Source organism: Tasmannia lanceolata, unplaced genomic scaffold, assembly GCF_043159265.1.
Source record: "Tasmannia lanceolata isolate RefF3 unplaced genomic scaffold, GAP_Taslan_0.1 ptg000016l, whole genome shotgun sequence".
NCBI lineage: Eukaryota > Viridiplantae > Streptophyta > Magnoliopsida > Canellales > Winteraceae > Tasmannia > Tasmannia lanceolata.
This window is the reverse complement of record NW_027518693.1, coordinates 20,519,006-20,632,880: the sequence shown is the minus strand read 5'-3', so window position 1 is coordinate 20,632,880 and position 113,875 is coordinate 20,519,006. Positions and strand designations below refer to the sequence as shown.

Sequence of the window (113,875 nt, the reverse complement as noted above, 5' to 3'; positions counted from 1 at the left end):
TCAGCAAGAGATTTTGTAATGGTATTGTTGAAACCAACAGAATGGAATCTCAGGTGGTATACGGAATGCCGCCATATGAGCTCTTATTTGTGGTACGACAGAAGTACCGCTCTTGATATTTGATCCAACAACAGCATCTTAAAAAGTGTGCTTACGGAATGCCGCCATATGAGCTATTATTTGTGGTACGACAGAAGTACAGCTCTTGATATTTGATCCAACAGCAGCATCTTAAAAAGTGTGCCTGTGATGATGCATACGAGCTAATAAGGCCTTTCATCGTATAACTTCTGCCATTCCCATTGTCTGGAGCGTCAAAATCAGAAAATTCAAAGCAAGTCCTATCAAGTGAACGGTTTGGATCAATCAAAGGAAGGATCCACAATGCCATTGTTGATCTTGAGTGAGGTGCTATCAAAGTGAACAGTTTGGATCAGTGTTTAAAAACTCGTTGACTCGGCACGGAACTCGGCAGAGTTGACTCGGTTTCGTGAAGACCGCATTTTGGAGTAGCAGACTCGGCGAGTCCGGGCCGAGTCAAACACGAATATTATTTTTCTCTTGGATGGGATCGACTAGCAGGAGAATCTTGGCGATCCGTGACTTCTCCCACTGGTTGATCTTCCCAAAACATATTTCTGAATCTAAGGCTTAAAAAGACAAAAAAAAGAAAGATCCGTGCTTGATTTATTCAACAAAAATGATACGATTCATACCTATAAATCTGTGCTGAATGTCTCACATTTCTATTCATTCAAAGAAAAGCTCAATCTCCCTTAGTTTCTTGTGCAAAAACCTTTTGCCATTGCCTTCATCCACTGTTTTCTTTTTGTGGAAGCAAACCCACACCTAAAGCCTATGATAAACCCTCCTTGCGGGGTTTCCTACTAGTTGGGCTTTCAATTTTCGGCAGAAGAAGAAAAATTCTCTGGTTTTCGTGCATTTCTTTGTTAGGAGGAAGAAGAAATGTTCTTTTCTAGTTTCTTTATCTGCTGAGGTAATGAAACCCTCAATAAAGTATTTATTAGGGAAATTATACATCCGGCCCTGTCTTACCCGGGACAGCCCCCCATCTTTGTAAAAGAACAGACATAGACACATGAAGGTGGCTGTCCCAAGAAAGAAAAATGGGGTACAGTGCATTAAATGACATGTTGGGCCCTTGTTCTTACTTGGGACAGCCCCTTTAAGTTAAAGAAATGCTACAAAGTACAAACACACTTGAGGACCTTGAGGTGGCTGTCCCGAGTAAACAATGGAGCACATATAATTTTAAACTTTTAATAAAGTGAGGAGTGCCCGAATCACCCATTTAATGCCATTTATTAAACACAGGCTTAGCATAGCATAGCATAGGTGTACTGGGCGGCTACCCATTTTTCTATGAAAAAGTTAGCTGCAATTAAACTTTTAATGTTGGATAATCCAAACCGTTGGATAATCCCCTGTCATATCTATTTTAATTGGTTTGATCATCTGAGCCGTCCATTTGATAGGTGACAACGTAAGTAGGTTATGCTCAAATATTCATTTCAATACTTATTACTTTAAATGGCTATAACTTTTGGATGATCTCTTTCTTGTATGGCTTATGCCATAGGATGATCCAAACTGTCCATTAGATGGGCCATAGCCTAAATAGGTTATGCCCCAAAATTATTTCCATTGGTTGATTCTAACCCTCCGATCTATAGAGGGTTAGGATCAACCCTCTAACATTCAGATTGGAGGGTTAGGATCATCCTATGGAAATGATTTTTGGAGTATAACCTATTTAGGCTATGGCCCATCTAATGGACGGTTTGGATCATCCTATGGTGTGGGCCATACCATACTTTTAATAAAGTGAGAGTGCGCTCATAAGAAACAGTAGTGTTGATAACATTTCCATCTGTTTTTTATTTTATAAGAATTTGCTACCAAGCTTCTCCTATGGCAATTTCTCGGCAAGTGGCCATCGTGGTGCAAAGATACGCACATGGCGAATGTCGCTAGCAAACGAAAAAAAAACTGAAAAAAGTAATCATTACACAGAAAAAAAGTAAAATAGCTAAATTATAAAGTTTTAAATGAAAAATTACCTAAAAATGATTCTAAAATTGATTATAAAATTGTAAAATTACGAAAAAATACCAATAAAATATAGAAGGTTATGACAATTACGAAAAAAACAGATGCTGTCAAATCAGAATAATTATTACAATCTCCATATGCGGGTGACCCGCGGGTTGACCCGGCCCACCCGCGGGCCGCGCGGGTCACCTAAATTTTGACCCGCAGAAATGCGGGTCATTTCCTCACCCGACCCGTGGACCCGCACCCGCATCACCCGCGGGTTGACCGGGCCCGACCCACCCGTTTGCCAGGTCTAAATGTGAGCCTTACAGTACTTCTTGAAAAATAATACATCTGGTATATTTTTTGTATGGCTCACGCATAGGATGATCCAAACCATCTATTTGTTGGGTCAAAACATCAATAGGTTGTGCCCAAAAAAATGATTGCCACAAGATGATCCTAAATCTATTGATAACTGCATATTATGGAAAGTTCTATAGATCAGAGGGTTGGGATCATCCTATGTAAATAATTTTTGGGCCACAATGCATTTACATTGTGGCTCATCCAATGGACAGTTGGGATCATGTTATATTTTAAGCCTTATAGTACTTCTTGAAAAATAATGGACTATAGGGGATTACACCATATAGAAACTCATATAATCTAATCCCTTATTTTAGTAATGACAGTCCTCTCCTATTTTTACACTTTTCTAGATATAGTGACACACAATGCCGCTTGATCCTGCATGGGAGCATGGGACGATGTCGAATCCACCATCGAGAAAAATGGTGCGTTGTATTTATTGTAACAAAATCACTACCGGTGGGATTAATCGCTTTAAACATCATCTTGCTAAGTTACATGGCAACGTTGCCGGGTGTCCAAGCGTGCCTGAACAAGTGATGAAAGAAATGAGAGCTGCCCTCAAAAATTATAAAGAGGAGAAACAAGCAGTAAAGAACGTGAACGAACAGATTGCTGAAGAACGAGGCACACAAGAAGAAGACATGCTAGATAGAGATATGCGTGCGGCGAGGAAAGCTAGTCAACGTACATTCTTTATGGAAATGGAAGCACAACGCATCGCACGAGATGGAGCTGGCTCATCATCAGGACCTTCACGTAGGTCAGATGCAGACCCGTCATTTGCACCTAGACGTAGGTCTGATGCTGGTCCATTTGTGGCAGCACGAAGTTCTGATATTGGCCCATCGGCGATAGGGCCCACAGGTACGGGCAGAGGTTTTCTTTCAGCCTCTTATCACGAGGTTCCTACAAGGACTGGAACTTTAGACCCACTTACGTTTGTACCCCCATCACGACAACCTACTTTAAGAGCAGCATGGGGGAAAGACTTGAAGAAGAAGTTGGGCAGGGTGGTGGGAAGACTATGGTATTTTGCCGGACTGCCATTTCATGCGGCTTCCAATCCATACTATAGGGCGGCCATAGAAACAGCGCAACAAGTAGGACCTGGAGTTAATCCACCAACTCCATACGAACTTGGAGGTCCATATTAGATGCAGAGGTTGAAGATGTCAGACAATATGTTAATGACTTTAAAAGAATATGGGACAGATCGAGATGTACAATTATGGCCGATGGCTGGAAAGACATCAATGGAAGGACACTGATAAACTTTTTGGCATATTGTCCTCGAGGGACAGTGTTCCTTAAATGCATTGATGCTTCAAGTGAGCAGAAGAACGCAAAATATTTATTCAAACTATTTGACAAAGTGGTTGAAGAAGTTGGAGAAAAATATGTTGTTCAGTTTGTAACTAATAATGCAGCGAACTATAAAGCAGCTGGAAGACTATTGATGGAGAAAAGAAAAATCTTTTTTGGGCCCCTTGTGCGGCACATTGCATTGACTTAATGCTGGAGGAGATAGGAGACTTGCCAGAATTAAAAGAGTGGATTGAGAAAGGAAGAAAGATAACAAAATTTATTTATAATCAGTCACAAGTCCTAAATTGGATGAAACATCATACTGGTCAAAAAGATATTATTAGGCTCGCTGTCACACGATTTGCTATCGCATACCTATCACTTTCTAGCATAAATGAGTGTCAAGCAGGGTTGAAAAGCTTGTTGGCTTCGAAAGAATGGAATGGATCCTTCTATGCAAAACTGGCAGATGGAAGAGACGTTGAACAAATTATAACAGATCGAAAGTTTTGGGAAAATATTCAGCAAATCATCAAAGTCACACAGCCACTTGTTACCGTGCTAAGAATGGTAGATTCGGAAGAAAGACCTGCTATGGGGTTTATATATGAAGCTATCGATCGTTCAAAGGAGGAGATACAAAAACTAACGAAAAACTAATGCAAAAAGTTGTGGGATATCATTGACAAGCGATGGGCAGCGCAACTCCATCACCCTCTTCATGCAGCAGGTATACAAGCTAGTTTTTTCTAATGTAATGTTGAGAATTTTGTTGGTAAAAACATCTGAAAATTCTGATTAACTTAACTTTTGCAGGCTACTATTTAAATCCAATATTTCAGTATGGTGGTAGAATGTCCAATCACCCGGAAATTATGGAAGGGTTATTAAAGTGCATCAACCGCTTGGAGCCAAGTTCCTCAAAGCGAATGAACGCATCAATTCAAGTATAAATATTTACCAATCAAACATAATTTATTCATTATAAATTCCTTTCATTAGATTCAATAGTATCTTATGTAGTATTACTGATGCATTCTCTTTTTATTTATAAGATTGCGGAGTTTCGAGATGTTATTGGTAATTTTGGGAGTGAAGATGCATTGAGATCCAAATCATCAATGGACCCATGTAATTTATTACGATGTAATTGTAAATAACATATGATTACTATTTGACATGATTCTATCAAATTTATATGAATAATTATTTTTTACGTTTTTATTAAATACAGCGGAGTGGTGGAGTTTACATGGTACTAAGCATCCTGAATTGCAAAGGATTGCTGTGATTGTGTTAAGCCAAACTTGCTCATCTTCAGGATGTGAGCGCAATTGGAGTACATTTGCTCACATTCATACAAAGAAGAGAAACAGGCTTGCAGTGAAGAAGATGGAAAAACTAGTGTATGTCCATTACAATTTGAGATTGCGAGAACGAAATGTCAGAAGTGGTCCCAAAGGTCCAATCGATTTGGATATAATTTTTGCTGAAGAAAATGCTGAGGAATGGTTAGTTGAGAAGGAACCACCACTTTTAGATGTTCAGGCAAGTAGACGAAAAGAGATGGAATGTGAGGAGTCACCGACAAATGAAGGTGGGTCAAGTGACAGTTCTGATAGACATCAGCATTGCATAAATGATGAGCCTAGTGATAATGATGATGGTGATGGAGACGACGGAGGTGACTTTGCAGTTTATAATGAAGGTGTTGATGAGCCCAACCCTGATGCGCATGGAGACGCTGCGGGTCATGAATATTTTGTTGGATCTGATGATCAACATGATTATGATGACCGTGATCCGTATCAACACTACACTGGGGACGTTGACGCTTATGATTTGCATGGTGCTCTAGAGATGGATCCGAATATTGGCTATACATGGCAGCATAATATAAACACATTTGGCATATTTCCTGAATATTCTGAGAGTAAGTCGATTGATAACCATAATTACACCGACCAAAGAATCCATCAATTTCCATATAGCCACTACGAGAGTGGCTATGATCCACACTACTGATGTGCCTACTCTTATATTCATCGAGAAGAAATTGTCTGAGCGGAAGCCCTTGTAAAATTTTGAATTTAATGTAACACAATGCATGTATTGATCATGGGCTTTCTTAGGCTCTTTTCCTTTTTGTCACCATATCGACTCTTTGCATTTTTGTCAAATATAATGTATTCATTTTTTGTAGAAAAATATGATCCATTTCACTAATGATTTAGTTACTAATGATACTTTAATACTTATTTTTACATTATTTCTATTTTTTGAATTATTTTTTTATTTTTATAAAAAATTACGGCTCATCTGACTTGGAAATCCTCTCCTTCAAAAACCGCCTGAAACCCGACTCCGAAATCCTCTCCTCCTTAAAACAAATATTCACCTCCTACCAAAACCCCTCATCCTCATCCTCCAAAACCCTAACCCTAGCTGACCTAAACCTCGCCTCCCAATGCCGAGAAGTCTCCGATCTCTCCCCCGCCTTCGTCCAACTCTCCGTCGAATCCACCGTCCTCCGCATCGCCTCCTCCATCCTCTCCGGCAACGGATTCTCCTTCGCCATCCCTTCTCGAAGCAACGCAAACCAACTCTACGTTCCAGAGCTCGATCGCATTGTTCTCAAAGACAAAACCTCTCTCAGATCATTCTCAAATCTCTCCACTGTTCGGAAAACCACCATCACAACCAAAATCCTAACCCTAGTTCACCAGCTCTGCCTCAAGAACATCCACGTCACAAAGCGTGATTTATTCTACACAGATATTAAGCTCTTTCAGGATCAATCTCAGTCCGATTCAGTACTCGATGATGTGTCCTGTATTGAGTACTTATCCCACTACTGTCTTAGCCTGCACCTATACGAGCTAAAGAGCTTCCTATTCCTATTCCTTTAGCTTCCTATTCCTATTCCTTTATAGGAGTGGAGTGAGGTTCCTCGTTAGCCACACATCCAAACAGAAGAAGACAAAAACTGGAATAATGCTTGTTCAAATTAATTTGGATAAGATATAATGTGTGACAAATGATCGGGGCCATTAATCTAGCACCCTGAACCCAATCCATTGGTCCCAATTACATCAGGATCTGATGATCTCTGCCTATCATCGAAAGAGATTAGCCGTTGATTTTCGCAGCCACTTGAGTAAACGGATGATATCGCCGTGTCGCTTGATGGCTTGATGGTGGCCCACCAGATCAACACTTCTAACATTACGCCACGTGTACGGCGGATGAGTAATATCTTGATGGTCAAACTTTCTCTCCTTAAAACCACCGCCTAGGGAAAAAAATGGTAAAAAATAGGAAGATTTTTTGCTGTATCGAGCTCCACTCGACCTTCGTTTTTGCACTCCAGGTACGAATTTTTTTCTCCTCTCTTTTTGTATCTTGATCGACCTGTAAAATCTAGGGTTTCTGGTGCACCGGATTAGGGTTAGGGTTAGGGTTTGGGTTTTTCCTTCCCGGTGAACGCGAATCCGAAAGGTCACTGTATCTTGTTGAATCGATCTGAATTACAACGCTTCTCCTCTTGACGAGATGTTGGAAGGTTAGGGTTTCAGAAAAATTCGCAGATAAAACCTCATCCAACCATATTTCTAGAGAGGAGGAGGAATAGGTGTTGCTAGGGTTTGTGAGAGAAGAAAGCGTAGGATAGGACTTCTGTTTAACTGTTCTAATGCTCTGCAATTTTTTTATATATATATTTTTTGTTAGGGTTAGGGTTTCTTGCATACACCCTTCCTTTTTTTTTCTTGGAGAATCTAAAAAACAAGTATAAAATGTTACAACTGCAAATTCTGCAAGAAATCTTTCTCCGGAATTTTTCTAGGAGTACTTAAACGAGGTAATCAAAGCGATTTAACACTCAAAATGCTGATTTTTTATATGTTTAACATGATCTTTGAAAGCATTCCAAAGATTTCAATTTATCTAAAGTGAATACGCTTGTTTGTAATTTTTTTGATGATTCTCCTGGTTTGGTTTTAACTCAGACCACTTAAATTATATGCAGGTTTATTATTTGCATGCAAAAGGATGTCTTTATTTACGGCAATTGTGCCTGCACTCACCATCTCTACCAAGAGACCTCTAGGTACATAAATTTCTTTTTTTTATGATAGGCACTACTATTAGTATATGAATTTCATGCATATAGGATTTATATAAATTTTTTACCTTGATTAATTGAACTTTACTAATGAATGCCAATGAAAATCTTGTTTTTAGCCCTTCTCTATGTTTGGAGAAGGTTTTTTCATATCTTCTGTCGTGTTTTTTCTGTTGGATTGTATTGTGACCATCTCTGTCTCGGGTTGAATGCTAATGAAAGAGTGATATCCTCTCTATGGAAGGGATAGACCCAATTTGACGTAGCACGTCATACACAAATTAGCAAGTCAATGGCATTAACTTGGATCACCAAATTAGCAATATTATCAGTCGCAAGTTACTTATAATTTACTCGTTTGAAGTAAAGGATGCCTATAATAACAATTCATTTAATGGCATGTCATTAGGAGGATAGCATTTAATAGCAAGCATTAGATTATTTCCCTTCTTTTGTTCGTTTCTTATATCAATAGGATTTATTTCCTTATTCTGGTTGCTCTTTTATGACAGTAGTATTAATATGTAATGGGAAGCATGAGAAGGCAATTTTGGCCAATAAATAGAACTAAGGCTTAAATCGCATCAGTGAGGTAGGCAGTCATGTAAGACCACGATGGTTCCTTTAGCAAAGCTCAATAAATTCTTTTCATTTATAATAATTGTTTACTTCTTTCATCATCTGTTAGTGTTTACTTTGGTACAGGAAGTTTGTTCTCTTATCAGGAGTGGTGACTTGAGTTGAATACCAATCTTTCCACATAATCTCAGTGATTACATGTGTGCCATTAGGGCTGTGACTATGTCTATGCATGATACTTAATACTATTTGCCTTGATTTTGGAAGTTTTGATTAATGTAGTTTAGATTTAACTTCTAATGTAAGTCAACACACGAATGCAGGCAAAACAGAATTTCAGAATAGGGGAAGGCTTCAGCTTATTAAATCTAGGCTAGAGGTACCCAATACATGTTGTCAACCATTTCGACATGAAAGACCTCTTTCACTCTCTTGTCGACTGACTCCCTCTACGGTGATATGTGCTGCTGCTTTGGTGAGTTGATATTGTAAACTTTTCTTGTGTGGTAAAACGATGCAGCCTGAAAAAGAGAATGAATTTTCTAGTGTGGAACTGACTGTACACGATCATTATCCCTTTGATGATTTTTTTGAATGGTATTATAATTCTGATGATCTTCCTTGATATGTTCCTCTGCTGTTTGTTCTTCTTGTTTTCTTTGGCCAGCTCGGTCATTTGTGTTCTTCTTGTTCACCCAGCCATTAACTTAAAAAAAAAAAAAAAAAAAAAAAAAAAAACCCAAAGGAAAATCAAGTAAAACAATACCAACACTCTTCATACAGAAGAAGCAAGCGCGACAGAAAATAATGTAGGAACTAAATTAAGAATAATTTTAACAAAACTTATCCTGTTTGTGCTGCAACAAGCAAAAGAAAGAATAAGGAAACTACAAAAGCATAAAACTTGCCCACACAATCAACTTTTTAACTACCATTCAGAAGAAAAAAAAAACAATCAACTTTTTAACTAAACTCAGACCAGACCTGAAGTCATACTCCTAATCAAACAGCTTGCAGAAATTTGACTAAAATAAGAACTCAATTTTGAAATACAACTTTGTAGACCCCCAAAATCTACTTTAATCTCAATTCTTCATTACCATCTATCCTAGTCCTTCATTATAACCATTTTCTAAGGACATTACAAACTTTTAAAACTGTAATTCTGAACTGAAGCAATTAGATCTCTAATTTATCTCCCTTCACAAGGCACAGAATTGTGAAATCTTTCCAAATTTATAGAAATACTTGTAGATCTTGAAACAATCTTTGAATCAGGGTATAGACTGCTAGAAACAGATACTAAGGTGAAAATTATTCTGATAAGAAGTTTCTACATCAATCTAAAGGCCTCTTGTTTTTTAACTGCATTATACAGGCATCTATTTTTACTCGTTAAGCCACGGGGTGTTATAAAGTCAGTGAATATTATAACCCAATGAATGAGTAGATGTTTTCCTAAGAGATATTTCATGAGTTGAGTGTTATAAAGTCAGTGAATATTATAACCCAATGAATAAGTAGATGTTTTCCTAAGAGATATTTCATGAGTTGAAATTGCTTAAATATTTGATGGTGGCTTCTCAATACATGGCACTCGTTAACTACTCAGATTCATCAAGTTTGGTTTCAGTTCTATTGCCAGATGTAGATTGCTTTTTCATTATTATCTCCTTTCATTTATGTATTTGTGTAATGTCATTTTTGCTTACCTCAGCCTTGTAGATATCATAGAAGCCAATGTTGCTAAGAACATCTTACTTCGAGGTCCTAATGTTGATTTTCTTTCTTGGTAGAATGCGAGATGCTCAGCAGAGCAAACTCAGACTGTTGAACGCCAATCATCAACAATTACCATCGCACCGATACAAGGTAATATCCATTCATTGATAATCGTTTGATTAGTTGCATTATTCAAAAACTCAAAATTGAATATTTGTTCCAGTTTCCTTTGTTGACTTAGTTTGATTGAGCTGATGTGATCATCAGCTCAAGTGATTTTTTTATGAAATTGATATCTGTAATATATTTATGGCCTGGACATATTAAGAACTTTGCGGAATTAGAATTCATCAACAAGCTTTTCTTTTTTTTTTCAGTGTTTAGCCCAAGGTTGCCAGATCGGGAATTGAAAGCGGGAATCAAAACGGGAATCGAAAGTGGGAATCGAAGGCTCCCAGGAAAAAATCCTACTCAAGGTTGCCAGAGCGGGAATCGAAAGCGGGAATCGAAGCTGGAATGGAAGGCTCCCAGGAAAGAATCCTGCTTCCATGGTTTGGCCGTTCACAATCATCATCAAGCTTTTGAATATTGATTAGTTATATTTTGTCCTTGATGTTTCTTGTAATGAAGCTAATGACTTTCTTGTAATGAAGCTAATGACTTTCTGATGTAGGACCGGGAAGAGAAATAGTAATGAAGCTAATGACTTTATGATGTAGGACCGGGAAGAGAAATAGAAGAAGAAGAGAAGAGAAGAAGAGGAATAGGAGAAGAGAAGGAGAAAAATAGGGCAAGAAGGGAAGGAGATGAGAGGAAAATTAGAAGTAGAACTAAATAACATGTAAATACGAGTCCAAGAAACTAAATAACATGGAAATAAATCCTAATGGGCAAATATGCCACTTATTGGCCTATTATCTGCATCACTTTCTAATGATGATTGCTTATGTTTAAGGCCTTACACCATATAAAAACTCATATATATATATATATATATATATATATATATATATATATATATATATATATATATATATATATACTAGTAAAACACCCCGTGCGATGCACGGCTTGGACCGAAGAAAGTCTGATTTAAAACTGTTTAAAAGAATATTTATTCATAAAAAGATAGAACTTTAAAATGCAGCTTGTGACTTAGACCATGGAAAAAAAGGACTAAAATCATATCAACCAAGTTAAAAATGACAAATTAAATTACTAATGACGAATAGGAAACAAAGAAATGCAAAGATGTCATAAATGAACGGTAGATGCATAATGATTAGAAAATGGGATTAACAGGTGTAAGTCACTTAAAGAGATTACAAAAAGAACCATGGCATTCACTGTATTGAGAGCTTTGCCATGAAGGCCAAAGAAGAAATCTGAGGGAAAATAAGTTGTTTTCTTTTAATTATACTTCCATACACTTAGTCGGTTCAATTGCAACACCATCTTTCACATCTGCAGATTGAGAAGACACTTGTGATAATTAACAAACTATTCAACTATCATTGATGTAAGGAAAACAGAAAAAACAACCAAAAATTAGTTGTGGTAATAGCAAGGGTGTCTTCCTGTCTACTTGGCCTCCATGCAATGGGAAGATATGTGCATATAAAAAGGAAACTACACATTATAAATAGCATTTAATAATCCAAAGAAACATGATGGTCATGGTTTACATTACATAAACTATGTGTAGACCTAACATTAGCACCTCAGTGAGCTCATCGAAAAGTGCTCACTGGATGGAATAATCAGTTTTGGATTCAAAATCAGTTCCCAAAATCTGTAAGTAGCAAGGAAATGCACCCAATAAATGCGGAAAAAATGAAAAATCGAGAAAAAAAAAAGATTTGAATCCTAACTTCAGAGATATTTCATGATATCCAAAGAAGAAATCTTAATGATAAGATAGGTCGACTCTCAAGATTCCTCCGGCCAGTGAGTAATTCAAGAAGAAAAATTCCAAAGCTTCATATTCTGCTCTTGGACATCAATAATCCTACTTCCAATGTCAATAGAAACATTGGCAATGGCCTAAAAGGAATAAAAAGAGGGCACTTGATGGGGTGTAAAAACTCCGGCCTCTCACAGGCCGCCACCTGTTCCAGAGTAGGTGAACTCCAGCCTCTCACAGGACGCCACCTGTCTCAGAGTAGGTGAACTCCAGCCTCTCACAGGCCGCCACCTGTCCCAGAGTAGGTGAACTCCGGCCTCTCACAGGCCGCCACCTGTCTTGGACACCTCACCAGGTTTTCCCCTATAAATAGGGGTTCAAAGCTCAAACCAATGGGTAATGAAAAACCTTCTCTCCACCTTAAACTCTGAGAACTAGCCCCGCACTTCTGCTCATACTGACTTGAGTGTCGAAGGGCATGTCCGGAGTAAAACCCGGGTTGGTCTTCTGACCTCGCTTGCCTCTGTGCAGGACTCAGCCCTCATAGCAGGACTCAGCTACTTCACTCCACTTCACTCCGGTCCCTCAGGACTCAGCTCCTCGGGTCATCCAGCTCAGCTCTTACGTCATTTTCGTACCTGTTACCGATTTTAGGTCTAACAGATTGGCGCCATCCGTGGGACCTCAGAACTAAAAGCCGTTCTCAGACATCTCACAAAAATGGCAGGGCGCAATAGTGCGCGGATACCTACTGCACGGACTACCCAAACCATGCTGCCCCGCAGGACCCGGAGCGAGCGAATCGCCTCGCTGGTAGTAGCAGCTTCTGCTACAGCCGAGCAGAGCCCTGCTCGCTCAGAACACCTGAATCCCCTGCCCACTCCGGAGCAAGTTCAAGCTCTTTTTCAACAAATGACAGCTCTCGTTGGGCAGTACCAGCAACTGCTTCAGACACCTCCCCAACCTCCTCCAGAAGCTCCGCGATCTGTCCAAGAAAGGCCAGACATCCACAGGGGAGAGTCATCGCGCCATGGTGAGGATCGAACTCACCACTCCACCAGACAAGTCCATCACCCCACAGCGAGGCATGCCCAAACAGAGCCTCACCGCCGTCAAAGGTCGCGGTCCCGCTCCGCACAAAGGCGCCGAGCTCATGAAGATCGTGCACCACCAGTGAAGTCTCGACCTCGTCGTAGGAGTCCGGAGAGTCAGTCCGGCTCCGCGGCGAGCCAATCTGTGGGAAGAATCAGGTCCTTGGAACATAGAACGGATCCGCTCCTACAGAGAATGGAGGAGATGGACCACCGAATAGAGGAACTGGCGAAGGATCAGAGCCGGCCTGCCTCCAAGGCGTTCTCAAGTAGAACGCCGTTCACTGATGATGTCCTGGGTGCCCCAGCACCCAGAGGGTTTAAAATGCCTGCCGTCCCGTAGTACGACGGGACTACTGACCCCGTGGACCATTTGGAGACATTCAGAACAATGATGCTCCTCCATGGCGCCTCCGACGGCTTCATTTGCAGAGCGTTTCCAACGACGCTAACTGGTGCGGCAAGAGACTGGTACTCCAGAATCAAACCGAACTCTATCAGTAACTTCGATGATTTCGGAGAGGATCTGGTCCGTCACTTCATGAGTAGCCGCAGGCCGAGGAAAACAACAGCATCCCTGATGGCCTTGTGGCAGGACGACAATGAGCCCCTGAAAGTATTCGTCCGCCGCTTCAACAGGGAGGCACATCAGGTGCCAAATCTAGATCCCTCAGCAGCTATGAATGCGCTCCTCACGGGTGCCAGGTCTAATGTTTCCGTCGGGCTGTAGCTCGACAAAATCCGCACTCACTGGCAGACCTCATGGCCGGGGGCAGAGGAGTATATAACGGTGGAAGAAACACTGGCAGCTCTTAATTCAAATCGGAGGATAACCTCTGAAGAGAAAAATCCCCCCAAGCAGCGTAGGGAGGATAAACCTCCAAGAAGAGAGAAGTCCCCACTTCCGCAAAGAAGAGAGGAGAACTTCATACCTCTCAACACCTCCAGAAAACATATATTGGCTGCGATCAGCGAAGAGGAATTTGTGAAGTGGCCTGCTAGAATGATCTCCAAAGGAAACATGAGAGATCCATCAAAATACTGTTGGTTCCATAAGGACCACGGTCATGACACAGATGAGTGTTGGCAGCTCAAAGAGGAAATTGAACAGCTGATCGGCCGGGGTTATTTGAAAAAGTATATCCGAACTGATGGCCGCAAGCAAGAGCGCAGGGAAAAGAGCCCCTAAGGCCGCGGCCCTCGAAGATCACAGCCGCCCCCTGCTCGGAACAAAACCCCTCAGCCGGCCAGTACGCAGCCAGAGGCACCACGATCTCAGCTAAGGGGGGTCACTGGTACAATCATGGGTGGACCTGCCGCTGGGGGCACGTCCTCCGCTGCTCGCAAAGCGTATGCACGACGGATCAACGTCGTGCACACGACCAGCATGAAGACAAGAACAGAGAATGAGATCTCCTTCTCAGATGCAGATTTGGACAACCTCATACTGCCTCACGACGATGCACTGGTGGTAACCATGCTCGTCGCCAACTGGGAAGTAAAGAAAATCCACGTGGACAATGGGAGTTCGGCGGATATCTTATACTATCACGCCTTTCAGAAGATGATGATAGGTGACGACCGGCTGAAGCCGGCAAGCTCAGACATGTTTGGCTTCTCCGGAGAGGTTGTGAAAGTAGAGGGGCAGATTGAGCTCCCAGTCCTTGTCGGAGAGCCACCTTGCCAAGCGTTCGCCATGGTCAACTTCCTGGTAGTAAGGGCCACTTCGGTCTATAATGCTATCCTGGGACGGCCTGGCCAGAACCTGATTCGTGCAGTGGCTTCGGCCTACCACCAAAAGATGAAGTTCATAACGCCCAATGGCGTGGGGGAAGTTCGAGGAGATCAACCTCAATCCATGGAGTGCTATGCGATGGTACTCAGAGGCAAAAATGCAGTGGAATCACTGCCAATCGAACTGCTCGATGTAAGGGACGAGCTCAGGGGGACTCAACCCGCTGAAGACCTCATCTCCATCCCACTATGCCCAAAAGATAGTGAGAAAGTCGCTATGATCGGTTCCTCTCTCAGCAGCAGCATTCAGCACCAGCTCACTGAGTTTCTCCAAGACAATGCAGATGTCTTTGCATGGGTTCCCGCTGATATGCCCGGCATTGATCCAGAGATCAGTACGCACAGGCTTGGTGTTGATTCAACCTGTAGACCGGTTAAGCAGAAGAGGAGGCATTTCGCTTTTGAAAGGCGACAGGCAATAAAAGAAGAAGTGGAGAGGCTTCTGAAAGCTGACTTCATTCGCGAGATTCGATACCCGGACTGGTTGGCAAACGTAGTCCTAGTAAAAAAGACAAATGGAAAATGGAGGACCTGCGTCGATTTCACCGATCTGAATAAGGCCTGCCCTAAGGACAGCTATCCGCTCCCAAAGATCGATCAACTTATCGACGCTACTGCGGGTCACGAATTGTTGAGCTTCATGGACACCTTCTCTGGATACAATCAGATCAGGATGTACGAATCAGATATACCAAAGACCTCATTCGTCACAGATCAAGGGACTTATTGCTACCGTGTTATGCCCTTCGGCCTCAAAAACGCCGGAGCTACTTACCAAAGGCTAGTGAACTGACTTTTCTAGAACCAGATCGGCCGCAACATGGAAGTATACGTGGACGATATGCTGGTCAAGAGCCGGAGTGCGCAGGATCATGTGTCTGATCTCAGAGAAACATTCAAGGTCCTGAAAAAGCACAGCATGAAGCTTAACCCCACCAAGTGCACCTTTGGTATTAGTTCAGGGAAATTTTTAGGGTTCATGGTAAGCCAACGCGGGATAGAAGCAAATCCGGAGAAGATTAAAGCCGTGATGGAGTTCACCGGTCCAAAAACTATCAGAGAAGTTCAGCGGCTCACGGGAATGATAGCTGCACTGGGGCGCTTCATCTCGAAGTCAGCGGAGAGGTGCCTGCCCTTCTTTAGCGCGGCCAAATGACTCAAGACTACGCCCTGGACGGAGGAATGCCAGACCGCATTCGAGGAGTTGAAGAAATACCTGTCCTCCCCACCACTATTAACAAAGCCGGAGCCGGGCGAGGAGCTATTTCTGTATCTCTCCATTAGCTCCACGGCTCTGGCAGCTGTCCTCGTCCGCGAAGAGCATCGCCAGCAAAAACCTATCTATTATGTCAGCAAGGTTCTTCACGATGCAGAAATAAGGTACCAGCGGGTCGAGAAATTGGCTTACGCGCTGGTAATGGCAGCCAGGAAGTTAAGGCCGTACTTTCAAGCCCACACCATAAAAGTCTTGACTGATCAGCCACTCCGGCAAGTACTCCATCGACCAGATATCTCCGGGCGACTTGTGAAATGGGCCGTGGAGCTAAGCGAGTTCGATATCCTGTACGCACCTAGGCCAGCCATCAAGGCTCAAGTACTGGCCGACTTCGTGGCTGAATGCACCATCCCCCAGCAGTTCGTCGATTCTGAAGCTGTGCAGCTCCCAGTTGCGGAGAAAGCAGCTCCTAAAGAATGTATAGCGGAGGGAGCTGAAACAGAAATCGTTCATCTGCCAGCCAAGCAGGACTCCACAACCAGCTCACTAATCTGGGAAGTACATGTCGACGGGTCTTCGAATAAGAGTGGCTGTGGAGCCGGCCTTGTCCTCACCGGGCCTGATGACTTCACTGCAAATTATGCCCTGAGGTTTGGATTCCGCGCATCCAACAACGAGGCAGAATATGAAGCTCTCCTCGCCGGAATGAGCCTCACAATCCAAACCGGCGCCCGGAACTTAAAAGCATACTGTGACTCAGCTGGTTGCAAACCAGATTCAGGGGGTCTACGAAGCTCGAGACGAGCGTATGATCAAGTACCTCGCCAAGGTCCACCAACTCGCCAGCAAGTTCGAAAGCTTTGAGGTCATCAGAGTCCCCAGAACAGAAAATGCCAAGGCAGATGTGCTGTCAAAACTGGCTGCCTCCTGATATACCACCCTTGGGAGCATACGCATGGAGTTCCTGCAAAGATCCAGCATCGAAAGTAAAGCCGCGCAAACAATGCAGGTAGAGAATGAGCCGTGCTTGATGGACGAGATCATCAGTTATCTGCGCGATGGTAAACTCTCTGAGGATAAAAAGGAAGCCCGCAAGGTGATACAGAGAGCTGCCCGATTCTCCCTCAGCAGTGACATCTTGTATAAGAGATCCTATACTCTCCCATACCTGAAGTGCCTTAGGCCGGGCGACGCCGCATATACACTCCAGGAGACGCACGAAGGAATTTGTGGAGAACATCTGGGGGGCAAAGCTCTGGCAATAAAAGTGCTGCTCAGAGGTCTGTATTGGCCCACCATAAGCCAGGATGCGCTGAGTCTGGTTAAAAGGTGTGAGAGGTGTCAGAAATTCTCTCCCACCATCCACCAGCCCGCCGTGGCGATGGCTCCAATTATTAGTCCACTCCCCTTCGCAGTATGAGGGATGGATATCCTAGGCCCCTTCCCACCGGCCTCCAGAAAGCGCATGTTCGTGGTAGTAGCGATTGACTATTTTACTAAGTGGGTGGAGGCGGAACCTCTAGCGCAGATCACAGAGCAAAATGTGCAGAACTTCTTCTGAAAATCAGTAGTTTGCAAATTTGGGATTCCTCGTGCCTTGATAACGGACAACGGCAAACAGTTCGATTGCCGGAACTTTCGGAAGTTCTGCTCTGATATAAAGATTGAACAGAGGTTCACTTCAGTAGCTCACCCCCAGACCAACGGGCAAACAGAAGTGACTGATAGGATCCTGCTTCAGGGAATAAAGAAAAGACTGGATGAAAAAGCTGGCCGCTGGGCAAACGAGCTTTATCGCGTTCTATGGGCATACCGCACTATTCCTCGCACGCCAACTGGTGAATCGCCATTCAACCTCTCCTTTGGAACAGAGGCTGTGATACCGGTCGACATAGGCACTCCGTCTCCTAGGGTTACCAGCTTCAACGAGCAGCTTAACAGTGACGGGCTCCGCGCCAATCTCGACTTATTAGAGGAGATCCGGGAAGAATCTCGAATCCGAGTCGCCGCCTACAAGCAGAGAGTATCCAACTATCATGACTCCAAGATACGTCCCAGAGAATTCCGGACATGAGATTTAGTCCTGAGGAGAGCAGCCGTCTCCCAACCAATGAAAGTCGGGAAACTCTCCCCGACTTAGGAGGGGCCATATCGAGTGAAAGAAGTTATCCGCCCAGGTAGCTACAAGCTAGAGACACAGGAGGAACATTTATTACCCCACGCATGGAACTCCAAAAACCTCAGGAGATATTATCAGTAGGCACATCGTCCGGTGTGAGAGGTGACTTTGTAAATTACGTTTATGATAATATGAATAAATAATTCTTTTTGCAGATTCAAATTTTCCTCTTATAATCGGAAACCCAGTTCATAAAACTTGGGTACTCTTCGGAAACCCAGTTCATAAAACTTGGGTACTCTTCGGAAACCCAGTTCATAAAACTTGGGTATTCTTTGGGAACCCAGTTCATAAAACTTGGGTACTCTTTAGAAACCCAGTTCATAAAAGTTGGGTACTCTCTGGAAACCCAGTTCATAAAACTTGGGTACTCTCTGAAAACCCAGTTCATAAAAACTTGGGTGCTATCAGTCGTCTACAATCCCAGGTTATTAAAACTAGGGGGCAAGCCGGGCAAGTCACTCAGCTAGAGCTTATCAGAGACGGAGGAGGACAGAGGAGCACAGATATGGACAAGTATAATTTCATTGATCAAAATGTGGGGGCCTCGAGGGCCATTACAGAATTAGCCTTAAAAAGGCTGTCAAAAAAAAAAAGAGATTCTGGGGTCTCAAGGACCATTACAAAAAGAAACAGAAAATACTAAGAGACATCCGGAATAGAGGCAGTGTCGACAGCGGCATCAGCAGTGGTATCAGCAGAGACCTCCAGATCCTCCTCGACAATTGTCGGCCTAGCAGGAAGAGTCATATCTGTCATCACCAAGTTTGGGTTGCATGCTTTGAGTTGCTCAAGGCAATCATAGTACCCAAGACTATAGGCCTCGCTGGACAGACTGAAGAGTTCGGCCTCTTTCTCCTCTGCAGCCTCCTTCACCGCGATCATTTGCCTCTCTTTGGCTCTCTCCCTCTGGGCGTTCATGGCTTCGGCAGCCTTATCCAGCTTCTGCCTTTCGAGGGCCAAATCCTCCGCCATCAGCTTCTTTTCAGCCTCCACCCGTCCGATGCTCGTTTGGAGCTCCTTGACCTCAGTGGCCAGCTTCCCGCTCACCTCTTCAGATTTGGTGATGGCTTCGGAGAACTTCTTGCTCTTCTCCTGGAGATCGTTATAGTATATTCCAATCTACAGACAGAAACAAGCATCAGTATAGGAAGAAAGCAAAAGACGGACAGAAAGTAAGCAAATTCATTACCTGATAAAGTGAAGAGAACACCGCCTCTTCGCCAGTAGCTGGCGGCTCGTGGATGACCTGTTGCTTGTCCTTCCGAAGGAGACACTTGCTCACGATCTCAGCCGCCTTTCTCTTTTGGCGCTCTTGGATCGCCTATTGAGCCCCTTCCTGCTCCCTTGGCTGGGCTCCTTGCCTTATCTTCTCGACTGTTGATTGTTTCTTCATTTCTGCATGTAAGCAAGCAGTCAGAAGCAAATAAAAGGAAAAACAGCAGTTTTAAGAGTCTAGCTACATACGTGCCGGAGTCGCGGTACTTATACCAAGTCCGACCAGAATATCTTCCCCTGAAAAGTTCGAACAGTGAATGAGACCTGTTCGCTCCACCTCCTCCCGCATCAGGGCGAACGTCCTCCTATCGTCGCCCTCAAGAAGCGGCTTGCGGCTCAGCACGGTGGTATTCGGAGTATCCCACACTAGAGGAACTGGTCAGGCTTCGCTGTACTCCGTGTCCTTGACGTAGAAGAACCTATTCTTCCACGAATGTATCGACGAAGGGATACCAGTAATGATTTTTAAATCAGGGCGCTGGCTAATATAAATCCAGCCCCCTTCCTTGTGCCTCTTCAGATGTGCACAAGCACGGAATAAAGGCACGGACACGCCCCTCTCTAGCCGGCCATGAACAAGGTACAAAAACCCAGTCAGTAACCTTCATGAGTTCGGAGCCACCTGGGCAGGAGCCAGTCCATAATATCGGAGCACCGCGACAAAGAATGGGTGCAAAGGAAAGCGAAGCCCTGCTCTCAACGACTCTTCATAAATGCAGAGATCCGAGCTTTCGTTACACGCCCTATCTCCCTCTATTGCCGCTCTCAGCTCGAACGATGGGGGCACACAATATTTATCTCTAATGTCCCTCAGCATGGACTCGGTGAGGTGATTTTCCTCAATTAGAGCCCGCATGTTGTACTTAGGGTTGGCCTCCATCCGTGCTCTAGCGATGACCTCCACGGCCCGGCCAGGAAGGAACGTTGTCGACGCCTCAGCAACGTCACTACCCCCACTCCCCCATACTCGGTGGAGACTATCAGTCGGGAGTGGGGTGGCGTTCAGATCTAATATCACTTCGTCCTTGTCCCCTCCGTCGTCGCTGTCTATAATATCTACTCTAGCGGCCGGACTAGCCATTACAGGCTCCTGAAGCGGCCTAAGTTCTGAGCTACTACTAGTGGAAGACTCAGAACCGGACTCGGAACTTGAACTACTATAAGACATGTAGAAAAAAGAGGGGCTGAGAAGAATACCGGTGAGTAGAGAGCTCCTAGATCCCCGCGCAACTCCAACCACGAACTGCGAAGCCGAACTCGCAGAGCAAGAGAAGAGGAGGAGAAGGAGAGAAGATAAAAAGTGAAAAGTAAACAATGAGAGGTAAAAACCTCCTTTTATAACTTTTCGAAGGCGGTGGAGCATTAAATGCGATGCACGCGTTTCGAGGGCCTTCAAAAGATGCCACGTCTCTTATTAATGACGGACACATCCTCCCAGACAAAGATGCGATTGAGCACGCGCGTATGGATACGCGCGTATGTACGCCTATCTCCAAAGAACAACCGGACTGGATCTCCGCACTCCGGATTGGATTACCGCACTCCGGACCGGATTACCGCACTCCGGACCGGATTTCCGCACTCTGGACTGGATTTGGATTTCCGCACTCCGGACTGGATATAACGCGTTTCTACAAGACGACAAAAACCAGTCCGGCCCAAGCCGGACTGGATATAACGCGTTTCTACAAAACGACAAAAACCAGTCCGGCCCAAGCCGGACTGGACACAAGACGACAAAAAACCAGTCTGGCTATAACGCGTTTCTACAAAACGACAAAAACCAGTTCGGCCCAAGCCAGACTGGACACAAGACGACAGAAACCAGTCCGGCCTAAGCCGGACTGGATATGACGCGTTCGCTAAACGACAAAATCCAATCCGGCCTAGGCCGGACTGATGAACTCCGGACTCATCTCCAGCCGGACTGGCTCAACTCCGGACTGGATTTCCGCACTCATCCCCAGCCGGACTGGCTCAACTCTGGACGGGATTTCCAGACTTGTTTCCAGCCGGACTCCGGACTGGACCTCCGGACTCAAATCCAGCCGGACTCCGGACTGGACCTCCGGACTCAAATCCAGCCAGACTCCGGACTGGACCTCCAGACTGAACCCTCCGATTCACTTCCGCACGGCGCCTGCCCGTCCAGATAATCGATCAACCACACTATCCCAAGTCACTCAATGACTTGGAAAACTGGAGGGCAACTGATGGGGTGTAAAAACTCCGGCCTCTCACAGGCCGCCACCTGTCCCAGAGTAGGTGAACTCCAGCCTCTCACAGGCCGCCACCTGTCCCAGAGTAGGTGAACTCCGGCCTCTCACAGGCCGCCACCTGTCCCAGAGTTCACCGGCCTGTCCCAGAGTAGGTGAACTCCAGCCTATCACAGGCCGCCACCTGTCCTGGACACCTCACCAGTCCGGCGATACAAGACGACAAAAACCAGTCCGGCCATAACGCGTTTCTACAAAGCGACAAAAACCAGTCCGGCCCAAGCCGGACCGGACACAAGACGACAAAAACCAGTCCGGCCTAAGCCGGACTGGATATGACGCGTTCGCTAAACGACAAAATCCAATCCGGCCTAGGCCGGACTGATGAACTCCGAACTCATCTCCAGCCGGACTGGCTCAACTCCGGACTGGATTTCCGCACTCATCCCCAGCCGGACTGGCTCAACTCCGGACGGGATTTCTAGACTTGTTTCCAGCCGGACTCCGGACTGGACCTCCGGACTCAAATCCAGCCGGACTCCGGACTGGACCTCCGGACTCAAATCCAGCCAGACTTTGGACTGGACCTCCAGACTGAACCCTCCGATTCACTTCCGCACGGCGCCTGCCCGTCCAGATAATCGATCAACCACACTTTCCCAAGTCACTCAATAACTTGGAAAACTGGGGGGCAACTGATGGGGTGTAAAAACTCCGGCCTCTCACAGGCCGCCACCTGTCCCAGAGTAGGTGAACTCCAGCCTCTCACAGGCCGCCACCTGTCCCAGAGTAGGTGAACTCCAGCCTCTCACAGGCCGCCACCTGTCCCAGAGTTCACCGGCCTGTCCCAGAGTAGGTGAACTCCAGCCTATCACAGGCCGCCACCTGTCCCAGAGTAGGTGAACTCCGGCCTCTCACAGGCCGCCACCTGTCCCAGAGTAGGTGAACTCCAGCCTATCACAGGCCGCCACCTGTCCTGGACACCTCACCAGGTTTTCCCCTATAAATAGGGGTTCAAAGCTCAAACCAATGGGTAATGAAAAACCTTCTCTCCACCTTAAACTCTGAGAACTAGCCCCGCACTTCTGCTCATACTGACTTGAGTGTCGAAGGGCCTGTCCGGAGTAAAACCCGGGTTGGTCTTCTGACCTCGCTTGCCTCTGTGCAGGACTCAGCCCTCATAGCAGGACTCAACTACTTCACTCCACTTCACTCCGGTCCCTCAGGACTCAGCTCCTCGGGTCATCCAGCTCAGCTCTTACGTCACTGTCGTACCTGTTACCGATTTTAGGTCTAACAGCACTATATTAGGGTAATGACTAATTGAGGAATTTGCAAATTATTTTAGAAATGCTTTTATCAAGTTCCTAAAAAGGATCCACAAAACAGAGTATTCGTGAATTTTCAGTGAATATGAAAATTACTGGCAAGCACCTTCTTTTCATAAAATGCAAGAATTATAGTTATTCCTGAAGTTCAAGTACCTGGAAAGGTCCATCCTCATGCGAAAAAATGTAGACCGTGACCGGCACATACCGCCACTTTCATCTTAACAGTCAATTGAACAAACCGAGACATAAAAGCCCAGAATCACTTAAAATACAATCTTGTGGTATAAAAAACACAAATGGAACAAAATGTTACCTTCATAGGCTGTGAGCGAGGGAATTAGGGCTTTGGGAATTTCTTGCTTCCCCTATACGATTCATTGAGTTTCAAATGCCATATATAAAAAAGGCACAAACTGGTTAGTCCCACTGTGTCCAGCCCCATTTGGGCCTGAAAGAGAGGTTGCAGTTGGACCTGAATTGTGCTGCCATCTCTTAAGCAACAACCCTATATTAGGGTCAGACAAACCCTAATTTCTCTACTGTGGCTGGAGAACCATCCCCAATCAAAGAGAAGAAAAATAAAAACCCAAAATAGGGATAAACTCAGAGAGAACAAAAACAAACAAAAACCAAAGACACAAAAATAGCACCTTCATGGTCTTGGAAGCAGATCTGTAGATCTGTGTAGTGAAGAAAGCCAGGAAAACAAACCCCTCCATAAATTTTCATTGTCAATGGTATCTGTCGATCCGTGTGGAAAAAAAGAAAACCAAGAAAAAAACCCTATCCATAACTTTTCATTCTCAATGATGAGAGAAGAGAGACGTGGGGAGCAGGAAGAGAGAGGAACATGAGATAAGAACGACACGTACGCCTCGCCGGATCGACACCTCGCGACACAAAATTTTTGTCATTGGCTGAGATTTGGTGAAAAGCAGGGAAGAGAGAGAGACGCGTGGGCAATCGTGTCCGGCTTTTCTCTTTGGTATTAAAGGGCAAAACTACCTCTATGAAAGAGCATTTTACCCTAGCATATGGATATGGATATATATATATATATATATATATATATATATATATATATATATATATATGGTGAAGGCGCTAAACGGTAAATATCAACTACTGTGACGTGTTAAATTTATAGAGTTTTCAAATAATTCATAAAATTCTTCTATTTTCTCTTCTGCTATAATATATACTAGTAAAGACCCGCCGTGCGATGCACGGAGTGCCCAATAAAATGCTTTATAACTTAAAAAGAAAAGAAAAGAAAGAAAAAACATTCATAAGGAAGATATATTTGTAAATATAGAGATTAGAAATCAGTATTACACAGTTGAGTAGAAGATAAACCTGAACAAAGAAAAGGCGCATAAATTATACGCAGAAATCCCGACTATTATTTTGCCTATTTTAATAAAGAAATCGACTGGCCAGTGGAGACGTCAGAAATTTTGAATAAGTAACTCCTATGATCCAAATTTTAAAATACATACCATTTAGGACAAATGTGACAATGATAAAACGAAATGTTGTTTTGCTGATAATGATCCATACAGTTGGTTATTCAAGCACAATAAAGAGATCATTAACCTTGGTATGGTGGGTTGAACAGATGAGACTCCACAAACACCCTTTGTTCGGTCAAAGCTGTACCCACTTGGAGGGTAAAGCCAACTCCTAAAGAATGGCCAGCAACACATACATTGGAGGTTCCTAATCTATCAACCGCCAAATTTAGTGCCTTCAAAGCTACATTATATCTGACAGATCCCTTGAAACTTTCCCATGCTAAAAAGGAAGATCCTCCTCACAATCTATAGATGTTTCCATAATTCCTCTTAAATCGGATGGTTAAGATCACCCTAAAGGAGGGGGGTAAGATTGAAATTATATGACTTTAATGGGTGCCTTTGCAGGGATGGAATTGGCACTTGACAGCGTGCAAATTAAAGGTAGAACACATATGCATACATTTCAAATGAATAATGTGCATGGGACGACAAAGAGAATAGAAAGTCATCACACTGGGTGACAAAGTAAATGAAGATGAGTCATAAAATGAATGCATTAAAACTATTAGAAAGAAAAATCATGCATGCATTTTATAAAATATAATCCCCGAGAAAAAGTTCCGCGAATACAGCACAACACGGGAAGACAGACAAGGTAAAAGGGGGTCGACTCGGGCGAGTCGATTCAGACACGGGGGAGTTTTAAAGCTATGATTCACATGAAAGAAGGTTGTACAGAGGGCAATGGTTTTAAGTAATGAATGCTTTAGTTACTGATTTAAAAAAGTCTTTCTTTATAGGAGTATGGGATCCTGGCTTGATGTTATAGGATATACCATACGATTATTTATATTCGGATATAACACCCCTCACAAAAGTCTTCATTTTTCCAAATGATATTGATTCTAGAAACTTTATCTGTTGTTAAATATTCTGTGGATTCTTTAGTTTGGAAGTGAGTACCTATCATGCGAAGTTTCTAAGTTCATGTGGGTGGGCTTGGATTAGACTTCTTGTTCGCGAGAAGCCTCTTACATGCCCATCCAAATGATGACAGTTCAATAATGCTACAACAACTTGGAAATTGTTAGTAAAAATGATATCATTCAAAAAAAAATGATCATTATAAATTGAAGGTGTCTCTAAATAAATCTTGGACTGCATAACAGAAATGCAAGCAAGCTACAATGCCATTCAAGAACGTTTATAACAACTTCAAATCAAGCATGCACTAATAGACATTATGTAATACCTCAAAGAATCACCAGTCCTTAGTTGCAATATAGGAGATGTTGATTGTATTGCAGATTGAAATGGTAAGGAAAACATCTGTTCTCTAAATGTTGTCATCCATGAAGCCAATTCACTCAGCCTGAAAGGAGAATATATATGTATGCATACATCAGAAGAAAGCAATACAGCAAAGGTTACTCAGAGAGGCTTTATCTTGAACAAAGATGAAGTTTAAAAGGTAACTTGGAACACGTAAAGAATAAGTTTATAAAAAGCAGCGGTTCTTCCACCAATGAGCTCAATACCCCACTCCCACCAAATCAAAGAGACCTAGATCATATAAACCCAAGATCCCACTCACACCAATTCCTCTCTGCAAAGATCCCAATTCCCTTTTTTAACATAAGAATCTAGAAAGATCTGAAGCACACAACTATCAACTATGAAATAAAATCCTGGCTAAGATATCAAAAGAAGGATTACCTAAATTATTTTGGGCAAATGCCATTCAGAGTTATGATCTGTCTTCTCCAATATCAGACACGATCACCCGGATCCTCTCCTTCCCCAGATAAATGGTTTGAAAATGAAAATCTGCAATACCACATAAAAAATCAAAAGGTTACTTTAAACACACAGGAAAAAAGTATAAAAAAAAACAGCTCTTCCACCAATGAACTCAAGAACCCACTATCTAAGATCACATGAAACGGAGTGAAGACGGTAAAAATATATAAGCTTGCTTAAGCGCTAAAATATATCAGTGAAGGCACTAAAATATAGCAGAAACAGAGAGAAAGCACTAAAAATATATAAGCTTGCTTATGGGCCATATCCGGTTTCATAACCTGGTTTTTAAATGATTACATGAAAACTTCCATAGCAATATATAAAAATCTAAGGTCAAAAGAATTAATCGGAACATGAAACGGAGTGAAGACAGTAAAAATATATAAGCTTGCATAGAATGGAGATCATATAATTACATTATATGAAACAGATTTAGTGATGAGAGTAAAAGTAAAAGTTCCATGACCCTCAAATTCGTTTCATGACCCCTGCTAAAAAAATTGAAAAGGAATACATGGGAATTTAAAAAGGAATAGAGCAAAGTACAAAGTAACATCTTGGCTTTTCATTTCCCCAAATTGGTTTCGTGATCCCCATAAAGAATACCCAGATCTCTGACTCTTTCTCGATTGATAGAACTTCTTTATCTGCTACACCCAGAAAGGAAAACAAGATAATGAATTCAGTTTGTTGATTACAAATTCGAATAGGGAAGAAGAGAAAGAGAGCGGTCTCTGGAATATGGAAGAAAATAAAGAGGGGTTTGGCCAACTTAGAGTTAAGATAGAGGGGGGAATCGTAGGGAGAGAGCGCAGGGAACTACGACACTTTCCATGAAGCAGAGAGAGCTGTAATTGAGAACTTGGTAATTAGTGAAAATGGTGAGATCACAAAATTGTCGAAAATCATGGAAAGAGTTGAGGAAAATCCGGCAAAAATCCCAAAATAAGGAATCAAATATGAGGCCCTGGACCCAAAATCGTAGATGAAAAATAGAAATCCCAAAATACGAAAAGAAGAACCTAGATTTTAAGGTTAATACTAACCTGAAAATCCAAAGAAGAATCTGAAAAAGAGGATTAGGGTTTACATACGTTTATCAGGAAAAACACCCAACTCGACAGAGAACCCGTAGGATTAGAAATCGTTGTGAGAGAGAGAGAGAGAGAGAGAGAGAGAGAGAGAGAGAGAGAGAGAGAGAGAGAGAGAGTATTTTTCTTGGCAAAAATATCTCTGAACATTTGCAAAAATATCTCTTAGACGTTTTGGATGGCCTTAGATGATATTACCCTTAAATACAGGCTAAAACACAGAGTAGTCAAGGGGGAAATGTAAAAAAGAGAGGGGAGAGAGAGATCTACGTGTTAAATCGACAAATTTTTGCAGAACAGAACTAATGAGCAGAAGAGAAGAGGGGAATAGAAATTTTGAGAGATGAGTAGAGAAGAAAGAGGGAGGAGGGATTACGCGTGTTAGAGAGAGGGCACATGAGGTATTTAAAACTCAGAAAAGTGTGAATTTGAGGGCATATTAGGCATTTATCTGTTTCAGCTGATGTGTAATATAACATGGATAATAAAAATATATATTCACAAATGTAAACCCATTACACGAAAGGATAAGGTTTTCAACTACCAAAACCATTAGCGGGCAAGATGTCACCTTCTTGACCCCTTCCCATAAATTCCAAAGGAAAAACATATAATATATAGAAATGTAAACCCATTACACGAAAGGATAAGCACCCTGCTGATGGTTTTCCTCTACGAAAACATTAGCGGGCATGATGTCACCTCCTCGACATGAAATGTGGCATAGATCTCAGTAGTGGAAACAATCAAAGAACGCAAATAGACATAATGAAGGGGACTGAAGTGGGCATTCCACATGAAAGTATTGACTTCAAAAATCTGGAATAAGATCAACTAAAGATTGAAATCAACATTTAACAGAAAATATAAATAATCTAAAGTAAGGATTGAAAACATTTATGACAAAAAGAATGCAAGGCACTATCATGGCATACCATTTGAAAAATAAGTATTGCAAAGATGATAAAAGGCACTATCATGGCATACCACTAATTCAACCTTCTAATCCATGTATCTACTTGCTCTAAAATCCTGAAAACATAGAAAATAATTTCTACATTAGAAAAAATCTTCTAATTGATCTATCTCCTTGCCTCAAGATCCTGAAAACATAGAAAATAATTTCCAAACACACATGATGAAAGTTCTATACGAATGAAACACCTCACAGGCTCATCAAAGTTGGACAACAATATAGTTGTGTCCCAATTAAATCAAAGAGCCCTCAAATTTATAAGAAATTGTAAATTGGTGGACAACAATATAGTTGTGTTCCAAAATTAGAACCTCCCAGTTAAATCAAAGAGTCAAGAATGCTTTATAACTTTTTTTTAGAAATGAAAGAAGATAAATTCATGAGGAAGTTTGATTTGTGCAGTAGCAATATCAAATGCACAACTGTAATTAATAGACAATCTTAAAACTGAGCTTTGCTCTTCCGGAAAGCACATCTAAAGAAACGAAGTAAAGAAAGTGCGTTTTAATATAATCTGTGAAAATGTGACTTTGCATAATAATGAAATAGGTTTGAGCCTAAACCCAAAACAGACTACAGTAATCTGAAACCAAATTTTACTCCACAAATTTTTGCAATTCACAATTAGTGGGAATTAGAAAATTTCAATTGCCCAACAAATGAAGTTTTACTGATATTAAAATAGAATTTGAACCACCGGCCACTTTTGATTTAACTAAGTCCATTGATTTCTATGAGAAAAATGCGACCCTGCTGATTTAAAAAAAATGCTGATGAGAAAAATGAAAAATAAATGACAATGGAGGGAGAGAGAGAGAGAGAGATCACTTGCTAAGCATGTTAGAAGAGAAAACAGGGGCGAAATCCTATTTCTGGTGGCTCTAATGAAATCCAAAAAAAATATTGATGAGAAAAATAAAAAATAACTCACATTGGAGAGAGAGAGAGAGAGTGAGAGAGAGAGTGAGAGTGAGAGAGAGAGAGTCTTCAAATAATTTGGTCAATTTTCTAATGTAAATGAGATTAATTACTCCATAATCAAATCTCAAAGCATTGAACATGCATCATGCAGGGACACTTTGTAGAAAGGAAGAAGGTATATAACCATAAAACTAAAAAAAAAAAAAGTTTATTTTCCATGTTCTGCATTTTTTTCAAGGTATTGTACAAAGAAAGAAAGAAAATTTAGAGAAGGAAGATTTCTTTTATTTGTAAAAAGTGTTGTGTAAAAAGAAATAAGATTGAAAATAATATATATTAGATAAATTTAATCAAAGTGGAAGGCAACTCGCAGCAGCAAACCAAATTCATTGATGTCATAATGATATTCACAACACCAAACCAAAACCGAGCATATGAAATGAAAACAACAGAACATATAGGAAGTTGTATGTAGACAGACACCCAACCACAAATATAGTTAATATTTAAAGTCTGAACACATGCACAATGAAGGTACTACCATTAAAAAATAAAAGCAATGAAGGTACTAACCTTTATGAGAAGCTTTGCAATTCCATCTTTTGCTTTTCCATCCTTGGGTATGAAGAAACCCTAATTTGAAAACACTAATCCTAAGACAAACCCATTATAGTAATCAACAAATTCAAAAACCATGTATCCCTCTTTCTGCAGAAAAGAGACCCTGATTTCTTATTGATAGATAAACATGATCAAAATGTGTGTTTTAATTCCTTTAGGAATGCGTCCAATTCTCTCAATTCCCTTAACCCTCCCTAAAAGGGTTTTAATCTCCCGTTTATATAAGCAGGTTTACCAAATTAGAAAAATATTTCATGAAACCACTTCCTCAATTCTATCAACTGCACCCAAATTCAATTCTTCTCTTTCCTTATGCACATCACATTTAAAAAGAAATTTTAAAAAATGGAAGATAAAAGCAAAGACACATTTCGAAGATTCACCATATCCGTATAACCACCCTTTTTCCTGCCATGTAATAAAACCTTGCCTTCACTGCACACATAAAAGTGGTTAAAGAAATTTGCTTTAGGCTGTAGTAATTACTAAAATTTTTTTTTATGAAGTGATGAAATGAGATTTTCATTTGGTCATTTAAAATTATAAGGAATAATGAAAAATGAAACATGAAACAGGACTAAAGAGAATACAGTATATAGAAATGAAAGAATCCCATTCAATGGAGAGAGAGAGAGAGAGAGAGAGAGAGAGAGAGAGAGAGAGAGAGAGAGAGAGAGAGAGAGAGAAGCTTGCTACAAATTTTTAAATTTTAGCACATGAGTTTCGTCTTATGATTCTGCTTTGAAAATGCTTTTGGGAGTTTAGCTCTCTTCCCTGCAAAAATCAAGCATTAAAACACATTAAATCATATTTTGAAATCAGAAATGGAAATATGCTAAACATCATGGCCACAAAAACTTAATTGACTGGTAGAGGAAAATCACAAAAAGCCATTGATGAAAAGTAGAAACAGCTGACCAAAGTTACAGACAAAGAAAAAACAAATGACAGGAAGATGGATCAAATAGTTTTTTTTTTTTAAAGAAACGAAAATGTATGGATATAGGAGGTTAAAAAACTGATAAAGAAAAGAGAAATATATATTTTAAAAATAGAAAAAATGACAAAATTTCCGAATTTTCTGAATGCAAATCAAACAACCCAAGGAAAAAAAATCCACGTGATGGAACAATTCAAAGCATACCAAAAGACGAGTAACTAAAGCATGTACTTAAGAACTGTAACTTTTTAGTTACAAAAACAATATATTATGTAACTTTTTACCTTGGCATATAGCCCAAAAAATATGCAATAGGCATACACATTATTAGGAGGGAAATTAGAACCTTCAGACTTCCAGGTAACCAATTCCTTGGTAAGATAATAATCTTACAAAGACTACCTTGATGCGTCATAGAAGATCATGTAATTTGGGCTCACCTAATTTGAAGCTGATCAAGTGCATGGAGGATGTGAGAATCTAAAAGGCAATATTTCCAAAAACAATAGTGAATAGTTTACAGTTTATAATCTCTAGATGAAATAGAGAAATAAAGGAAAAAAATGAAAACGGCTGATTTTACAAAAAATGTTCTGCATCTGCTTAATATAGATATAAACCGAAGGAAACAAAGCCCCACAAAATGGAATATGATTTCTTTCTACCTGAAAAATACCAAAGTCCAATTGGTTTAGCTCCATATGTCTATCCCAGGTTGTTCAAAGGTCAAAGTATATCAAAAGTTTACTTTAGCATCAAAGTATATCAAATTAATCACAATTCAAAAGTAAAAGTTGTTACACCCGAACAGATAGGGTTTCTATTTGCGAAATAACAAACAGTAGAATACTATTGGGATTACATTCAATCGGGTACTTGGAAAAAACAAAGTCCCATTGAGGCATTCTATCAAACAATTGAGAAGCAAAATCCACGAAACCTCATAGAACATACCCAATTCCATAGAACTTTCAATAAATTGGTAAGAACAACTTAGTAAAATACCACCAAAACCCTAAAATCCTAAACCCTGACCTGTAATGCAAACAGAATAAACAAAGCAGAGAGCACATCCATTACCATGAAAATTCCAGCTGAAGCCGTCGCTTTAGGAAAAACGAAGGGTAAGATATGGAAATCTCGGGGTGAGTAGGTAAGGTCTCTGAAAAAAAACCCTGGTGTAAGACACGTATCGGAAGAGATAAGGCTTTTGCCAAAAATATCTCTGATGAGTTACAGAGAGATTAAAAAACCATAAATGAGGGGGGGTAAGATTGAAATTATATGAGTTGAATGGGTGCATTTGTTCAAAAAGGTCAAGAAATGTGACGTGTAATTCTCACGTGATTTTCATAGAAATCGAAAAAACTCTCTCTTTTCATCCCAGCTTATTCAAAACTAGTAAATAACCCGTGCGATGCACGGGCCGACAAAGAACTGTACGGACCACGTCATAGGTTGATCCAAACCGTCCATGTGATGGAACACAACATAAATAGGTTGTGCCCCAAAAATCATTTCCATAGGCTGATCCTAGCCCTCCAATCTATAGATGTTTCCATAATTCCTCTTAAATCGGATGGTTAAGATCACCCTATAGATTTTTTATTAAAAAACCATAATTTGTGAAGGAACTTGAAACCATGATTTCCATGTTAGGAGTTGAGAATCTCCTCTGCCTCAACCTACACCTTATCTATAATTAGATGGTACAAATCAGAAGAGCAAAAAACACCACTTACAATAGCAAACTACTTTTCAAATGAAATAGTAATAATTCCATAAAGAAGCACCTATTAATCCCCAATATCATCAAATATAACCACAAACCTAACAACAATTTTCACCCAAAGCATGCAAACATTGTAAAATGAAGAGAGTCAGTTCCATTATCAAATGCCCTAAAAAATTCTCTTCAATTTGCGACTAAGAGTATGAAGCATCCTGAAAAATGACAAAGAAAGACCAATACCGAGTCAAACCCTAATAAAAAAAATATAAAACCCTAACAGAGAGATGAAATAAAACAAAATTTATCTCAGTTCTTACAGTAAAAGCTCTCTTAATCATTCAAAAAATAAATAAATAATTAAAAACCTCTCGTAAGGGAGTTACAATAATAAAACCCTAAAATCAAATTCCTGAAGATGAAGTAAAATAAAAGGAAAATAAAATTATAAGAGTACATGACTGATCACCAGCCCGTTTAAGATAGACTGAAATCCCCTGCTATTGTAATATTGTTGTTGTTGAACTGATGAAAATCCAGAAATAGAGATGGAAAAAACTTCATATCATAAATCTCATCCATTGTTGCCACCCGAAGCTCTTTCCTGTAAAAAACCAGAAATAGAGATGGAAGTAAGAAGTGATTAATTAATTTGAGAAAAGAGAGTGTTTTCCCGTCGGCGATGACGATACTGGTGCCGGTCCGAAGGCGGTGGCGGAGTGAAAGGGGAAGCTGACAGAGCGGAAGCTTAGAGAGAGAGAGAGAGAGAGAGAGTACGTGTATGCTTAATTGGCTATGGAGGGGGGTAAGATTGAAATTATATGCTTTACTGGGTGCCTTTGTTAAAAGCATAAAGGAGGGGGTAGGATTGAAAATATATGATTTAATGGGTGCCTTTGTTAAAAGCATAAAGGAGGGGGTAGGATTGAAATTATATGAGTTGAATGGGTGCATTTGTTCAAAAAAGTCAAAAAATGTGATGTGTAAATCTCATGTAATTTTCAAAAAAATGGAAAAAACTCTCCTCTTTTCATCCCAGCTTATTGTAGTAGAAGTCAAGAAATGTGACGTGTAATTCTCACGTGATTTTCATAAAAATTGAAAAAACTCTCTCTTTTCATCCCAGCTTATTGTAGTAGATAGAAGATATGTGTGTGTGTGTTTGTAATTTTTTAATTTAAAAAAATATATGTATATATCTGAACGCGTGATTGGAATTTTCAGTCCTTTTGTTTTTGTTTTCTTATTTTTACATTTTTTTTGAAAAAATAATAATCAGAATGTGAATTTCAGGAAAAGAAAAGTCACCTGAACTTGACGACGGTGGTACCGGGTTTCCCCCTCGTGACGACGGCGATGGTGGCTGCGGTGGGGGAGGTGGTGGTGGAGGCTGGTCGGGCGGTTTCTTCTTTTTTGGTCTGCTTGCATTTCTTGGATTGTTGAAGGATCAAGAGAGCGAAGGACCTTACAGGGACGACCGGAGAAGACGATGAATAACCAAGAGGAAGCAATTATTATTATTTTGGTAAAATTGCTTTTATTGTATCATTTTATTTGCATCAAAAGTGGAATTTTTTGTTAAAATAAAATCTAAGGTTTTCTTTGACAGGAAAAAAGTTTTAAAGGAAATCTATCTTGTTTATTTTACTTGCATTTTGCACTTATACTCTGGTTGGGCTATTTATTCAGCATTCTAGACCCTACGTAAAATGATGGACAGTTCGAAATTTCTGAGCAATTGTTCAGGCTCAATATGATTGTTGTTGTTAGCTTCTCTTTAGTGGGACCACCCAATCACTGAATATTAGAAGCAATTAGATCTTGTCAAATGTTTAGGGATCTTATATTTGAAGTGATTGTTGGGTTATATGATCTAAATTGTGGGACCCACTTGATGAACTGTATGGATCTTGCTGATGAGATGTTGGTGGGCCCTATCACTGAACTTATCTCTGTAGAATTAACTTCGGTAATTGAAAATTTAACCCTTAACCCAGGGTATTTTGTTCATTCAAACCACATTTTATTAGTGCTTTTGGCTAATATATATTTTTTTGAAATGGGTGGTGGTTCAATTGAGTTCAGCCCCAACATGGGTTACAAGCTCTCGTGACATGAACATAATTTCTAATCAAAAGATTTTGCTAATGGAAGTGTCCGTGCCATTTTGGACAAAGCCATTAGAGACCCCACATTTTGCACATCAGCTGAATTTGTCTTGACATGAGGTGGCATCTGTCACCTGAAAAAGAGGGGCTGTAAAATTGCTTTTTGCACAACTATGGTGACCAAAAATTTTTGAATTCTAAAATTGTATTTACCAAATGATAGTTTACCAAACTTGATGGTGCATTTGTTTGCCATTCTAGAAATCATTATGGCAGCAGGGAAGAATTGTTGTTCATGATAAATAGCCACAAAATCCCAAAACTATGAAGTTGCTACAGCCATGGAAACAAAAAACTCTACTCAAGACGGGATTTTGTTTCCTGGTTTTTAGCAACTACGCCCTCATCTCCACTCTAGAGACACTGATTTATCATGAAAAACAATTCCTGGCAGTCAAACGTGCCCTCAGCAAGAGATTTTGTAATGGTATTGTTGAAACCAACAGAATGGAATCTCAGGTGGTATACGGAATGCCGCCATATGAGCTCTTATTTGTGGTACGACAGAAGTACCGCTCTTGATATTTGATCCAACAACAGCATCTTAAAAAGTGTGCTTACGGAATGCCGCCATATGAGCTATTATTTGTGGTACGACAGAAGTACAGCTCTTGATATTTGATCCAACAGCAGCATCTTAAAAAGTGTGCCTGTGATGATGCATACGAGCTAATAAGGCCTTTCATCGTATAACTTCTGCCATTCCCATTGTCTGGAGCGTCAAAATCAGAAAATTCAAAGCAAGTCCTATCAAGTGAACGGTTTGGATCAATCAAAGGAAGGATCCACAATGCCATTGTTGATCTTGAGTGAGGTGCTATCAAAGTGAACAGTTTGGATCAGTGTTTAAAAACTCGTTGACTCGGCACGGAACTCGGCAGAGTTGACTCGGTTTCGTGAAGACCGCATTTTGGAGTAGCAGACTCGGCGAGTCCGGGCCGAGTCAAACACGAATATTATTTTTCTCTTGGATGGGATCGACTAGCAGGAGAATCTTGGCGATCCGTGACTTCTCCCACTGGTTGATCTTCCCAAAACATATTTCTGAATCTAAGGCTTAAAAAGACAAAAAAAAGAAAGATCCGTGCTTGATTTATTCAACAAAAATGATACGATTCATACCTATAAATCTGTGCTGAATGTCTCACATTTCTATTCATTCAAAGAAAAGCTCAATCTCCCTTAGTTTCTTGTGCAAAAACCTTTTGCCATTGCCTTCATCCACTGTTTTCTTTTTGTGGAAGCAAACCCACACCTAAAGCCTATGATAAACCCTCCTTGCGGGGTTTCCTACTAGTTGGGCTTTCAATTTTCGGCAGAAGAAGAAAAATTCTCTGGTTTTCGTGCATTTCTTTGTTAGGAGGAAGAAGAAATGTTCTTTTCTAGTTTCTTTATCTGCTGAGGTAATGAAACCCTCAATAAAGTATTTATTAGGGAAATTATACATCCGGCCCTGTCTTACCCGGGACAGCCCCCCATCTTTGTAAAAGAACAGACATAGACACATGAAGGTGGCTGTCCCAAGAAAGAAAAATGGGGTACAGTGCATTAAATGACATGTTGGGCCCTTGTTCTTACTTGGGACAGCCCCTTTAAGTTAAAGAAATGCTACAAAGTACAAACACACTTGAGGACCTTGAGGTGGCTGTCCCGAGTAAACAATGGAGCACATATAATTTTAAACTTTTAATAAAGTGAGGAGTGCCCGAATCACCCATTTAATGCCATTTATTAAACACAGGCTTAGCATAGCATAGCATAGGTGTACTGGGCGGCTACCCATTTTTCTATGAAAAAGTTAGCTGCAATTAAACTTTTAATGTTGGATAATCCAAACCGTTGGATAATCCCCTGTCATATCTATTTTAATTGGTTTGATCATCTGAGCCGTCCATTTGATAGGTGACAACGTAAGTAGGTTATGCTCAAATATTCATTTCAATACTTATTACTTTAAATGGCTATAACTTTTGGATGATCTCTTTCTTGTATGGCTTATGCCATAGGATGATCCAAACTGTCCATTAGATGGGCCATAGCCTAAATAGGTTATGCCCCAAAATTATTTCCATTGGTTGATTCTAACCCTCCGATCTATAGAGGGTTAGGATCAACCCTCTAACATTCAGATTGGAGGGTTAGGATCATCCTATGGAAATGATTTTTGGAGTATAACCTATTTAGGCTATGGCCCATCTAATGGACGGTTTGGATCATCCTATGGTGTGGGCCATACCATACTTTTAATAAAGTGAGAGTGTGCTCATAAGAAACAGTAGTGTTGATAACATTTCCATCTGTTTTTTATTTTATAAGAATTTGCTACCAAGCTTCTCCTATGGCAATTTCTCGGCAAGTGGCCATCGTGGTGCAAAGATACGCACATGGCGAATGTCGCTAGCAAACGAAAAAAAAACTGAAAAAAGTAATCATTACACAGAAAAAAAGTAAAATAGCTAAATTATAAAGTTTTAAATGAAAAATTACCTAAAAATGATTCTAAAATTGATTATAAAATTGTAAAATTACGAAAAAATACCAATAAAATATAGAAGGTTATGACAATTACGAAAAAAACAGATGCTGTCAAATCAGAATAATTATTACAATCTCCATATGCGGGTGACCCGCGGGTTGACCCGGCCCACCCGCGGGCCGCGCGGGTCACCTAAATTTTGACCCGCAGAAATGCGGGTCATTTCCTCACCCGACCCGTGGACCCGCACCCGCATCACCCGCGGGTTGACCGGGCCCGACCCACCCGTTTGCCAGGTCTAAATGTGAGCCTTACAGTACTTCTTGAAAAATAATACATCTGGTATATTTTTTGTATGGCTCACGCATAGGATGATCCAAACCATCTATTTGTTGGGTCAAAACATCAATAGGTTGTGCCCAAAAAAATGATTGCCACAAGATGATCCTAAATCTATTGATAACTGCATATTATGGAAAGTTCTATAGATCAGAGGGTTGGGATCATCCTATGTAAATAATTTTTGGGCCACAATGCATTTACATTGTGGCTCATCCAATGGACAGTTGGGATCATGTTATATTTTAAGCCTTATAGTACTTCTTGAAAAATAATGGACTATAGGGGATTACACCATATAGAAACTCATATAATCTAATCCCTTATTTTAGTAATGACAGTCCTCTCCTATTTTTACACTTTTCTAGATATAGTGACACACAATGCCGCTTGATCCTGCATGGGAGCATGGGACGATGTCGAATCCACCATCGAGAAAAATGGTGCGTTGTATTTATTGTAACAAAATCACTACCGGTGGGATTAATCGCTTTAAACATCATCTTGCTAAGTTACATGGCAACGTTGCCGGGTGTCCAAGCGTGCCTGAACAAGTGATGAAAGAAATGAGAGCTGCCCTCAAAAATTATAAAGAGGAGAAACAAGCAGTAAAGAACGTGAACGAACAGATTGCTGAAGAACGAGGCACACAAGAAGAAGACATGCTAGATAGAGATATGCGTGCGGCGAGGAAAGCTAGTCAACGTACATTCTTTATGGAAATGGAAGCACAACGCATCGCACGAGATGGAGCTGGCTCATCATCAGGACCTTCACGTAGGTCAGATGCAGACCCGTCATTTGCACCTAGACGTAGGTCTGATGCTGGTCCATTTGTGGCAGCACGAAGTTCTGATATTGGCCCATCGGCGATAGGGCCCACAGGTACGGGCAGAGGTTTTCTTTCAGCCTCTTATCACGAGGTTCCTACAAGGACTGGAACTTTAGACCCACTTACGTTTGTACCCCCATCACGACAACCTACTTTAAGAGCAGCATGGGGGAAAGACTTGAAGAAGAAGTTGGGCAGGGTGGTGGGAAGACTATGGTATTTTGCCGGACTGCCATTTCATGCGGCTTCCAATCCATACTATAGGGCGGCCATAGAAACAGCGCAACAAGTAGGACCTGGAGTTAATCCACCAACTCCATACGAACTTGGAGGTCCATATTAGATGCAGAGGTTGAAGATGTCAGACAATATGTTAATGACTTTAAAAGAATATGGGACAGATCGAGATGTACAATTATGGCCGATGGCTGGAAAGACATCAATGGAAGGACACTGATAAACTTTTTGGCATATTGTCCTCGAGGGACAGTGTTCCTTAAATGCATTGATGCTTCAAGTGAGCAGAAGAACGCAAAATATTTATTCAAACTATTTGACAAAGTGGTTGAAGAAGTTGGAGAAAAATATGTTGTTCAGTTTGTAACTAATAATGCAGCGAACTATAAAGCAGCTGGAAGACTATTGATGGAGAAAAGAAAAATCTTTTTTGGGCCCCTTGTGCGGCACATTGCATTGACTTAATGCTGGAGGAGATAGGAGACTTGCCAGAATTAAAAGAGTGGATTGAGAAAGGAAGAAAGATAACAAAATTTATTTATAATCAGTCACAAGTCCTAAATTGGATGAAACATCATACTGGTCAAAAAGATATTATTAGGCTCGCTGTCACACGATTTGCTATCGCATACCTATCACTTTCTAGCATAAATGAGTGTCAAGCAGGGTTGAAAAGCTTGTTGGCTTCGAAAGAATGGAATGGATCCTTCTATGCAAAACTGGCAGATGGAAGAGACGTTGAACAAATTATAACAGATCGAAAGTTTTGGGAAAATATTCAGCAAATCATCAAAGTCACACAGCCACTTGTTACCGTGCTAAGAATGGTAGATTCGGAAGAAAGACCTGCTATGGGGTTTATATATGAAGCTATCGATCGTTCAAAGGAGGAGATACAAAAACTAACGAAAAACTAATGCAAAAAGTTGTGGGATATCATTGACAAGCGATGGGCAGCGCAACTCCATCACCCTCTTCATGCAGCAGGTATACAAGCTAGTTTTTTCTAATGTAATGTTGAGAATTTTGTTGGTAAAAACATCTGAAAATTCTGATTAACTTAACTTTTGCAGGCTACTATTTAAATCCAATATTTCAGTATGGTGGTAGAATGTCCAATCACCCGGAAATTATGGAAGGGTTATTAAAGTGCATCAACCGCTTGGAGCCAAGTTCCTCAAAGCGAATGAACGCATCAATTCAAGTATAAATATTTACCAATCAAACATAATTTATTCATTATAAATTCCTTTCATTAGATTCAATAGTATCTTATGTAGTATTACTGATGCATTCTCTTTTTATTTATAAGATTGCGGAGTTTCGAGATGTTATTGGTAATTTTGGGAGTGAAGATGCATTGAGATCCAAATCATCAATGGACCCAGGTAATTTATTACGATGTAATTGTAAATAACATATGATTACTATTTGACATGATTCTATCAAATTTATATGAATAATTATTTTTTACGTTTTTATTAAATACAGCGGAGTGGTGGAGTTTACATGGTACGAAGCATCCTGAATTGCAAAGGATTGCTGTGATTGTGTTATGCCAAACTTGCTCATCTTCAGGATGTGAGCGCAATTGGAGTACATTTGCTCACATTCATACAAAGAAGAGAAACAGGCTTGCAGTGAAGAAGATGGAAAAACTAGTGTATGTCCATTACAATTTGAGATTGCGAGAACGAAATGTCAGAAGTGGTCCCAAAGGTCCAATCGATTTGGATATAATTTTTGCTGAAGAAAATGCTGAGGAATGGTTAGTTGAGAAGGAACCACCACTTTTAGATGTTCAGGCAAGTAGACGAAAAGAGATGGAATGTGAGGAGTCACCGACAAATGAAGGTGGGTCAAGTGACAGTTCTGATAGACATCAGCATTGCATAAATGATGAGCCTAGTGATAATGATGATGGTGATGGAGACGACGGAGGTGACTTTGCAGTTTATAATGAAGGTGTTGATGAGCCCAACCCTGATGCGCATGGAGACGCTGCGGGTCATGAATATTTTGTTGGATCTGATGATCAACATGATTATGATGACCGTGATCCGTATCAACACTACACTGGGGACGTTGACGCTTATGATTTGCATGGTGCTCTAGAGATGGATCCGAATATTGGCTATACATGGCAGCATAATATAAACACATTTGGCATATTTCCTGAATATTCTGAGAGTAAGTCGATTGATAACCATAATTACACCGACCAAAGAATCCATCAATTTCCATATAGCCACTACGAGAGTGGCTATGATCCACACTACTGATGTGCCTACTCTTATATTCATCGAGAAGAAATTGTCTGAGCGGAAGCCCTTGTAAAATTTTGAATTTAATGTAACACAATGCATGTATTGATCATGGGCTTTCTTAGGCTCTTTTCCTTTTTGTCACCATATCGACTCTTTGCATTTTTGTCAAATATAATGTATTCATTTTTTGTAGAAAAATATGATCCATTTCACTAATGATTTAGTTACTAATGATACTTTAATACTTATTTTTACATTATTTCTATTTTTTGAATTATTTTTTTATTTTTATAAAAAATTACGGCTCATCTGACTTGGAAATCCTCTCCTTCAAAAACCGCCTGAAACCCGACTCCGAAATCCTCTCCTCCTTAAAACAAATATTCACCTCCTACCAAAACCCCTCATCCTCATCCTCCAAAACCCTAACCCTAGCTGACCTAAACCTCGCCTCCCAATGCCGAGAAGTCTCCGATCTCTCCCCCGCCTTCGTCCAACTCTCCGTCGAATCCACCGTCCTCCGCATCGCCTCCTCCATCCTCTCCGGCAACGGATTCTCCTTCGCCATCCCTTCTCGAAGCAACGCAAACCAACTCTACGTTCCAGAGCTCGATCGCATTGTTCTCAAAGACAAAACCTCTCTCAGATCATTCTCAAATCTCTCCACTGTTCGGAAAACCACCATCACAACCAAAATCCTAACCCTAGTTCACCAGCTCTGCCTCAAGAACATCCACGTCACAAAGCGTGATTTATTCTACACAGATATTAAGCTCTTTCAGGATCAATCTCAGTCCGATTCAGTACTCGATGATGTGTCCTGTATTGAGTACTTATCCCACTACTGTCTTAGCCTGCACCTATACGAGCTAAAGAGCTTCCTATTCCTATTCCTTTAGCTTCCTATTCCTATTCCTTTATAGGAGTGGAGTGAGGTTCCTCGTTAGCCACACATCCAAACAGAAGAAGACAAAAACTGGAATAATGCTTGTTCAAATTAATTTGGATAAGATATAATGTGTGACAAATGATCGGGGCCATTAATCTAGCACCCTGAACCCAATCCATTGGTCCCAATTACATCAGGATCTGATGATCTCTGCCTATCATCGAAAGAGATTAGCCGTTGATTTTCGCAGCCACTTGAGTAAACGGATGATATCGCCGTGTCGCTTGATGGCTTGATGGTGGCCCACCAGATCAACACTTCTAACATTACGCCACGTGTACGGCGGATGAGTAATATCTTGATGGTCAAACTTTCTCTCCTTAAAACCACCGCCTAGGGAAAAAAATGGTAAAAAATAGGAAGATTTTTTGCTGTATCGAGCTCCACTCGACCTTCGTTTTTGCACTCCAGGTACGAATTTTTTTCTCCTCTCTTTTTGTATCTTGATCGACCTGTAAAATCTAGGGTTTCTGGTGCACCGGATTAGGGTTAGGGTTAGGGTTTGGGTTTTTCCTTCCCGGTGAACGCGAATCCGAAAGGTCACTGTATCTTGTTGAATCGATCTGAATTACAACGCTTCTCCTCTTGACGAGATGTTGGAAGGTTAGGGTTTCAGAAAAATTCGCAGATAAAACCTCATCCAACCATATTTCTAGAGAGGAGGAGGAATAGGTGTTGCTAGGGTTTGTGAGAGAAGAAAGCGTAGGATAGGACTTCTGTTTAACTGTTCTAATGCTCTGCAATTTTTTTATATATATATTTTTTGTTAGGGTTAGGGTTTCTTGCATACACCCTTCCTTTTTTTTTCTTGGAGAATCTAAAAAACAAGTATAAAATGTTACAACTGCAAATTCTGCAAGAAATCTTTCTCCGGAATTTTTCTAGGAGTACTTAAACGAGGTAATCAAAGCGATTTAACACTCAAAATGCTGATTTTTTATATGTTTAACATGATCTTTGAAAGCATTCCAAAGATTTCAATTTATCTAAAGTGAATACGCTTGTTTGTAATTTTTTTGATGATTCTCCTGGTTTGGTTTTAACTCAGACCACTTAAATTATATGCAGGTTTATTATTTGCATGCAAAAGGATGTCTTTATTTACGGCAATTGTGCCTGCACTCACCATCTCTACCAAGAGACCTCTAGGTACATAAATTTCTTTTTTTTATGATAGGCACTACTATTAGTATATGAATTTCATGCATATAGGATTTATATAAATTTTTTACCTTGATTAATTGAACTTTACTAATGAATGCCAATGAAAATCTTGTTTTTAGCCCTTCTCTATGTTTGGAGAAGGTTTTTTCATATCTTCTGTCGTGTTTTTTCTGTTGGATTGTATTGTGACCATCTCTGTCTCGGGTTGAATGCTAATGAAAGAGTGATATCCTCTCTATGGAAGGGATAGACCCAATTTGACGTAGCACGTCATACACAAATTAGCAAGTCAATGGCATTAACTTGGATCACCAAATTAGCAATATTATCAGTCGCAAGTTACTTATAATTTACTCGTTTGAAGTAAAGGATGCCTATAATAACAATTCATTTAATGGCATGTCATTAGGAGGATAGCATTTAATAGCAAGCATTAGATTATTTCCCTTCTTTTGTTCGTTTCTTATATCAATAGGATTTATTTCCTTATTCTGGTTGCTCTTTTATGACAGTAGTATTAATATGTAATGGGAAGCATGAGAAGGCAATTTTGGCCAATAAATAGAACTAAGGCTTAAATCGCATCAGTGAGGTAGGCAGTCATGTAAGACCACGATGGTTCCTTTAGCAAAGCTCAATAAATTCTTTTCATTTATAATAATTGTTTACTTCTTTCATCATCTGTTAGTGTTTACTTTGGTACAGGAAGTTTGTTCTCTTATCAGGAGTGGTGACTTGAGTTGAATACCAATCTTTCCACATAATCTCAGTGATTACATGTGTGCCATTAGGGCTGTGACTATGTCTATGCATGATACTTAATACTATTTGCCTTGATTTTGGAAGTTTTGATTAATGTAGTTTAGATTTAACTTCTAATGTAAGTCAACACACGAATGCAGGCAAAACAGAATTTCAGAATAGGGGAAGGCTTCAGCTTATTAAATCTAGGCTAGAGGTACCCAATACATGTTGTCAACCATTTCGACATGAAAGACCTCTTTCACTCTCTTGTCGACTGACTCCCTCTACGGTGATATGTGCTGCTGCTTTGGTGAGTTGATATTGTAAACTTTTCTTGTGTGGTAAAACGATGCAGCCTGAAAAAGAGAATGAATTTTCTAGTGTGGAACTGACTGTACACGATCATTATCCCTTTGATGATTTTTTTGAATGGTATTATAATTCTGATGATCTTCCTTGATATGTTCCTCTGCTGTTTGTTCTTCTTGTTTTCTTTGGCCAGCTCGGTCATTTGTGTTCTTCTTGTTCACCCAGCCATTAACTTAAAAAAAAAAAAAAAAAAAAAAAAAAAAACCCAAAGGAAAATCAAGTAAAACAATACCAACACTCTTCATACAGAAGAAGCAAGCGCGACAGAAAATAATGTAGGAACTAAATTAAGAATAATTTTAACAAAACTTATCCTGTTTGTGCTGCAACAAGCAAAAGAAAGAATAAGGAAACTACAAAAGCATAAAACTTGCCCACACAATCAACTTTTTAACTACCATTCAGAAGAAAAAAAAAACAATCAACTTTTTAACTAAACTCAGACCAGACCTGAAGTCATACTCCTAATCAAACAGCTTGCAGAAATTTGACTAAAATAAGAACTCAATTTTGAAATACAACTTTGTAGACCCCCAAAATCTACTTTAATCTCAATTCTTCATTACCATCTATCCTAGTCCTTCATTATAACCATTTTCTAAGGACATTACAAACTTTTAAAACTGTAATTCTGAACTGAAGCAATTAGATCTCTAATTTATCTCCCTTCACAAGGCACAGAATTGTGAAATCTTTCCAAATTTATAGAAATACTTGTAGATCTTGAAACAATCTTTGAATCAGGGTATAGACTGCTAGAAACAGATACTAAGGTGAAAATTATTCTGATAAGAAGTTTCTACATCAATCTAAAGGCCTCTTGTTTTTTAACTGCATTATACAGGCATCTATTTTTACTCGTTAAGCCACGGGGTGTTATAAAGTCAGTGAATATTATAACCCAATGAATGAGTAGATGTTTTCCTAAGAGATATTTCATGAGTTGAGTGTTATAAAGTCAGTGAATATTATAACCCAATGAATAAGTAGATGTTTTCCTAAGAGATATTTCATGAGTTGAAATTGCTTAAATATTTGATGGTGGCTTCTCAATACATGGCACTCGTTAACTACTCAGATTCATCAAGTTTGGTTTCAGTTCTATTGCCAGATGTAGATTGCTTTTTCATTATTATCTCCTTTCATTTATGTATTTGTGTAATGTCATTTTTGCTTACCTCAGCCTTGTAGATATCATAGAAGCCAATGTTGCTAAGAACATCTTACTTCGAGGTCCTAATGTTGATTTTCTTTCTTGGTAGAATGCGAGATGCTCAGCAGAGCAAACTCAGACTGTTGAACGCCAATCATCAACAATTACCATCGCACCGATACAAGGTAATATCCATTCATTGATAATCGTTTGATTAGTTGCATTATTCAAAAACTCAAAATTGAATATTTGTTCCAGTTTCCTTTGTTGACTTAGTTTGATTGAGCTGATGTGATCATCAGCTCAAGTGATTTTTTTATGAAATTGATATCTGTAATATATTTATGGCCTGGACATATTAAGAACTTTGCGGAATTAGAATTCATCAACAAGCTTTTCTTTTTTTTTTCAGTGTTTAGCCCAAGGTTGCCAGATCGGGAATTGAAAGCGGGAATCAAAACGGGAATCGAAAGTGGGAATCGAAGGCTCCCAGGAAAAAATCCTACTCAAGGTTGCCAGAGCGGGAATCGAAAGCGGGAATCGAAGCTGGAATGGAAGGCTCCCAGGAAAGAATCCTGCTTCCATGGTTTGGCCGTTCACAATCATCATCAAGCTTTTGAATATTGATTAGTTATATTTTGTCCTTGATGTTTCTTGTAATGAAGCTAATGACTTTCTTGTAATGAAGCTAATGACTTTCTGATGTAGGACCGGGAAGAGAAATAGTAATGAAGCTAATGACTTTATGATGTAGGACCGGGAAGAGAAATAGAAGAAGAAGAGAAGAGAAGAAGAGGAATAGGAGAAGAGAAGGAGAAAAATAGGGCAAGAAGGGAAGGAGATGAGAGGAAAATTAGAAGTAGAACTAAATAACATGTAAATACGAGTCCAAGAAACTAAATAACATGGAAATAAATCCTAATGGGCAAATATGCCACTTATTGGCCTATTATCTGCATCACTTTCTAATGATGATTGCTTATGTTTAAGGCCTTACACCATATAAAAACTCATATATATATATATATATATATATATATATATATATATATATATATATATATATATACTAGTAAAACACCCCGTGCGATGCACGGCTTGGACCGAAGAAAGTCTGATTTAAAACTGTTTAAAAGAATATTTATTCATAAAAAGATAGAGCTTTAAAATGCAGCTTGTGACTTAGACCATGGAAAAAAAGGACTAAAATCATATCAACCAAGTTAAAAATGACAAATTAAATTACTAATGACGAATAGGAAACAAAGAAATGCAAAGATGTCATAAATGAACGGTAGATGCATAATGATTAGAAAATGGGATTAACAGGTGTAAGTCACTTAAAGAGATTACAAAAAGAACCATGGCATTCACTGTATTGAGAGCTTTGCCATGAAGGCCAAAGAAGAAATCTGAGGGAAAATAAGTTGTTTTCTTTTAATTATACTTCCATACACTTAGTCGGTTCAATTGCAACACCATCTTTCACATCTGCAGATTGAGAAGACACTTGTGATAATTAACAAACTATTCAACTATCATTGATGTAAGGAAAACAGAAAAAACAACCAAAAATTAGTTGTGGTAATAGCAAGGGTGTCTTCCTGTCTACTTGGCCTCCATGCAATGGGAAGATATGTGCATATAAAAAGGAAACTACACATTATAAATAGCATTTAATAATCCAAAGAAACATGATGGTCATGGTTTACATTACATAAACTATGTGTAGACCTAACATTAGCACCTCAGTGAGCTCATCGAAAAGTGCTCACTGGATGGAATAATCAGTTTTGGATTCAAAATCAGTTCCCAAAATCTGTAAGTAGCAAGGAAATGCACCCAATAAATGCGGAAAAAATGAAAAATCGAGAAAAAAAAAAGATTTGAATCCTAACTTCAGAGATATTTCATGATATCCAAAGAAGAAATCTTAATGATAAGATAGGTCGACTCTCAAGATTCCTCCGGCCAGTGAGTAATTCAAGAAGAAAAATTCCAAAGCTTCATATTCTGCTCTTGGACATCAATAATCCTACTTCCAATGTCAATAGAAACATTGGCAATGGCCTAAAAGGAATAAAAAGAGGGCACTTGATGGGGTGTAAAAACTCCGGCCTCTCACAGGCCGCCACCTGTTCCAGAGTAGGTGAACTCCAGCCTCTCACAGGACGCCACCTGTCTCAGAGTAGGTGAACTCCAGCCTCTCACAGGCCGCCACCTGTCCCAGAGTAGGTGAACTCCGGCCTCTCACAGGCCGCCACCTGTCTTGGACACCTCACCAGGTTTTCCCCTATAAATAGGGGTTCAAAGCTCAAACCAATGGGTAATGAAAAACCTTCTCTCCACCTTAAACTCTGAGAACTAGCCCCGCACTTCTGCTCATACTGACTTGAGTGTCGAAGGGCATGTCCGGAGTAAAACCCGGGTTGGTCTTCTGACCTCGCTTGCCTCTGTGCAGGACTCAGCCCTCATAGCAGGACTCAGCTACTTCACTCCACTTCACTCCGGTCCCTCAGGACTCAGCTCCTCGGGTCATCCAGCTCAGCTCTTACGTCATTTTCGTACCTGTTACCGATTTTAGGTCTAACAGATTGGCGCCATCCGTGGGACCTCAGAACTAAAAGCCGTTCTCAGACATCTCACAAAAATGGCAGGGCGCAATAGTGCGCGGATACCTACTGCACGGACTACCCAAACCATGCTGCCCCGCAGGACCCGGAGCGAGCGAATCGCCTCGCTGGTAGTAGCAGCTTCTGCTACAGCCGAGCAGAGCCCTGCTCGCTCAGAACACCTGAATCCCCTGCCCACTCCGGAGCAAGTTCAAGCTCTTTTTCAACAAATGACAGCTCTCGTTGGGCAGTACCAGCAACTGCTTCAGACACCTCCCCAACCTCCTCCAGAAGCTCCGCGATCTGTCCAAGAAAGGCCAGACATCCACAGGGGAGAGTCATCGCGCCATGGTGAGGATCGAACTCACCACTCCACCAGACAAGTCCATCACCCCACAGCGAGGCATGCCCAAACAGAGCCTCACCGCCGTCAAAGGTCGCGGTCCCGCTCCGCACAAAGGCGCCGAGCTCATGAAGATCGTGCACCACCAGTGAAGTCTCGACCTCGTCGTAGGAGTCCGGAGAGTCAGTCCGGCTCCGCGGCGAGCCAATCTGTGGGAAGAATCAGGTCCTTGGAACATAGAACGGATCCGCTCCTACAGAGAATGGAGGAGATGGACCACCGAATAGAGGAACTGGCGAAGGATCAGAGCCGGCCTGCCTCCAAGGCGTTCTCAAGTAGAACGCCGTTCACTGATGATGTCCTGGGTGCCCCAGCACCCAGAGGGTTTAAAATGCCTGCCGTCCCGTAGTACGACGGGACTACTGACCCCGTGGACCATTTGGAGACATTCAGAACAATGATGCTCCTCCATGGCGCCTCCGACGGCTTCATTTGCAGAGCGTTTCCAACGACGCTAACTGGTGCGGCAAGAGACTGGTACTCCAGAATCAAACCGAACTCTATCAGTAACTTCGATGATTTCGGAGAGGATCTGGTCCGTCACTTCATGAGTAGCCGCAGGCCGAGGAAAACAACAGCATCCCTGATGGCCTTGTGGCAGGACGACAATGAGCCCCTGAAAGTATTCGTCCGCCGCTTCAACAGGGAGGCACATCAGGTGCCAAATCTAGATCCCTCAGCAGCTATGAATGCGCTCCTCACGGGTGCCAGGTCTAATGTTTCCGTCGGGCTGTAGCTCGACAAAATCCGCACTCACTGGCAGACCTCATGGCCGGGGGCAGAGGAGTATATAACGGTGGAAGAAACACTGGCAGCTCTTAATTCAAATCGGAGGATAACCTCTGAAGAGAAAAATCCCCCCAAGCAGCGTAGGGAGGATAAACCTCCAAGAAGAGAGAAGTCCCCACTTCCGCAAAGAAGAGAGGAGAACTTCATACCTCTCAACACCTCCAGAAAACATATATTGGCTGCGATCAGCGAAGAGGAATTTGTGAAGTGGCCTGCTAGAATGATCTCCAAAGGAAACATGAGAGATCCATCAAAATACTGTTGGTTCCATAAGGACCACGGTCATGACACAGATGAGTGTTGGCAGCTCAAAGAGGAAATTGAACAGCTGATCGGCCGGGGTTATTTGAAAAAGTATATCCGAACTGATGGCCGCAAGCAAGAGCGCAGGGAAAAGAGCCCCTAAGGCCGCGGCCCTCGAAGATCACAGCCGCCCCCTGCTCGGAACAAAACCCCTCAGCCGGCCAGTACGCAGCCAGAGGCACCACGATCTCAGCTAAGGGGGGTCACTGGTACAATCATGGGTGGACCTGCCGCTGGGGGCACGTCCTCCGCTGCTCGCAAAGCGTATGCACGACGGATCAACGTCGTGCACACGACCAGCATGAAGACAAGAACAGAGAATGAGATCTCCTTCTCAGATGCAGATTTGGACAACCTCATACTGCCTCACGACGATGCACTGGTGGTAACCATGCTCGTCGCCAACTGGGAAGTAAAGAAAATCCACGTGGACAATGGGAGTTCGGCGGATATCTTATACTATCACGCCTTTCAGAAGATGATGATAGGTGACGACCGGCTGAAGCCGGCAAGCTCAGACATGTTTGGCTTCTCCGGAGAGGTTGTGAAAGTAGAGGGGCAGATTGAGCTCCCAGTCCTTGTCGGAGAGCCACCTTGCCAAGCGTTCGCCATGGTCAACTTCCTGGTAGTAAGGGCCACTTCGGTCTATAATGCTATCCTGGGACGGCCTGGCCAGAACCTGATTCGTGCAGTGGCTTCGGCCTACCACCAAAAGATGAAGTTCATAACGCCCAATGGCGTGGGGGAAGTTCGAGGAGATCAACCTCAATCCATGGAGTGCTATGCGATGGTACTCAGAGGCAAAAATGCAGTGGAATCACTGCCAATCGAACTGCTCGATGTAAGGGACGAGCTCAGGGGGACTCAACCCGCTGAAGACCTCATCTCCATCCCACTATGCCCAAAAGATAGTGAGAAAGTCGCTATGATCGGTTCCTCTCTCAGCAGCAGCATTCAGCACCAGCTCACTGAGTTTCTCCAAGACAATGCAGATGTCTTTGCATGGGTTCCCGCTGATATGCCCGGCATTGATCCAGAGATCAGTACGCACAGGCTTGGTGTTGATTCAACCTGTAGACCGGTTAAGCAGAAGAGGAGGCATTTCGCTTTTGAAAGGCGACAGGCAATAAAAGAAGAAGTGGAGAGGCTTCTGAAAGCTGACTTCATTCGCGAGATTCGATACCCGGACTGGTTGGCAAACGTAGTCCTAGTAAAAAAGACAAATGGAAAATGGAGGACCTGCGTCGATTTCACCGATCTGAATAAGGCCTGCCCTAAGGACAGCTATCCGCTCCCAAAGATCGATCAACTTATCGACGCTACTGCGGGTCACGAATTGTTGAGCTTCATGGACACCTTCTCTGGATACAATCAGATCAGGATGTACGAATCAGATATACCAAAGACCTCATTCGTCACAGATCAAGGGACTTATTGCTACCGTGTTATGCCCTTCGGCCTCAAAAACGCCGGAGCTACTTACCAAAGGCTAGTGAACTGACTTTTCTAGAACCAGATCGGCCGCAACATGGAAGTATACGTGGACGATATGCTGGTCAAGAGCCGGAGTGCGCAGGATCATGTGTCTGATCTCAGAGAAACATTCAAGGTCCTGAAAAAGCACAGCATGAAGCTTAACCCCACCAAGTGCACCTTTGGTATTAGTTCAGGGAAATTTTTAGGGTTCATGGTAAGCCAACGCGGGATAGAAGCAAATCCGGAGAAGATTAAAGCCGTGATGGAGTTCACCGGTCCAAAAACTATCAGAGAAGTTCAGCGGCTCACGGGAATGATAGCTGCACTGGGGCGCTTCATCTCGAAGTCAGCGGAGAGGTGCCTGCCCTTCTTTAGCGCGGCCAAATGACTCAAGACTACGCCCTGGACGGAGGAATGCCAGACCGCATTCGAGGAGTTGAAGAAATACCTGTCCTCCCCACCACTATTAACAAAGCCGGAGCCGGGCGAGGAGCTATTTCTGTATCTCTCCATTAGCTCCACGGCTCTGGCAGCTGTCCTCGTCCGCGAAGAGCATCGCCAGCAAAAACCTATCTATTATGTCAGCAAGGTTCTTCACGATGCAGAAATAAGGTACCAGCGGGTCGAGAAATTGGCTTACGCGCTGGTAATGGCAGCCAGGAAGTTAAGGCCGTACTTTCAAGCCCACACCATAAAAGTCTTGACTGATCAGCCACTCCGGCAAGTACTCCATCGACCAGATATCTCCGGGCGACTTGTGAAATGGGCCGTGGAGCTAAGCGAGTTCGATATCCTGTACGCACCTAGGCCAGCCATCAAGGCTCAAGTACTGGCCGACTTCGTGGCTGAATGCACCATCCCCCAGCAGTTCGTCGATTCTGAAGCTGTGCAGCTCCCAGTTGCAAAGAAAGCAGCTCCTAAAGAATGTATAGCGGAGGGAGCTGAAACAGAAATCGTTCATCTGCCAGCCAAGCAGGACTCCACAACCAGCTCACTAATCTGGGAAGTACATGTCGACGGGTCTTCGAATAAGAGTGGCTGTGGAGCCGGCCTTGTCCTCACCGGGCCTGATGACTTCACTGCAAATTATGCCCTGAGGTTTGGATTCCGCGCATCCAACAACGAGGCAGAATATGAAGCTCTCCTCGCCGGAATGAGCCTCACAATCCAAACCGGCGCCCGGAACTTAAAAGCATACTGTGACTCAGCTGGTTGCAAACCAGATTCAGGGGGTCTACGAAGCTCGAGACGAGCGTATGATCAAGTACCTCGCCAAGGTCCACCAACTCGCCAGCAAGTTCGAAAGCTTTGAGGTCATCAGAGTCCCCAGAACAGAAAATGCCAAGGCAGATGTGCTGTCAAAACTGGCTGCCTCCTGATATACCACCCTTGGGAGCATACGCATGGAGTTCCTGCAAAGATCCAGCATCGAAAGTAAAGCCGCGCAAACAATGCAGGTAGAGAATGAGCCGTGCTTGATGGACGAGATCATCAGTTATCTGCGCGATGGTAAACTCTCTGAGGATAAAAAGGAAGCCCGCAAGGTGATACAGAGAGCTGCCCGATTCTCCCTCAGCAGTGACATCTTGTATAAGAGATCCTATACTCTCCCATACCTGAAGTGCCTTAGGCCGGGCGACGCCGCATATACACTCCAGGAGACGCACGAAGGAATTTGTGGAGAACATCTGGGGGGCAAAGCTCTGGCAATAAAAGTGCTGCTCAGAGGTCTGTATTGGCCCACCATAAGCCAGGATGCGCTGAGTCTGGTTAAAAGGTGTGAGAGGTGTCAGAAATTCTCTCCCACCATCCACCAGCCCGCCGTGGCGATGGCTCCAATTATTAGTCCACTCCCCTTCGCAGTATGAGGGATGGATATCCTAGGCCCCTTCCCACCGGCCTCCAGAAAGCGCATGTTCGTGGTAGTAGCGATTGACTATTTTACTAAGTGGGTGGAGGCGGAACCTCTAGCGCAGATCACAGAGCAAAATGTGCAGAACTTCTTCTGAAAATCAGTAGTTTGCAAATTTGGGATTCCTCGTGCCTTGATAACGGACAACGGCAAACAGTTCGATTGCCGGAACTTTCGGAAGTTCTGCTCTGATATAAAGATTGAACAGAGGTTCACTTCAGTAGCTCACCCCCAGACCAACGGGCAAACAGAAGTGACTGATAGGATCCTGCTTCAGGGAATAAAGAAAAGACTGGATGAAAAAGCTGGCCGCTGGGCAAACGAGCTTTATCGCGTTCTATGGGCATACCGCACTATTCCTCGCACGCCAACTGGTGAATCGCCATTCAACCTCTCCTTTGGAACAGAGGCTGTGATACCGGTCGACATAGGCACTCCGTCTCCTAGGGTTACCAGCTTCAACGAGCAGCTTAACAGTGACGGGCTCCGCGCCAATCTCGACTTATTAGAGGAGATCCGGGAAGAATCTCGAATCCGAGTCGCCGCCTACAAGCAGAGAGTATCCAACTATCATGACTCCAAGATACGTCCCAGAGAATTCCGGACATGAGATTTAGTCCTGAGGAGAGCAGCCGTCTCCCAACCAATGAAAGTCGGGAAACTCTCCCCGACTTAGGAGGGGCCATATCGAGTGAAAGAAGTTATCCGCCCAGGTAGCTACAAGCTAGAGACACAGGAGGAACATTTATTACCCCACGCATGGAACTCCAAAAACCTCAGGAGATATTATCAGTAGGCACATCGTCCGGTGTGAGAGGTGACTTTGTAAATTACGTTTATGATAATATGAATAAATAATTCTTTTTGCAGATTCAAATTTTCCTCTTATAATCGGAAACCCAGTTCATAAAACTTGGGTACTCTTCGGAAACCCAGTTCATAAAACTTGGGTACTCTTCGGAAACCCAGTTCATAAAACTTGGGTATTCTTTGGGAACCCAGTTCATAAAACTTGGGTACTCTTTAGAAACCCAGTTCATAAAAGTTGGGTACTCTCTGGAAACCCAGTTCATAAAACTTGGGTACTCTCTGAAAACCCAGTTCATAAAAACTTGGGTGCTATCAGTCGTCTACAATCCCAGGTTATTAAAACTAGGGGGCAAGCCGGGCAAGTCACTCAGCTAGAGCTTATCAGAGACGGAGGAGGACAGAGGAGCACAGATATGGACAAGTATAATTTCATTGATCAAAATGTGGGGGCCTCGAGGGCCATTACAGAATTAGCCTTAAAAAGGCTGTCAAAAAAAAAAAGAGATTCTGGGGTCTCAAGGACCATTACAAAAAGAAACAGAAAATACTAAGAGACATCCGGAATAGAGGCAGTGTCGACAGCGGCATCAGCAGTGGTATCAGCAGAGACCTCCAGATCCTCCTCGACAATTGTCGGCCTAGCAGGAAGAGTCATATCTGTCATCACCAAGTTTGGGTTGCATGCTTTGAGTTGCTCAAGGCAATCATAGTACCCAAGACTATAGGCCTCGCTGGACAGACTGAAGAGTTCGGCCTCTTTCTCCTCTGCAGCCTCCTTCACCGCGATCATTTGCCTCTCTTTGGCTCTCTCCCTCTGGGCGTTCATGGCTTCGGCAGCCTTATCCAGCTTCTGCCTTTCGAGGGCCAAATCCTCCGCCATCAGCTTCTTTTCAGCCTCCACCCGTCCGATGCTCGTTTGGAGCTCCTTGACCTCAGTGGCCAGCTTCCCGCTCACCTCTTCAGATTTGGTGATGGCTTCGGAGAACTTCTTGCTCTTCTCCTGGAGATCGTTATAGTATATTCCAATCTACAGACAGAAACAAGCATCAGTATAGGAAGAAAGCAAAAGACGGACAGAAAGTAAGCAAATTCATTACCTGATAAAGTGAAGAGAACACCGCCTCTTCGCCAGTAGCTGGCGGCTCGTGGATGACCTGTTGCTTGTCCTTCCGAAGGAGACACTTGCTCACGATCTCAGCCGCCTTTCTCTTTTGGCGCTCTTGGATCGCCTATTGAGCCCCTTCCTGCTCCCTTGGCTGGGCTCCTTGCCTTATCTTCTCGACTGTTGATTGTTTCTTCATTTCTGCATGTAAGCAAGCAGTCAGAAGCAAATAAAAGGAAAAACAGCAGTTTTAAGAGTCTAGCTACATACGTGCCGGAGTCGCGGTACTTATACCAAGTCCGACCAGAATATCTTCCCCTGAAAAGTTCGAACAGTGAATGAGACCTGTTCGCTCCACCTCCTCCCGCATCAGGGCGAACGTCCTCCTATCGTCGCCCTCAAGAAGCGGCTTGCGGCTCAGCACGGTGGTATTCGGAGTATCCCACACTAGAGGAACTGGTCAGGCTTCGCTGTACTCCGTGTCCTTGACGTAGAAGAACCTATTCTTCCACGAATGTATCGACGAAGGGATACCAGTAATGATTTTTAAATCAGGGCGCTGGCTAATATAAATCCAGCCCCCTTCCTTGTGCCTCTTCAGATGTGCACAAGCACGGAATAAAGGCACGGACACGCCCCTCTCTAGCCGGCCATGAACAAGGTACAAAAACCCAGTCAGTAACCTCCATGAGTTCGGAGCCACCTGGGCAGGAGCCAGTCCATAATATCGGAGCACCGCGACAAAGAATGGGTGCAAAGGAAAGCGAAGCCCTGCTCTCAACGACTCTTCATAAATGCAGAGATCCGAGCTTTCGTTACACGCCCTATCTCCCTCTATTGCCGCTCTCAGCTCGAACGATGGGGGCACACAATATTTATCTCTAATGTCCCTCAGCATGGACTCGGTGAGGTGATTTTCCTCAATTAGAGCCCGCATGTTGTACTTAGGGTTGGCCTCCATCCGTGCTCTAGCGATGACCTCCACGGCCCGGCCAGGAAGGAACGTTGTCGACGCCTCAGCAACGTCACTACCCCCACTCCCCCATACTCGGTGGAGACTATCAGTCGGGAGTGGGGTGGCGTTCAGATCTAATATCACTTCGTCCTTGTCCCCTCCGTCGTCGCTGTCTATAATATCTACTCTAGCGGCCGGACTAGCCATTACAGGCTCCTGAAGCGGCCTAAGTTCTGAGCTACTACTAGTGGAAGACTCAGAACCGGACTCGGAACTTGAACTACTATAAGACATGTAGAAAAAAGAGGGGCTGAGAAGAATACCGGTGAGTAGAGAGCTCCTAGATCCCCGCGCAACTCCAACCACGAACTGCGAAGCCGAACTCGCAGAGCAAGAGAAGAGGAGGAGAAGGAGAGAAGATAAAAAGTGAAAAGTAAACAATGAGAGGTAAAAACCTCCTTTTATAACTTTTCGAAGGCGGTGGAGCATTAAATGCGATGCACGCGTTTCGAGGGCCTTCAAAAGATGCCACGTCTCTTATTAATGACGGACACATCCTCCCAGACAAAGATGCGATTGAGCACGCGCGTATGGATACGCGCGTATGTACGCCTATCTCCAAAGAACAACCGGACTGGATCTCCGCACTCCGGATTGGATTACCGCACTCCGGACCGGATTACCGCACTCCGGACCGGATTTCCGCACTCTGGACTGGATTTGGATTTCCGCACTCCGGACTGGATATAACGCGTTTCTACAAGACGACAAAAACCAGTCCGGCCCAAGCCGGACTGGATATAACGCGTTTCTACAAAACGACAAAAACCAGTCCGGCCCAAGCCGGACTGGACACAAGACGACAAAAAACCAGTCTGGCTATAACGCGTTTCTACAAAACGACAAAAACCAGTTCGGCCCAAGCCAGACTGGACACAAGACGACAGAAACCAGTCCGGCCTAAGCCGGACTGGATATGACGCGTTCGCTAAACGACAAAATCCAATCCGGCCTAGGCCGGACTGATGAACTCCGGACTCATCTCCAGCCGGACTGGCTCAACTCCGGACTGGATTTCCGCACTCATCCCCAGCCGGACTGGCTCAACTCCGGACGGGATTTCCAGACTTGTTTCCAGCCGGACTCCGGACTGGACCTCCGGACTCAAATCCAGCCGGACTCCGGACTGGACCTCCGGACTCAAATCCAGCCAGACTCCGGACTGGACCTCCAGACTGAACCCTCCGATTCACTTCCGCACGGCGCCTGCCCGTCCAGATAATCGATCAACCACACTTTCCCAAGTCACTCAATGACTTGGAAAACTGGAGGGCAACTGATGGGGTGTAAAAACTCCGGCCTCTCACAGGCCGCCACCTGTCCCAGAGTAGGTGAACTCCAGCCTCTCACAGGCCGCCACCTGTCCCAGAGTAGGTGAACTCCGGCCTCTCACAGGCCGCCACCTGTCCCAGAGTAGGTGAACTCCAGCCTATCACAGGCCGCCACCTGTCCTGGACACCTCACCAGTCCGGCGATACAAGACGACAAAAACCAGTCCGGCCATAACGCGTTTCTACAAAGCGACAAAAACCAGTCCGGCCCAAGCCGGACCGGACACAAGACGACAAAAACCAGTCCGGCCTAAGCCGGACTGGATATGACGCGTTCGCTAAACGACAAAATCCAATCCGGCCTAGGCCGGACTGATGAACTCCGGACTCATCTCCAGCCGGACTGGCTCAACTCCGGACTGGATTTCCGCACTCATCCCCAGCCGGACTGGCTCAACTCCGGACGGGATTTCTAGACTTGTTTCCAGCCGGACTCCGGACTGGACCTCCGGACTCAAATCCAGCCGGACTCCGGACTGGACCTCCGGACTCAAATCCAGCCAGACTTTGGACTGGACCTCCAGACTGAACCCTCCGATTCACTTCCGCACGGCGCCTGCCCGTCCAGATAATCGATCAACCACACTTTCCCAAGTCACTCAATAACTTGGAAAACTGGGGGGCAACTGATGGGGTGTAAAAACTCCGGCCTCTCACAGGCCGCCACCTGTCCCAGAGTAGGTGAACTCCAGCCTCTCACAGGCCGCCACCTGTCCCAGAGTAGGTGAACTCCAGCCTCTCACAGGCCGCCACCTGTCCCAGAGTTCACCGGCCTGTCCCAGAGTAGGTGAACTCCAGCCTATCACAGGCCGCCACCTGTCCCAGAGTAGGTGAACTCCGGCCTCTCACAGGCCGCCACCTGTCCCAGAGTAGGTGAACTCCAGCCTATCACAGGCCGCCACCTGTCCTGGACACCTCACCAGGTTTTCCCCTATAAATAGGGGTTCAAAGCTCAAACCAATGGGTAATGAAAAACCTTCTCTCCACCTTAAACTCTGAGAACTAGCCCCGCACTTCTGCTCATACTGACTTGAGTGTCGAAGGGCCTGTCCGGAGTAAAACCCGGGTTGGTCTTCTGACCTCGCTTGCCTCTGTGCAGGACTCAGCCCTCATAGCAGGACTCAACTACTTCACTCCACTTCACTCCGGTCCCTCAGGACTCAGCTCCTCGGGTCATCCAGCTCAGCTCTTACGTCACTGTCGTACCTGTTACCGATTTTAGGTCTAACAGCACTATATTAGGGTAATGACTAATTGAGGAATTTGCAAATTATTTTAGAAATGCTTTTATCAAGTTCCTAAAAAGGATCCACAAAACAGAGTATTCGTGAATTTTCAGTGAATATGAAAATTACTGGCAAGCACCTTCTTTTCATAAAATGCAAGAATTATAGTTATTCCTGAAGTTCAAGTACCTGGAAAGGTCCATCCTCATGCGAAAAAATGTAGACCGTGACCGGCACATACCGCCACTTTCATCTTAACAGTCAATTGAACAAACCGAGACATAAAAGCCCAGAATCACTTAAAATACAATCTTGTGGTATAAAAAACACAAATGGAACAAAATGTTACCTTCATAGGCTGTGAGCGAGGGAATTAGGGCTTTGGGAATTTCTTGCTTCCCCTATACGATTCATTGAGTTTCAAATGCCATATATAAAAAAGGCACAAACTGGTTAGTCCCACTGTGTCCAGCCCCATTTGGGCCTGAAAGAGAGGTTGCAGTTGGACCTGAATTGTGCTGCCATCTCTTAAGCAACAACCCTATATTAGGGTCAGACAAACCCTAATTTCTCTACTGTGGCTGGAGAACCATCCCCAATCAAAGAGAAGAAAAATAAAAACCCAAAATAGGGATAAACTCAGAGAGAACAAAAACAAACAAAAACCAAAGACACAAAAATAGCACCTTCATGGTCTTGGAAGCAGATCTGTAGATCTGTGTAGTGAAGAAAGCCAGGAAAACAAACCCCTCCATAAATTTTCATTGTCAATGGTATCTGTCGATCCGTGTGGAAAAAAAGAAAACCAAGAAAAAAACCCTATCCATAACTTTTCATTCTCAATGATGAGAGAAGAGAGACGTGGGGAGCAGGAAGAGAGAGGAACATGAGATAAGAACGACACGTACGCCTCGCCGGATCGACACCTCGCGACACAAAATTTTTGTCATTGGCTGAGATTTGGTGAAAAGCAGGGAAGAGAGAGAGACGCGTGGGCAATCGTGTCCGGCTTTTCTCTTTGGTATTAAAGGGCAAAACTACCTCTATGAAAGAGCATTTTACCCTAGCATATGGATATGGATATATATATATATATATATATATGGTGAAGGCGCTAAACGGTAAATATCAACTACTGTGACGTGTTAAATTTATAGAGTTTTCAAATAATTCATAAAATTCTTCTATTTTCTCTTCTGCTATAATATATACTAGTAAAGACCCGCCGTGCGATGCACGGAGTGCCCAATAAAATGCTTTATAACTTAAAAAGAAAAGAAAAGAAAGAAAAAACATTCATAAGGAAGATATATTTGTAAATATAGAGATTAGAAATCAGTATTACACAGTTGAGTAGAAGATAAACCTGAACAAAGAAAAGGCGCATAAATTATACGCAGAAATCCCGACTATTATTTTGCCTATTTTAATAAAGAAATCGACTGGCCAGTGGAGACGTCAGAAATTTTGAATAAGTAACTCCTATGATCCAAATTTTAAAATACATACCATTTAGGACAAATGTGACAATGATAAAACGAAATGTTGTTTTGCTGATAATGATCCATACAGTTGGTTATTCAAGCACAATAAAGAGATCATTAACCTTGGTATGGTGGGTTGAACAGATGAGACTCCACAAACACCCTTTGTTCGGTCAAAGCTGTACCCACTTGGAGGGTAAAGCCAACTCCTAAAGAATGGCCAGCAACACATACATTGGAGGTTCCTAATCTATCAACCGCCAAATTTAGTGCCTTCAAAGCTACATTATATCTGACAGATCCCTTGAAACTTTCCCATGCTAAAAAGGAAGATCCTCCTCACAATCTATAGATGTTTCCATAATTCCTCTTAAATCGGATGGTTAAGATCACCCTAAAGGAGGGGGGTAAGATTGAAATTATATGACTTTAATGGGTGCCTTTGCAGGGATGGAATTGGCACTTGACAGCGTGCAAATTAAAGGTAGAACACATATGCATACATTTCAAATGAATAATGTGCATGGGACGACAAAGAGAATAGAAAGTCATCACACTGGGTGACAAAGTAAATGAAGATGAGTCATAAAATGAATGCATTAAAACTATTAGAAAGAAAAATCATGCATGCATTTTATAAAATATAATCCCCGAGAAAAAGTTCCGCGAATACAGCACAACACGGGAAGACAGACAAGGTAAAAGGGGGTCGACTCGGGCGAGTCGATTCAGACACGGGGGAGTTTTAAAGCTATGATTCACATGAAAGAAGGTTGTACAGAGGGCAATGGTTTTAAGTAATGAATGCTTTAGTTACTGATTTAAAAAAGTCTTTCTTTATAGGAGTATGGGATCCTGGCTTGATGTTATAGGATATACCATACGATTATTTATATTCGGATATAACACCCCTCACAAAAGTCTTCATTTTTCCAAATGATATTGATTCTAGAAACTTTATCTGTTGTTAAATATTCTGTGGATTCTTTAGTTTGGAAGTGAGTACCTATCATGCGAAGTTTCTAAGTTCATGTGGGTGGGCTTGGATTAGACTTCTTGTTCGCGAGAAGCCTCTTACATGCCCATCCAAATGATGACAGTTCAATAATGCTACAACAACTTGGAAATTGTTAGTAAAAATGATATCATTCAAAAAAAAATGATCATTATAAATTGAAGGTGTCTCTAAATAAATCTTGGACTGCATAACAGAAATGCAAGCAAGCTACAATGCCATTCAAGAACGTTTATAACAACTTCAAATCAAGCATGCACTAATAGACATTATGTAATACCTCAAAGAATCACCAGTCCTTAGTTGCAATATAGGAGATGTTGATTGTATTGCAGATTGAAATGGTAAGGAAAACATCTGTTCTCTAAATGTTGTCATCCATGAAGCCAATTCACTCAGCCTGAAAGGAGAATATATATGTATGCATACATCAGAAGAAAGCAATACAGCAAAGGTTACTCAGAGAGGCTTTATCTTGAACAAAGATGAAGTTTAAAAGGTAACTTGGAACACGTAAAGAATAAGTTTATAAAAAGCAGCGGTTCTTCCACCAATGAGCTCAATACCCCACTCCCACCAAATCAAAGAGACCTAGATCATATAAACCCAAGATCCCACTCACACCAATTCCTCTCTGCAAAGATCCCAATTCCCTTTTTTAACATAAGGATCTAGAAAGATCTGAAGCACACAACTATCAACTATGAAATAAAATCCTGGCTAAGATATCAAAAGAAGGATTACCTAAATTATTTTGGGCAAATGCCATTCAGAGTTATGATCTGTCTTCTCCAATATCAGACACGATCACCCGGATCCTCTCCTTCCCCAGATAAATGGTTTGAAAATGAAAATCTGCAATACCACATAAAAAATCAAAAGGTTACTTTAAACACACAGGAAAAAAGTATAAAAAAAAACAGCTCTTCCACCAATGAACTCAAGAACCCACTATCTAAGATCACATGAAACGGAGTGAAGACGGTAAAAATATATAAGCTTGCTTAAGCGCTAAAATATATCAGTGAAGGCACTAAAATATAGCAGAAACAGAGAGAAAGCACTAAAAATATATAAGCTTGCTTATGGGCCATATCCGGTTTCATAACCTGGTTTTTAAATGATTACATGAAAACTTCCATAGCAATATATAAAAATCTAAGGTCAAAAGAATTAATCGGAACATGAAACGGAGTGAAGACAGTAAAAATATATAAGCTTGCATAGAATGGAGATCATATAATTACATTATATGAAACAGATTTAGTGATGAGAGTAAAAGTAAAAGTTCCATGACCCTCAAATTCGTTTCATGACCCCTGCTAAAAAAATTGAAAAGGAATACATGGGAATTTAAAAAGGAATAGAGCAAAGTACAAAGTAACATCTTGGCTTTTCATTTCCCCAAATTGGTTTCGTGATCCCCATAAAGAATACCCAGATCTCTGACTCTTTCTCGATTGATAGAACTTCTTTATCTGCTACACCCAGAAAGGAAAACAAGATAATGAATTCAGTTTGTTGATTACAAATTCGAATAGGGAAGAAGAGAAAGAGAGCGGTCTCTGGAATATGGAAGAAAATAAAGAGGGGTTTGGCCAACTTAGAGTTAAGATAGAGGGGGGAATCGTAGGGAGAGAGCGCAGGGAACTACGACACTTTCCATGAAGCAGAGAGAGCTGTAATTGAGAACTTGGTAATTAGTGAAAATGGTGAGATCACGAAATTGTCGAAAATCATGGAAAGAGTTGAGGAAAATCCGGCAAAAATCCCAAAATAAGGAATCAAATATGAGGCCCTGGACCCAAAATCGTAGATGAAAAATAGAAATCTCAAAATACGAAAAGAAGAACCTAGATTTTAAGGTTAATACTAACCTGAAAATCCAAAGAAGAATCTGAAAAAGAGGATTAGGGTTTACATACGTTTATCAGGAAAAACACCCAACTCGACAGAGAACCCGTAGGATTAGAAATCGTTGTGAGAGAGAGAGAGAGAGAGAGAGAGAGAGAGAGAGAGAGTATTTTTCTTGGCAAAAATATCTCTGAACATTTGCAAAAATATCTCTTAGACGTTTTGGATGGCCTTAGATGATATTACCCTTAAATACAGGCTAAAACACAGAGTAGTCAAGGGGGAAATGTAAAAAAGAGAGGGGAGAGAGAGATCTACGTGTTAAATCGACAAATTTTTGCAGAACAGAACTAATGAGCAGAAGAGAAGAGGGGAATAGAAATTTTGAGAGATGAGTAGAGAAGAAAGAGGGAGGAGGGATTACGCGTGTTAGAGAGAGGGCACATGAGGTATTTAAAACTCAGAAAAGTGTGAATTTGAGGGCATATTAGGCATTTATCTGTTTCAGCTGATGTGTAATATAACATGGATAATAAAAATATATATTCACAAATGTAAACCCATTACACGAAAGGATAAGGTTTTCAACTACCAAAACCATTAGCGGGCAAGATGTCACCTTCTTGACCCCTTCCCATAAATTCCAAAGGAAAAACATATAATATATAGAAATGTAAACCCATTACACGAAAGGATAAGCACCCTGCTGATGGTTTTCCTCTACGAAAACATTAGCGGGCATGATGTCACCTCCTCGACATGAAATGTGGCATAGATCTCAGTAGTGGAAACAATCAAAGAACGCAAATAGACATAATGAAGGGGACTGAAGTGGGCATTCCACATGAAAGTATTGACTTCAAAAATCTGGAATAAGATCAACTAAAGATTGAAATCAACATTTAACAGAAAATATAAATAATCTAAAGTAAGGATTGAAAACATTTATGACAAAAAGAATGCAAGGCACTATCATGGCATACCATTTGAAAAATAAGTATTGCAAAGATGATAAAAGGCACTATCATGGCATACCACTAATTCAACCTTCTAATCCATGTATCTACTTGCTCTAAAATCCTGAAAACATAGAAAATAATTTCTACATTAGAAAAAATCTTCTAATTGATCTATCTCCTTGCCTCAAGATCCTGAAAACATAGAAAATAATTTCCAAACACACATGATGAAAGTTCTATACGAATGAAACACCTCACAGGCTCATCAAAGTTGGACAACAATATAGTTGTGTCCCAATTAAATCAAAGAGCCCTCAAATTTATAAGAAATTGTAAATTGGTGGACAACAATATAGTTGTGTTCCAAAATTAGAACCTCCCAGTTAAATCAAAGAGTCAAGAATGCTTTATAACTTTTTTTTAGAAATGAAAGAAGATAAATTCATGAGGAAGTTTGATTTGTGCAGTAGCAATATCAAATGCACAACTGTAATTAATAGACAATCTTAAAACTGAGCTTTGCTCTTCCGGAAAGCACATCTAAAGAAACGAAGTAAAGAAAGTGCGTTTTAATATAATCTGTGAAAATGTGACTTTGCATAATAATGAAATAGGTTTGAGCCTAAACCCAAAACAGACTACAGTAATCTGAAACCAAATTTTACTCCACAAATTTTTGCAATTCACAATTAGTGGGAATTAGAAAATTTCAATTGCCCAACAAATGAAGTTTTACTGATATTAAAATAGAATTTGAACCACCGGCCACTTTTGATTTAACTAAGTCCATTGATTTCTATGAGAAAAATGCGACCCTGCTGATTTAAAAAAAATGCTGATGAGAAAAATGAAAAATAAATGACAATGGAGGGAGGGAGAGAGAGAGAGAGAGAGAGAGAGAGAGAGAGATCACTTGCTAAGCATGTTAGAAGAGAAAACAGGGGCGAAATCCTATTTCTGGTGGCTCTAATGAAATCCAAAAAAAATATTGATGAGAAAAATAAAAAATAACTCACATTGGAGAGAGAGAGAGAGAGTGAGAGAGAGAGTGAGAGTGAGAGAGAGAGAGTCTTCAAATAATTTGGTCAATTTTCTAATGTAAATGAGATTAATTACTCCATAATCAAATCTCAAAGCAGTGAACATGCATCATGCAGGGACACTTTGTAGAAAGGAAGAAGGTATATAACCATAAAACTAAAAAAAAAGAAGTTTATTTTCCATGTTCTGCATTTTTTTCAAGGTATTGTACAAAGAAAGAGAGAAAATTTAGAGAAGGAAGATTTCTTTTATTTGTAAAAAGTGTTGTGTAAAAAGAAATAAGATTGAAAATAATATATATTAGATAAATTTAATCAAAGTGGAAGGCAACTCGCAGCAGCAAACCAAATTCATTGATGTCATAATGATATTCACAACACCAAACCAAAACCGAGCATATGAAATGAAAACAACAGAACATATAGGAAGTTGTATGTAGACAGACACCCAACCACAAATATAGTTAATATTTAAAGTCTGAACACATGCACAATGAAGGTACTACCATTAAAAAATAAAAGCAATGAAGGTACTAACCTTTATGAGAAGCTTTGCAATTCCATCTTTTGCTTTTCCATCCTTGGGTATGAAGAAACCCTAATTTGAAAACACTAATCCTAAGACAAACCCATTATAGTAATCAACAAATTCAAAAACCATGTATCCCTCTTTCTGCAGAAAAGAGACCCTGATTTCTTATTGATAGATAAACATGATCAAAATGTGTGTTTTAATTCCTTTAGGAATGCGTCCAATTCTCTCAATTCCCTTAACCCTCCCTAAAAGGGTTTTAATCTCCCGTTTATATAAGCAGGTTTACCAAATTAGAAAAATATTTCATGAAACCACTTCCTCAATTCTATCAACTGCACCCAAATTCAATTCTTCTCTTTCCTTATGCACATCACATTTAAAAAGAAATTTTAAAAAATGGAAGATAAAAGCAAAGACACATTTCGAAGATTCACCATATCCGTATAACCACCCTTTTTCCTGCCATGTAATAAAACCTTGCCTTCACTGCACACATAAAAGTGGTTAAAGAAATTTGCTTTAGGCTGTAGTAATTACTAAATTTTTTTTTTATGAAGTGATGAAATGAGATTTTCATTTGGTCATTTAAAATTATAAGGAATAATGAAAAATGAAACATGAAACAGGACTAAAGAGAATACAGTATATAGAAATGAAAGAATCCCATTCAATGGAGAGAGAGAGAGAGAGAGAGAGAGAGAGAGAGAGAGAGAGAGAGAGAGAGAGAAGCTTGCTACAAATTTTTAAATTTTAGCACATGAGTTTCGTCTTATGATTCTGCTTTGAAAATGCTTTTGGGAGTTTAGCTCTCTTCCCTGCAAAAATCAAGCATTAAAACACATTAAATCATATTTTGAAATCAGAAATGGAAATATGCTAAACATCATGGCCACAAAAACTTAATTGACTGGTAGAGGAAAATCACAAAAAGCCATTGATGAAAAGTAGAAACAGCTGACCAAAGTTACAGACAAAGAAAAAACAAATGACAGGAAGATGGATCAAATAGTTTTTTTTTTTTAAAGAAACGAAAATGTATGGATATAGGAGGTTAAAAAACTGATAAAGAAAAGAGAAATATATATTTTAAAAATAGAAAAAATGACAAAATTTCCGAATTTTCTGAATGCAAATCAAACAACCCAAGGAAAAAAAATCCACGTGATGGAACAATTCAAAGCATACCAAAAGACGAGTAACTAAAGCATGTACTTAAGAACTGTAACTTTTTAGTTACAAAAACAATATATTATGTAACTTTTTACCTTGGCATATAGCCCAAAAAATATGCAATAGGCATACACATTATTAGGAGGGAAATTAGAACCTTCAGACTTCCAGGTAACCAATTCCTTGGTAAGATAATAATCTTACAAAGACTACCTTGATGCGTCATAGAAGATCATGTAATTTGGGCTCACCTAATTTGAAGCTGATCAAGTGCATGGAGGATGTGAGAATCTAAAAGGCAATATTTCCAAAAACAATAGTGAATAGTTTACAGTTTATAATCTCTAGATGAAATAGAGAAATAAAGGAAAAAAATGAAAACGGCTGATTTTACAAAAAATGTTCTGCATCTGCTTAATATAGATATAAACCGAAGGAAACAAAGCCCCACAAAATGGAATATGATTTCTTTCTACCTGAAAAATACCAAAGTCCAATTGGTTTAGCTCCATATGTCTATCCCAGGTTGTTCAAAGGTCAAAGTATATCAAAAGTTTACTTTAGCATCAAAGTATATCAAATTAATCACAATTCAAAAGTAAAAGTTGTTACACCCGAACAGATAGGGTTTCTATTTGCGAAATAACAAACAGTAGAATACTATTGGGATTACATTCAATCGGGTACTTGGAAAAAACAAAGTCCCATTGAGGCATTCTATCAAACAATTGAGAAGCAAAATCCACGAAACCTCATAGAACATACCCAATTCCATAGAACTTTCAATAAATTGGTAAGAACAACTTAGTAAAATACCACCAAAACCCTAAAATCCTAAACCCTGACCTGTAATGCAAACAGAATAAACAAAGCAGAGAGCACATCCATTACCATGAAAATTCCAGCTGAAGCCGTCGCTTTAGGAAAAACGAAGGGTAAGATATGGAAATCTCGGGGTGAGTAGGTAAGGTCTCTGAAAAAAAACCCTGGTGTAAGACACGTATCGGAAGAGATAAGGCTTTTGCCAAAAATATCTCTGATGAGTTACAGAGAGATTAAAAAACCATAAATGAGGGGGGGTAAGATTGAAATTATATGAGTTGAATGGGTGCATTTGTTCAAAAAGGTCAAGAAATGTGACGTGTAATTCTCACGTGATTTTCATAGAAATCGAAAAAACTCTCTCTTTTCATCCCAGCTTATTCAAAACTAGTAAATAACCCGTGCGATGCACGGGCCGACAAAGAACTGTACGGACCACGTCATAGGTTGATCCAAACCGTCCATGTGATGGAACACAACATAAATAGGTTGTGCCCCAAAAATCATTTCCATAGGCTGATCCTAGCCCTCCAATCTATAGATGTTTCCATAATTCCTCTTAAATCGGATGGTTAAGATCACCCTATAGATTTTTTATTAAAAAACCATAATTTGTGAAGGAACTTGAAACCATGATTTCCATGTTAGGAGTTGAGAATCTCCTCTGCCTCAACCTACACCTTATCTATAATTAGATGGTACAAATCAGAAGAGCAAAAAACACCACTTACAATAGCAAACTACTTTTCAAATGAAATAGTAATAATTCCATAAAGAAGCACCTATTAATCCCCAATATCATCAAATATAACCACAAACCTAACAACAATTTTCACCCAAAGCATGCAAACATTGTAAAATGAAGAGAGTCAGTTCCATTATCAAATGCCCTAAAAAATTCTCTTCAATTTGCGACTAAGAGTATGAAACATCCTGAAAAATGACAAAGAAAGACCAATACCGAGTCAAACCCTAATAAAAAAAATATAAAACCCTAACAGAGAGATGAAATAAAACAAAATTTATCTCAGTTCTTACAGTAAAAGCTCTCTTAATCATTCAAAAAATAAATAAATAATTAAAAACCTCTCGTAAGGGAGTTACAATAATAAAACCCTAAAATCAAATTCCTGAAGATGAAGTAAAATAAAAGGAAAATAAAATTATAAGAGTACATGACTGATCACCAGCCCGTTTAAGATAGACTGAAATCCCCTGCTATTGTAATATTGTTGTTGTTGAACTGATGAAAATCCAGAAATAGAGATGGAAAAAACTTCATATCATAAATCTCATCCATTGTTGCCACCCGAAGCTCTTTCCTGTAAAAAACCAGAAATAGAGATGGAAGTAAGAAGTGATTAATTAATTTGAGAAAAGAGAGTGTTTTCCCGTCGGCGATGACGATACTGGTGCCGGTCCGAAGGCGGTGGCGGAGTGAAAGGGGAAGCTGACAGAGCGGAAGCTTAGAGAGAGAGAGAGAGAGAGAGAGAGAGTACGTGTATGCTTAACTGGCTATGGAGGGGGGTAAGATTGAAATTATATGCTTTACTGGGTGCCTTTGTTAAAAGCATAAAGGAGGGGGTAGGATTGAAAATATATGATTTAATGGGTGCCTTTGTTAAAAGCATAAAGGAGGGGGTAGGATTGAAATTATATGAGTTGAATGGGTGCATTTGTTCAAAAAAGTCAAAAAATGTGATGTGTAAATCTCATGTAATTTTCAAAAAAATGGAAAAAACTCTCCTCTTTTCATCCCAGCTTATTGTAGTAGAAGTCAAGAAATGTGACGTGTAATTCTCACGTGATTTTCATAAAAATTGAAAAAACTCTCTCTTTTCATCCCAGCTTATTGTAGTAGATAGAAGATATGTGTGTGTGTGTTTGTAATTTTTTAATTTAAAAAAATATATGTATATATCTGAACGCGTGATTGGAATTTTCAGTCCTTTTGTTTTTGTTTTCTTATTTTTACATTTTTTTTGAAAAAATAATAATCAGAATGTGAATTTCAGGAAAAGAAAAGTCACCTGAACTTGACGACGGTGGTACCGGGTTTCCCCCTCGTGACGACGGCGATGGTGGCTGCGGTGGGGGAGGTGGTGGTGGAGGCTGGTCGGGCGGTTTCTTCTTTTTTGGTCTGCTTGCATTTCTTGGATTGTTGAAGGATCAAGAGAGCGAAGGACCTTACAGGGACGACCGGAGAAGACGATGAATAACCAAGAGGAAGCAATTATTATTATTTTGGTAAAATTGCTTTTATTGTATCATTTTATTTGCATCAAAAGTGGAATTTTTTGTTAAAATAAAATCTAAGGTTTTCTTTGACAGGAAAAAAGTTTTAAAGGAAATCTATCTTGTTTATTTTACTTGCATTTTGCACTTATACTCTGGTTGGGCTATTTATTCAGCATTCTAGACCCTACGTAAAATGATGGACAGTTCGAAATTTCTGAGCAATTGTTCAGGCTCAATATGATTGTTGTTGTTAGCTTCTCTTTAGTGGGACCACCCAATCACTGAATATTAGAAGCAATTAGATCTTGTCAAATGTTTAGGGATCTTATATTTGAAGTGATTGTTGGGTTATATGATCTAAATTGTGGGACCCACTTGATGAACTGTATGGATCTTGCTGATGAGATGTTGGTGGGCCCTATCACTGAACTTATCTCTGTAGAATTAACTTCGGTAATTGAAAATTTAACCCTTAACCCAGGGTATTTTGTTCATTCAAACCACATTTTATTAGTGCTTTTGGCTAATATATTTTTTTTTGAAATGGGTGGTGGTTCAATTGAGTTCAGCCCCAACATGGGTTACAAGCTCTCGTGACATGAACATAATTTCTAATCAAAAGATTTTGCTAATGGAAGTGTCCGTGCCATTTTGGACAAAGCCATTAGAGACCCCACATTTTGCACATCAGCTGAATTTGTCTTGACATGAGGTGGCATCTGTCACCTGAAAAAGAGGGGCTGTAAAATTGCTTTTTGCACAACTATGGTGACCAAATATTTTTGAATTCTAAAATTGTATTTACCAAATGATAGTTTACCAAACTTGATGGTGCATTTGTTTGCCATTCTAGAAATCATTATGGCAGCAGGGAAGAATTGTTGTTCATGATAAATAGCCACAAAATCCCAAAACTATGAAGTTGCTACAGCCATGGAAACAAAAAACTCTACTCAAGACGGGATTTTGTTTCCTGGTTTTTAGCAACTACGCCCTCATCTCCACTCTAGAGACACTGATTTATCATGAAAAACAATTCCTGGCAGTCAAACGTGCCCTCAGCAAGAGATTTTGTAATGGTATTGTTGAAACCAACAGAATGGAATCTCAGGTGGTATACGGAATGCCGCCATATGAGCTCTTATTTGTGGTACGACAGAAGTACCGCTCTTGATATTTGATCCAACAACAGCATCTTAAAAAGTGTGCTTACGGAATGCCGCCATATGAGCTATTATTTGTGGTACGACAGAAGTACAGCTCTTGATATTTGATCCAACAGCAGCATCTTAAAAAGTGTGCCTGTGATGATGCATACGAGCTAATAAGGCCTTTCATCGTATAACTTCTGCCATTCCCATTGTCTGGAGCGTCAAAATCAGAAAATTCAAAGCAAGTCCTATCAAGTGAACGGTTTGGATCAATCAAAGGAAGGATCCACAATGCCATTGTTGATCTTGAGTGAGGTGCTATCAAAGTGAACAGTTTGGATCAGTGTTTAAAAACTCGTTGACTTGGCACGGAACTCGGCCGAGTCGACTCGGTTTCGTGAAGACCGCATTTTGGAGTAGCAGACTCGGCGAGTCCTGGCCGAGTCAAACACGAATATTACTTTTCTCTTGGATGGGATCGACTAGCAGGAGAATCTTGGCGATCCGTGACTTCTCCCACTGGTTGATCTTCCCAAAACATATTTCTGAATCTAAGGCTTAAAAAGACAAAAAAAAGAAAGATCCGTGCTTGATTTATTCAACAAAAATGATACGATTCATACCTATAAATCTGTGCTGAATGTCTCACATTTCTATTCATTCAAAGAAAAGCTCAATCTCCCTTAGTTTCTTGTGCAAAAACCTTTTGCCATTGCCTTCATCCACTGTTTTCTTTTTGTGGAAGCAAACCCACACCTAAAGCCTATGATAAACCCTCCTTGCGGGGTTTCCTACTAGTTGGGCTTTCAATTTTCGGCAGAAGAAGAAAAATTCTCTGGTTTTCGTGCATTTCTTTGTTAGGAGGAAGAAGAAATGTTCTTTTCTAGTTTCTTTATCTGCTGAGGTAATGAAACCCTCAATAAAGTATTTATTAGGGAAATTATACATCCGGCCCTGTCTTACCCGGGACAGCCCCCCATCTTTGTAAAAGAACAGACATAGACACATGAAGGTGGCTGTCCCAAGAAAGAAAAATGGGGTACAGTGCATTAAATGACATGTTGGGCCCTTGTTCTTACTTGGGACAGCCCCTTTAAGTTAAAGAAATGCTACAAAGTACAAACACACTTGAGGACCTTGAGGTGGCTGTCCCGAGTAAACAATGGAGCACATATAGTTTTAAACTTTTAATAAAGTGAGGAGTGCCCGAATCACCCATTTAATGCCATTTATTAAACACAGGCTTAGCATAGCATAGCATAGGTGTACTGGGCGGCTACCCATTTTTCTATGAAAAAGTTAGCTGCAATTAAACTTTTAATGTTGGATAATCCAAACCGTTGGATAATTCCCTGTCATATCTATTTTAATTGGTTTGATCATCTGAGCCGTCCATTTGATAGGTGACAACGTAAGTAGGTTATGCTCAAAAATTCATTTCAATACTTATTACTTTAAATGGCTATAACTTTTGGATGATCTCTTTCTTGTATGGCTTATGCCATAGGATGATCCAAACTGTCCATTAGATGGGCCATAGCCTAAATAGGTTATGCCCCAAAATTATTTCCATTGGTTGATTCTAACCCTCCGATCTATAGAGGGTTAGGATCAACCCTCTAACATTCAGATTGGAGGGTTAGGATCAACCCTCTAACATTCAGATTGGAGGGTTAGGATCATCCTATGGAAATGATTTTTGGAGTATAACCTATTTAGGCTATGGCCCATCTAATGGACGGTTTGGATCATCCTATGGTGTGGGCCATACCATACTTTTAATAAAGTGAGAGTGCGCTCATAAGAAACAGTAGTGTTGATAACATTTCCATCTGTTTTTTATTTTATAAGAATTTGCTACCAAGCTTCTCCTATGGCAATTTCTCGGCAAGTGGCCATCGTGGTGCAAAGATACGCACATGGCGAATGTCGCTAGCAAACGAAAAAAAAACTGAAAAAAGTAATCATTACACAGAAAAAAAGTAAAATAGCTAAATTATAAAGTTTTAAATGAAAAATTACCTAAAAATGATTCTAAAATTGATTATAAAATTGTAAAATTACGAAAAAATACCAATAAAATATAGAAGGTTATGACAATTACGAAAAAAACAGATGCTGTCAAATCAGAATAATTATTACAATCTCCATATGCGGGTGACCCGCGGGTTGACCCGGCCCACCCGCGGGCCGCGCGGGTCACCTAAATTTTGACCCGCAGAAATGCGGGTCATTTCCTCACCCGACCCGTGGACCCGCACCCGCATCACCCGCGGGTTGACCGGGCCCGACCCACCCGTTTGCCAGGTCTAAATGTGAGCCTTACAGTACTTCTTGAAAAATAATACATCTGGTATATTTTTTGTATGGCTCACGCATAGGATGATCCAAACCATCTATTTGTTGGGTCAAAACATCAATAGGTTGTGCCCAAAAAAATGATTGCCACAAGATGATCCTAAATCTATTGATAACTGCATATTATGGAAAGTTCTATAGATCAGAGGGTTGGGATCATCCTATGTAAATAATTTTTGGGCCACAATGCATTTACATTGTGGCTCATCCAATGGACAGTTGGGATCATGTTATATTTTAAGCCTTATAGTACTTCTTGAAAAATAATGGACTATAGGGGATTACACCATATAGAAACTCATATAATCTAATCCCTTATTTTAGTAATGACAGTCCTCTCCTATTTTTACACTTTTCTAGATATAGTGACACACAATGCCGCTTGATCCTGCATGGGAGCATGGGACGATGTCGAATCCACCATCGAGAAAAATGGTGCGTTGTATTTATTGTAACAAAATCACTACCGGTGGGATTAATCGCTTTAAACATCATCTTGCTAAGTTACATGGCAACGTTGCCGGGTGTCCAAGCGTGCCTGAACAAGTGATGAAAGAAATGAGAGCTGCCCTCAAAAATTATAAAGAGGAGAAACAAGCAGTAAAGAACGTGAACGAACAGATTGCTGAAGAACGAGGCACACAAGAAGAAGACATGCTAGATAGAGATATGCGTGCGGCGAGGAAAGCTAGTCAACGTACATTCTTTATGGAAATGGAAGCACAACGCATCGCACGAGATGGAGCTGGCTCATCATCAGGACCTTCACGTAGGTCAGATGCAGACCCGTCATTTGCACCTAGACGTAGGTCTGATGCTGGTCCATTTGTGGCAGCACGAAGTTCTGATATTGGCCCATCGGCGATAGGGCCCACAGGTACGGGCAGAGGTTTTCTTTCAGCCTCTTATCACGAGGTTCCTACAAGGACTGGAACTTTAGACCCACTTACGTTTGTACCCCCATCACGACAACCTACTTTAAGAGCAGCATGGGGGAAAGACTTGAAGAAGAAGTTGGGCAGGGTGGTGGGAAGACTATGGTATTTTGCCGGACTGCCATTTCATGCGGCTTCCAATCCATACTATAGGGCGGCCATAGAAACAGCGCAACAAGTAGGACCTGGAGTTAATCCACCAACTCCATACGAACTTGGAGGTCCATATTAGATGCAGAGGTTGAAGATGTCAGACAATATGTTAATGACTTTAAAAGAATATGGGACAGATCGAGATGTACAATTATGGCCGATGGCTGGAAAGACATCAATGGAAGGACACTGATAAACTTTTTGGCATATTGTCCTCGAGGGACAGTGTTCCTTAAATGCATTGATGCTTCAAGTGAGCAGAAGAACGCAAAATATTTATTCAAACTATTTGACAAAGTGGTTGAAGAAGTTGGAGAAAAATATGTTGTTCAGTTTGTAACTAATAATGCAGCGAACTATAAAGCAGCTGGAAGACTATTGATGGAGAAAAGAAAAATCTTTTTTGGGCCCCTTGTGCGGCACATTGCATTGACTTAATGCTGGAGGAGATAGGAGACTTGCCAGAATTAAAAGAGTGGATTGAGAAAGGAAGAAAGATAACAAAATTTATTTATAATCAGTCACAAGTCCTAAATTGGATGAAACATCATACTGGTCAAAAAGATATTATTAGGCTCGCTGTCACACGATTTGCTATCGCATACCTATCACTTTCTAGCATAAATGAGTGTCAAGCAGGGTTGAAAAGCTTGTTGGCTTCGAAAGAATGGAATGGATCCTTCTATGCAAAACTGGCAGATGGAAGAGACGTTGAACAAATTATAACAGATCGAAAGTTTTGGGAAAATATTCAGCAAATCATCAAAGTCACACAGCCACTTGTTACCGTGCTAAGAATGGTAGATTCGGAAGAAAGACCTGCTATGGGGTTTATATATGAAGCTATCGATCGTTCAAAGGAGGAGATACAAAAACTAACGAAAAACTAATGCAAAAAGTTGTGGGATATCATTGACAAGCGATGGGCAGCGCAACTCCATCACCCTCTTCATGCAGCAGGTATACAAGCTAGTTTTTTCTAATGTAATGTTGAGAATTTTGTTGGTAAAAACATCTGAAAATTCTGATTAACTTAACTTTTGCAGGCTACTATTTAAATCCAATATTTCAGTATGGTGGTAGAATGTCCAATCACCCGGAAATTATGGAAGGGTTATTAAAGTGCATCAACCGCTTGGAGCCAAGTTCCTCAAAGCGAATGAACGCATCAATTCAAGTATAAATATTTACCAATCAAACATAATTTATTCATTATAAATTCCTTTCATTAGATTCAATAGTATCTTATGTAGTATTACTGATGCATTCTCTTTTTATTTATAAGATTGCGGAGTTTCGAGATGTTATTGGTAATTTTGGGAGTGAAGATGCATTGAGATCCAAATCATCAATGGACCCAGGTAATTTATTACGATGTAATTGTAAATAACATATGATTACTATTTGACATGATTCTATCAAATTTATATGAATAATTATTTTTTACGTTTTTATTAAATACAGCGGAGTGGTGGAGTTTACATGGTACTAAGCATCCTGAATTGCAAAGGATTGCTGTGATTGTGTTAAGCCAAACTTGCTCATCTTCAGGATGTGAGCGCAATTGGAGTACATTTGCTCACATTCATACAAAGAAGAGAAACAGGCTTGCAGTGAAGAAGATGGAAAAACTAGTGTATGTCCATTACAATTTGAGATTGCGAGAACGAAATGTCAGAAGTGGTCCCAAAGGTCCAATTGATTTGGATATAATTTTTGCTGAAGAAAATGCTGAGGAATGGTTAGTTGAGAAGGAACCACCACTTTTAGATGTTCAGGCAAGTAGACGAAAAGAGATGGAATGTGAGGAGTCACCGACAAATGAAGGTGGGTCAAGTGACAGTTCTGATAGACATCAGCATTGCATAAATGATGAGCCTAGTGATAATGATGATGGTGATGGAGACGACGGAGGTGACTTTGCAGTTTATAATGAAGGTGTTGATGAGCCCAACCCTGATGCGCATGGAGACGCTGCGGGTCATGAATATTTTGTTGGATCTGATGATCAACATGATTATGATGACCGTGATCCGTATCAACACTACACTGGGGACGTTGACGCTTATGATTTGCATGGTGCTCTAGAGATGGATCCGAATATTGGCTATACATGGCAGCATAATATAAACACATTTGGCATATTTCCTGAATATTCTGAGAGTAAGTCGATTGATAACCATAATTACACCGACCAAAGAATCCATCAATTTCCATATAGCCACTACGAGAGTGGCTATGATCCACACTACTGATGTGCCTACTCTTATATTCATCGAGAAGAAATTGTCTGAGCGGAAGCCCTTGTAAAATTTTGAATTTAATGTAACACAATGCATGTATTGATCATGGGCTTTCTTAGGCTCTTTTCCTTTTTGTCACCATATCGACTCTTTGCATTTTTGTCAAATATAATGTATTCATTTTTTGTAGAAAAATATGATCCATTTCACTAATGATTTAGTTACTAATGATACTTTAATACTTATTTTTACATTATTTCTATTTTTTGAATTATTTTTTTATTTTTATAAAAAATTACGGCTCATCTGACTTGGAAATCCTCTCCTTCAAAAACCGCCTGAAACCCGACTCCGAAATCCTCTCCTCCTTAAAACAAATATTCACCTCCTACCAAAACCCCTCATCCTCATCCTCCAAAACCCTAACCCTAGCTGACCTAAACCTCGCCTCCCAATGCCGAGAAGTCTCCGATCTCTCCCCCGCCTTCGTCCAACTCTCCGTCGAATCCACCGTCCTCCGCATCGCCTCCTCCATCCTCTCCGGCAACGGATTCTCCTTCGCCATCCCTTCTCGAAGCAACGCAAACCAACTCTACGTTCCAGAGCTCGATCGCATTGTTCTCAAAGACAAAACCTCTCTCAGATCATTCTCAAATCTCTCCACTGTTCGGAAAACCACCATCACAACCAAAATCCTAACCCTAGTTCACCAGCTCTGCCTCAAGAACATCCACGTCACAAAGCGTGATTTATTCTACACAGATATTAAGCTCTTTCAGGATCAATCTCAGTCCGATTCAGTACTCGATGATGTGTCCTGTATTGAGTACTTATCCCACTACTGTCTTAGCCTGCACCTATACGAGCTAAAGAGCTTCCTATTCCTATTCCTTTAGCTTCCTATTCCTATTCCTTTATAGGAGTGGAGTGAGGTTCCTCGTTAGCCACACATCCAAACACACATCCAAACAGAAGAAGACAAAAACTGGAATAATGCTTGTTCAAATTAATTTGGATAAGATATAATGTGTGACAAATGATCGGGGCCATTAATCTAGCACCCTGAACCCAATCCATTGGTCCCAATTACATCAGGATCTGATGATCTCTGCCTATCATCGAAAGAGATTAGCCGTTGATTTTCGCAGCCACTTGAGTAAACGGATGATATCGCCGTGTCGCTTGATGGCTTGATGGTGGCCCACCAGATCAACACTTCTAACATTACGCCACGTGTACGGCGGATGAGTAATATCTTGATGGTCAAACTTTCTCTCCTTAAAACCACCGCCTAGGGAAAAAAATGGTAAAAAATAGGAAGATTTTTTGCTGTATCAGCTCCACTCGACCTTCGTTTTTGCACTCCAGGTACGAATTTTTTTCTCCTCTCTTTTTGTATCTTGATCGACCTGTAAAATCTAGGGTTTCTGGTGCACCGGATTAGGGTTAGGGTTAGGGTTTGGGTTTTTCCTTCCCGGTGAACGCGAATCCGAAAGGTCACTGTATCTTGTTGAATCGATCTGAATTACAACGCTTCTCCTCTTGACGAGATGTTGGAAGGTTAGGGTTTCAGAAAAATTCGCAGATAAAACCTCATCCAACCATATTTCTAGAGAGGAGGAGGAATAGGTGTTGCTAGGGTTTGTGAGAGAAGAAAGCGTAGGATAGGACTTCTGTTTAACTGTTCTAATGCTCTGCAATTTTTTTATATATATATTTTTTGTTAGGGTTAGGGTTTCTTGCATACACCCTTCCTTTTTTTTTCTTGGAGAATCTAAAAAACAAGTATAAAATGTTACAACTGCAAATTCTGCAAGAAATCTTTCTCCGGAATTTTTCTAGGAGTACTTAAACGAGGTAATCAAAGCGATTTAACACTCAAAATGCTGATTTTTTATATGTTTAACATGATCTTTGAAAGCATTCCAAAGATTTCAATTTATCTAAAGTGAATACGCTTGTTTGTAATTTTTTTGATGATTCTCCTGGTTTGGTTTTAACTCAGACCACTTAAATTATATGCAGGTTTATTATTTGCATGCAAAAGGATGTCTTTATTTACGGCAATTGTGCCTGCACTCACCATCTCTACCAAGAGACCTCTAGGTACATAAATTTCTTTTTTTTATGATAGGCACTACTATTAGTATATGAATTTCATGCATATAGGATTTATATAAATTTTTTACCTTGATTAATTGAACTTTACTAATGAATGCCAATGAAAATCTTGTTTTTAGCCCTTCTCTATGTTTGGAGAAGGTTTTTTCATATCTTCTGTCGTGTTTTTTCTGTTGGATTGTATTGTGACCATCTCTGTCTCGGGTTGAATGCTAATGAAAGAGTGATATCCTCTCTATGGAAGGGATAGACCCAATTTGACGTAGCACGTCATACACAAATTAGCAAGTCAATGGCATTAACTTGGATCACCAAATTAGCAATATTATCAGTCGCAAGTTACTTATAATTTACTCGTTTGAAGTAAAGGATGCCTATAATAACAATTCATTTAATGGCATGTCATTAGGAGGATAGCATTTAATAGCAAGCATTAGATTATTTCCCTTCTTTTGTTCGTTTCTTATATCAATAGGATTTATTTCCTTATTCTGGTTGCTCTTTTATGACAGTAGTATTAATATGTAATGGGAAGCATGAGAAGGCAATTTTGGCCAATAAATAGAACTAAGGCTTAAATCGCATCAGTGAGGTAGGCAGTCATGTAAGACCACGATGGTTCCTTTAGCAAAGCTCAATAAATTCTTTTCATTTATAATAATTGTTTACTTCTTTCATCATCTGTTAGTGTTTACTTTGGTACAGGAAGTTTGTTCTCTTATCAGGAGTGGTGACTTGAGTTGAATACCAATCTTTCCACATAATCTCAGTGATTACATGTGTGCCATTAGGGCTGTGACTATGTCTATGCATGATACTTAATACTATTTGCCTTGATTTTGGAAGTTTTGATTAATGTAGTTTAGATTTAACTTCTAATGTAAGTCAACACACGAATGCAGGCAAAACAGAATTTCAGAATAGGGGAAGGCTTCAGCTTATTAAATCTAGGCTAGAGGTACCCAATACATGTTGTCAACCATTTCGACATGAAAGACCTCTTTCACTCTCTTGTCGACTGACTCCCTCTACGGTGATATGTGCTGCTGCTTTGGTGAGTTGATATTGTAAACTTTTCTTGTGTGGTAAAACGATGCAGCCTGAAAAAGAGAATGAATTTTCTAGTGTGGAACTGACTGTACACGATCATTATCCCTTTGATGATTTTTTTGAATGGTATTATAATTCTGATGATCTTCCTTGATATGTTCCTCTGCTGTTTGTTCTTCTTGTTTTCTTTGGCCAGCTCGGTCATTTGTGTTCTTCTTGTTCACCCAGCCATTAACTTAAAAAAAAAAAAAAAAAAAAAAAAAAAAAACCCAAAGGAAAATCAAGTAAAACAATACCAACACTCTTCATACAGAAGAAGCAAGCGCGACAGAAAATAATGTAGGAACTAAATTAAGAATAATTTTAACAAAACTTATCCTGTTTGTGCTGCAACAAGCAAAAGAAAGAATAAGGAAACTACAAAAGCATAAAACTTGCCCACACAATCAACTTTTTAACTACCATTCAGAAGAAAAAAAAAACAATCAACTTTTTAACTAAACTCAGACCAGACCTGAAGTCATACTCCTAATCAAACAGCTTGCAGAAATTTGACTAAAATAAGAACTCAATTTTGAAATACAACTTTGTAGACCCCCAAAATCTACTTTAATCTCAATTCTTCATTACCATCTATCCTAGTCCTTCATTATAACCATTTTCTAAGGACATTACAAACTTTTAAAACTGTAATTCTGAACTGAAGCAATTAGATCTCTAATTTATCTCCCTTCACAAGGCACAGAATTGTGAAATCTTTCCAAATTTATAGAAATACTTGTAGATCTTGAAACAATCTTTGAATCAGGGTATAGACTGCTAGAAACAGATACTAAGGTGAAAATTATTCTGATAAGAAGTTTCTACATCAATCTAAAGGCCTCTTGTTTTTTAACTGCATTATACAGGCATCTAGTTTTACTCGTTAAGCCACGGGGTGTTATAAAGTCAGTGAATATTATAACCCAATGAATGAGTAGATGTTTTCCTAAGAGATATTTCATGAGTTGAGTGTTATAAAGTCAGTGAATATTATAACCCAATGAATAAGTAGATGTTTTCCTAAGAGATATTTCATGAGTTGAAATTGCTTAAATATTTGATGGTGGCTTCTCAATACATGGCACTCGTTAACTACTCAGATTCATCAAGTTTGGTTTCAGTTCTATTGCCAGATGTAGATTGCTTTTTCATTATTATCTCCTTTCATTTATGTATTTGTGTAATGTCATTTTTGCTTACCTCAGCCTTGTAGATATCATAGAAGCCAATGTTGCTAAGAACATCTTACTTCGAGGTCCTAATGTTGATTTTCTTTCTTGGTAGAATGCGAGATGCTCAGCAGAGCAAACTCAGACTGTTGAACGCCAATCATCAACAATTACCATCGCACCGATACAAGGTAATATCCATTCATTGATAATCGTTTGATTAGTTGCATTATTCAAAAACTCAAAATTGAATATTTGTTCCAGTTTCCTTTGTTGACTTAGTTTGATTGAGCTGATGTGATCATCAGCTCAAGTGATTTTTTTATGAAATTGATATCTGTAATATATTTATGGCCTGGACATATTAAGAACTTTGCGGAATTAGAATTCATCAAGAAGCTTTTTTTTTTTTTTTTTCAGTGTTTAGCCCAAGGTTGCCAGATCGGGAATTGAAAGCGGGAATCAAAACGGGAATCGAAAGTGGGAATCGAAGGCTCCCAGGAAAAAATCCTACTCAAGGTTGCCAGAGCGGGAATCGAAAGCGGGAATTGAAGCTGGAATGGAAGGCTCCCAGGAAAGAATCCTGCTTCCATGGTTTGGCCGTTCACAATCATCATCAAGCTTTTGAATATTGATTAGTTATATTTTGTCCTTGATGTTTCTTGTAATGAAGCTAATGACTTTCTTGTAATGAAGCTAATGACTTTCTGATGTAGGACCGGGAAGAGAAATAGTAATGAAGCTAATGACTTTATGATGTAGGACCGGGAAGAGAAATAGAAGAAGAAGAGAAGAGAAGAAGAGGAATAGGAGAAGAGAAGGAGAAAAATAGGGCAAGAAGGGAAGGAGATGAGAGGACAATTAGAAGTAGAACTAAATAACATGTAAATACGAGTCCGAGAAACTAAATAACATGGAAATAAATCCTAATGGGCAAATATGCCACTTATTGGCCTATTATCTGCATCACTTTCTAATGATGATTGCTTATGTTTAAGGCCTTACACCATATAAAAACTCATATATATATATATATATATACTAGTAAAACACCCCGTGCGATGCACGGCTTGGACCGAAGAAAGTCTGATTTAAAACTGTTTAAAAGAATATTTATTCATAAAAAGATAGAACTTTAAAATGCAGCTTGTGACTTAGACCATGGAAAAAAAGGACTAAAATCATATCAACCAAGTTAAAAATGACAAATTAAATTACTAATGACGAATAGGAAACAAAGAAATGCAAAGATGTCATAAATGAACGGTAGATGCATAATGATTAGAAAATGGGATTAACAGGTGTAAGTCACTTAAAGAGATTACAAAAAGAACCATGGCATTCACTGTATTGAGAGCTTTGCCATGAAGGCCAAAGAAGAAATCTGAGGGAAAATAAGTTGTTTTCTTTTAATTATACTTCCATACACTTAGTCGGTTCAATTGCAACACCATCTTTCACATCTGCAGATTGAGAAGACACTTGTGATAATTAACAAACTACTCAACTATCATTGATGTAAGGAAAACAGAAAAAACAACCAAAAATTAGTTGTGGTAATAGCAAGGGTGTCTTCCTGTCTACTTGGCCTCCATGCAATGGGAAGATATGTGCATATAAAAAGGAAACTACACATTATAAATAGCATTTAATAATCCAAAGAAACATGATGGTCATGGTTTACATTACATAAACTATGTGTAGACCTAACATTAGCACCTCAGTGAGCTCATCGAAAAGTGCTCACTGGATGGAATAATCAGTTTTGGATTCAAAATCAGTTCCCAAAATCTGTAAGTAGCAAGGAAATGCACCCAATAAATGCGGAAAAAATGAAAAATCGAGAAAAAAAAAAGATTTGAATCCTAACTTCAGAGATATTTCATGATATCCAAAGAAGAAATCTTAATGATAAGATAGGTCGACTCTCAAGATTCCTCCGGCCAGTGAGTAATTCAAGAAGAAAAATTCCAAAGCTTCATATTCTGCTCTTGGACATCAAGAATCCTACTTCCAATGTCAATAGAAACATTGGCAATGGCCTAAAAGGAATAAAAAGAGGGCACTTGATGGGGTGTAAAAACTCCGGCCTCTCACAGGCCGCCACCTGTTCCAGAGTAGGTGAACTCCAGCCTCTCACAGGACGCCACCTGTCTCAGAGTAGGTGAACTCCAGCCTCTCACAGGCCGCCACCTGTCCCAGAGTAGGTGAACTCCGGCCTCTCACAGGCCGCCACCTGTCTTGGACACCTCACCAGGTTTTCCCCTATAAATAGGGGTTCAAAGCTCAAACCAATGGGTAATGAAAAACCTTCTCTCCACCTTAAACTCTGAGAACTAGCCCCGCACTTCTGCTCATACTGACTTGAGTGTCGAAGGGCATGTCCGGAGTAAAACCCGGGTTGGTCTTCTGACCTCGCTTGCCTCTGTGCAGGACTCAGCCCTCATAGCAGGACTCAGCTACTTCACTCCACTTCACTCCGGTCCCTCAGGACTCAGCTCCTCGGGTCATCCAGCTCAGCTCTTACGTCATTTTCGTACCTGTTACCGATTTTAGGTCTAACAGATTGGCGCCATCCGTGGGACCTCAGAACTAAAAGCCGTTCTCAGACATCTCACAAAAATGGCAGGGCGCAATAGTGCGCGGATACCTACTGCACGGACTACCCAAACCGTGCTGCCCCGCAGGACCCGGAGCGAGCGAATCGCCTCGCTGGTAGTAGCAGCTTCTGCTACAGCCGAGCAGAGCCCTGCTCGCTCAGAACACCTGAATCCCCTGCCCACTCCGGAGCAAGTTCAAGCTCTTTTTCAACAAATGACAGCTCTCGTTGGGCAGTACCAGCAACTGCTTCAGACACCTCCCCAACCTCCTCCAGAAGCTCCGCGATCTGTCCAAGAAAGGCCAGACATCCACAGGGGAGAGTCATCGCGCCATGGTGAGGATCGAACTCACCACTCCACCAGACAAGTCCATCACCCCACAGCGAGGCATGCCCAAACAGAGCCTCACCGCCGTCAAAGGTCGCGGTCCCGCTCCGCACAAAGGCGCCGAGCTCATGAAGATCGTGCACCACCAGTGAAGTCTCGACCTCGTCGTAGGAGTCCGGAGAGTCAGTCCGGCTCCGCGGCGAGCCAATCTGTGGGAAGAATCAGGTCCTTGGAACATAGAACGGATCCGCTCCTACAGAGAATGGAGGAAATGGACCACCGAATAGAGGAACTGGCGAAGGATCAGAGCCGGCCTGCCTCCAAGGCGTTCTCAAGTAGAACGCCGTTCACTGATGATGTCCTGGGTGCCCCAGCACCCAGAGGGTTTAAAATGCCTGCCGTCCCGTAGTACGACGGGACTACTGACCCCGTGGACCATTTGGAGACATTCAGAACAATGATGCTCCTCCATGGCGCCTCCGACGGCTTCATTTGCAGAGCGTTTCCAACGACGCTAACTGGTGCGGCAAGAGACTGGTACTCCAGAATCAAACCGAACTCTATCAGTAACTTCGATGATTTCGGAGAGGATCTGGTCCGTCACTTCATGAGTAGCCGCAGGCCGAGGAAAACAACAGCATCCCTGATGGCCTTGTGGCAGGACGACAATGAGCCCCTGAAAGTATTCGTCCGCCGCTTCAACAGGGAGGCACATCAGGTGCCAAATCTAGATCCCTCAGCAGCTATGAATGCGCTCCTCACGGGTGCCAGGTCTAATGATTTCCGTCGGGCTGTAGCTCGACAAAATCCGCACTCACTGGCAGACCTCATGGCCGGGGGCAGAGGAGTATATAACGGTGGAAGAAACACTGGCAGCTCTTAATTCAAATCGGAGGATAACCTCTGAAGAGAAAAATCCCCCCAAGCAGCGTAGGGAGGATAAACCTCCAAGAAGAGAGAAGTCCCCACTTCCGCAAAGAAGAGAGGAGAACTTCATACCTCTCAACACCTCCAGAAAACATATATTGGCTGCGATCAGCGAAGAGGAATTTGTGAAGTGGCCTGCTAGAATGATCTCCAAAGGAAACATGAGAGATCCATCAAAATACTGTTGGTTCCATAAGGACCACGGTCATGACACAGATGAGTGTTGGCAGCTCAAAGAGGAAATTGAACAGCTGATCGGCCGGGGTTATTTGAAAAAGTATATCCGAACTGATGGCCGCAAGCAAGAGCGCAGGGAAAAGAGCCCCTAAGGCCGCGGCCCTCGAAGATCACAGCCGCCCCCTGCTCGGAACAAAACCCCTCAGCCGGCCAGTACGCAGCCAGAGGCACCACGATCTCAGCTAAGGGGGGTCACTGGTACAATCATGGGTGGACCTGCCGCTGGGGGCACGTCCTCCGCTGCTCGCAAAGCGTATGCACGACGGATCAACGTCGTGCACACGACCAGCATGAAGACAAGAACAGAGAATGAGATCTCCTTCTCAGATGCAGATTTGGACAACCTCATACTGCCTCACGACGATGCACTGGTGGTAACCATGCTCGTCGCCAACTGGGAAGTAAAGAAAATCCACGTGGACAATGGGAGTTCGGCGGATATCTTATACTATCACGCCTTTCAGAAGATGATGATAGGTGACGACCGGCTGAAGCCGGCAAGCTCAGACATGTTTGGCTTCTCCGGAGAGGTTGTGAAAGTAGAGGGGCAGATTGAGCTCCCAGTCCTTGTCGGAGAGCCACCTTGCCAAGCGTTCGCCATGGTCAACTTCCTGGTAGTAAGGGCCACTTCGGTCTATAATGCTATCCTGGGACGGCCTGGCCAGAACCTGATTCGTGCAGTGGCTTCGGCCTACCACCAAAAGATGAAGTTCATAACGCCCAATGGCGTGGGGGAAGTTCGAGGAGATCAACCTCAATCCATGGAGTGCTATGCGATGGTACTCAGAGGCAAAAATGCAGTGGAATCACTGCCAATCGAACTGCTCGATGTAAGGGACGAGCTCAGGGGGACTCAACCCGCTGAAGACCTCATCTCCATCCCACTATGCCCAAAAGATAGTGAGAAAGTCGCTATGATCGGTTCCTCTCTCAGCAGCAGCATTCAGCACCAGCTCACTGAGTTTCTCCAAGACAATGCAGATGTCTTTGCATGGGTTCCCGCTGATATGCCCGGCATTGATCCAGAGATCAGTACGCACAGGCTTGGTGTTGATTCAACCTGTAGACCGGTTAAGCAGAAGATGAGGCATTTCGCTTTTGAAAGGCGACAGGCAATAAAAGAAGAAGTGGAGAGGCTTCTGAAAGCTGACTTCATTCGCGAGATTCGATACCCGGACTGGTTGGCAAACGTAGTCCTAGTAAAAAAGACAAATGGAAAATGGAGGACCTGCGTCGATTTCACCGATCTGAATAAGGCCTGCCCTAAGGACAGCTATCCGCTCCCAAAGATCGATCAACTTATCGACGCTACTGCGGGTCACGAATTGTTGAGCTTCATGGACACCTTCTCTGGATACAATCAGATCAGGATGTACGAATCAGATATACCAAAGACCTCATTCGTCACAGATCAAGGGACTTATTGCTACCGTGTTATGCCCTTCGGCCTCAAAAACGCCGGAGCTACTTACCAAAGGCTAGTGAACTGACTTTTCTAGAACCAGATCGGCCGCAACATGGAAGTATACGTGGACGATATGCTGGTCAAGAGCCGGAGTGCGCAGGATCATGTGTCTGATCTCAGAGAAACATTCAAGGTCCTGAAAAAGCACAGCATGAAGCTTAACCCCACCAAGTGCACCTTTGGTATTAGTTCAGGGAAATTTTTAGGGTTCATGGTAAGCCAACGCGGGATAGAAGCAAATCCGGAGAAGATTAAAGCCGTGATGGAGTTCACCGGTCCAAAAACTATCAGAGAAGTTCAGCGGCTCACGGGAATGATAGCTGCACTGGGGCGCTTCATCTCGAAGTCAGCGGAGAGGTGCCTGCCCTTCTTTAGCGCGGCCAAAGGACTCAAGACTACGCCCTGGACGGAGGAATGCCAGACCGCATTCGAGGAGTTGAAGAAATACCTGTCCTCCCCACCACTATTAACAAAGCCGGAGCCGGGCGAGGAGCTATTTCTGTATCTCTCCATTAGCTCCACGGCTCTGGCAGCTGTCCTCGTCCGCGAAGAGCATCGCCAGCAAAAACCTATCTATTATGTCAGCAAGGTTCTTCACGATGCAGAAATAAGGTACCAGCGGGTCGAGAAATTGGCTTACGCGCTGGTAATGGCAGCCAGGAAGTTAAGGCCGTACTTTCAAGCCCACACCATAAAAGTCTTGACTGATCAGCCACTCCGGCAAGTACTCCATCGACCAGATATCTCCGGGCGACTTGTGAAATGGGCCGTGGAGCTAAGCGAGTTCGATATCCTGTACGCACCTAGGCCAGCCATCAAGGCTCAAGTACTGGCCGACTTCGTGGCTGAATGCACCATCCCCCAGCCGTTCGTCGATTCTGAAGCTGTGCAGCTCCCAGTTGCGGAGAAAGCAGCTCCTAAAGAATGTATAGCGGAGGGAGCTGAAACAGAAATCGTTCATCTGCCAGCCAAGCAGGACTCCACAACCAGCTCACTAATCTGGGAAGTACATGTCGACGGGTCTTCGAATAAGAGTGGCTGTGGAGCCGGCCTTGTCCTCACCGGGCCTGATGACTTCACTGCAAATTATGCCCTGAGGTTTGGATTCCGCGCATCCAACAACGAGGCAGAATATGAAGCTCTCCTCGCCGGAATGAGCCTCACAATCCAAACCGGCGCCCGGAACTTAAAAGCATACTGTGACTCAGCTGGTTGCAAACCAGATTCAGGGGGTCTACGAAGCTCGAGACGAGCGTATGATCAAGTACCTCGCCAAGGTCCACCAACTCGCCAGCAAGTTCGAAAGCTTTGAGGTCATCAGAGTCCCCAGAACAGAAAATGCCAAGGCAGATGTGCTGTCAAAACTGGCTGCCTCCTGATATACCACCCTTGGGAGCATACGCATGGAGTTCCTGCAAAGATCCAGCATCGAAAGTAAAGCCGCGGAAACAATGCAGGTAGAGAATGAGCCGTGCTTGATGGACGAGATCATCAGTTATCTGCGCGATGGTAAACTCTCTGAGGATAAAAAGGAAGCCCGCAAGGTGATACAGAGAGCTGCCCGATTCTCCCTCAGCAGTGACATCTTGTATAAGAGATCCTATACTCTCCCATACCTGAAGTGCCTTAGGCCGGGCGACGCCGCATATACACTCCAGGAGACGCACGAAGGAATTTGTGGAGAACATCTGGGGGGCAAAGCTCTGGCAATAAAAGTGCTGCTCAGAGGTCTGTATTGGCCCACCATAAGCCAGGATGCGCTGAGTCTGGTTAAAAGGTGTGAGAGGTGTCAGAAATTCTCTCCCACCATCCACCAGCCCGCCGTGGCGATGGCTCCAATTATTAGTCCACTCCCCTTCGCAGTATGAGGGATGGATATCCTAGGCCCCTTCCCACCGGCCTCCAGAAAGCGCATGTTCGTGGTAGTAGCGATTGACTATTTTACTAAGTGGGTGGAGGCGGAACCTCTAGCGCAGATCACAGAGCAAAATGTGCAGAACTTCTTCTGGAAATCAGTAGTTTGCAAATTTGGGATTCCTCGTGCCTTGATAACGGACAACGGCAAACAATTCGATTGCCGGAACTTTCGGAAGTTCTGCTCTGATATAAAGATTGAACAGAGGTTCACTTCAGTAGCTCACCCCCAGACCAACGGGCAAACAGAAGTGACTGATAGGATCCTGCTTCAGGGAATAAAGAAAAGACTGGATGAAAAAGCTGGCCGCTGGGCAAACGAGCTTTATCGCGTTCTATGGGCATACCGCACTATTCCTCGCACGCCAACTGGTGAATCGCCATTCAACCTCTCCTTTGGAACAGAGGCTGTGATACCGGTCGACATAGGCACTCCGTCTCCTAGGGTTACCAGCTTCAACGAGCAGCTTAACAGTGACGGGCTCCGCGCCAATCTCGACTTATTAGAGGAGATCCGGGAAGAATCTCGAATCCGAGTCGCCGCCTACAAGCAGAGAGTATCCAACTATCATGACTCCAAGATACGTCCCAGAGAATTCCGGACATGAGATTTAGTCCTGAGGAGAGCAGCCGTCTCCCAACCAATGAAAGTCGGGAAACTCTCCCCGACTTAGGAGGGGCCATATCGAGTGAAAGAAGTTATCCGCCCAGGTAGCTACAAGCTAGAGACACAGGAGGAACATTTATTACCCCACGCATGGAACTCCAAAAACCTCAGGAGATATTATCAGTAGGCACATCGTCCGGTGTGAGAGGTGACTTTGTAAATTACGTTTATGATAATATGAATAAATAATTCTTTTTGCAGATTCAAATTTTCCTCTTATAATCGGAAACCCAGTTCATAAAACTTGGGTACTCTTCGGAAACCCAGTTCATAAAACTTGGGTACTCTTCGGAAACCCAATTCATAAAACTTGGGTATTCTTTGGGAACCCAGTTCATAAAACTTGGGTACTCTTTAGAAACCCAGTTCATAAAAGTTGGGTACTCTCTGGAAACCCAGTTCATAAAACTTGGGTACTCTCTGAAAACCCAGTTCATAAAAACTTGGGTGCTATCAGTCGTCTACAATCCCAGGTTATTAAAACTAGGGGGCAAGCCGGGCAAGTCACTCAGCTAGAGCTTATCAGAGACGGAGGAGGACAGAGGAGCACAGATATGGACAAGTATAATTTCATTGATCAAAATGTGGGGGCCTCGAGGGCCATTACAGAATTAGCCTTAAAAAGGCTGTCAAAAAAAAAAAGAGATTCTGGGGTCTCAAGGACCATTACAAAAAGAAACAGAAAATACTAAGAGACATCCGGAATAGAGGCAGTGTCGACAGCGGCATCAGCAGTGGTATCAGCAGAGACCTCCAGATCCTCCTCGACAATTGTCGGCCTAGCAGGAAGAGTCATATCTGTCATCACCAAGTTTGGGTTGCATGCTTTGAGTTGCTCAAGGCAATCATAGTACCCAAGACTATAGGCCTCGCTGGACAGACTGAAGAGTTCGGCCTCTTTCTCCTCTGCAGCCTCCTTCACCGCGATCATTTGCCTCTCTTTGGCTCTCTCCCTTTGGGCGTTCATGGCTTCGGCAGCCTTATCCAGCTTCTGCCTTTCGAGGGCCAAATCCTCCGCCATCAGCTTCTTTTCAGCCTCCACCCGTCCGATGCTCGTTTGGAGCTCCTTGACCTCAGTGGCCAGCTTCCCGCTCACCTCTTCAGATTTGGTGATGGCTTCGGAGAACTTCTTGCTCTTCTCCTGGAGATCGTTATAGTATATTCCAATCTACAGACAGAAACAAGCATCAGTATAGGAAGAAAGCAAAAGACGGACAGAAAGTAAGCAAATTCATTACCTGATAAAGTGAAGAGAACACCGCCTCTTCGCCAGTAGCTGGCGGCTCGTGGATGACCTGTTGCTTGTCCTTCCGAAGGAGACACTTGCTCACGATCTCAGCCGTCTTTCTCTTTTGGCGCTCTTGGATCGCCTATTGAGCCCCTTCCTGCTCCCTTGGCTGGGCTCCTTGCCTTATCTTCTCGACTGTTGATTGTTTCTTCATTTCTGCATGTAAGCAAGCAGTCAGAAGCAAATAAAAGGAAAAACAGCAGTTTTAAGAGTCTAGCTACATACGTGCCAGAGTCGCGGTACTTATACCAAGTCCGACCAGAATATCTTCCCCTGAAAAGTTCGAACAGTGAATGAGACCTGTTCGCTCCACCTCCTCCCGCATCAGGGCGAACGTCCTCCTATCGTCGCCCTCAAGAAGCGGCTTGCGGCTCAGCACGGTGGTATTCGGAGTATCCCACACTAGAGGAACTGGTCAGGCTTCGCTGTACTCCGTGTCCTTGACGTAGAAGAACCTATTCTTCCACGAATGTATCGACGAAGGGATACCAGTAATGATTTTTAAATCAGGGCGCTGGCTAATATAAATCCAGCCCCCTTCCTTGTGCCTCTTCATATGTGCACAAGCACGGAATAAAGGCACGGACACGCCCCTCTCTAGCCGGCCATGAACAAGGTACAAAAACCCAGTCAGTAACCTCCATGAGTTCGGAGCCACCTGGGCAGGAGCCAGTCCATAATATCGGAGCACCGCGACAAAGAATGGGTGCAAAGGAAAGCGAAGCCCTGCTCTCAACGACTCTTCATAAATGCAGAGATCCGAGCTTTCGTTACACGCCCTATCTCCCTCTATTGCCGCTCTCAGCTCGAACGATGGGGGCACACAATATTTATCTCTAATGTCCCTCAGCATGGACTCGGTGAGGTGATTTTCCTCAATTAGAGCCCGCATGTTGTACTTAGGGTTGGCCTCCATCCGTGCTCTAGCGATGACCTCCACGGCCCGGCCAGGAAGGAACGTTGTCGACGCCTCAGCAACGTCACTACCCCCACTCCCCCATACTCGGTGGAGACTATCAGTCGGGAGTGGGGTGGCGTTCAGATCTAATATCACTTCGTCCTTGTCCCCTCCGTCGTCGCTGTCTATAATATCTACTCTAGCGGCCGGACTAGCCATTACAGGCTCCTGAAGCGGCCTAAGTTCTGAGCTACTACTAGTGGAAGACTCAGAACCGGACTCGGAACTTGAACTACTATAAGACATGTAGAAAAAAGAGGGGCTGAGAAGAATACCGGTGAGTAGAGAGCTCCTAGATCCCCGCGCAACTCCAACCACGAACTGCGAAGCCGAACTCGCAGAGCAAGAGAAGAGGAGGAGAAGGAGAGAAGATAAAAAGTGAAAAGTAAACAATGAGAGGTAAAAACCTCCTTTTATAACTTTTCGAAGGCGGTGGAGCATTAAATGCGATGCACGCGTTTCGAGGGCCTTCAAAAGATGCCACGTCTCTTATTAATGACGGACACATCCTCCCAGACAAAGATGCGATTGAGCACGCGCGTATGGATACGCGCGTATGTACGCCTATCTCCAAAGAACAACCGGACTGGATCTCCGCACTCCGGATTGGATTACCGCACTCCGGACCGGATTTCCGCACTCTGGACTGGATTTGGATTTCCGCACTCCGGACTGGATATAACGCGTTTCTACAAGACGACAAAAACCAGTCCGGCCCAAGCCGGACTGGATATAACGCGTTTCTACAAAACGACAAAAACCAGTCCGGCCCAAGCCGGACTGGACACAAGACGACAAAAAACCAGTCTGGCTATAACGCGTTTCTACAAAACGACAAAAACCAGTTCGGCCCAAGCCAGACTGGACACAAGACGACAGAAACCAGTCCGGCCTAAGCCGGACTGGATATGACGCGTTCGCTAAACGACAAAATCCAATCCGGCCTAGGCCGGACTGATGAACTCCGGACTCATCTCCAGCCGGACTGGCTCAACTCCGGACTGGATTTCCGCACTCATCCCCAGCCGGACTGGCTCAACTCCGGACGGGATTTCCAGACTTGTTTCCAGCCGGACTCCGGACTGGACCTCCGGACTCAAATCCAGCCGGACTCCGGACTGGACCTCCGGACTCAAATCCAGCCAGACTCCGGACTGGACCTCCAGACTGAACCCTCCGATTCACTTCCGCACGGCGCCTGCCCGTCCAGATAATCGATCAACCACACTTTCCCAAGTCACTCAATGACTTGGAAAACTGGAGGGCAACTGATGGGGTGTAAAAACTCCGGCCTCTCACAGGCCGCCACCTGTCCCAGAGTAGGTGAACTCCAGCCTCTCACAGGCCGCCACCTGTCCCAGAGTAGGTGAACTCCGGCCTCTCACAGGCCGCCACCTGTCCCAGAGTAGGTGAACTCCAGCCTATCACAGGCCGCCACCTGTCCTGGACACCTCACCAGTCCGGCGATACAAGACGACAAAAACCAGTCCGGCCATAACGCGTTTCTACAAAGCGACAAAAACCAGTCCGGCCCAAGCCGGACCGGACACAAGACGACAAAAACCAGTCCGGCCTAAGCCGGACTGGATATGACGCGTTCGCTAAACGACAAAATCCAATCCGGCCTAGGCCGGACTGATGAACTCCGGACTCATCTCCAGCCGGACTGGCTCAACTCCGGACTGGATTTCCGCACTCATCCCCAGCCGGACTGGCTCAACTCCGGACGGGATTTCTAGACTTGTTTCCAGCCGGACTCCGGACTGGACCTCCGGACTCAAATCCAGCCGGACTCCGGACTGGACCTCCGGACTCAAATCCAGCCAGACTTTGGACTGGACCTCCAGACTGAACCCTCCGATTCACTTCCGCACGGCGCCTGCCCGTCCAGATAATCGATCAACCACACTTTCCCAAGTCACTCAATAACTTGGAAAACTGGGGGGCAACTGATGGGGTGTAAAAACTCCGGCCTCTCACAGGCCGCCACCTGTCCCAGAGTAGGTGAACTCCAGCCTCTCACAGGCCGCCACCTGTCCCAGAGTAGGTGAACTCCAGCCTCTCACAGGCCGCCACCTGTCCCAGAGTTCACCGGCCTGTCCCAGAGTAGGTGAACTCCAGCCTATCACAGGCCGCCACCTGTCCCAGAGTAGGTGAACTCCGGCCTCTCACAGGCCGCCACCTGTCCCAGAGTAGGTGAACTCCAGCCTATCACAGGCCGCCACCTGTCCTGGACACCTCACCAGGTTTTCCCCTATAAATAGGGGTTCAAAGCTCAAACCAATGGGTAATGAAAAACCTTCTCTCCACCTTAAACTCTGAGAACTAGCCCCGCACTTCTGCTCATACTGACTTGAGTGTCGAAGGGCCTGTCCGGAGTAAAACCCGGGTTGGTCTTCTGACCTCGCTTGCCTCTGTGCAGGACTCAGCCCTCATAGCAGGACTCAACTACTTCACTCCACTTCACTCCGGTCCCTCAGGACTCAGCTCCTCGGGTCATCCAGCTCAGCTCTTACGTCACTGTCGTACCTGTTACCGATTTTAGGTCTAACAGCACTATATTAGGGTAATGACTAATTGAGGAATTTGCAAATTATTTTAGAAATGCTTTTATCAAGTTCCTAAAAAGGATCCACAAAACAGAGTATTCGTGAATTTTCAGTGAATATGAAAATTACTGGCAAGCACCTTCTTTTCATAAAATGCAAGAATTATAGTTATTCCTGAAGTTCAAGTACCTGGAAAGGTCCATCCTCATGCGAAAAAATGTAGACCGTGACTGGCACATACCGCCACTTTCATCTTAACAGTCAATTGAACAAACTGAGACATAAAAGCCCAGAATCACTTAAAATACAATCTTGTGGTATAAAAAACACAAATGGAACAAAATGTTACCTTCATAGGCTGTGAGCGAGGGAATTAGGGCTTTGGGAATTTCTTGCTTCCCCTATACGATTCATTGAGTTTCAAATGCCATATATAAAAAAGGCACAAACTGGTTAGTCCCACTGTGTCCAGCCCCATTTGGGCCTGAAAGAGAGGTTGCAGTTGGACCTGAATTGTGCTGCCATCTCTTAAGCAACAACCCTATATTAGGGTCAGACAAACCCTAATTTCTCTACTGTGGCTGGAGAACCATCCCCAATCAAAGAGAAGAAAAATAAAAACCCAAAATAGGGATAAACTCAGAGAGAACAAAAACAAACAAAAACCAAAGACACAAAAATAGCACCTTCATGGTCTTGGAAGCAGATCTGTAGATCTGTGTAGTGAAGAAAGCCAGGAAAACAAACCCCTCCATAAATTTTCATTGTCAATGGTATCTGTCGATCCGTGTGGAAAAAAAGAAAACCAAGAAAAAAACCCTATCCATAACTTTTCATTCTCAATGATGAGAGAAGAGAGACGTGGGGAGCAGGAAGAGAGAGGAACATGAGATAAGAACGACACGTACGCCTCGCCGGATCGACACCTCGCGACACAAAATTTTTGTCATTGGCTGAGATTTGGTGAAAAGCAGGGAAGAGAGAGAGACGCGTGGGCAATCGTGTCCGGCTTTTCTCTTTGGTATTAAAGGGCAAAACTACCTCTATGAAAGAGCATTTTACCCTAGCATATGGATATGGATATATATATATATATATATATATGGTGAAGGCGCTAAACGGTAAATATCAACTACTGTGACGTGTTAAATTTATAGAGTTTTCAAATAATTCATAAAATTCTTCTATTTTCTCTTCTGCTATAATATATACTAGTAAAGACCCGCCGTGCGATGCACGGAGTGCCCAATAAAATGCTTTATAACTTAAAAAGAAAAGAAAAGAAAGAAAAAACATTCATAAGGAAGATATATTTGTAAATATAGAGATTAGAAATCAGTATTACACAGTTGAGTAGAAGATAAACCTGAACAAAGAAAAGGCGCATAAATTATACGCAGAAATCCCGACTATTATTTTGCCTATTTTAATAAAGAAATCGACTGGCCAGTGGAGACGTCAGAAATTTTGAATAAGTAACTCCTATGATCCAAATTTTAAAATACATACCATTTAGGACAAATGTGACAATGATAAAACGAAATGTTGTTTTGCTGATAATGATCCATACAGTTGGTTATTCAAGCACAATAAAGAGATCATTAACCTTGGTATGGTGGGTTGAACAGATGAGACTCCACAAACACCCTTTGTTCGGTCAAAGCTGTACCCACTTGGAGGGTAAAGCCAACTCCTAAAGAATGGCCAGCAACACATACATTGGAGGTTCCTAATCTATCAACCGCCAAATTTAGTGCCTTCAAAGCTACATTATATCTGACAGATCCCTTGAAACTTTCCCATGCTAAAAAGGAAGATCCTCCTCACAATCTATAGATGTTTCCATAATTCCTCTTAAATCGGATGGTTAAGATCACCCTAAAGGAGGGGGGTAAGATTGAAATTATATGACTTTAATGGGTGCCTTTGCAGGGATGGAATTGGCACTTGACAGCGTGCAAATTAAAGGTAGAACACATATGCATACATTTCAAATGAATAATGTGCATGGGACGACAAAGAGAATAGAAAGTCATCACACTGGGTGACAAAGTAAATGAAGATGAGTCATAAAATGAATGCATTAAAACTATTAGAAAGAAAAATCATGCATGCATTTTATAAAATATAATCCCCGAGAAAAAGTTCCGCGAATACAGCACAACACGGGAAGACAGACAAGGTAAAAGGGGGTCGACTCGGGCGAGTCGATTCAGACACGGGGGAGTTTTAAAGCTATGATTCACATGAAAGAAGGTTGTACAGATGGCAATGGTTTTAAGTAATGAATGCTTTAGTTACTGATTTAAAAAAGTCTTTCTTTATAGGAGTATGGGATCCTGGCTTGATGTTATAGGATATACCATACGATTATTTATATTCGGATATAACACCCCTCACAAAAGTCTTCATTTTTCCAAATGATATTGATTCTAGAAACTTTATCTGTTGTTAAATATTCTGTGGATTCTTTAGTTTGGAAGTGAGTACCTATCATGCGAAGTTTCTAAGTTCATGTGGGTGGGCTTGGATTAGACTTCTTGTTCGCGAGAAGCCTCTTACATGCCCATCCAAATGATGACAGTTCAATAATGCTACAACAACTTGGAAATTGTTAGTAAAAATGATATCATTCAAAAAAAAATGATCATTATAAATTGAAGGTGTCTCTAAATAAATCTTGGACTGCATAACAGAAATGCAAGCAAGCTACAATGCCATTCAAGAACGTTTATAACAACTTCAAATCAAGCATGCACTAATAGACATTATGTAATACCTCAAAGAATCACCAGTCCTTAGTTGCAATATAGGAGATGTTGATTGTATTGCAGATTGAAATGGTAAGGAAAACATCTGTTCTCTAAATGTTGTCATCCATGAAGCCAATTCACTCAGCCTGAAAGGAGAATATATATGTATGCATACATCAGAAGAAAGCAATACAGCAAAGGTTACTCAGAGAGGCTTTATCTTGAACAAAGATGAAGTTTAAAAGGTAACTTGGAACACGTAAAGAATAAGTTTATAAAAAGCAGCGGTTCTTCCACCAATGAGCTCAATACCCCACTCCCACCAAATCAAAGAGACCTAGATCATATAAACCCAAGATCCCACTCACACCAATTCCTCTCTGCAAAGATCCCAATTCCCTTTTTTAACATAAGAATCTAGAAAGATCTGAAGCACACAACTATCAACTATGAAATAAAATCCTGGCTAAGATATCAAAAGAAGGATTACCTAAATTATTTTGGGCAAATGCCATTCAGAGTTATGATCTGTCTTCTCCAATATCAGACACGATCACCCGGATCCTCTCCTTCCCCAGATAAATGGTTTGAAAATGAAAATCTGCAATACCACATAAAAAATCAAAAGGTTACTTTAAACACACAGGAAAAAAGTATAAAAAAAAACAGCTCTTCCACCAATGAACTCAAGAACCCACTATCTAAGATCACATGAAACGGAGTGAAGACGGTAAAAATATATAAGCTTGCTTAAGCGCTAAAATATATCAGTGAAGGCACTAAAATATAGCAGAAACAGAGAGAAAGCACTAAAAATATATAAGCTTGCTTATGGGCCATATCCGGTTTCATAACCTGGTTTTTAAATGATTACATGAAAACTTCCATAGCAATATATAAAAATCTAAGGTCAAAAGAATTAATCGGAACATGAAACGGAGTGAAGACAGTAAAAATATATAAGCTTGCATAGAATGGAGATCATATAATTACATTATATGAAACAGATTTAGTGATGAGAGTAAAAGTAAAAGTTCCATGACCCTCAAATTCGTTTCATGACCCCTGCTAAAAAAATTGAAAAGGAATACATGGGAATTTAAAAAGGAATAGAGCAAAGTACAAAGTAACATCTTGGCTTTTCATTTCCCCAAATTGGTTTCGTGATCCCCATAAAGAATACCCAGATCTCTGACTCTTTCTCGATTGATAGAACTTCTTTATCTGCTACACCCAGAAAGGAAAATAAGATAATGAATTCAGTTTGTTGATTACAAATTCGAATAGGGAAGAAGAGAAAGAGAGCGGTCTCTGGAATATGGAAGAAAATAAAGAGGGGTTTGGCCAACTTAGAGTTAAGATAGAGGGGGGAATCGTAGGGAGAGAGCGCAGGGAACTACGACACTTTCCATGAAGCAGAGAGAGCTGTAATTGAGAACTTGGTAATTAGTGAAAATGGTGAGATCACGAAATTGTCGAAAATCATGGAAAGAGTTGAGGAAAATCCGGCAAAAATCCCAAAATAAGGAATCAAATATGAGGCCCTGGACCCAAAATCGTAGATGAAAAATAGAAATCCCAAAATACGAAAAGAAGAACCTAGATTTTAAGGTTAATACTAACCTGAAAATCCAAAGAAGAATCTGAAAAAGAGGATTAGGGTTTACATACGTTTATCAGGAAAAACACCCAACTCGACAGAGAACCCGTAGGATTAGAAATCGTTGTGAGAGAGAGAGAGAGAGAGAGAGAGAGAGAGAGAGAGAGAGAGAGAGAGAGTATTTTTCTTGGCAAAAATATATCTGAACATTTGCAAAAATATCTCTTAGACGTTTTGGATGGCCTTAGATGATATTACCCTTAAATACAGGCTAAAACACAGAGTAGTCAAGGGGGAAATGTAAAAAAGAGAGGGGAGAGAGAGATCTACGTGTTAAATCGACAAATTTTTGCAGAACAGAACTAATGAGCAGAAGAGAAGAGGGGAATAGAAATTTTGAGAGATGAGTAGAGAAGAAAGAGGGAGGAGGGATTACGCGTGTTAGAGAGAGGGCACATGAGGTATTTAAAACTCAGAAAAGTGTGAATTTGAGGGCATATTAGGCATTTATCTGTTTCAGCTGATGTGTAATATAACATGGATAATAAAAATATATATTCACAAATGTAAACCCATTACACGAAAGGATAAGGTTTTCAACTACCAAAACCATTAGCGGGCAAGATGTCACCTTCTTGACCCCTTCCCATAAATTCCAAAGGAAAAACATATAATATATAGAAATGTAAACCCATTACACGAAAGGATAAGCACCCTGCTGATGGTTTTCCTCTACGAAAACATTAGCGGGCATGATGTCACCTCCTCGACATGAAATGTGGCATAGATCTCAGTAGTGGAAACAATCAAAGAACGCAAATAGACATAATGAAGGGGACTGAAGTGGGCATTCCACATGAAAGTATTGACTTCAAAAATCTGGAATAAGATCAACTAAAGATTGAAATCAACATTTAACAGAAAATATAAATAATCTAAAGTAAGGATTGAAAACATTTATGACAAAAAGAATGCAAGGCACTATCATGGCATACCATTTGAAAAATAAGTATTGCAAAGATGATAAAAGGCACTATCATGGCATACCACTAATTCAACCTTCTAATCCATGTATCTACTTGCTCTAAAATCCTGAAAACATAGAAAATAATTTCTACATTAGAAAAAATCTTCTAATTGATCTATCTCCTTGCCTCAAGATCCTGAAAACATAGAAAATAATTTCCAAACACACATGATGAAAGTTCTATACGAATGAAACACCTCACAGGCTCATCAAAGTTGGACAACAATATAGTTGTGTCCCAATTAAATCAAAGAGCCCTCAAATTTATAAGAAATTGTAAATTGGTGGACAACAATATAGTTGTGTTCCAAAATTAGAACCTCCCAGTTAAATCAAAGAGTCAAGAATGCTTTATAACTTTTTTTTAGAAATGAAAGAAGATAAATTCATGAGGAAGTTTGATTTGTGCAGTAGCAATATCAAATGCACAACTGTAATTAATAGACAATCTTAAAACTGAGCTTTGCTCTTCCGGAAAGCACATCTAAAGAAACGAAGTAAAGAAAGTGCGTTTTAATATAATCTGTGAAAATGTGACTTTGCATAATAATGAAATAGGTTTGAGCCTAAACCCAAAACAGACTACAGTAATCTGAAACCAAATTTTACTCCACAAATTTTTGCAATTCACAATTAGTGGGAATTAGAAAATTTCAATTGCCCAACAAATGAAGTTTTACTGATATTAAAATAGAATTTGAACCACCGGCCACTTTTGATTTAACTAAGTCCATTGATTTCTATGAGAAAAATGCGACCCTGCTGATTTAAAAAAAATGCTGATGAGAAAAATGAAAAATAAATGACAATGGAGGGAGAGAGAGAGAGAGAGAGAGAGAGAGAGAGAGAGAGAGAGAGAGATCACTTGCTAAGCATGTTAGAAGAGAAAACAGGGGCGAAATCCTATTTCTGGTGGCTCTAATGAAATCCAAAAAAAATATTGATGAGAAAAATAAAAAATAACTCACATTGGAGAGAGAGAGAGAGAGTGAGAGAGAGAGTGAGAGTGAGAGAGAGAGAGTCTTCAAATAATTTGGTCAATTTTCTAATGTAAATGAGATTAATTACTCCATAATCAAATCTCAAAGCATTGAACATGCATCATGCAGGGACACTTTGTAGAAAGGAAGAAGGTATATAACCATAAAACTAAAAAAGAAAAAAGTTTATTTTCCATGTTCTGCATTTTTTTCAAGGTATTGTACAAAGAAAGAAAGAAAATTTAGAGAAGGAAGATTTCTTTTATTTGTAAAAAGTGTTGTGTAAAAAGAAATAAGATTGAAAATAATATATATTAGATAAATTTAATCAAAGTGGAAGGCAACTCGCAGCAGCAAACCAAATTCATTGATGTCATAATGATATTCACAACACCAAACCAAAACCGAGCATATGAAATGAAAACAACAGAACATATAGGAAGTTGTATGTAGACAGACACCCAACCACAAATATAGTTAATATTTAAAGTCTGAACACATGCACAATGAAGGTACTACCATTAAAAAATAAAAGCAATGAAGGTACTAACCTTTATGAGAAGCTTTGCAATTCCATCTTTTGCTTTTCCATCCTTGGGTATGAAGAAACCCTAATTTGAAAACACTAATCCTAAGACAAACCCATTATAGTAATCAACAAATTCAAAAACCATGTATCCCTCTTTCTGCAGAAAAGAGACCCTGATTTCTTATTGATAGATAAACATGATCAAAATGTGTGTTTTAATTCCTTTAGGAATGCGTCCAATTCTCTCAATTCCCTTAACCCTCCCTAAAAGGGTTTTAATCTCCCGTTTATATAAGCAGGTTTACCAAATTAGAAAAATATTTCATGAAACCACTTCCTCAATTCTATCAACTGCACCCAAATTCAATTCTTCTCTTTCCTTATGCACATCACATTTAAAAAGAAATTTTAAAAAATGGAAGATAAAAGCAAAGACACATTTCGAAGATTCACCATATCCGTATAACCACCCTTTTTCCTGCCATGTAATAAAACCTTGCCTTCACTGCACACATAAAAGTGGTTAAAGAAATTTGCTTTAGGCTGTAGTAATTACTAAAAATTTTTTTTATGAAGTGATGAAATGAGATTTTCATTTGGTCATTTAAAATTATAAGGAATAATGAAAAATGAAACATGAAACAGGACTAAAGAGAATACAGTATATAGAAATGAAAGAATCCCATTCAATGGAGAGAGAGAGAGAGAGAGAGAGAGAGAGAGAGAGAGAGAGAGAGAGAGAGAGAGAAGCTTGCTACAAATTTTTAAATTTTAGCACATGAGTTTCGTCTTATGATTCTGCTTTGAAAATGCTTTTGGGAGTTTAGCTCTCTTCCCTGCAAAAATCAAGCATTAAAACACATTAAATCATATTTTGAAATCAGAAATGGAAATATGCTAAACATCATGGCCACAAAAACTTAATTGACTGGTAGAGGAAAATCACAAAAAGCCATTGATGAAAAGTAGAAACAGCTGACCAAAGTTACAGACAAAGAAAAAACAAATGACAGGAAGATGGATCAAATAGTTTTTTTTTTTTAAAGAAACGAAAATGTATGGATATAGGAGGTTAAAAAACTGATAAAGAAAAGAGAAATATATATTTTAAAAATAGAAAAAATGACAAAATTTCCGAATTTTCTGAATGCAAATCAAACAACCCAAGGAAAAAAAATCCACGTGATGGAACAATTCAAAGCATACCAAAAGACGAGTAACTAAAGCATGTACTTAAGAACTGTAACTTTTTAGTTACAAAAACAATATATTATGTAACTTTTTACCTTGGCATATAGCCCAAAAAATATGCAATAGGCATACACATTATTAGGAGGGAAATTAGAACCTTCAGACTTCCAGGTAACCAATTCCTTGGTAAGATAATAATCTTACAAAGACTACCTTGATGCGTCATAGAAGATCATGTAATTTGGGCTCACCTAATTTGAAGCTGATCAAGTGCATGGAGGATGTGAGAATCTAAAAGGCAATATTTCCAAAAACAATAGTGAATAGTTTACAGTTTATAATCTCTAGATGAAATAGAGAAATAAAGGAAAAAAATGAAAACGGCTGATTTTACAAAAAATGTTCTGCATCTGCTTAATATAGATATAAACCGAAGGAAACAAAGCCCCACAAAATGGAATATGATTTCTTTCTACCTGAAAAATACCAAAGTCCAATTGGTTTAGCTCCATATGTCTATCCCAGGTTGTTCAAAGGTCAAAGTATATCAAAAGTTTACTTTAGCATCAAAGTATATCAAATTAATCACAATTCAAAAGTAAAAGTTGTTACACCCGAACAGATAGGGTTTCTATTTGCGAAATAACAAACAGTAGAATACTATTGGGATTACATTCAATCGGGTACTTGGAAAAAACAAAGTCCCATTGAGGCATTCTATCAAACAATTGAGAAGCAAAATCCACGAAACCTCATAGAACATACCCAATTCCATAGAACTTTCAATAAATTGGTAAGAACAACTTAGTAAAATACCACCAAAACCCTAAAATCCTAAACCCTGACCTGTAATGCAAACAGAATAAACAAAGCAGAGAGCACATCCATTACCATGAAAATTCCAGCTGAAGCCGTCGCTTTAGGAAAAACGAAGGGTAAGATATGGAAATCTCGGGGTGAGTAGGTAAGGTCTCTGAAAAAAAACCCTGGTGTAAGACACGTATCGGAAGAGATAAGGCTTTTGCCAAAAATATCTCTGATGAGTTACAGAGAGATTAAAAAACCATAAATGAGGGGGGGTAAGATTGAAATTATATGAGTTGAATGGGTGCATTTGTTCAAAAAGGTCAAGAAATGTGACGTGTAATTCTCACGTGATTTTCATAGAAATCGAAAAAACTCTCTCTTTTCATCCCAGCTTATTCAAAACTAGTAAATAACCCGTGCGATGCACGGGCCGACAAAGAACTGTACGGACCACGTCATAGGTTGATCCAAACCGTCCATGTGATGGAACACAACATAAATAGGTTGTGCCCCAAAAATCATTTCCATAGGCTGATCCTAGCCCTCCAATCTATAGATGTTTCCATAATTCCTCTTAAATCGGATGGTTAAGATCACCCTATAGATTTTTTATTAAAAAACCATAATTTGTGAAGGAACTTGAAACCATGATTTCCATGTTAGGAGTTGAGAATCTCCTCTGCCTCAACCTACACCTTATCTATAATTAGATGGTACAAATCAGAAGAGCAAAAAACACCACTTACAATAGCAAACTACTTTTCAAATGAAATAGTAATAATTCCATAAAGAAGCACCTATTAATCCCCAATATCATCAAATATAACCACAAACCTAACAACAATTTTCACCCAAAGCATGCAAACATTGTAAAATGAAGAGAGTCAGTTCCATTATCAAATGCCCTAAAAAATTCTCTTCAATTTGCGACTAAGAGTATGAAACATCCTGAAAAATGACAAAGAAAGACCAATACCGAGTCAAACCCTAATAAAAAAAATATAAAACCCTAACAGAGAGATGAAATAAAACAAAATTTATCTCAGTTCTTACAGTAAAAGCTCTCTTAATCATTCAAAAAATAAATAAATAATTAAAAACCTCTCGTAAGGGAGTTACAATAATAAAACCCTAAAATCAAATTCCTGAAGATGAAGTAAAATAAAAGGAAAATAAAATTATAAGAGTACATGACTGATCACCAGCCCGTTTAAGATAGACTGAAATCCCCTGCTATTGTAATATTGTTGTTGTTGAACTGATGAAAATCCAGAAATAGAGATGGAAAAAACTTCATATCATAAATCTCATCCATTGTTGCCACCCGAAGCTCTTTCCTGTAAAAAACCAGAAATAGAGATGGAAGTAAGAAGTGATTAATTAATTTGAGAAAAGAGAGTGTTTTCCCGTCGGCGATGACGATACTGGTGCCGGTCCGAAGGCGGTGGCGGAGTGAAAGGGGAAGCTGACAGAGCGGAAGCTTAGAGAGAGAGAGAGAGAGAGAGAGAGTACGTGTATGCTTAACTGGCTATGGAGGGGGGTAAGATTGAAATTATATGCTTTACTGGGTGCCTTTGTTAAAAGCATAAAGGAGGGGGTAGGATTGAAAATATATGATTTAATGGGTGCCTTTGTTAAAAGCATAAAGGAGGGGGTAGGATTGAAATTATATGAGTTGAATGGGTGCATTTGTTCAAAAAAGTCAAAAAATGTGATGTGTAAATCTCATGTAATTTTCAAAAAAATGGAAAAAACTCTCCTCTTTTCATCCCAGCTTATTGTAGTAGAAGTCAAGAAATGTGACGTGTAATTCTCACGTGATTTTCATAAAAATTGAAAAAACTCTCTCTTTTCATCCCAGCTTATTGTAGTAGATAGAAGATATGTGTGTGTGTGTGTTTGTAATTTTTTAATTTAAAAAAATATATGTATATATCTGAACGCGTGATTGGAATTTTCAGTCCTTTTGTTTTTGTTTTCTTATTTTTACATTTTTTTTGAAAAAATAATAATCAGAATGTGAATTTCAGGAAAAGAAAAGTCACCTGAACTTGACGACGGTGGTACCGGGTTTCCCCCTTGTGACGACGGCGATGGTGGCTGCGGTGGGGGAGGTGGTGGTGGAGGCTGGTCGGGCGGTTTCTTCTTTTTTGGTCTGCTTGCATTTCTTGGATTGTTGAAGGATCAAGAGAGCGAAGGACCTTACAGGGACGACCGGAGAAGACGATGAATAACCAAGAGGAAGCAATTATTATTATTTTGGTAAAATTGCTTTTATTGTATCATTTTATTTGCATCAAAAGTGGAATTTTTTGTTAAAATAAAATCTAAGGTTTTCTTTGACAGGAAAAAAGTTTTAAAGGAAATCTATCTTGTTTATTTTACTTGCATTTTGCACTTATACTCTGGTTGGGCTATTTATTCAGCATTCTAGACCCTACGTAAAATGATGGACAGTTCGAAATTTCTGAGCAATTGTTCAGGCTCAATATGATTGTTGTTGTTAGCTTCTCTTTAGTGGGACCACCCAATCACTGAATATTAGAAGCAATTAGATCTTGTCAAATGTTTAGGGATCTTATATTTGAAGTGATTGTTGGGTTATATGATCTAAATTGTGGGACCCACTTGATGAACTGTATGGATCTTGCTGATGAGATGTTGGTGGGCCCTATCACTGAACTTATCTCTGTAGAATTAACTTCGGTAATTGAAAATTTAACCCTTAACCCAGGGTATTTTGTTCATTCAAACCACATTTTATTAGTGCTTTTGGCTAATATATATTTTTTTGAAATGGGTGGTGGTTCAATTGAGTTCAGCCCCAACATGGGTTACAAGCTCTCGTGACATGAACATAATTTTTAATCAAAAGATTTTGCTAATGGAAGTGTCCGTGCCATTTTGGACAAAGCCATTAGAGACCCCACATTTTGCACATCAGCTGAATTTGTCTTGACATGAGGTGGCATCTGTCACCTGAAAAAGAGGGGCTGTAAAATTGCTTTTTGCACAACTATGGTGACCAAAAATTTTTGAATTCTAAATTGTATTTACCAAATGATAGTTTACCAAACTTGATGGTGCATTTGTTTGCCATTCTAGAAATCATTATGGCAGCAGGGAAGAATTGTTGTTCATGATAAATAGCCACACAAAATCCCAAAACTATGAAGTTGCTACAGCCATGGAAACAAAAAACTCTACTCAAGACGGGATTTTGTTTCCTGGTTTTTAGCAACTACGCCCTCATCTCCACTCTAGAGACACTGATTTATCATGAAAAACAATTCCTGGCAGTCAAACGTGCCCTCAGCAAGAGATTTTGTAATGGTATTGTTGAAACCAACAGAATGGAATCTCAGGTGGTATACGGAATGCCGCCATATGAGCTCTTATTTGTGGTACGACAGAAGTACCGCTCTTGATATTTGATCCAACAACAGCATCTTAAAAAGTGTGCTTACGGAATGCCGCCATATGAGCTATTATTTGTGGTACGACAGAAGTACAGCTCTTGATATTTGATCCAACAGCAGCATCTTAAAAAGTGTGCCTGTGATGATGCATACGAGCTAATAAGGCCTTTCATCGTATAACTTCTGCCATTCCCATTGTCTGGAGCGTCAAAATCAGAAAATTCAAAGCAAGTCCTATCAAGTGAACGGTTTGGATCAATCAAAGGAAGGATCCACAATGCCATTGTTGATCTTGAGTGAGGTGCTATCAAAGTGAACAGTTTGGATCAGTGTTTAAAAACTCGTTGACTCGGCACGGAACTCGGCCGAGTCGACTCGGTTTCGTGAAGACCGCATTTTGGAGTAGCAGACTCGGCGAGTCCGGGCCGAGTCAAACACGAATATTACTTTTCTCTTGGATGGGATCGACTAGCAGGAGAATATTGGCGATCCGTGACTTCTCCCACTGGTTGATCTTCCCAAAACATATTTCTGAATCTAAGGCTTAAAAAGACAAAAAAAAGAAAGATCCGTGCTTGATTTATTCAACAAAAATGATACGATTCATACCTATAAATCTGCCTATGATAAACCCTCCTTGCGGGGTTTCCTACTAGTTGGGCTTTCAATTTTCGGCAGAAGAAGAAAAATTCTCTGGTTTTCGTGCATTTCTTTGTTAGGAGGAAGAAGAAATGTTCTTTTCTAGTTTCTTTATCTGCTGAGGTAATGAAACCCTCAATAAAGTATTTATTAGGGAAATTATACATCCGGCCCTGTCTTACCCGGGACAGCCCCCCATCTTTGTAAAAGAACAGACATAGACACATGAAGGTGGCTGTCCCAAGAAAGAAAAATGGGGTACAGTGCATTAAATGACATGTTGGGCCCTTGTTCTTACTTGGGACAGCCCCTTTAAGTTAAAGAAATGCTACAAAGTACAAACACACTTGAGGACCTTGAGGTGGCTGTCCCGAGTAAACAATGGAGCACATATAGTTTTAAACTTTTAATAAAGTGAGGAGTGCCCGAATCACCCATTTAATGCCATTTATTAAACACAGGCTTAGCATAGCATAGCATAGGTGTACTGGGCGGCTACCCATTTTTCTATGAAAAAGTTAGCTGCAATTAAACTTTTAATGTTGGATAATCCAAACCGTTGGATAATTCCCTGTCATATCTATTTTAATTGGTTTGATCATCTGAGCCGTCCATTTGATAGGTGACAACGTAAGTAGGTTATGCTCAAAAATTCATTTCAATACTTATTACTTTAAATGGCTATAACTTTTGGATGATCTCTTTCTTGTATGGCTTATGCCATAGGATGATCCAAACTGTCCATTAGATGGGCCATAGCCTAAATAGGTTATGCCCCAAAATTATTTCCATTGGTTGATTCTAACCCTCCGATCTATAGAGGGTTAGGATCAACCCTCTAACATTCAGATTGGAGGGTTAGGATCATCCTATGGAAATGATTTTTGGAGTATAACCTATTTAGGCTATGGCCCATCTAATGGACGGTTTGGATCATCCTATGGTGTGGGCCATACCATACTTTTAATAAAGTGAGAGTGCGCTCATAAGAAACAGTAGTGTTGATAACATTTCCATCTGTTTTTTATTTTATAAGAATTTGCTACCAAGTTTCTCCTATGGCAATTTCTCGGCAAGTGGCCATCGTGGTGCAAAGATACGCACATGGCGAATGTCGCTAGCAAACGAAAAAAAAACTGAAAAAAGTAATCATTACACAGAAAAAAAGTAAAATAGCTAAATTATAAAGTTTTAAATGAAAAATTACCTAAAAATGATTCTAAAATTGATTATAAAATTGTAAAATTACGAAAAAAATACCAATAAAATATAGAAGGTTATGACAATTACGAAAAAAACAGATGCTGTCAAATCAGAATAATTATTACAATCTCCATATGCGGGTGACCCGCGGGTTGACCCGGCCCACCCGCGGGCCGCGCGGGTCACCTAAATTTTGACCCGCAGAAATGTGGGTCATTTCCTCACCCGACCCGTGGACCCGCACCCGCATCACCCGCGGGTTGACCGGGCCCGACCCACCCGTTTGCCAGGTCTAAATGTGAGCCTTACAGTACTTCTTGAAAAATAATACATCTGGTATATTTTTTGTATGGCTCACGCATAGGATGATCCAAACCATCTATTTGTTGGGTCAAAACATCAATAGGCTGTGCCCAAAAAAATGATTGCCACAAGATGATCCTAAATCTATTGATAACTGCATATTATGGAAAGTTCTATAGATCAGAGGGTTGGGATCATCCTATGTAAATAATTTTTGGGCCACAATGCATTTACATTGTGGCTCATCCAATGGACAGTTGGGATCATGTTATATTTTAAGCCTTATAGTACTTCTTGAAAAATAATGGACTATAGGGGATTACACCATATAGAAACTCATATAATCTAATCCCTTATTTTAGTAATGACAGTCCTCTCCTATTTTTACACTTTTCTAGATATAGTGACACACAATGCCGCTTGATCCTGCATGGGAGCATGGGACGATGTCGAATCCACCATCGAGAAAAATGGTGCGTTGTATTTATTGTAACAAAATCACTACCGGTGGGATTAATCGCTTTAAACATCATCTTGCTAAGTTACATGGCAACGTTGCCGGGTGTCCAAGCGTGCCTGAACAAGTGATGAAAGAAATGAGAGCTGCCCTCAAAAATTATAAAGAGGAGAAACAAGCAGTAAAGAACGTGAACGAACAGATTGCTGAAGAACGAGGCACACAAGAAGAAGACATGCTAGATAGAGATATGCGTGCGGCGAGGAAAGCTAGTCAACGTACATTCTTTATGGAAATGGAAGCACAACGCATCGCACGAGATGGAGCTGGCCCATCATCAGGACCTTCACGTAGGTCAGATGCAGACCCGTCATTTGCACCTAGACGTAGGTCTGATGCTGGTCCATTTGTGGCAGCACGAAGTTCTGATATTGGCCCATCGGCGATAGGGCCCACAGGTACGGGCAGAGGTTTTCTTTCAGCCTCTTATCACGAGGTTCCTACAAGGACTGGAACTTTAGACCCACTTACGTTTGTACCCCCATCACGACAACCTACTTTAAGAGCAGCATGGGGGAAAGACTTGAAGAAGAAGTTGGGCAGGGTGGTGGGAAGACTATGGTATTTTGCCGGACTGCCATTTCATGCGGCTTCCAATCCATACTATAGGGCGGCCATAGAAACAGCGCAACAAGTAGGACCTGGAGTTAATCCACCAACTCCATACGAACTTGGAGGTCCATATTAGATGCAGAGGTTGAAGATGTCAGACAATATGTTAATGACTTTAAAAGAATATGGGACAGATCGAGATGTACAATTATGGCCGATGGCTGGAAAGTGTAGACACCCCATTTTGACCGTGCCCTAAAACCTTCCAATCTTATGCAAAACCCCATCAAACCAACAGAGGAAAATACATTGCCATCAAGAAATTCAAGTAGTCCAAGGATGGGGATGATGTCTCTCTCACCATGATTAGGGAGATCATGTTGATGTGGAATTTTTGTTTTTTTATAAAAAAAAATGTGGTCAAATTTGCGAATTTACACATCAATTATGCCGCTAAGTCATGGTTCTAACAGCTGCTCCATGGGGCCGAGCATTATAAAAGTCCTGGTTGCATGTGGGTTGTTGGATGCATTTTATATTGGGTTATTAACTTTAGCCAATATTTCAAAGGGTGGAAGTCAAAGCCATACCTAATCACTTTCGACTTAGACCTCCCCTTTAGAATAAAATAGTCGAAATATATCATGAGGGGTCTGTCCTGTGAAGGAAAAAGAGTGAACATATCATTTATAGGTAGAGTGGTTTTGCTTGGGCTGCCCCGATAGACAACTAAGGTGGGTATAAATCAAGTGGGGGTGTGCATTTACTAAGGCAAGGGGGTGTCAAAATCAACACACCCCTCATCTATATACTAAAAGTCTGTTCGTAGAGGAGAGGAGGAGGATTTTTTTTGAGAAAACAGGAGGGAAGCGTGAGTGAAAAAGAGAGAGAGAGACCCACCTCCTCCGGCCGGCCAACCGTCACCTCCCCCATCTCTTCTTCTCCACCGGAACTCCACCCTTGCCACCGTCAACCACCACCGAAACCCCACCAAAAATCCATCTCTGCAACCGGTCTCTCGAACCACCCAAAAACCCAAAAACCCAAATAGCCACCTCTACCTTCTCTCACCACCTTCTCCGGCATCCTCCCAGCCAACCACCGGAGCTCCACCGGCATCCCATCTCCTCCACCCTACCTCCAGCGGGTCCTACATCAGCGGGTCCCACATCAGCGGGCCCCACATCAGCGGGCCGACTCCGTCAACATCTTCCTGGATCTTCTGTTCCTCCTATTATAGCCGGTGTAAGTTCAGTTTTTTATTTTATAATTAGTCATTCTTTGCACTACACGATACACCACAGTAGCGGGTCCCACAGCGGGTCCCACATCAGTGGGTCCCACAGCGGATCCCACATCAGCGGGTCCCACATCAGCAGGGTCCCACAGTGGGTCCTACAGTGGCGGGTCCCTCAGTGGCGGGTCCCACATCAGCGGGTCCCACAGTGGGTCCCACATCAGCGGGTCCCACATCAGCGGGTCCCACAGTGGGTCCCACAGTGGGTCCCACATCAACGGGTCCCACATCAGTGGGTCCCACATCAACGAGTCCCACATCAGCGGGTCCCACATCAACGGGTCCCACATCAACGGGTCCCACAGCGGGTCCCAAAGCGGGTCCCACAGAGGGTCCCACATCCGTGGGTCCCACAGCGGGTCCCACATCAGCGGGTCCCACAACAGGTCCCAAAGCGAGTCCCACAGAGGGTCCCACATCCGCGGGTCCGACAGCGGGTCCCACAACGGGTCCCACAACGGGTCCCGCAGCGGGTCCCACAACAGCGGGTCCCACATCAACGAGTCCTACTATGAATAGTAGTTTTGAATAGTACTTATAAATAGTAATTATGAATAGTAGTTTTGAATAGTACCTATAAATAGTAATTATGAATAGTATTTTTGAATAGTAATCTTGTATAGTAATTATAAATAGTAATTATAACAGTCTTCAGCACAGGAGTCAGTCCTTCAGTCAGTCCAGGAGTTTTTCCTATCATCATAGGGGTTAGGATTCTGTCCATCCTCTCATCAAATCGTGATCTTTACCCGCTCCTGCAAGGTATAGGATGCTGTCCAACCCTTGCCGAGTTATTTTCCTGTTCGTTCCCCCGCAAAGTATAGGATGATGTCCAACCTTTGCGGGATTCCAGAAGTCTCCCTACCCTTATGATGATAGGATTTTATTCTCTGGTGTCAAAAAACAATAAAAACATTTCAAAAATACTTGAAAACAACAAAAACATTCCAAAAAACACTTGAAAATTCAAAAACATCTAAAAAACAATTCAAAATCCAAAAACATTTTAAAAATCAAAATTTCAAAAAAATCTTGAGTCATGTGCAGAGTAGTTAGGAATTCTGGTCCGAACTACGTTGGCTTGATCCCTTTCAACAGGGTACGTAGTGCAGCTTGGGGTCCACATCCCAGGTCCAGCCAAACCTTTAAAAATAAACATTTCAAATATTCCAAAAAAATACAAAAAAACTTCAAAACCTTTTCAAAAAAGATCTTCCCCTAGAGTTAGGAGTCTGTCCTAGATATTTAGGGTGTTTTAGAGTTAGGAGTCGGTCCTGATTTGTATTGATATGGTGTGTCCTGTCGTGTGAGTGTCCCTAGAGTTAGGAGGCCTCAAGTCGATCGGTTAGACATTTAGTCGAACCGATGGCTAGACTAGGAAGCATATAGTCAACCCATGGTTTTCCTTAGAATGCACAGCCTAGATACACATAGGATATAGGGCCCACCTGCATTAGCTTAAGGCTAATCAACTTGCATTAGTTAGGGCATATAGAGTCCTAAAAATTACAATCCACTTGAATTTAAGCAATCGCACAAAAAACTTTAAACATCAGTCGAGTCTAGTGGATCGAGTCTAGGATAGCGGTCCTAGAGTTTTAGGCATCGTAGTTTAGAATAGGGCACCGAACTACGTTGGCTCTGATTCTTCCCGAGGCCGGGATACGTAGTGCAGCTAGGATGGATGGCCATCCTGGTCCGAGTCAAGTATTGCATTAGAGTCTAGGGCTTGTCGTGTCGGGTCATGTGTCGAGTCGTGTTGTGTTGTGTGTTTTGCTGTGTTTTCTTATTTTTATGTACAGATCCTATACCTTTAGCTGTAGCATGCATGTGTTTGCCCACCAGAACTTAGACACCAATCAGGCATGTCACTCATAACCTAGCTATTCTTAGGCGACATATCTTTCATTTCTTTTGTGTGTGCTTCTTATTCGTCTCCGAGACATGCATGATTAGCTAGACGTTATCTCGGAGATATTCGTTCCCATTTCGCATGATTTTCGCCCAAAACTCTTCAAAATTAATAATAAATGGCATAAGAGACCAGGTGCTAGCACTTGGGCGAATTGGGGGCGCCTAATCCCTTCCCCATTCGTCATCAGGCACGAACCCTATTTTATATCTCTGGTTATCCGTTGCAACAGAGCACAGCATGGGATCCAGGGCCCACTTCCTTGGATGGCGACTCTTCTTTGTTTAAGGTACGCCTCGAATCTGGGCTAGTCCCCGAATCGAGAGGTATCTCACTTTACATCGCCGCTCATGCTGTGAGGGGCACTCTTTCGAGAGTTCCTTGGTGGGGCTCTCCTTCACGTGGACGATCTCCTGAGACTCGCGCGGGGGCCCGTCCTCCACGCCCGTCCCGGATCTGGTTCCACAGACTGGCGACTCTGCTGGGGAACTCTTGAAACATTGCCTAACTCTGTAAAAATGCCATTGTTACTAATTTTGAGGAAATTTGGGCCAAAATCGAGTTAAATGGGAACTTTATCGTTAGAAATCCAGGGGCACCAAGTAGGTGCGTAAATAAAACAAGGGATTCACACACTGCACATCATGCATTGTCATATTCTTTATTTCTTTCATTTTCCTTATTGGCCTCAGGGAATAGATAGGACGCGCACCAGATGGGAGCCGTTGTATCTATTTCCTAGCTATGCGCCGGAGCTGCAGCCGTAGACACTGGGTGTGCTGGTGTTCTACAGCAGCCGATGAGCAATGAACATACTCTGTATAATGCTGGGTGTGCTGGCGTTATACATCAAGGGTATGGTCATAGGCATAGTACCCTGCAGAAATGCCTGGGCCCTACTTTCATTTCATTATATTATGTATATATATTAGTTGCTCCCTTTAGAACCAAAATTAGGGAACCCTTGCTAGGACACTATATATATGTACTCATATAGGACGAACATATGTTGCTTACACATGTGAAGCCTAGAGTTAGGAGCCTTGTCCGATTTGTAGACTAGGGTAGCTCACCTTGTGTGGCTACAGCGCGGTCCTAGTACACTCATCAGTCTGTCACGAGTCGAGACCTCTTTGGCTCCGCTAGATCAGGTTAGGGCCGGTGCCCCTGGTTAGGATATGTATGTATATATGTACGTGTACGTGTTATATTTATTCTCAGATTAGGACCTGTCTCCTAGATTAGGTTTCTATGTCTGTCGCAGTCGTGCATTCCTTCAGATCTGATCGATGACCCTTACTCTTGCTTGGCAGTCAGCCAAATCAATGATTTACCCCGTAATCTCTTATCATATGGTCCCCCGGTGTGTTGGGTTCATGTGTTCGAATTGTTCTGATCCATTATCATCAGGTGGAGTCTATTCCTTCTTTCAG

The 113,875-nt window shown here is 41.5% G+C and overlaps 3 protein-coding genes and 2 long non-coding RNA genes across 11 annotated transcripts; 3 read left to right on the top strand and 2 right to left on the bottom strand.

Moving 5' to 3' along the window:
• The first annotated feature begins 7,711 nt into the window (after positions 1-7,711).
• On the top strand, positions 7,712-34,400 carry LOC143849099 (uncharacterized). Its single transcript, XM_077358152.1, has 4 exons — positions 7,712-7,843; positions 8,761-8,912; positions 10,234-10,309; positions 34,059-34,400. Exons 1-4 carry the CDS (start codon positions 7,786-7,788, stop codon positions 34,256-34,258), a joined length of 486 nt encoding a protein of 161 aa, XP_077214267.1. The 5' UTR covers positions 7,712-7,785; the 3' UTR covers positions 34,259-34,400.
• Positions 28,170-67,431, bottom strand: LOC143849104 (uncharacterized). Of its 4 annotated transcripts, XR_013235554.1 has the most exons (7): positions 67,391-67,431; positions 66,087-66,144; positions 30,793-30,870; positions 30,480-30,531; positions 30,049-30,108; positions 28,514-28,610; positions 28,170-28,397 (listed from the first exon to the last, which is right to left on the bottom strand). It is a non-coding gene; the product is annotated as an uncharacterized LOC143849104 (long non-coding RNA). The 4 variants fall into 4 exon arrangements; XR_013235553.1 differs by lacking the exon at positions 67,391-67,431 and having other exon boundaries at positions 66,087-66,223; XR_013235555.1 differs by lacking the exons at positions 66,087-66,144; positions 67,391-67,431 and adding an exon at positions 32,117-32,157.
• Positions 43,051-69,678, top strand: LOC143849098 (uncharacterized). Its single transcript, XM_077358151.1, has 4 exons — positions 43,051-43,182; positions 44,100-44,251; positions 45,573-45,648; positions 69,337-69,678. The coding sequence occupies exons 1-4, from the start codon at positions 43,125-43,127 to the stop codon at positions 69,534-69,536; spliced, it is 486 nt and encodes a 161-aa protein (XP_077214266.1). The 5' UTR covers positions 43,051-43,124; the 3' UTR covers positions 69,537-69,678.
• An 8,695-nt stretch (positions 69,679-78,373) lies between these two features.
• On the top strand, positions 78,374-104,830 carry LOC143847995 (uncharacterized). Its single transcript, XM_077356764.1, has 4 exons — positions 78,374-78,505; positions 79,423-79,574; positions 80,897-80,972; positions 104,631-104,830. Exons 1-4 carry the CDS (start codon positions 78,448-78,450, stop codon positions 104,828-104,830), a joined length of 486 nt encoding a protein of 161 aa, XP_077212879.1. The 5' UTR covers positions 78,374-78,447.
• Positions 98,718-102,725, bottom strand: LOC143849102 (uncharacterized). Of its 4 annotated transcripts, XR_013235547.1 has the most exons (6): positions 102,685-102,725; positions 101,361-101,438; positions 101,056-101,107; positions 100,625-100,684; positions 99,062-99,158; positions 98,718-98,945 (listed from the first exon to the last, which is right to left on the bottom strand). It is a non-coding gene; the product is annotated as an uncharacterized LOC143849102 (long non-coding RNA). The 4 variants fall into 4 exon arrangements; XR_013235546.1 differs by lacking the exon at positions 102,685-102,725 and having other exon boundaries at positions 101,361-101,517; XR_013235545.1 differs by lacking the exon at positions 102,685-102,725 and having other exon boundaries at positions 101,056-101,517.
• Positions 104,831-113,875: the final 9,045 nt, after the last annotated feature.

Bases quoted from the DNA above. Each gene is read 5' to 3' on its own strand.
- LOC143849099 (XM_077358152.1), top strand. From the start codon at position 7,786: ATGTCTTTATTTACGGCAATTGTGCCTGCACTCACCATCTCTACCAAG. The intron at 7,844-8,760 runs GTACATAAATTT...ACACGAATGCAG, and splicing joins CTCTACCAAGAGACCTCTAG to GCAAAACAGAATTTCAGAAT. The intron at 10,310-34,058 runs GTAATATCCATT...TGTGAATTTCAG, and splicing joins TACCATCGCACCGATACAAG to GAAAAGAAAAGTCACCTGAA.
- LOC143849098 (XM_077358151.1), top strand. From the start codon at position 43,125: ATGTCTTTATTTACGGCAATTGTGCCTGCACTCACCATCTCTACCAAG. The intron at 43,183-44,099 runs GTACATAAATTT...ACACGAATGCAG, and splicing joins CTCTACCAAGAGACCTCTAG to GCAAAACAGAATTTCAGAAT. The intron at 44,252-45,572 runs GTGAGTTGATAT...CTTTCTTGGTAG, and splicing joins TGATATGTGCTGCTGCTTTG to AATGCGAGATGCTCAGCAGA.
- LOC143847995 (XM_077356764.1), top strand. From the start codon at position 78,448: ATGTCTTTATTTACGGCAATTGTGCCTGCACTCACCATCTCTACCAAG. The intron at 78,506-79,422 runs GTACATAAATTT...ACACGAATGCAG, and splicing joins CTCTACCAAGAGACCTCTAG to GCAAAACAGAATTTCAGAAT. The intron at 80,973-104,630 runs GTAATATCCATT...TGTGAATTTCAG, and splicing joins TACCATCGCACCGATACAAG to GAAAAGAAAAGTCACCTGAA.